The following is a 144,179-nucleotide window of genomic DNA, read 5'->3' as shown; positions in this document are numbered from 1 at the left end:
ACAGCTCCTAAATGTGTGTGTGTGTGTTCTGTGCTTATCCCCTATGTACCAGCAGGGCTGGAGGGCCTTTTCTTACTGTGCTGTGGGGAGCAGGTCCTGGGTACTAAGGATCTGAAGAAGCTCTCAAGGACTAATTTTTTAAAATAATTTGTGTCAATGAACTGGGAGAAAACATACAATCACTGCTGATAAGATTGGTGGGTGACAAACTACTGGCAGACTGGTAATTACTGATAAGAGAGAGCAGTGATACAGAGCGATCTGGCTCATTCAGCAAGCTGGGCCCATCCAAAGAAAACAAGTTTGACCAGAGCCAAATGCAAGGTCCTATACCTAGCAACAAGGCTTGCTGGCCATACCTACAGAATGAGGAAGTGTATCCAGGAAAGCAGTGACTCTGAAAAGGATTTAGGGGCCATAGTGGAGAAGCCACTCAACATGAGCTCCTAGTGTGATGCTGTGGTGAACAGGGATAAAGCCATCATTGGAGGAGACATCAATGAGACTGATATTGGAATACTGCACTCAGTTTTGGTATCTTCATTTGAAAAAGATATGAGAAATTGGAGCTGGGGCAGCAATGAGCCACCAAATGTTCTGAGGGCTGGAGAAAAATGCCTTCTAGTGAGCTATTGAAAGAGCTCAACCTGTTTAGCTTATCAAAAGAAGATTGAAAGGTGACTTCACTGAAACGTTGAAGTGCCTTAATGGAGAGAAAATTTGGGGTATTAAAGGGCTCTTTAATCTAGCAGAGAAAAGCATAACAAGACCCAGTGGCTAGAAGGTGAAGAGACAAATTCATATTTCAGATAAGGCACAAATATCCAACAGCGAGGATGATTCACCACAGGAACAAGCTACCAAAGGAAGTAGATGGAGAATCCACCTCTTGATGTCATTTAATGAAGACTAGATGCCTTTCTGGAATGTTTGCCCAAAAAGTAGCTATTGTGGCATACAGAAGGCCTGTGATATGCAGGGGGTCAGATTAGATGCTCTAATGGTCTCTTCTGGCCATAAAGTCTACTAATTTCTGAAAAACTGTGTGTGGCATTGGGAGCAGCCTCTGATGTTTTACTGTCTAGCCGACTTGCTTCCTAGAATGAACACTCATTGAGTAGGGTGATCCACAGGGAGTAGCTCAAACCTCCAAAGTGTCTGGTCAGCGGCAGGACATTAGCATTGCAGGGGAGGGGTGGGTATGGCAGTAACATCACAAAGGCCTTTTGCAGGACCTCAGCCGATTGGTCAGCGGTGGTGGGGAGATGGTGACCTCACAGAGAGATGCTGACATCAGCCAAGCAGGACAGGGGTGCAGGGCCAGGGAAACCTCAGAGACCCCTCTGGCTTTGCTTCAGCAGGTCTCCTTCTAAAGGTCTCTCTTTGAGGACTGAGAGTATATGTGAGTGCGAGGAGGAACCTCTTTCAAGTTTTCTCCTTTCCCTTTACTGTTTTATTAGAAAACAGACATCTCTGTTTAGAAGGTAAGAGACTCCGAGAGGTTTGGAACGTGTTCAGTCTGATCCATCTGGTGCCAGCTGAATTCTAGGCATGGAAAACAGTAGCTTAAGGTGGCAGAATTTTATTCCCCACCTAGGATTTTGTCCCTTAGACTCATTGGGGACATTAGAGTTTGTCCTTTTTGTTTTACCTTTTCCTTCATCCCTCCCTCCTTTCTCTTCATCTCTTACTACTTTTGTCCTTTCTCCTGTTCCTCTCCCACCACCAGAAGGTGTGTGTGTCATGGGTGTGTGTGTGCTCTGCAGCTCCCGTTGTGAGACATCTACCCAAAAATGTGGGGCTGAAATAGTGCTCGGACAGTGATCCCCACCGGTGACCTGGGCCATCCTTTGGGCTCTCTGGTGAGAACCCTGAGCCTCCCGCCCCTCAGTCTCTACTCTGATTGGCTGAGCAGGGGGCTATTGACAGGGAGGAGACTCAGTTCCTTGTTCTCTTTTAAGACCAAGTCAATAAGTCATAACCAGTCATATGTTTGACGAATTTTGCTGCTTCTCTGCATTAATTGTCTCTGGGCAGTTCATGATTCTCTCTAACATTCCAGTTCTCCTAAAATACTTGCTGAATAATTACTATGAACTATTGTTGGCCTAGAGCTCATTTGAGAGCACTTTATTCATGTCATTCAATGTATGAAATTCAAGATCCGATGATTAGTTTGAAAGTCAGGGCTCTTGGGTCCTATTCCCAACTCTGCCACTGACTATGTGACCTAAGACAAGTCAATTCTCCTTTCTCAGCCTTAGCTTCTCCCTCTTTCAAGTAGGGATAACAATCCATTCCTATCTAGCTCACGGGTGGAGGATGGGGATCCATTGGAGAGTGTCACTAGGAGCAGTGCATAATATGAGGTGTCCTATCACAGTTACTCAGATCAGATTATGACATAATAGAATAGCTGAAATATTCTATTTTATTTTTTGAAATTGTTAGGAGCAGCATCTACTTAGCTCAGACTGAAGCATCTTATCTAATTTTTGAGATCTAAGTGTCTCCTCTTTGTGTGCGATGAGACAATTGAACACGCTGTGACAAACAGGAGATGCTTTTGTTCTGCAACAAAATATTTTTCCAAAGAATTTTCATCCCACTTGTTACGATTTCAAGAAACCAACTGGTTTAGTCTGAATGGGATTTTCTGACAGAACCAGTTTCAATGAAATTTCCCCACCATCCACTTCCTGGGCTCTATCCCTGCCTCTGGGGGGTTTGTTGTCTGTTAGAATAGGAGTCAGGACTGGTGGCTTCTCTCTCTGGCTCTGCCCCTGCCTTGCTGTGTAGGCCTGTGGGTAGGTCATTTCCCTTCTCTGTACCTCAAGCTCCCCATCTGTCCAATGGGAACAGGGACAATTCTCAAACTCTGGGCAGTTATGAGCCTGGGTGAGATAAGGGGAGTTAAAGCCCTTTGTGAATGAAAAGGGGCAGTTTCACGGTGTTGAGCATCAAGGAATTCTAAACTTTGCTAAAATGTCTAGTCTGTGAAAACAAGAAATGGTCGGGGCCAAATTTTAACTATTGTCTTTTTTAAAGCCCATTCAGAGATGTGAGTCTCACTCTTTTAGGTATCTGGGGTTCTTTGCAGGAGGAGAGAAGAGGTTCCTGCCTCCATTTTTGTGACCTTAAGAAACCAGGTGCTGTGCCCCAGTTCTCATCTGAGATCCCCGAAAAAGAACATCTTCCCATCCATTAACAAGACAGTACCTTGTAAAAGGGGAACAAAGAGAACCCTGGGACTTAACAGACTAGCTAGCCTCACTTCCATACCTAGAAAGATACTGGAACACATTATTAAACAATCAGTTTTTCAGCACCTACAGGATAATTTGGTTCTTAGGACTAATGAGCGTGGATTTGTCAAGAACAAATCATTCCAAACCAATCGTATTTCCTTCTTTGACAGGGTTATGGGCCTAGTGGAGGTGAGTAAACAGTAGATGTGATCTATCTTGGCATTAATAAGGCTTTTGACCCAGTCCCATAGGACATTCTCACAAGCAAACTAAGGAAACGTGGTCTAGATGCAATTAGTATAATGTAGGTACACAGCTGGTTGAAAGCCCATACTCCAAGAGTCCTTCTCCATGTTTGGCTGTCCAGCTGAGAGGGTGTACCTAGTGGATCCATCCTGGGTCCGGTACTATTCAGTATTTTTGTTAATGATTTGGAAGATGGAGTGGAGTGTATGCTTCTAAAATTTGCAGATGACACCAAGCACTTTGGAGCACAGGATTGGAATTCAAAACACCCTTAACAAATTGGAGAATTTGTCTTCTTGAGCCAAACTCAATGGCTGAGCTCCTCTCTGTAGACTGGACTGAAGTGAAACCCCACCGCCAAACACTTCTCCTCCTGGGCAGTGCACTCCGACCTTTAGCAGCTCTGCTTAACACTGTCAAAGCAGCTTTTGCTGGGGGATTCTCCCAGCACGTTCCAATAGTGGGAAAGTATTAAATCTCCATTTGACTGCTGGGGACAGAGCAATAGAGGGGGGAGCAATTTGCCCAAAGTCCCAGAGGTTAATAAGAAAACCAGAATGGAACCCAGGAGTCCTGAATCCCAATCCCCTGGTCCAGTCACTACAGCAGGGCACACTCCCTCTCAAAGGCAGGGGGACCGGACATGCCAACTGTGGGAGGGAGTGTGCAGCAGTGGTTAGTGAAGGGGCCTGGAAATAAGGACTGCTGGGTCCCATCCATGGCTCTGAAACTTGATGTGACCCTGAGCCAATAGCTTCCCCTCCCCAGGCCTGTTTCTCATTGATAGGGTTGGGGTCGCAGTCCCTACAGCCCAGGGGGGTTGGGAGGCTCCAGAAAGGCGTGTAAAGTGCTGGGATGTCAGGAGCTGGGAGGCACTGCCACCCCCACACTAGGGCAGTGTTCTGCACCCCCTGCTGCTGGCTGAATTTCTCTATCCCTTGGCAATAAGACAGACTCTTGTTTTCACAGCCAGTTGATCGCACAGTGTCATCACCCTGCCTGCTGGCTGGGCAGGGTAACTCCTCAGGTCACCACCTCTCAAGCCTGCCTTAGGCTTGGAGAGTGAAGAGGAGGGCTAGAGACAGATGGCTACCCTGAACATCCACCATCCATCACTCCATCACCAAGAGGAAGTGAGTGGCATTAGGGTTCCTCTGTGGCATCCCCTCTCTGTCTGGGGAGAGGCAGAAAGAGAGGGAGAGAATCTCTCCCAAAGGAAATTGGATTTGCAAACCACCCCCAGGAGCTCTTCGCTCTCAGACCGGGGAGGGGCTTCTCCAGAATCATCTCCAGTGTGTTTGGAAAAGTCGCCGCAATGGGGCTCCCAACCCTTCTCTTGTGGGAAACTGTTCCCCAGGGTGAGAGTCTCTGAGCTGAGCCAGACCCTGTGTGCTGCTGAGCATGGCAATCAATGGGAAACAAGGGGGCCCTAGGCTTGCTATGCCTAGGGACTTTGACATGGGGAATGGTTTCCCAGGAGAATTCCAGACTCCTGGGTTCTGTTCTTTCTCTAGCTTGGGGAGAAGTGTGGTCTAGGATGGCAGACGGAAGCTGCTTGTCTTTGTGACTGACCCCAGTGCTCGAAAAGGAAGAGACTCCCCAGGTATTCCACCACCAGGGATGACAAGGGGGAACACTGGGAGCAGATCATACGACGAACTCCTGCCAGTGTGTGGAGATTGCACTCCTTGCACCCCTGTGTGGGGAGGATGAGCTGCTCTGGCTGGGACAGGGATGGGGAGGGACCAAAAAGGCTGGCTAGTGAAAGGCTGCCTTGACCCCAGACTCACACCTGCTCCCCGCTCGGTTCCAGGATGGCCAGGCTCCTGAGGATGTTCAGGAAGAAGGTTCTGCAGGTGGCCCCAGAGTCTGAGGGAAGCAGCTGCCATCTTCCCCAGGAGCAGAGCGGCCCCTCTGTCCCCACTGGTGGGGAAGGAGCTCCGGGCCGGGCCAGGTGATGGAAGTGCCCAGCCTTCTGGCAGAGGAACCCACTCCCGGCTCGGGCGCCGAGGTGGGAGAGGCACTGGCCAGGCTGAAATGGAGCTGGCCCAGGATGTGGTTGGGCAGGCAGGACCCAGCCCAGGAGGGGAGCTGGGCAGGGTAGCTCTGGGGCTTATTGTATGGGAAGCACTGGCCCCAGGAGCCCAGCCCTGATTCCCAGCAGGAGCAGGGCTGGTTCTGCCATTAAGGCAAACTAGGTGGTTGCCTAGGGTGCCAAGATTTGGGGGTGCCAAAAAGCAGTGCCCCCAATTTTTTTTACAGCATTCCTGGGCTGGGCTGCTGGCGGCTCGCTGACACATGTGGCTCAGACTCCCTCTCCCAGTGCAGCGTCCACTCCATGCAATTATTGTCATTGCCGGCCGGGGCAGCGAGCTCAGGGAGGGGGCGTAGCAGAGGTGAGCTGGGGTGGGGAGCCAGCACACCCCCCCCACGGCAGCTCCCCACACCCCGGCCCAGGAGCCATGCGGCAGCTCCCCACCTCAGCTCATCTTTGCTACACCCCCTCCCTGAGCGCAGTCGCTGCTCCACTTCTCCCACCTCCCAGGCTTGTAGTGCTAATCAGCTGTTTGGCACCGCATGCCTGGGCAGGGAGGAGAATTAGAGCGGGGGCAGCGTGGTGGGGAGGAGGCAGAACAGAGGTGAGCTGGGGTGGGGAGCTGCCGCACGGCTCTCCCGTGGGGGAGTGAGCTGCCACGAGGGTGCTCCTCAGGGTGGGGGGAAGGAGCTGCCGTGGGGGGGGCACCTCAGGGCAGGCGGGCCCAAGGTGGAAGCTTTGCCTAGGGTGCGAAATTTCCTTGCACTGGCCCTGAGCAGGAGGCATCACCTGCCCGGTCACTGAGGACCTTCCAGCCTCCCCAGGGCAGGCAGGAGGTGGAGGATCCCTGTCCGAGCACCAGCAGCTTGGCCCGCTCCCCATGGGACAGCAGCAGTCCTCAGACTTGGGCAGCAGCAAGGCCAATGGTCGTCGCTGCTTTGTTCCAGGTGAGGAGCCAGGCTGGGCTCAGGGAGGGGTGAGAAGAGGGCTGTGAACACCCTGGGCCCAGGCACTCAACCAGTGCTATGGGGTAGATCCCCAGCCAAGGTGTCTGGCCTGAGCCATGTGAACCCCACTGGCACTAGATGCTGCCACTTTGGTCCGTAATGCTCCAGTTGGGGGGTGGTGGCAGGCACCTCCCAGGAAGTCCAGGACAGTGTGGGTGAAGGGGGTCTCTTTGCTATGGGCTCCTGAAGGAGTTAGGGGCTGAAGGCATCACTGAGAAGGGGGAGTGTGGGGCCTGATGTGCCCTGGGTCTTGGAGGTAGGAAGGGGGCATGTTGCCCCTGTCCTTTCCCTGAGTGGCAGCAGGTGTCACCCTATCCCCTTCTCTCCCTGGTGCAGGGCCCAGAGACGAGGAGGAGGAATGGGTGGACATGGCCACAGAGGAGGCTGCTCTCAGGAACATCCGAGACCAACTCCAGGGCCTAGAAAAGGTGTAAACATTCCCCAGCTGTGCTGGAACTGAGATTGTTCTGCCCCTTCCCAGCACCCTGACCAGTGGCGTAGCCAGGTTGAGGGAACAGGGGGAGCACTCAAAAGAAAAAAAGGTGCCACCCGCTGCAGTGCTTTTACTCACTCATCAGCGCTCCGGATCTTCGGCGGCAGGCCCTTCACTCACTCTGAGTGTCTTCGGCGGCACTGAAGGACCCGCCGCTGAAATGCCACTGAAGACCTGCAGAGCGAGTGAAGGTCCCGCCGCCGAAGACCCGGCGCGCCTCCAGCTGAGTGAAATAAAAGCACCGCAGCGGGTGGCGCCTTTTTTTTTTTTTTTGATCGCTCTCCCTGGTGAGTAAAAAGATGCCAAGAAATTGACCAAGCACCACTTGTGCTCAGTGGGGGAGCAGCCACTGCCCCACTCCCCCCCAGCTACGCTACTGACCCTGACCCCCTGCAGAGAGTCTTGTCTCTGATGATCCACCAGCCCTAATGGGAACCTTTCTCCTCCATGATTTGGGACCCCCCCTCCCCAAGATGTGAGTGTTTGTCACACACCAGCTGGGGTCTCCTCCCCACACAGGCACTGTCCCAGTTCCTGACCCTGCTTGTGTAGGAGTCATGGGTGTGTCACGGAGTGTGGGGGAGTCCAGCCCTGCACGCCTCTTCCTGGGACCCCCAGTGACTCTCAGCCAGCCAGTAAAACAGAAGGTTTATTGGATAACAGGAACACAGGTTACAGCAGAGCTTGCAGGCACAGTCAGGACCCCTCCATCGAGTCCTTCTGGGCTTTCAGGGTGCTTGGATCCTAGCTAGGATACCCTGAATTCCGCCCATCCAGCCCCAAGCCCAAACTCAAACTGCTTCCCTCCTGCCGCTCCCTTCCTTAGTCCCCTTCCCGGGCAAAAGTGTTGACCTTTCCCCTCCCTTACCTAGCTCAGGTTACAGGCTCTGGCATCGTCCATCCCCTAAAGTCCTCCCCTGCTCTCCCACTCCCCACACAGACAGTCCCTACTGCATCACAGGGTGATTTGGACAATGGGCAGGTCCCCACTATCCCCCATTCAGGGCTGAATCCTGCAGCTGGTGTGGGTGGGGCTGGGAGGTCCCTGGCTAACTGGCTCTCTCTCCCCTTGCATTTGGCTGTATTAAAGCACCTTTTGTTGGAGTGGCTGCAGCTCCCCAAGTGATCCAGAATACTGTGTGGAACTGCCCTGTCCTCACATGGCTCGCTACAAGCTCTCACACAGCCCTGTCACCAGAGGTAAGGAATAAGGTCCTGCCTCCCACAGCTGCTTGGGGGATCCTCCCAGAGCAATCAGTGTAGGACTTTATGCATCTCTACAAACTGATCACTTTCCATGGTCTGTCAAGAATCTGCACACCCCTTGGCAGCTTTTTTAGAGCACTATTAACTCCCACAGGGATTTCTCTTCTAATGCTCCAGTCCTGAGGAAGGATTCTGTGGAAAACAGGCCTTTCCCTTGCTCCAATCTAGGCTCTGCTGTTCTGATGCTGCAGAGCTGTTAGGGAAGGCTTGAGGGTTCCTGGAGAGCATGCTGCAGCAGTCCTATGCCAGCAGTCCTATGCTGCTGCGGCCATGGGCACACATTGGCTTTCTCCCATGGCACCTTCCAATGGAGGGAAGAACAGGACACGAGGTGGTGTCTCTCCCTGGCTTACAGATAATCCATCCTGCAGTAACCCAAGTGTGGACTCAGAGGAATGCTGTGCTGCGGTGTATGTGCCCTGCAAGATATCACTCGTGAAGGGAAGCATCACTGGGCAATAAGGAAGAGCACAACTTCCTTATTGAGTTGGAAATTCTCATTGAGGAGGGGAAATCTGATGGGACGATGTGTATGACTGGAATATTAGTGTCGCTGGTTACAATCCATTGAGGTAGGGGCGAGAGGGTAAAAGTGGTGGGCAGGGTGGCACTTTATATTCCATCAGTTCTCAAACTGTGGGTCACCAGGGCTGACTTAGACTTGCTGGGTCCTGGGATCAAAGCTGAAACCCGAGCTCCTGCCCCAAGCCCATGCCCAAGCTCCACCGCCCCAAGCCAAAGCCTGAAGGCTCAGGTTGCAGGTTCCCCTGGCTGCAGCTGAAGCCATTGGGGTTAGATTTTTAGCCTCTCCACCCAGGGCAGTGGGGCTTGGGCTTTGGCCCACCCCCACCATGGGCAGTGGGGCTCGGGCAGGCTCAGGCTTCAGTCCCCCCTCCTGGGTTCTGTAGTCAGTTTTGTTGTCAGAAGGGGATCGGAGTGCAATGAAGTTTGAGAACCTGTGGTCTAGGTTTTCTTGTTCCTACCTCAGCATAGGGGGCTTGACTTGACTTCCCAAGGTCTCTTCCAGCCTGACATTTCTAGGATTTTTTGGTCCCAGTTATTCTACACACAGTTTCATTCAGCTGAGTGTCCACTAGTCCTATGGGAGGGGAACTTAACCCCACTCGGGGAGAAACGAGTCCAACTAAGCGTGTCGATTTAAGAGAACTTAGCAAGGCCAACCTTTAAACAGAAATTGTGATGGAAACTCAACTCTTAGGGTGCTGCTGTGACACTATAATTGCAACAGCCCTGGTGAGCTCAGTTACTGCAGTACAGCTCTGCCACCCCCACCCATTGACTCCAGGGAAGGAGCATGCAGGCTACCTTGCCTCTGACCCACAGTGTGTGTGTCCTGGGGATCTTTCTCCTCTTAATGCCACACAAGGCATGTTGGTAAACTGGGCACAAGCAAACAGTCTGTGTTTTTATATGGTTCAATGTATACTTCTAGGCACAAAAAATGTAAGCTGGACTTACAGTATGGGGGACTCTGTCCTCAGAAGCAGTGACTCTGAAAAAGATTTGGAATTGTGGTGGATAATCAGCTGAACATGAGCTCTCAGTGTGACACTGTGGCCAAAACAGCTAATGGGATCCTTGGACGCACAACCAGGGGAACCGCGAGTAAGAGCTGAGAGGTGATTTTTACCTCTGTATTTGGCACTCGGGTCACCGCTGCTGGTGTCGAGTTCTCATGCCCACAATTCAAGAAGGAGGGTGATAAACTTGAGAGGGTTCAGAGAAGAGCTATGAGAAGGATTTCTTTGTGGCTATCACTATAAGGCATGTTTCCTAATCCTTCAATCAGTGTATCTAGCTTAACAAAGAGAATGTTCAGGGGTGACTTGATCGCAGTCCATAAGTACCTACGTGAGGAACAGATACTTAATAATGGGCTCTTCAGTCTAGCAGAGAAAGGTCTGACATAGTCCAGTGTCTAGAAGCTGAAGCTAAACAAATTCAGACAGGAAATAAGGAGTGTTACGTCTTGTGAATTGAGCAGCGAGTCCAGATATGGGGCCCTGGGAGTGCTTCACCCAGCTCATAACAGGCATACATTTAACAGCAAGGGGAATTAACCATTGGAACAACTTACCAAGGATTCTCTGTCAAGATTGGATGTTTTTCTAAAAGGTCTGCTCTAGTTCCAACAGACATTAACTGTGGGCAGTTCTCTGGCCTGTGTTACGGAGGAGATCAGACTAGGTCATCACAATGCTTCCTTCTGGCCGTGGGAAACTCCACTCATGAGCACCATGCTCTTGGAGATGGAGGGTCCTGCAGGTTTGGGACCTCACTGAGGACAGGGTTCATCTCTTTTGACCCACAGCAGGAGGGACACAAACTAAAAGCAATATGTAGCGAGGCATAGAGAGGTGTGCCAAACCAGCCCCCGGCTTAGGCAGGATCTCCTGCTCACGAGGATGCATTGCCATGTGCCTGCTTATAACACATGATGGTCCTATGCTCTCCCCATGCAACTATGAGAAAGATCTAGTCCTGCATCCAGCCATCCTTCAGCCAGGCAGTAACAATGAGGGTGGGACAGACATCCACGAAGGCCCACTGGCAGAGGAGGAAGTTCCTACAGAGCCCCACTCCAACAGGAGTGAGGAGAGCATGCATGGAAAAGGCTGTAACGAGAAGCAATAATGGCAGCAATCAGGAAGATGTGGGTCCCTGTTTGTTTCAGAAGCCCCGGCAGAACAACTTCTATCAGTGATGATTCATTCTCCCTGCCCATTCCTGCCTGTCACTTGGTTTGAGCTGAAGACATGAGAAGAGGGATCTAAAAAAAACTTGCATCCTATGGAGATGTAGCGTTGTGTTTTCTGTAGTCGGTCCATACACAGAGTAGGTTTTAACTGTATGCATATTTTAGGCCATTCGATGACGTTGTCAAAAGGGATCCCCAACAGCCAGATTCCAGGTACGCTTCCTCAGACTGAATTGTAAATATCCCCTTGAGCTGTTCCATTAATTTCCATCCAATTACTTTTGGCTATTCAACATGAGTAAGGGCACCAGAATCTTTCTAATAATTGCTTTGTGCAGCAGTTCTACTGGTAATTTGCTTTTATTGAAAGATGCACTGTTCAAAGAGACAATGGCGTTATCTGTATATTTTTGACGTAGATTAATAAATACTAATAACAATAACATGTAACGCTGGTAACAATCTTAACAGTAACCAATTAAATAAATCAAAAGGCAAGAAAATCACAGAGAAACACATATGTTTTCTCTTTAAAACATATTTTAATTATTTGATTTGTATTGCACTACTCCTTAATGGCTTCAGTTACAGATCAGGGCTGCTTTGTGCTCGGCATGGCACATAATGAAACGATGGCCCTTGCCCCCCTTTCAAAGCAGACTATAAACGAAGTGTAGCAAGGAGCATAGCAGGTATTTTCAGGAATCTGCAGAAGGCAGCTTGACAGCCTGTAGGACTGGGGAGGATTCAGGGAGGCTACAGCACACTGCCTCTGCCTATGCAGCAGCTCTAACATAGAATCATAGACTTTAACATCACCTGTCCCTGTACCCACTCAAGCTCCTCAAAGAACAGCAGTCCAGCAGTGCATGCCCAGATCACTGGCTGCAGCATATCACCCCAGCTTCAGTCACTTTTAGAGCTAACTTTAATTCCAAGTAGCTTGTAAAATATTGTGATGTGTTAGTGGGTGCTGGACACTAGTGGAGCTCAAATGCAATCAGGTGATTTCAGTTTGGGCTTGACCAGTACAATGGTTTGAGCCTCAGGCGTGTGCCAAACAATGTCATAAGAACAGGAAACTTTACCCAGGTCCTCTTCTTGGGAATCCCTTGACCAAATTAATCCATGTTATGTTGCTCCATTAACTCTGCCTTGGACCTAGATGAGGCACAGCAATTTTCTAGATAATCTGTGTCAGCATGTGGATTCTAGAGCACTAAGAAAACTTAGCTGTTAAACAATAAGCTCATCTCAGCCTTAGCCACTGTGCTTTTGCTGTCCATTTGTAATGGCACTGAACTGGGCCTTGGGTGACGGATCCCTTGGCCACCTCAGCTGGGCTGTACGACCAATTCAGTGCTGCCCAAGGCAGGCTGCTGCCTTGTCAACCTGTGACATTTCCCATTGGAGGAATGCACCAGCCAGAGGAGTGAAGAGCATAGCAGGGATGTGTTTACAGTGACCAGTCCCTCCGAGGGCCCAACAGATATTTGCCCATGACAGCATGGTTGAGAGAAGGTATCTTTCCTCATAACCCTATGGATGGGCCAGGTGGAGAGCAGAGACAAGCCATGTGTGCTCGGGAGGCCACCGTGCTGCAAAGGGAGGACAAGTGTAGGGGCAGGAGTGGGAATGGCTGAGCAATTGATCTCTGCAGCTGGGGTCCCTCTCAGGCCAGTGGCATTTGCAAAGCACCAGCTGCATCCATGTGTTCCTGATGTGCTGGGCAGCCCTGCCAGCCCACTATGGCTTTCAGAGATCATGTCGGGGTGAGGGGGAGGCCAGTCAATGGCAACACAACTGTCTTGGTAGCCATGCTCCCGTTGCTATGGGAATCAGCAGAGGTGGCAGCAATCCAGGACAGTCTGATGTGGAGGTGGAATGCACTGCTAGGGGGGAAGGTGTGAACTCATCCTGCTCTGGCTAGGCTGGTGTGACCTCGGGCAACACTTTCAGTCTGGGATAAGAGAGCCCTTGTGCAGTTTAGCTTGTGTCACTTGGGAAGCAGTTTAAGCTAAGCTGGAAAAAGCCTCTCATTTCACATGGAGGGAGTGTGTCCACACAGGGAGTTCTAGGGTACAGTACAAATGAAGCAGTGGAGCAAAGCTTATGCTCAAATAAACGTGTTAGTCTCTAAGGTGCACAAGTACTCCTGTCTTTCAGTGATGGTACAGATATCCCAGTACGCAGCCTAGTTGCATGCAGGTCTTGGGCCCAATCTGCTGCTCCTATGGAAATTGGTGCCAACCCCCCGATGTGCTGTAGAATCAGGTTGTTTGACTCCAATGTTGTCCTCTTAGGGTACGTCTACACTACGGGATAATTCTGATTTTACATAAACTGGTTTTATAAAATAGATTGTATAAAGTCAAGCGCACGCAGCCACACTAAGCACATTAATTCGGCGGTGTGCGTCCATGGTCCGAGGCTAGCGTCGATTTCTGGAGCGTTGCACTGTGGGTAGCTATTCCTTAGCTATCCCATAGTTCCTGTAGTCTCCCCCGCCCCTTAGAATTCTGGGTTGAGAGCCCAGTGGCTGATGGGGCAAAAATCATTGTCGCGGGTGGTTCTGGGTAAATGTTGTCAGTCATTCCTTCCTCCGGGAAAGCAATGGCAGACAATCATTTTGCACCCTTTTTCCCTGGATTGTCCTGGCAGACGCCATAGCACAGCAACCATGGAGCCCGTTCAGCTTTTTTTTTTTACAGTCACCGTATGTGTACTGGATGCCGCGGACAGAGGCGATACTCCAGTGCTACACAGTAGCATTCATTTGCTTTTGCATGATAGCAGAGATGGTTGCCAGTTGTTCTGTACTGTCTGCTGCCAGGGTAATTTGGCAATGAGATGATGGTTATCTGTCCTTCTGTGCTGTCTGCTGCTATCATGGATGCCCCTGGCTGAGGTCAGCTGGGGCTGCAAAAGCAAAACTGGGAATGACTCCCTGAGTCAATGCCTCCTTTATGGTTTCTAAAAATAGAGTCAGTCCTGCCTAGTATATGGGGCAAGTGCACTAGAGAACCAGTGTATCAGAGAGCACAGCTGCTCTGTGTCGGATCCCGCAGAAATGATGAGCTGCATGCCATTCATGGGGGGGGTGCCCCTGCAACAACCCCACCCATTGCTTCCCTCCTCCCCCAACCTTCCTGGGCTACCATGGCAGTGTCCCCCCCATTTGTGTCATGAAGTTAGAAAGAATGCAGGAATAAGAAACAGTGACTTAGTGAGATAAAATGAGGGGGAGGCAGCCTCCCGGTGCTACGACAGTCCAGGCAGGACATTAAGCAGTGCGGAGGAAAGGAGCCCAGCATCCCGCTGCTATGATAGTCCAGGCAGTACAGAATCTTTTCTTCACACAGGAAAGGGAGGGGGCTGATGAAGCCAGCCCCCAGTTGCTATGATGAGGATGGTTACCAGCTATTACTGTCCCATCTACTGGGAATGACCAGGAATCATTCCTATTTTTACCCAGGCACCCCCAGCCGACCTCACCTGAGGTAAGCCAGAAGCACTCACGGGCTGATGGTGACAACAGATATCAGTCATATTGTATCATCTGCCACCAGGAAGGGGAGAGGAGCAGATACTGCTCTTCACTGCTGCAGCATCGCATCTACCAGCAGCATTTAGTAGACATAGGGTGACACTGAAAAAAGTCAAGAAATGATTTCTTTCCCTTTTCTTTCACGTGGGGTGGGGGGAGGGAGTAAATTGACGAGCTATTCCCTGAACCACGGTGGACAATGTGTTTGACCCTATAGGCATTGGGAGCTCAGCCAAGAATGCAAATACTTTTCGGAGACTGCTGGGGATGTGGGATAGCTGAGTCCTCAGTACCCCCTCCCTCCCTCCATGAGTGTCTGTTTGAGTCTCTGGCTTCCCATTACACTTGTCACGCAGCACTGTGTAGCCTGTAGATTTTTTTTTCAAACACTTTGGCATTTCATCTTCTGTAATGGAGCTCTGATAGAACAGATTTGTTTCCCCATACAGCGATTAGATTCAGTATCTCCCGTACGGTCCATGCTGGAGCTCTTTTTGGATTTGGGACTGCATTGCCACCCGTGCTGATCAGAGCTCCACGCTGGGCAAACAGGAAATGAAAATCAAAATTTCACGGGGCTTTTCCTGTTTACCTGGCCACTGCATCCAAGCTGAGATTGCTGTCCAGAGTGGTCACAGTGGTGCACTGTGGGATACCACCCGGAGGCCAATACCGTCGATTTGCGGCCACAGTAACCCTAATATATATAGTAATATCGATTTTAGCACTACTCCTCTCATTGGGGAGGAGTACAGAAACCGATATAAAGAGCCCTTTATATCGATATAAAGGGCCTCGTAGTGTGGACGGGTATAGCGTTAAATCGGTTTAACCCTGCTAAAATCGGTTTAAACATATAGTGTAGACCAGGCCTTAGTTTGGTGCATCCCAAGGAGCTGACAAATGGGCTTGGGGACAGATTGCTCCTAGGGATGCCAGGTAATCAAATGACAAGCAGCGGCTCGTCCTAGACTGTCAGCTCCAGGCGTCAAATGTCTGTGATTTGCATTCGCAGGAGATAAAGCAGCAGCCTGCTTAGTTGCCTAGCTGTGGAATCTTCCCCTCCAGAGACAGCGAGGGCGGCAGGACCAGCCGATAACGTCTCATGTTCAGTCCTGCTCAGCTCTTTCAAAACACAATAAACAAACTCGGAATCCACTATCCTGAGTTCATAAAGCAGCGCTTCACGTTGGGCAGAGCTCTGGGAGCGCTGTTCAAAGTGCGTGGCGGATTAAAAACCCCTCAGTGCTCGGACCAGAGCCTTTACTTCGAAACGTAAGATAAGGAGGAAACGCAAAACATGCCTGTGGTCTGGTAGCCATATTTGATCCATGTTAAAATTATTTTGCTCATTTTGATCAGCCTTAAGCTGTGGGAAAAGTGGTGAAGGGCATCGGATGCCTGTGGTGAGAGTTATCTTGATGAATCCTGCACTTTGCAAGATTACATGTAATGAAACCAAAATGAAATTCCTTCTTTTATCTGAAGGTTGCAGAGAAGCATGTCTGGGCATGTGATACCTGGGCACCTGTTCCTCATTAAAGAAGGCCGGACGTCTGCAGCCTGCAAAGAGCAGAAAGCATATCCCAGACCTGCAGGCAGGGCAAGCAGGGTCTGACCCCAGCCTCTGTTCTCATCTAACATGCACGCTGATACCTGGGCTCAGTAGGCTTCCTTGAGCCTGGCGCCAGAGCTGGGAAAATGCCTTTTATACCGTGCCAAGACATGGCCAGCCAAAGCTTGCTTTTTTTAAAGAGACAGGCTTCTTTTTGCTGGGTGTTTGAAAGCTGGTGTTTAAAGCACTAGGAAAAAGGTGGGAGGAGTTAGTTAGATATTATTTGAACATGTCCTCCTTTTATTTGAGTCTGTGAATCGATAAGTTGATGTTATCATGGTTGCCCTACATTATGTGGTTCACACAGTTCAGGGAGAAGATGGCAGAGTCACACTGCAACTGTTACTTGAATGCAAAATGAGATCTTTGCAGGAACAGCCCACGCCAGTTTTTGGAGCAGACATTATACATCTCAAGTGCTGCCAGGTGAAAGGGCATTGATTAAGACCTCTTCTTGCTAGGCCGAGTGCTCTGGTAATGGGCATGGGCTTGCTCTGAGGACTCTGCAGTAACCACCACAGTGATGATCATTAATGCAACACCATTAACTTGGGCCGTGGAACTGCAAAGAACTTCTGAGAATCACTGCCTTCATTTGGAATATTTTGCATCCGAAGTTCTGGCTGGTGAGTGATGCCTCACAGCCCCACATGCTTTTCAAACACTACTGAGAAGCAAATTTCAAAGGCTGTCCTGAAGGCATTGACTTCAACTGGCACTGGCCCTCTGTGGTTGCCATGAGAGTCACAATTCTTCTCAATGGTGCTGAAAAGCCTCAGGAATTAGGAATTTCAAAATAAGATTGAAACTGCAAGCAAGGACCTTATGGTTCAGGCCCCAGCCTGACACTTACAAGATCTGGGTTTAGTTCCATACTCAGCCAGACTCCCAGAGTGACCTGGAACAAGGCTTTTAATCTTCCTGTGCCAATGCTGCCTGAGATGATGTGGCATCCGGGAGTTCCAGGTTTATGGATCTTACGTAGCAGATAGAATACCTCTGGTCAGGATTCTAGGGGTGTGTCTGTGCAGATTTGTTCTTGTGCTTTTTCAGGGAGTTTCTTGAGCAGATGGTGCAGTTTCTTTGGTAACCCTCAGTGGGATCAGAGGGCAAAGGCCTGTAGAATGTGGTGTTAGAAAGCTGCCTAGCAGCATCTCGTTCATATTCCCCAACCTATTCGTGATGACGATAGCACCTCCTTTGTCAGCCTTTTTGATTATGATGTCAGAGTTGTTCCTCAGGCTGTAGATGTTGTTGTATTCTGCACGGCTGAGGTTATGGGGCAAGTGATGCTGCAATTTAAATCACTCTGAATCAGCAACTAGTCCTCTTCATTATTTTGCACTCCCCAATTTTTGTGCTATCTGCAAACTTCATCAATGATGATTTTATGTTTTCTTCCAGGTTATTTATACAAATGTTAAATAGCATAGGGTCAAGAACAGATCCCTGAAGGACCCGTCTGGAAACACACCCATTTGATGGCAATCACCCACTTACAATTACATTTTGAGACCTATCAGTTAGCCAGTTTTTAATCCATGTAATGTGTGCCATGTTAATTTTATATCATTCTAGTTTTTTAATCAAAATGTCCTGTGTGTCCAGAGATGGCTAGATAGATGGATAGATATGTGTGTATAGGGATTGAAAGAGAGTGCCTAAAGTGTGCTAGACAAAATACAGATAACCTTAATGACAAGGCCCTGCCCCATTCAGTTTACAGAAGGCAACAGAAAGGCAGAGTTGCGGGCAATGGTGCTTAGTGCATATCTTGTTATTTCAATGGCTGAAATTTTAAAGCTACCTCTTGAGGAGGAGGGGGTAAGGCTTTGGGGAAGCAGGAAGGTTCAGGAGGGACTTGAAGAACACAGAACCCAGGGCTAGATCTTGTGGTGTGAGGAGGGGAGGGAATAGTTGATGTGAAGCTGGTATAGCAGGTGCTTTAGTGTCCATGTTCCCCCTTGCCCTATAGTTCAATCTAATCCAAGAGCTGACTGCAGAAATGTGTGCTCCAGAGCATGTCACTGCTGGGCAGGATCCATTTTGGAGCTGTCAGACAGGGACCATGGTGAAGGCTTGAGGCCATTGGGCTGAGGCAGAGGGCTTCAGTCTGTGGCAGCTGGCAGTGGCTACAGCACATTTGACACTCAATCACTTGCAATCTGTAGCAGCCTAGTCACTATGGAGAGCTCTAGAGAGCTGCTGGGAGAGTCCAGGTGCTTCTCATTGGTAGCATATGAGCTGAGCTGGCTGTTCACTTGCCCTGTATGTCGAGCCACCACAAGGCCTTTCGCCTACAGCGAGCCAGAAAGCTGGGATGCTTTTTCATGAACTGCCAGTATGATTTCCCTTCCCACTCCTGTGCTGTGACTCTGGCATATGCATTCTCGCTCATCTGAAAAGTGACATATCAAACTTCCCCCATGCATGTTTTAATTCCCAGATGCTATGGGCCAAATCCCCAGCTGATCTAAGTAGATGTAGCTACAAATTTTCTAAAAAAATTCAGTCCAAGGCAGATATCTGGCATGGAAAATTTCAGTCCAACAGCTAAAGTTTGTCAAAGATATACAACAGGTGCTGATATTGGGACATGTTGGGCAACCTCAATAATAGGCAGCACCACCAGCCTCGCCTATAATTATATCAGAATAAAAACTATGTTAAAGAACATTGACTTTGCAAAGTCAACCACTCCAGAAATTAGTAAATGCCACAATTAAAGTTACTTGTGCCACCTTAATTCCACTCCCAGTGCATTGTGATACAGTGTTTAATGACATGACCATATATGGTTTTTTTTTACAACCCCCCTGCCTCATTCAATGCACAGGATGGAAGTTGCATGGAAGCTGGGGTGAAACATTTTTAAATCATCAGGCCCAGGTAATTGGCACCCAAGAGTCCTAAAAGAATTGGCCGAGGAGAGCTCTTGTCCGCTGATGTTCATTTTCAATAAATCTTGGGATATTGGGGAAATTCCAGAGGACTGGAGGAGTGCTAATGTTGTGCCAATACTCCAAAAGGGCAAGTGGGATGGCCCAGGTAACAGCCTGGAATGTGATGACACCCAGAAATGAGTTTTGCCCTCTGAGGTCGGTGACACCTTGTTCTGTGTTGAGTTAAAACCTTGATCAAGCTGATGTGTGATGTGCCCTTCACTTAAGATAGTGGTATGAAACACTTAAGGGGCCACACCTAAAACCGGATCGCATAGAACAAAGGCTCTCAAACTTTTTCATTGACCTCTTTTCAAATGCAATGTTAATTGTGGACTCTCCAACTGAGAAACTGATTGACAAAGGTGTTTACTTCATATAAACATGTATTGTTAGTAAAATGCTTTAAGAAAAAGTGTAGAAGGGTACTTACAAATGTCACTGTGATGGGTGGGCCTGCTTCTTACTGCAGAGTCTATCTGTCCTTGGTGTGATGGTTCACCAGCAAACTCGCAAATCATTTTCCACTTCCAGTTGGGACCTGAACTTTGTCTTCATAGCTGCCATGCCAGAGAATGATGCTTGGCATATATATGTTTTTGGGAAAGATCACCACACTTTCGTTGCTTGTGTAACTAAGACTGGGTACTCTGCAGCACTGGTTGGCCAAAACTGGCAAGATGTCTGTTCCTGAAACTTAATTTTCAGTGTGTGGGCACAGGTAGTTTGAGCAGCTCCTGTGCTGCTTTTTCCACTCAAATACCAAGATTCTGGACACAATCATATTCCTCCATGTTGATATTTGTAAAGTAAACAGTGAAGTGCTCTGCCAAAGGTGAGCAACAATCCTGTCTCTCCCACAGTCAGTTTTCATGCTGTTCGTATCCAGAAATTCTGTCGGTAACAGAAACAGATCTGAGTTTCCACTGCTCAGCCTAGTTTTCCAAATCTCTACTTTCTTCTGAAATGCTACACTCCTGTCACTCCTCTACAGTATGGTTGTACTGCCCCCTTGTATGGACAGCTTCAGAGCATTCAACAAGTTAAAAATGTCTGCAAGATATGCAAGCTTCGTGATCTATATCCAGTCAGAAAAGTTTGTGATGATCTTGGGATTGTGCACAGAAAGAAAACCCAGCAGCTCTTTGCAAAGCCCAAACTCTTTCCAACGCTCTGTCGCGAGATAGCCAACACACTTTCATAAGAAACAATAATTTGTCATGTCTAGCACCCATTTTCTAAACACAGCTTTGCAAAAAGATGGGAATTCAAAGGACAGGACTTTACAAAATTCACGTTTAGCACATCATGTAATTCGTGTTCCATTCTCTTTGATGCAAGGGCCTGGTGATGCAGCGTACAGTGTGTTACCATGTTCGTTTATGGTTCGTATTCTTGCTCCACCACCACTCCTATTGCCTGTCATAGTGACACCACCATCTGTGCAAACAACAACACACTTCTCCCAATTCAGAGATTCAGCTTTCAAGAAATCATCCAATAATCTGAATATTTCCTGATCTATTGTCTGTTCTGGTAACTCCTGCCAAAGAAAATCTTCCAAAATTCCCCCCAGCCAAACATAATGAACAAAAAACAATAATTGTGCTGCATTATCAACATCACTTGTCTCATCAAGCTGAATTGCAAAATGTTAACGTGTATGTTAGTAGGAGAATTGAAGAGCTTTCAAATGATGTAAAATGCCAACAAACTGTGTCTTTAGAAAGTGATATGGCCTTAAGTTTCTTCACTGCCATCTTTGCTTACCATCACTTCACACATTTCTACAGCAGCTGGAAGAATCAGTTCTTCTCCGGTGGTACTGGATATTTTATTCTTTGCAATCCAAAGATGTTATGTTTGTCATATGAGTTTTCTGTTGATTGTATTCTTTCTTTTGCTGAAAAAAGTCTCTAGATTTATCTTTATACTCCAGCTGGCTGTGTTGTGAGGTGTCGTTTCAACTTTGCAGGTTTCGTTGCTTCGTTTGATAGGATTTGTAAGCATACAAAGCATTGTGGTCGTCCATTACTAAATTCCATAAAACTAAAATCAATATAACTTTCATCAAACTTTCTGATCTTCATTTGTTTCTTACAGTTTGACTCTGCATCGTCCATAGCTTCAGCACAACTAGCAGTACTAGTATGAGGACATTGTAAACACATATCCATTTTCAATGTAATTTGCTCACACTGTAAAAATATATTCCACTTCCATCTGCCAAAGACAGGCATCAAAAAAGGGTAAGTCACATCTGATTTGTCACAAAGCAGTGAGATTTTTTTGTATTTATGCTTATGCAACGTGAGTATTATGGCATCGTTCATGCATCATGGAATATGTTGTGTAAACAGAAATAGGAAATTTCTCAGCTTTAATCATTGGGCAATGAAATATGGGGTGAGATTTTATTTTAAATTTCTTTCGAAATATTTTGCAGACTCCTTGCGCGGTCTCGAAAGACCCACTGTGTCTGCAGACCCCAGTTTGAGAACCGCTGTCATAGAATCTGTCCACCATGTGGGTGAGCAGGTTCCACTAAGTATTGTGACCAGGTGGGTATGTGCGAGAACGCACAGAAACTGGGAACAGACAAGAACAGAGAGTGAGACAGAGGCAAAAAAAAAAGCAAGAAGATGCCTGTAACCAGAGTGTGATGCTGGAAAAGGCTAAAGAGAGAGGCTTTTGGGGTTGCTGGACTATAAGCTAAGACAGGGGTCGGCAACCTTTCAGAAGTGCTGTGCCAAGTCTTCATTCATTCACTCTAGTTTAAGGTTTTGCATGCCAGTAATACATTTGAATGTTTTTAGAAGGTCTGTTTTTAGAAGCGTATAATATATAACTAAACTATTGTTATAGGTAAAGTTAATAAGGTTTCAAAATGTTTAAGAAGCTTCATTGAAAATTAAATTAAAATGCAGAGCCCCCCCCCACCCCCCCAGACTGGTAGCCAGTGCCCAGGCAGCGTAAGTGCCATTGAAAATCAGTTCGCGTGCCGCCTTCGGCACCTGTGCCATAGGTTGCCTACCCCTGAGCTAAGACATGGTTTCCTTTGTTCTGGGTTCTGTCTGCATTCAGAGAAGCAGGACTTTGTGCATTCCTCATAAATCAACAAGAATGCATCAAAGAAAACAACACAGTCCATCAATTTCTATTTCCAAGTGGAACATCCCCAGGGCTCAGAAATTTGACTAGTCATTTGGATTGACAAAAGGCAACACAGTTCCAAACCATTTCCTCCCTCCCAGGGCTGCTGTGCGGTTAAGGAGCAAACATTTCTAAAGCACCGACGAACAAAAGGCACCAATGTTGCATTCCTTTATGTAGCTAGCATGTAATAAAACCAAGGCACAGACATGGGAAAGTGAGTGCAGTGAGGGTCTGGGCTTGCTCCAGCTGACATCAATGGCAAAGTTCCTTTAAATACCAGTGGTGCTGGATCTGTCCCCATGGGGTGACCAGGCTGTGAAAGATGAGCAGCTTGGCTTTTTAGAGGGTGAATGGTCCTAATCCTAGAGAGTCTTGGGTTTGCCAGCCAACACGCCGTTCTCTCACTTGTTACTGGTACTTAAAGTCCAGGCTAATAAAGGCCTTTGATGTACCCAGTGCTGGCTGCAGTTGCAATTACTGCATTTACTGTGTGAGTGGCAACCCCTGTTGGATTTTCCATCCCACTAACCTTCCAGTTTTGATGATTCACTAGGGACTCCAGCCAAGACCTTTGTGTGGAGCCCCAATGAATGAGCACCAGGGATCTTGCTGGTGGCTCAGGGGGACACAATTCTCTTCTCAACCCAGAAACAGAGCCTGGGACCCCCATGTTGCTGCTCCATGGGCTGTCATGGCAGCTGCTGCCACATGCTTTCACTGCTCAGAGGTACTGGCTATGGGATTACCACCAGTGTAATCTGCTGGACATGGCTCTGCCTTCTCTGTGCACTGTCAGAGGCAGACCCTCTATGGGTTACACGACTCATGGGTCCCCTGGTTTTTGACAGCCAAGAGGAAGATCAATCTAGAGCTGAGCAAAAACTGGAGTTTCTGTCCTGCAAGAAATGCTGGTATTTCCACATTTGGTCGGTTGGGTAAAGAGCAAAAGACACAACACATTCCCATCTGAGTCACTGGCTGCTATTCAGCTCAGGTCAGTAAAGAGTGCAAGCCACTGTAGGATGACTGTATAAGTTGGGGAGGGGTGGGGCTCTATCAGAAAGCCATCTCCAGCACCAACAAACTAGCCTTTACAAAGTCCTCATTCATTTCTCTTCATTTAGTTGACTCTATTCCAAGCTGTGAGTGAACCAGAGGAACAGATAAAACCGCTGTGATCAAAAATGGTTTATTTCTCATATTAGCACGCATGGTTTCATGTGGTTTTTCAGTGACATGGTGCTGCTAATACACCACATACAGACACTTGATGAAAACAGCCTCTTTAAATACGATTAACTTCAAAATACATCCTTATCTATGACTCCTTGTATAATTTATCTGAACCATCACAAAGGCTATTAACTTCCCTCCCCTTCATTAGTATTTACTGGGTTTTTAACTCAAAACATGCAAAGCTCAAAGTCCGATAGGACTGTTGTAATCTACATGACTTAGAGCATATACATGTTGAGTGAGTTTTGTACTGTCCAAAAATGCCATAAAACTTTTATAGTAGGAAGGGTCAAGCTAGATACACATATTTTTATTTCATGCCGTAATTTCTTGTTCAAGAAAGACTTGAAACCACAAGACGTTTGACCCTTCTGAATTAGGCTTATCCAGATCCGATCGGGGAAACTAGATGTGCTAAGACTTGCTACTCCATGAGGAGGATTCAGGGACCTGAGCATGGTCTTAAAGACACTTGCTTTTGTAAGTAGCAAGAGAAGGTGACTACAGACAAAAGGCTTAGGCTAAAAAGCACTTTTAGCAATACGCTTTTAACTGGCAGAAAGAAAAGCATCTGCAGCAGTGAAGATTAAAGCAGGCAAACCTGCAAACCCACAAAAAAGATTCGACAGACTGACTTAAAAGCAATCTGATCTTACAACAGTATGGGCTCGGTCTGTCTTTATTTAGTTTTAAAGACATTCTTGTTTTGAACTAGAGAAAAGAAGAGAAGATGTCTGATAGGAGCCTGAATTGCTATTGTCCTGAACCTTGCATACCAAAATATCAGAAATTTCCCATCTTGAATCAAGATGAAAAGTTGAACTTTGAAAATTTTCATGAGCCAGAAAGCCAAACACATTTTCAGTTGGGGGGGGGTCAATCAAAAGGTTTCGTGTGGATAATTTTGAAAGGTTCCATTCAGTTTTCAACTTTTATTTATTTATTTTTTTTAGTCAAAATGTACTAAAATGTCATTTTTTACTCAAAACACTGAAACCTTCCAGTTCAAAAATGTTGTACCAGGATGGCTTGACAATTTCAACATTTGTTTCCCCAAAAAAAACTTTTTCAAGTCAGGAGGCTCATCAGAAGTGACCCTCTTTTTGGAACAGTTTCATTTTTGATGAATCAGCATGTTTCTAGGTGAAAAAACAGTTTGTTACAAAATTCCTCACCAGCTCAACAATACACTCATGACAGTGAGCTCACTTTGTTTATCTCTGTGTCCCGCACTATTGGTCTTTGTGGCACTTTGCAGGGCACTTTATAGGTACAATCCTGCACCGGGCAGATGCTGGTGTAAGAACTTGATCCTGCAAACGCAGACATTGGTGTGTCATGTTGGGTGCAGTGGGATTATCCCCGTGGGTGACACGAAGCATGTAAGCAAGTGCTGGCAGGATTGGAGCCTCAGTGAGACAAATGGAGGCACTCCATGACATTAGGTGATAAGGGGAGGGAGAGGTAAGTCTTGCAAGGCGCGAGGCTATTATAGGTTGCCACGTACCTCAGGACAACTCCCTTCTCCCACTGTTTGTCTGCTGAAAGAAATGTATCAGTGGCTGGCTAGGGTCAGGCTGGTCATAGCCGCAGGACATCTTCCCCTCTCCCCACAGGATATCTGTGACCAAAGACAGGGCCCAGTTCTGCCCTCAGTGGAGCAGGAGCAGGCCCACTGAGTGCCACATGGCAGAGATCAGCAAGGTGGGGGAGGAGAATTCTGCTTTATAATTTCTCTCTGTGCGCAGATCAGCCCTGACCCTGCCTACACCTGGTTGATTGAGTGGGGACAGTTTTGGGCGTGTTGGTGCCAGTTCAGGGCAGCATTTCTGCACTCATTGGGGGGTGCAGGAGGGAGCTGCTAAACTGTCACAAAGTGATTTCTATGGAATGACTAAGACCTTTTCCATTGCTTTATTAAGCCCAGGGTAACGGGCCTGGGCTGCCAGAGCTTTCCCCTGCCTTTAACTCCAGTAATTAGGAACAAGGTGTTGCGAATATTTCAGTTCTAGCTAGTGGCTTCTCTCTGGGTCTCTGAGATCAGTGCATTGGCCATGTGTATAACTGCACAGAGGCAGTTTATCATCCTAAGAGCACATCACTAAAACACCAGCCAGAGTATGAAAAACAGGATGCTAAGTGCAGTCAAAGGGGCGCAATGCCTAGTCTGCCCCTGTAGATCCAGCCCAAGAGGCCACCCTCTTCTCTCACTGTGTGGTCAGCAGGCAGCTGCTCTCCCTGGAGATTCCCTGAGGGCACAGTTATGCTGACGGGGACCTGTCAGATGGGCAAGAGGACTTGGGGTGGAGGCACTCTGCACAGCACTACTCCTCCACAGTGGCTGACCTTCGCAGCCAGATACCACTGGGGGGCGCGGGGCAGCCAAGGATGAAGAAGGAGCTAGGGCAGATGAGCAGAGGACACTGCACCATGGCACATGGCCTGCACTTCAACTCAGGAGGTCTGGTGCTAATCCCAGCTCTGTCATTGACCGGCTGGGTGAACTTGGGAAACCAATTCCTCTCACCTTAGTCAGAATGTGAGCTCTTTGGGGCAGGGCACATCTCAGGACATGTTGGGTCGGTGCAGTGTCTGGCCCAACAGGGCCCTCAGCTCACCCAACGCTTTTAAGTTCTCATGAAAATGAAGATAGTAAAGAACCATAGAGCAGCTCCCTAGGAGTACAGGAGATGGGTGGGATGCTGGGATGGGTAGATGGACTCTGTGGGTCTGTGATGGCTGGTGTCCCTTTGCACGCCCACACCTGTATGTGGGCTGAACAAGGAGGATCTGGGTTGAGTTAGCACCAGATGAATCATGTCATTACACCAGAGTTTCACACTTTCTAGCTGAGCTGGTCAAAAATGGAAATTATTGTCCAGCAAAAATGCCAATGCCACTTTCATTGTATTTGACATTTTTCAGGGATTTTTCATTTCAATAATGTAGTTTCTTTGGATTAGTTACTAAATGAGAAATGGCATTAGACCTGGATTTGAATCATATTCAAATATTTTCAGTTTGGAGGTTTACCTGGGGAGGTCTTCTCCACTTTCTCTCTCCTTTATCACTACCAAAAAAAATATTTTTTTTCTTTTTTAATCAAATTAAATTGCATAGAGAGTATTTTAAAAAATGGAATGCAATTAAAATGAAAATTTTCATTTTGACAAAAAAAAACCTGAAAGTTTCAAATGCTCCTGATGTTTTTTTGCCAAATGTTGATATTGGTCGACAAGCTGTTTTCTGTCAAAAAGCCATTTCAACCAAAACAATCTGACCAGCTCATGTAGGCTACACTTGAAGGCATTCAGTTGTGATTAAATGCAGTGATTAACACTGTGATTGTTATGACTATAAACACTAGACGGGCTAGGTCAATGTGTCATGTTATTCTTATGTGGTGCTATTATGACATCAAAGGTAACTCAACCAAACATAACCCTTCCTCTCTGGCTAATTTGCGAGCTGCAATTCTATTGGTTGAAATGAGTCAGTCTTGTGCAGGGGACTCTGTGTGTGTGATAATTCTCTGTTCCTTTTGGTGTATGACATGGCCCCAGCTGTCACTGCTCTCCGGGGTCTGTGGCCGCATGCTGCTCCTGCAAACAGGGGCTGCCCCATTGCTTTCTGTGCTGTAATTCATACAGGAGCTGCTGCTAGCCAGAGCACTCCCTGCAAACCCACTGTGTGCAGTAGGCATTAATACACTTGAGAGCTTGTTTCACATCTGAGCACCTATTTTCAGTGTCTTAAATTACAGTGTCAGTGTCATTTCTTTGTTGCCCGAAGGAACAAGTCACCATATGGCATTCCAGCCAGCTGACTTTCCAGGGACCTCACCACACCCTGTGAGCTAATGCTTGGTGTTTACTTTGTCTCTCTGTGTTGCTAAACAGAAGTGTAGGAATGCTGCTCTCCCAGTGAATGCCTGAGCTGTTCCTCAGCAAAGACGCTAGGCTAGCCTCACTTGTAAAACTCTCCTTCTGACAAATCGTTTTGGAGCTGGGCCTGACAAGCTGCCTGGGCTGTAAGTGCTGCTGGATTGGTTCCCAAAGCCTTCTGGTGTAAATGGGAAACAGTGGCAGACATGCACACCAATCACTGCCTTTTACTTTATAAAGGATGGCTCCAGATCGTCTGCAGCTATCAGGGCTGACTTCCCAATATCAAAGCCATATGGGAATAGGAACCGTTGGCAGCTGCTGTTTGATCTCTGGCCTGCCACCTAGGGGACACAGGCTAACCTGCAGCAACAGCTCCTACCTGCAGTGTCTCTGGTTACTCTGCTCTGACTCCCCTTGGCCTAGGAATGTTTTCTACCAACAGAAAATGGGAATGAATAATTCAAAGACAGAAATGCAGCCAGCATGATACAAACAGCCGTGTAGGTTTGCTCTGCATTTGGAGAGCAGTGAACTCCAACCTCCAAGGGAATGATTCCCAACAGCTGCCCCCTTCCTTGGTTCCCAGGGTCTTGCATTTTACCAGGGTGGGGAGTATGTAGTGGCTAGTCTCTCTAACATGTCTTGCTGCTGGGGATCACTTCTCCCATCCTCAGAGGAACCAGGCAGTCAGGATGAGTTTGGCAACTGTGTACACCCCTCATTTCAGATGTCACACTATGGCTGGCTGGGAATTTTTTGACAAAACTTCTATCACTTGGAAATCACTGAGTCATTGACACCAAAACTCTTTGCAGGAAAAGGTCACTATTGATACATTTCCCTGTCAAAAACAATTCGATAAAAACAAGCTTTGAAATTGCTGACATGTCCCAAATGGGTTGTTTTTTGTTTTGAAACAAATTTTTCCTTTGGAAAGGAATGTTCTTAGTAAAAAAAAAAAAAGTAAAAAATGAAGGTCAAAACGTTTTAAATGATCAGAATGAAACATTTTAATTGACCTAATCTGATTGGGGGGGGTCAGTTCATATTTTCTCCCCACTTTGGACAATTTGGGAACCACTTTCAAAATCTTAACAGTCCTCACTGCCTGTGAAAAGAATTTCCTGCCCAACTCCACAACACATGCAGGCTGAGGGTAGAGTGCGTCTGTGGTTTAATTCAAATGTTTTGCACGGATCAGCTCTGATGGCAGCTGGGGAGCGAGCAACAGAGTGCGTGAGACGCTGAGCAGCACAGACCCTACAGGAAGCAAGCAGCCTGATGATGGTTAGTGACCAGTGCTGGCATTCAAGCAAGCTGGCATTCTCAGCCCAGCCCCCCCACTGATTCATGGTGTGATTGTCCCCTCTGTCTGCCTCGCTTTCCTTTGTAAAATGGGTATAAAATACTCATCTCCCTCACAGGCTTGCTACGAAGCCATGGTCATTACTGCTGAAAAAGCATATTGGATGAAATAGTCTACGGAAGGGGGGAATATTCTTGTTGTTGGACTGTCCTCAGCAATACTGAGGAAGACAAAAATAATTTCTCGTTCAAAAAGGATTTATTTGGGGGCAGTTCTATGGCCTACATTATACTGGAGGTCAGACTAGATGATCACAGAGGGTCCTTTCTGGCCTTAACGTCTGTGAATCTACAAAAAATTGAACCTTTGGATCTGATTCAGAGACTCTTGACTCACGTGAGTCATCCATGGATCTTCAAGGTATTTATTTGGGCTCCTAATTTTCTCTGAAATCAGATCCTTGAGGATCTGGCCTGGACTACTCCCATATGTGGGCTCAGCCTGCGAACAGAGTGTGTGTTGGGTTTTCCAGTGACAGGATTTTAAACTTCAGACCTGAAAAAGACAAAGAGGCAGCAGGAATGTTAAATGTGTCTGTTTTCTAGTGCGCGGAGTAAACAACCTTTTATGTCCAGCTCAGCCCTGTGGCAAAGGGACCCACTTGTATACACCTTTGACCTCGGAGCTCAACAAGCGTGCAGCAATCCATGGACATACGGAATCTCCCCCCGAGCCCATGTTCCTGCCACTCTGCCAGACACTCACTGCAACGTGCGCAACATGCTGCAGCTTGGCCCATCACCCTAGGTTGTATTGGGCATATGTGCACATTCCACTAGGGGACCCCAAAGCAGCAGGACTTCCCTGGACAGCTTGGAGTTCCTCACCATGCATGGAAATGACCACACAGGTGTGCAGGGAATGTGTGTTCCAGGATGCCCCAAAGGCAAGCATTGATGGAAGGGGCAGGGAAGGCCTGTCCCTCAACAGGCTGTCGCCAGTATGCCCCAGCAGCTGAGTGATGGGTAGAACTTTGTGAAAAGAAATTGTACTGATGGGAAAACATCCAGCATTCGCAGGTTGGCGGGGAGGGGGAAATGGACAGATGGCTGGTTTTGAGCAAAGAGGAGCAGACACCGAGGGAGGGGTCTGACACCCTGGTCATGGAAAGTTGTGTTTGCAGCAACAAGGGAGCTTTTCCCACCCAGAAAAACATCCAGCAAACTCCTTCCCAGATTCAGCGCCAGGGCGGCATCTGCCAAAGGGAGCTGTAGTGCCTTGGCATGGCTAAAACAGATGAGGATTTGTCAAGTGAAAGGGATCCGTTTGCCTGGCTCTGGTTTGGGATTGCTACAGGGTCTCCAGCCCCAAATTTTCACAAACTGTAAGTTGGGCCCCAGAAAAATCATGAGATGTTCTAAAAATAATAATGTTTGAAAGAGATTTGTCTTCTGGTTTTTGTACCTTCAGGCTGCACTCAGGTTGTGATTTCAAGCCTTTCTATGCAACCAGGATTCTTTCTTTCTTTCTTTCTTTCTAAAAAAAGAAAGCCACAACCCTCACATAACAACATGATTCCAGGAGCTGGCTTTAAAACACCAAATAGTGCAAGACCCACAATAAAATTACAAGGATTGGCAGCATGAGTACCAGCTTGGAGAGGGATGCGCTGGCCTCAGCATCCCAGGGTTGGTGCTAAGTGGTGTTCCCTCGGCCGGCACTGCACCTCCTCATAGCTGCCTTGGACTGGCAGGGTAGGACACATCACCTCAGGCCAGCAGGAGAGAGGAAAGCTCTCTCCTTAGAGAGCGCTGCATGGCAGGCGCTGGCCTAGGGCTGAGCACTGGACAAAGGGCAAATCAAGAATTGCATTTATGGTAGCTAATGATTCAAGGCTGGAGGACAGGCTTAGCCCCCCCAGCAAAGTCTCAGCTGTGTCAGCCATGCCCTAGGTACTGTATCAGCGCCTGGTTGTCAATGGTGCTGTCCCAGTTCATTCCACCAGGGGACCTGGCCCCACATGTAGTGTGTGCAGCAGGAGGTACTTCCATCTGCTGCTACCCAGGGACCCTGGTGACATTGATGTACCAGTGCTTGGAGGTTCCAGTGGCTGCCACAGGGGGGTGCCCGGTGGCACCTAGGGCTGTTTGGAAACAATTGTTTTGTTCGTTTGTTCAAACTTTGGGGCTGGAAAATAATGTTTTTTGTAGGAAATTTTCCCAAAGAAATGGGGCAAAGTTTGTTTCCTTTCAGTTCAAATAGAATTTTTTGTTTCAGTTTTTGGAAATAAAAATACATAAACATACATTCAAATTTCAAAACTTGCTCCCTCCCTTCCTCCCTTTCTTGCCCCTTCAGTCCATTTTTTGCCACGGGATGGACTAGAATGAATGGCATGTAGGAGGGATTTCTTTCCTTTCTCTTGTTTCTCCTTTTGTTGCTCTGTGACTTTTCCAATGAGTGAGAAGTTACAGAACAGCAAAAGGAAAATGGAAACAAAGAAAAAGCAAAAAGTGGAAAATAAAAAACTTTCCCTGTCCAATCTGTCACGATCAGGGAATAAACGGAGACGGAGAGAAGGTGCATGCGGGGGGACCCAATCAGCCATGCCTACTTCAGCCTTCCCACAGGCAGGGCCCTGTTTATTCTCCAATCTGCACAAAATGGAACATGGAATCATAACATAAAGCAACAGTTCAGTTCCCAGCCTAGATCGTGAGAACCTATGGCTCCTGTCAGGTTAATGATTAGGACCTTCCCAAGCCCAGAGGGATCTGTGGAGTGGGTGGCTGCTGGGTAGGTAGGTGTAGCCACAGGAGAGTGCACTCCCAGTCCTCTTCCGGTCCCAGGTCCCCTCAGAGCTGGGACCCTCCTTTATAACCCCCAGCTAGGACCCATCCAACCCAATCAGTAACTGCTGTCCCTCTGGGTCAGACGATTCCCAGCTCCTGCCTGCCAGGCTCCTCCTCAGAAGGCCCATTCTCAGCCTATACAGGGCCCAGTGACAAATGGAAAAACTGCTGAAATTCTGACATTTTAAGCTTGGTTTTGTTTTTTGAAAACTAAAACTAAATTGTATTTTGTGCTCTTTTTCCTTTGGTTTTGTTTCACTTCAACATTCCCCGAATCACTTGGTGAAAGCGACATGTTTTCGAGGGAATTGTTTGAACATTTTTGACCAGCTGTTGTGGGGCTGTCCACAGCTGGCTCAAATGCCTTGGCAGGAGTCATGTGGTAGGTGATCTCAGCTGCTCTGGGTGACCCGGGAGGTGGAAGGGAGGGGAGGAGCTAAGGGTGGTGGTGGGGTAAATAGCATATTAAAGACCGTGGCTAAATGCAAGGGGTTGTGACTTCCACTGAGACCCGAAAAAAGCAGTGATGAACTCAGAGTGGCTAGAAACACGGATGGAATGGTACAAACAGAGGTTCCTAGGAAACGCTGCTCTTGCCTTTGGGGGAAGTAACCTCATACACACATGCTCTGGAGAGTGGAGAAGCCTGAGTAGTGGGCAAGGCGAGAGACGAGGCGAGATGTGGGGCAGCAAGGGGGACGCAAGTTTGACGTGAAATCCAGCTGCACAAATAACCAGTGCGATTCCGGGCTGTGTGCTGTGATGGGCTCCCACACAGCCTGCTGGGCATGCATGTTCAGTGGAGGAGGAGCTGTGTTGCCAGATACAGGTAAGTGAGGTTCCAGGCAGAAAGCCATGTTCTGAGGATGCAGCGTGTTGGTTCTATCTCTGCTGGCGGCAGTGTGGTCTGGTGTTTGTTGCACCCTGATTTGTCATGCTCTGGGGCAGGGGAGTGGTGGAGCCCCCTCTAGACTATGGCACGGCATCCTGTGCACCTCCATGTCCTGGAGAAAGGTTAGAGCAGAGCAACAGGAACTGGGGGCATCTGATTATAGGCAAGAGCAAGGGTTGGATTTCTGAAAACACCTAGATGATTTAGGCACACAAGTGCCACTGGAGGTCAGTGGGAGCTGCGGGAAGCAGCAGACAGCATGTCCCTGTGGCGTGCACCACTTCCCGCAGCTCCCATTGGCTGGGAATGGCAAACTGCGGCCACTGGGAGCTGCAGGCGGCCATGCCTGTGGACGGTCAATGTAAAGAAACTGTCGCACAGGCTGCCAGCGGATTACCCTGATGGGCCACATGTGGCCTGCAGGCCACAGGTTGTTCATCACTGCTCTAGATAATGGAGGACAGGCATGAATCCCATGCATGGTGAGGAAGTGTTCAGGGTAGTGCCCAGGTTTAAACCTTGGAGCCGTGGTATCAAACTAAGCTGGAGCATTTGGGCCCAGTGTTGGGAAGCAGCTCCTGAGGGCTCAGGGTGTGAAGCTGTGGGAGGCCTCTGCCCCCAGGTGTGGGGCCATCCCCCCCAGCCTGTGGCATGTTCAGCCAGACAGGACACTAGCCTTGTGAGAGTGGATGGTGGAGCAATGCCCCCTGGCACCAGGGGTTACCCAGCCCAGCCACTCTCCCACCTCAGGCACATGCTTTCTCCAAATTCTGGGGCACATGACATCACCTCCTCCCTGGCTGACTTGTATCATGCGATGTCGTGGTGCAGTTGGTTGACTGGTGTCATGTGACATCACACTCTGGCAAGCCAAACACAGCCACGAAAGAAGCATCTGATTCACCTAAACACCTAGCCTTTGACATCTGACTCCATGCCTGCATCTCTCATCGCCCATATGCACTTCCATGGCTTTTACTGAGATGACATACTCAACCCAGCCATGCAGGGGGACAGCATCCTACCCAGCACTCCCTCCAGCACTGGCCTGGGTTTGCTTTTAGTCGAAAGCTGAGACGGTCTCTCCATCGAGCTGGGAACAGTCCCAGGCGGGTCTGAGGCAGAAATTGCTCTAACTACAGATCCAAACATTGCAACCACAACAGCCAGAAAAATAATGACATGTGGACTCAGTGTTTATAAAACAAGAAAATTACAAAGTGATGATCAGCGAGTGTCTTGAACTGTGCTCAGATCTTCAAATTGCATATTACAGCTGTTGTGCCAGTAACAGGGACGAGCATTCAGGCTGCTAAAACTTTCCATCATAACTACCGGTCAGCACACACTCATCTCTTCTCAAACATTCCCAGCCAGGGTGAAATTCCCAAGTGTGATCACTTCCCCTAAATAGCTTTTTTCTCCCTTAACTTTCAGCAAACTCCCACCAGGGACTTTTGAGCCACTAGAGGGAAAATACACATTTCCTAGTGGAAACAGCACCTAGGCCCAGTGATGAGCTGCCAGAATCTTAACAACTGGTTCTGTACCGGGTCTTTGGCGGCACTTCAGTGGCGGGTCCTTCAGTGCCTCCGAAGACCCGGAGCGAGTGAAGGAGCTGCCACTGAAGTGCCGCCGAAGACTCAGAGTGCCGCCCAGTGAGTAGAAGCCTCACAAGTCTTTTACGTGTTTTTTTTTAGTCATCCCTGCCGGGGCCCCATTGAAACTGTTTGAATCAGGCCCCGCACTTCCTAAAGCTGGCCCTGCACATCAGAGTTGCAAAATTATATCAGGGGCCGGGTAGGGAAGGCTGTGCCTCCCAAAACAGCCTGCCCCACCCATCTGACCCCCAGCCATGTCCTGCCCCCGACTGTCCCCCTCAGAACCTGCAAGGACCACAAGCAACCCATCAAACCCTCCCCGCTCCTTGTCCCCTGACCACCCCCTCCCGAGACTCCCCACCCTAACTGCCCCCCAGGACTCCTCCCCACCCCCTAAGCAACTTGTCCCGCTCCCTGTCCCCTGACTCCCCTGACCCCATCCACCACCACCCTGACAGACCCCCAGAACTCATGCCTACCCAAACCCCCCGATTCCCGTCCCCTGACCGCCCCCCCCCAAACCTCTGTCCTCTCTGCCCTCTCCAATCGGTCCCTGCCTGGCCCCTGCCTTATCCAACCCCTCGTCCCAGCCCAGCCTCCTTACCATGCTGCTCAGGGCAGCATGAATGGATGCTGCGTGGCCCACTGGAGCTCGCAGCCCCCCGCCCCCCCTTACCTTGCCGCTCAAAGCGGCAGGAGCTGCAGACCTGCCCAGAGCGCTGGCACTGGCGGCTCAGCAGGCTGCAGCTCTGCTGGGGGTGGGGGGGGCAGAGGATGGGCCCTGGAGAGCCTCTCCAGCTGGGAGCTCAGGCAGGCCGGAGACAGGATGGTCCCACGGGCCGGCTGTGGCCCGCGGACTGGAGTTGTTTGTCCACCCACCTGTCCCTTTAACAGCCGGCTCTACACTGGCTTCTAAATTTAACAACCGGTTCTTGTGAACTGGTGGGAACCAGCTCCAGCTCACCACTGCCTAGGCCCAGTTTTTAAAATCAAGGCTACAGCAAAAATGTTCACAGTGGAATAGCTAAATCTTGACAGGACACAGGCCGCCCAGAGTAGCTGGGCCACTGCTACACTGAGGGAAAACAATATATTTTAGCTATGAGGATTTGAAATAGCATCCTGTAAACACACGTACAGACTGGAGAAGAGCTGGACTGTGCACAGGAGCCCCACTGAGCAGTGCCAAAGGGAGCATCGTCACCCCCTGTTCTGGCGCTGGCTCCAAGCACTGTCAGGAGGTACCGTCCTCCTGCCCAGATCTCTGAGTGCTCACTGCTCTTGTAATTACCTTGCTCACAGTATTTCTGCACAGCCTTAAATTAAACAGGGTCTATGTGTGTGCAAGGGGCACTTTGTTAGATTCCTGCTCAGCTACACAGTTCCTCTCCTTGCTGAATATAAACCAGCTAATTCCCCCAAGTGCCAGTCTCACAACCCCCAATCAGATTATACGTGTACTATGCACACCGCGCACTCAGTCACAACCCTTGCCTGCCACAAGAGCACGTCACCTGCCAGCCCGTGCCCATGCAGAACTTGTAACCTACACAACCACCCTCCTTCCTTGGGTACACCGAGTGTTTCAAAAGGCCTCTCTTCATTTTGTGGGCCATGAACATGGCAAGGATATAAACAAAGGGGACAGAGTGAGCCAGGCCACAGCACTGGGCTCTCTCACCTCCTCTGATGGCTTTTATTTGGGGCTAGGAAAATCTTGTTTCCCTCTTCCTTTCCCCACTGAGCTACAATTCTTTGTAAGCTGCTCAGAAGTTTTCTTGACTCACTTCCCAGTCTAAACAAGCCAGGTAAAGGCAGCCAAGTAACCCCATGGCTTGGGAACAGTGCTGGAGGCCAGCAGCTGCAGGAAGCCCGGCTGGCCGAGAGAAGTCAGGCTGGGCCTGCAGCAGGAGTTCAGGCCTCAGAGGAGCCTAGGGAGGGGGCTCTGAGAGACCCCACCGACCCCTCAGCTTTTCAGAAGAGAGTTGGACGGAAAACAAATTTTTCCAGCTCACAAAACATTGCGAGATTTGTAATGTCTATTAATCCCAAATCAGGAGGAAAAGCCAAAATTTGGAAATTTGTCAGGAAACAAAATTTCATTTTTCCCCATGTGGGGTCAATGGAAGTGTTTCATTTCCATTTTGACCATTTACATTGTTAAAATAGAAAATAAAGTAAATTTCAAAGTGAAAAATTGAATCTTTCTATTCTGAAAATGCCAAACTGGGTCATGCAGACATTTCTGAAATGCTGCATGTGGAAGTCATGTCCCCTGGCCTCTCTCCCTGCCTCCTGCCTCTTGCTGGTCACGTTCTTTTCTTAAACTACACTGCCGGCTTGCAGGGGCAAGGGTGTTTAAGCAGTGCCCAGCTCAATGGGGCACACTCCTGATTGGGCAATCTAGGCACTGCCACAATAACAGTAAAGAATCATCAGCTCTGTCTTTCCATGGTGCTTCCAGGGCAAATACATTAAAACCAAACCATCCACCCACAAGCCTGAGCCCTCACCTTGCCATCACCAGAATGCATCTCCTGCCCAGCAGGAGAGAGCCTGAGCCTTTCTTAGCACGTTCTGGAGGGGTTGGAGCCAGCTTCAGAGTCCAGACTGACCCAGATTTATTTGGGCCTCCACCCCACCCTCTGCCATTATCACTTTCAAGAAGGCGCTGTAGTTTTCAATAGCTCTGGGATTGATGTCACTGGGAATGAATTTCCCCTGAAGGGTTCAGAGTTGCAGGGATAGCAGCAAGACTGCAGCTGTAATGCTGACTTTTGGAAATTCCTACATCTGTATTTGAATGTGCTGGGCCAGATCCCAGCCCCTGCCCCAGCGCTGACCCTTTAGTAGCATTCTGCACAGGGCATGTGGAGTGACCTATGGCAGCCCAGGATTCCCCCTGATGCTCAGAACTGAAAAAAATGTAATTTTTTCCAAAATTCGGAAATTTCAAAGTGAAAAATTGAATCTTTCTATTCTGAAAATGCCAAACTGGGTCATGCAGACATTTCTGAAATGCTGCATGTGGAAGTCATGTCCCCTGGCCTCTCTCCCTGCCTCCCTGGACCATCAACTCCAGAATTCTGCTGTCACAAATGGCAGCAGTGCATCCCAAGGCACTTCCACAGGGCGTTTCAGATTTCTTCATCAAGCTGGTGTTTTTGCAGCAGCGCTCCACATATAAATAGATTACTTCTGAGCGAAAATGGCCCATTTTTGGAGTTCAGGCCTTACAAAGAGCACAGAGCCTGCACTTCTGAAAACCATTTAACAATTCCACTGCCCATTCCTGGTCATCCTGGAACAATGGAGACCAATAGCTCCTCCTGCAAAACACGGCAAAGTCAATGTCAGCTTCAGAACAGACTATTCCTCTGTGACAATTCAATTTTTCCCCCATTTTTTTTGTCCATTTATTGCCTTTTCTAAGACAATTTTACATAAGATTTTGTTGACAACATATAGGAAAATGTTATCCTGATCTTTATCCTCCTCCCATTCTGATAATCTCTGTGTTGATAACGACTGCAATAAGGCTTTTGATAAAAACGTTGATTAACAAAAGTCTTGATAACTTTTGGAAAAAAATGAGCAATGATTCTATTCTGACCTTGTTACCTGGGGTACTTTCATCCTAAAGCTCTTGGTAACTTTACTCAGTCCAAGGAGGTGTCAGGAAATAAATCAGGGGAGAAAGCTTGAGACAGCGGGGAATTGTTTCAGGACTGGCCTCTCCCTCTGGATGCATCTTGTGTTCCCCAGCGGCAGACGGGCTGCTGCTGTATCACTCGAAAGCCACACTCAGCTTTGGTAAATATCAATATCAAGGTTTGGGGGTGTTTTACTAACTTGTTGCAAACGTGTGTAAGTGCTTGAGACTAAGTAAAGTTTAGCTTTAAGTGAAAGCACTCTTGTGTTGTCCTGTTTGTGCCAGTCATCTATCCATCGGACGGCCATGTCTCCCCTGATTTATTTCCTGACACCTCCTCACACAGAGTAACATTACCAAGAGCTTTGGGTTGAAAGAACCCCAGGTAACAACCTCTGTGTGATGGAAACTTCTTGGAAACTTTCCACACATCTCACCACTTTTTTGAATCGTTATTTCAATAATTGCAGGAAGAGCTGGTTCATCCACTGAACCTTCAGACAGATATAGACCCCTACTGGGAGAATAGACAGACTCATGTCTGTGAATGAAATCTCCTTGCTCTTGGGGTAACGAGTCTGTTCACACCCCTGCCATACTCCTCCCCGCACAGAACCACGTACTCACTAGCATAGCGATTCCCGCTCCAATTCTCTGAGATCTCCCAGGCACCTCAGAGATGTGACACATACACATTTCAATCCAGGTGTGCCCCATCATCTCACATGGGTCTGGATTTGGGAAAGTGCTGGACCTCAGGGAGGCCAACGGGGCCAGGATCAGACACTGCATCTGATAACGTTGTACCAGGCAGATTCCATGGCACAGTTCCACTAACACAATGTGGATTTGTCCCAGTCTTGATTGTCACAGCCACCTCTTCCCATGAGCTTCAGGCCAGCTTCATGTAGGCTGAGACCTGTGAGTGGAGCTGCCCTGGGGCAGGTCCGCAAGCGCAGCAGAGCCCTGGGGCACCCTGCTGCAAAGGAGCATCTGCTGCAAACGCTCTTGCGTGCAACTGTCTCATTTGTTCATTTGACCATCCAGGCCAGTCAGCTTTTAGCAGAAGTGCATACAAGACAGGCGTGAGCATAGCCTGTGCCTCAGTCAGACTCTGCTTCCAGCATCCTGACATGGTCTGTAAATCTCCAGGAACATGAAGATGCCGAATGCCTCTTACCTATGATCACAATGGCAACAGCCACCCTTCCAAAGTAGTTCTGTTCTGAGAGGCTCCCATGCCCAGCAGAATTCCCCACGCTAGAGTTGAGGAATATCACAGGAAACAGGAGCACCCACAGTCCAATAACTTGGTTTTTCTGCTCCCCTACTCTCTGGACTGGCCAAGCCCTGATCTGAAAGCAGCATTTTGCCCTCTGTTCTTCTCATGAACACACTTCTCCCGCATGCAGATCAATAGCCAGGAATAGTTCACATTCAAACTTCCATGGACGAACCCCCTACCCTCCACCCCCGCCTATCCTTCCAAGGGCTGGTATGGTTCCTTCTCTCTTTACAGCCTGCATTGAGGAGATTCCTGAAACGCTTTTGATTACCACAGCACAGACATAAGTAATGAGATGAAAGAGCTCCCCCTACAAAAGTCATCTGCTTGGTTCACTTTGATTTCTATTGACCAGACTGCCTGTCTCCTGCCACAAACGGACTCACATTCCCCATCAGCTGGGGACCTTCTTTAATATCAATGAAAACAGACGCTTTCCTGAGACCTGACAGCACTGACACCCACCCAGAACTTTACTGCCCTTTGTTCCCCCAGCCTGCACTCGCTGTGGTTTCTGCAGCTCAGCAAATTCTTTCACATGAAACTGATCCCATTAAATACTTGGAGAAGCATCCTCCTTGTCCCTTGGTCTGCTTTCTCTACTATGACTCCTTCGCTGGGCCTGGTCTGCGCTCCAGCCTCAGGCAGGACTCCCAGTCTGGATGTGTTACACAAACTGCTTCCTTGGTTTCAATTCCCCTCTGTTAGAACACAGGGACATAAGAGCAGCCATACTGGGACAGCCCAACAGTCCATCTAGCCCAGCATCCTGTCTTCCAGCAGTGGCCAGTGCCAGGTTCTTCCAAGGGAATGAATAGAACAGGGCAAATATCAAATGATGTATTCCGTTGTTCACTCCCAGCATCTGCTAGTCAGAGGCCTAGGGATGTCAGCTGCCCTAATGCTGGCTGGTGCAGAGCATGGGACTGCGTCCCTGACCATGTTGGCTAATAGCTATTGATGCACCTAACCTCCATGAACTTATCAAATTCTTTTTTGAACCCATAGTTTTGGCCTTCACAACATCCCCTGGCAACGAGTTCAACAGGTTGATTGTGCGTTGTGTGAAGAACTACTTCCTTGTGTTTCTTTTAAACCTGCTCCCTATTAATTTCATCGGGTGACCCCCCTGGTTCCTATGTTATGTGAAGGGGTAAATAACACTTCCCTGTTCTCTTTCTCCATACATGATTTCATATCCCCCCACAGTTGTCTCTTTTCCAAGCCGAACAATCCCAGTTTTTTTAATGTCGCCTCATATGGAACCTGTTCTATACCCATAATCGTTTTTGTTGCTCTTCCCTGCACCTTTTCCATTTCTAATGTATCGTGGGGTGACCAGAACTGCACACAATATTCCAGGGCTCTTCAATCTATGACAGAAAGGCAGATCAAGAACCAACGGCTGGAAGCTGAAGCCAGACACATGCAAATTAGAAATAAGCTCAAGTGTTTATCAGTGAGGGTGATTAGTCATTGGAATGAACACCTTCAGGAACTGGTGGATTCTCCATCTCTTGATGGCTTCAGATCCAGACTAGAGTCTTTCTGGAAGATGCTTTAGCCAAACACAAGTTATTGGTCTCAATACAGGGGAACTGGGTGAAATCCTTTGACCTGTATTATACCAGTGATCTAATGATACCCTCTGGCCTTATAGATTCAAAGAGTTAACTCCCTAGCCATCTGGGTATAGACAGGTACCCTTGAGTCTGCCCCTCAATGAACTCCTGTTGGGCCTAAAGTTCTGGAATGACCAGGAAAATGGGGCACCACTCCAGTGTCTCTTTCTTGAACCCGCATTCTGCCCTCACACCCTGATGTAAATCGGTCTAGTTAAAGTGGTGGGACCCCCCTCCCCACCCAGAATAAACATAGTTATAAGGGTGCTCTACACCAGGATAGCTATTGCCATATGGGAAGAGGGAAAGCTAAGCAATTTAAGGCACTTTTATTCCAGTATAATTGCATCCACACTAGGGGGTGTACTGCGTGTAACTACATCAGCACAATATCCCCCCTATGCCTTTATTAAATTAACCCTGTTGACAGACATTAAACGTCCAATGCTCTTGGCTCAGCAAGACACGTGTAACCAGTGAGGTCACCACTGTGCTTCCCAGAATGCTCTGCAAAGCTAAAGGTAGACATTGTTCAGAAAACTTGGCAACAGTGTCCAAGTTTCTACTTCCTTCCCTGGGTAAAAAATAAAAGTGCAGATAAAAATCCCCTAAATCATATATTTGGGGGGGAATTGTGTTATTTCTGAGGAGTGGGGTTTGCTTGTTTGGTTTTCAAAGGAGCAGTTCATTCACACAGAGCTATTCCTTAGTGATTGGACCAACTGACATGGCCTGCAGCAAACAGGTCAGAAACAGAACTTCAAGGACAATTTGAGATAGGCCCAACTGCTGTGTTTGGCTCTGGAGCCAAGCTCCCTGGAGGTGCTAGACCTGGTGATTCACTTTGACCTAGTGCACAGATGGGAGCATCTTCCCATTTTGAATCTGAATACAACCCAAATGTAACCAGATTGTGAGGTGTTCTGGGCCTGGGGTTAGGCCCATCTCCGACGATCACAGATACTGTCAGAATCTTAGAATCACAGCATGTAGGGCCGGAAAAGACCTTGAAAGGTCATCAAGTCCAGCCCCTTGCTCTGAAGCAGGACCAAGTAAACCTAGACAATCCCCACCAGGTGTTTGTGCAACCTGTTCTTAAAAACCTCTAGTGGTGGCAATTCCACAACTTCCTATGGAAGCCTGTTCCAGAGTTTAACTGAAAGAAAATTTTTCCTGATATCTAACCTAAATCTCCCTTGCTCCAGATTAAGCTAATTACTTCTTGTCCTACCTTCAGTGGACATGGAGAACAACTGATCGCTGTCCTTTATAGCAGCTCTTAACTTATTTGCAGTGTTCTCAGATCCTTCCCTGTCTTCTCTCAAGACTAAAGATGCCCAGTTTTTTTAACCTTTCCTCATAGGTCAGGTTTTCTAAACCTTTCATCATTTTTGTTGTGCTCCTCTGGGCTCTCCCCAATTTGTCCCATCTTTCTTAAAGTATGGCACCCAGAACTAGACACAGTAGAGTCCTCACCAGTTCCAAATACAACTGGACAATCACATCTCATGTCTTACATATCACATTCTGCTCATACACCCCAGAATGATATTAGCCTTTTCTGCAACTGAATCACTGTTCTGACTGATATTTAGTCCAGATCCTTTTCAGCAGTGCTACCACCTAGCCAATTATTCCCCATTTTGTAGCTGTGCATTTGATTTTTCTTTCCTGCTTGAAATGCTTTGCACTTGTCTTTACTGAATTTCATCTTGTTGAATTCAGACCAATTGTCCAATTTGTCAAGGTCGTTTTGAATGCAAATCCTGTCCTCCAAAGCGCTTGCAACCCCTCCCATCTTAGTGTCATCTGCAAATTTTATACAGATACTCTCCACTCCATTATCCTAATTATTAGTGAAAATATTGAATAGTAGAGGACCCAGGACTGACCTCTGTGGGACCTCACTTGATACACCCTCCTAGGTTGACAACAAACCACTGCTAACTACTCTGTAAGTACAGTCTTTCAGCCTGTTGCACCCCCACCTTATAGTAATTCCATTTAGACCATATTTACGTAATTTGCTTCCTCCTCCCAAGTAAGAAACTGACTGTCAACCTGGAAACAAGCAGTAGCTGCAATGGCATCTTTCACAACCTGCATCCTTCATCGTTTTTCATTTTTTGGTTTCCTGGCCAAGCACCCTACTCCAGGAGCTGCTGTATATTCTTACCACAACAGGCCCAAAATTATTTGCAGTTGAATATGAATGATCCCCCAGGAAAAGACTGGCCTCAACACTCAAATCCTCCTTTGTCAGAGACAAGACGCCTTTCTCAGAATAAGACAATAATTATTCTCCAGGAGCCATGCTGTTGGGCCCAGAGCCTGTAGGATAAGTCATTCACTGTAACTGTCTCCTATTTAAACTCTGTAATTCGTAGCCATTGTGTTCCACAGAATTGCTGTGGCCCATCTGTCATTTTGAATTGCTGACATGGCAGAATCTGTCTGGGTCACAGAGTCACCAGGCACCAGAGGTAATAACTGGTTTTGTATGAAGCTGCGGCTGCGTATTCTTGAAAGTAATGGAGCTGAAATACATACGGAATGATGACAGCTCAATCGCCCGGTGACAATTGAGCATGATTTGTACAGACCTCAGTGTGAGAGCAGAAGTGGGTAATTAAGATGCTGGCAAAGACACGGGAGACGCTTGATGACAGGCATCAGGTGAGCCGAGCCCAGGCTGGGCAGCACTTCCAATTCTCTCCTGGGGAGCGGGGAGCTGGCCAGAGAGGAGAAGGGGGTTTCCAGGAGATTTCAGCCTCCTGCTGTTGGAAACCAAGGGAGATGAAATCAGGGCAGATGAGAAAGGTGCTTGCAGATTCTCTGTCCAGTTCCCAGGCAATGGGATATCGCCAGGTTTGTTCCAGTCATTCCTGATGACTTTTGGGCCGGTGCTAGGCTCCTGTCTCAGACTGAAGGGTTATTTTCAGAACAGCAGCAATTTCCCTGTTTCTCATGATCAGATGACGTCAGGCTGTTCTAATGCTGGCTGGTGAAGTACAGCCCTTTCTTTCCGTTGGAATGATGCTTTCAGTTAGTTATCATCCTTCTTCAGAAGCAAAGTCAAGAAACATTCTGATCTGCTTATCCCCCTCTCGGTCCTCCGCTTGTGCTAATGGGTGCAGCACTCATGGGTAGCAAGGTGGGCACCAGGACGCCTGTTGGGAAAGCTGGCATCAAAGGCATGCAGCGACACAGGGAATGTTGTGTGTGCGTCCTGTGGTCACTGCAGCCAGGAGTCAGTGTCCTCCACTAGATCTTGGGTAGGCTGAAACCGAGTATGTTATGTATGGCCAAGTTCATGTCACACTAGGAGATTGAGTGCTCTTGGAGTGATCAGAATGGTGCAAAGAGGAGACAGCCCCTGCCTTCAGTAACTTTCAGTCTGAATTACAGACAAAGGGTCCCTAACTCTGCTCTCTGTCACACTGGTGTAAGTCCAGAGCAACCCCACTGATTTCAATAGAGCTCCTGTGGCTTTACACCAGGAAAACAGAAAGCAGAATTTGGCCCATAATGTCTATAGAGCGACACTGGCTGCCTGAATGCACTGGATGGCTAAATGGAGGTTCTTTTAAAATGCATTTTGTTTGAATGGGTCCAGCTTACCAAGAGATCCAGATCACCCTGTATGGCTTTCCTGTCTTCACCATTATTTACCACAATGCCTGTCTTGGTGTGATCTGCAAACTTTATCAGCAGGGATTTTGTATTTACTGCCAGATCATTGACCAAAATGTTGAATAGCATCAGACCTACCACCGATCCCCACAGGACCCTGCTAAAAACACCCCAATTCCTTCAGGATTTTCCACAGACTGCTTTCTGAGATCTGTCACTTAGGCAGTTCTTAATTTATTTAACATGTGCTCTATGGATATTGTATCATGCTCATTTTTAAATCAGAATTTCATGTGGTACTAAGCCAAACACTTACAAAAGTCTAAGTATAGTAAATCTATGCAGTTAACCTTATCAACCAACCTTGTAACCTCATCAAAAACTGAAATTAGATTTGTGTAAAAAACCAACAAAGTGGAAAAAAAAGAAAACTGAAAAAGTATGTCCAAAAACTGCCAAAACCTGAATATTTCTTGCCCCCAGATGAAACATTTTCAGCCAAAAACTCCCATTAAACCCCCAGAACATTAGTTTTGCCTTCTCTGATGAAAACGCAAAAGGAGAGACTTTAAACAATAAGTCTGGGGAATCAAAAAACCAGTTTTACATTTTTAAGAAAAGATTTTCAAGCATCCTAGGTGCCCTCCATTCTGTCCCTTCAGTCTTTACCCTTCAGTCTGCCCCTGGCTGCCCATCAGCTAGTGAGTGGCTCATGTCCTGAAGCATGGAAGTTAAGGGCAGCATTAAGGAAAGCAGCATGGGCAGTCTGCAAGCAGCAGGACAGAATAAGAGGAAATAAGGGAGGGAATTATGGCAGGGCTTAAGCTGAGCAGAGGTGTCTGGAACTGACGCAGATGAGTCCCTGGGGCATTCAAAGCATGATGTGTTCCCTGAAGGGGCCCAGGTGACGAGCCCCAGGTCAATGGCATGATGGTACGAGCAGCATCATCAGTGCCTTGTATTCAGCACCAAATCCCAGGTGACTTTTCCAAGGGTAGACCTGCTTTACAGGAGATTGTTACTGTGCCAAGATCAGTTTTGTTGTCACCGGGCATTTGGGCTTCAATCCTGAAACTACTTGTCTTCATGTTGAGTTTTGCCCACTACATAGTCCCTTTGGCTCCCTGTGTGTAGTGCAGCATGCGGGGAAGTATTTTCAGTGTCAGTGCCCAGGTCCATAACACCATTAACTTCACTGGTAGTTTGTAAAGAACAGATTCCTAGATCCCATAGCCAGACGAGACCACTGTGATCATCTAGTCTGACCTCGTATGTGACACAGGCCAGAGACTTGCCCCACAAGAATTCCTAGAGCAGCTCTTTTAGGGAAAACATACACTTTTGATTTAAAAATTGCCAGTGATGGAGACTCCACCACGAACTTTGGTCAACTGTTCCAATGGTTAATGACCCTCACTGTTAAAAATGAGGTTCTTCATTTTGAAGGTGGTGCCAGCCCATGTGTTGTGACTGGCCTCCACCAAACAAGAATAATCTTGACATTGCTGAGCCCCTAGATCCCTGCTGACAGAGGTGAGAAAGGGACAGAGAGAGCATTGCGAGAATCTATAGCAGAATCATGGCAGACTCTGGCACCAGCCAGGGGACCAAATCCACTATCAGTCTGGAGTGTGTTGTGCCTTAGAAAACTAGCCAAATACACACAGGACTGAATAAGCCAGGCCTGGCTGACTGAGTGACTGTGGAAAGTGTTCGCCACTCACATGTTATGCTATTGCCAAGTTAAAACTGTCTCCTTACAAAAATTAAAGTAGCTTAAAAGGTGGGGATGCAAAGACAGCAATCAAGTGACTGCAAATGATATCCACTATCTGAATCCAATGAAGTGAGCTGTAGCCTACATAAGCTTATGCTACAATAAATTTGTTAGTCTCTAAGGTGCCACAAGTACTCCTGTTCTTTTTGCAAATGAGATGGTGTCATGCCTCTATGGAGATGATGTAATGTCACGCTGACTTCAATGGACTTAACCTGTGTTTAAAGTTAGGAATGTGGTTAGGTGCTTTGCTGAATTGAGGGCTAAGTTGTCAAGTAACAAAACCAAAACAAGAAACAGGCGCAGTGGGATTTTTATTTCTGATTTCTTGGTTTTCTCTCAGTGGGACCTGTGATTCATCAGGAGGATACTGGATCAAAGCAATGTCAAACAAGATGTCAGCTGCATCATTTCCACCCGCACCACAAAAACCGTTAAGTCATTGACACCGGGACACTGGGATGGAATTCTAAAACTGTATTATAATGTTCAGCCAGTAGGTGGTGCCATGAATCACACACCTTGCCTGAGAGGGTAACAGCCATCCCTGGCAGTGCATTGAAGTATCTTATAGAGCAGAGGTTCTCAAACTGTGGTCCGTGGACAGCAGTGGTCCACAAGCTCCATTCAGGTGGTCCGCAGTTAGTTTCCTCTAAGGTGTGAGCCTGAGCGGCTGCACACAAGAAAATGAAGGGTCACCCACCTAATTACTGTACTAGCGCAGGCGTGGCTCCACTAATTAGGAGCCTTGACCCTTGAGAAGATGCATATGTAAGGTGAGGTTGTAGGCTCAGGGGAAATAGGAGGTAGGTGGGTGGGGGAAATGGGGTGAGAAGAGGGAGTGGAGGGAATTTGAGACGTGCAGGGCTACGGTGGCCAGAGGGAGGTGACTTTACCCAGCTCCAGGGCTACAGCTGTCGGGGAGAGCTGGCCCAGCTTCCCAGCATCAGCTCTGGCTGCTGTGGCAGGGGAGAGATCCCCCTCCTTCCCAGCCCCAGCTCGGGGGCTGCTGCAGCTGGGGAGACAGGGCACATCCATCAAATTAGAAAGGTAAGATTAATGATAGTAAAATATGAGCTGTGTGCTTTTATTTGTAGAACAAAAAAGTGTATTATTATTGTTTTTTTTAATATAGCGCTTTTATCCAAAGTGCTTGACAATAGTCAGCTAATGGTACAAACAACATTTGGAAAGATTAAGTGGTCCACCAAGACCGTCAGCAATTTTCAGGTGGTCCACGAAAAAAAAGTTTGAGATCCGCTGTATATAGAGAACACATCTCTTGTGTCTCTCTCTCTCTGTAGTGGAAACTCTATAGCCCGTGCAAAGCTGGTACAAAAGCCTGACCTGCTAGTAGCTGCCCTGCAACGTACCATGTACAAGGAGTATGTGACATGGTGTCAGATGCAAAGGCAGCCTAACTGGTGCCAGAGGAGAACAGAAACAGAAGGAAAACAGCAACACAAGTTGCAGGAGCGATCTCATCAACACCCCACTCTTCAATGCCCCAGGGAACTTCAGCTTTGACAGACCCTCAGAATGGACAGACTGGAAGCAGCACTTTGCAAGATTCTGCATTGCTACCAAATTCCACCAGGAAAAGGAAGACATCCACCGTGATTTATGCTGTGGGGAAGCAGGCAGAATGTATCTTTAAATCTTTTGCCTTTACCAATGACCAGTCACAATGCTGACTATGAAAGGCAATGCTGGCAATGTTTGATTTGTACTTTATATCTCAGAGAAATGTGGTTGGTGAAAACATGGCCTTTCATAAAAGAATTCAAGAACTAAGGGAATCTATTGGATCTTTTATAAGAGCTTTTAATGCCTCAGCTGAAAATTGTGATTTTTGGGGTCTCCATACAAGAAAATATGCGAGACAAACTGGTTATTGGGTTAACTGACAAATGCCTCTTATGGCAACTACAGTTAATGAGAGAGTTAAGACTATAATACAGCGATCCAGAAAGCAAAGCAAACTGAACTAATGAAGTAGCAAAACAAAAGGTAGGCTTAATCTAGCCTATCAGAAACTAGCTTAGAAACTGTAAAGAAATACACATGACAGCTAAAAGTAGTTATCAGGCAAAGAGGCACAAATCCTGGGCTAACTACAAAACCTTTCACATCAAATGCACGAAATGTGGAAAATTTCATAGCCCAAAAGATGTGTGTCCAGCCAAAGGTGCAAGATATAATAAGTGCACAAAATATGGACATTTTGCAGCTGTTTGCCTCACAAAGAGGGTCAGGGAACTGATTACTACAGGCAGTCAAGAGCCATTGTTTCTGGAATCTATCATGAGTGATGACTCAGAGCCTTTCTGGAGAGTGAAACTGAACATTCATGACAAGACTATAACTTTAACATTGACTCAGGAGCAGATTGATTGTCATATCAGAAGGGACATATAATCACCTTCCACCCCTCCCAGAGCTGATGTACCTGACATAGCCCTAAAGGTACTCTGAACTGCAGGGGCCAGTTCACTACAGACACAATTTACAAAGACACAAGCTATGCATTCAGAGTATATGTAATCAAACAACCTTCTCAGCTGCAGTGAAGAAGCTGTGATGGGCCTAGTGAGAAAGCTGGAAGAACTTGATAGAGCATTTGGTGATACTGGAACTTTGATCTAGTACAAATAACTTTAAGAGATGATGCTGAACCATATAGTGTACAGACACCTCACAGGATTCCCATCCTGCTGCTTCATAAAATGGAAACTGAGTTAAAGGGAATGGAATAGATTGGCATGCTATAGAAAATCTCTGAGCCAACAGCTGGGTGTACCCCAGTGGTACTGGTTATAAAGAAAAATGGAAATATACAAGTGTCTGGCTCTTAACAGACTTAATGAAGCAGATGTGAGAAAAATATATACTCCCAACACTGGATGACCTCCTCCCAAAGTGAAAGGAGCTACTGTATTCTTCAAGATGGATGTCTTGAATAGATTCTAGCAAATTCCTTTAGTCAAAGAGCGTGCTAAACTGACTACATTTATCACATCATTTGAGAGATTTTGCATTTGATGATTACCTTTTGGGATTATGAGTGCACTTGAAATTTTCCAACGAAAGATGGCAGAACTGTTAACTAACACAAATGGAGGTGTAATTTTCATGGACAATATTTTGATACATGAGTCATCAATGGAAGAACAAGAAACTCCTCAATGAGGTTGTAAGCTTAATCAGTTAGTGTGGACTGAAGCTAAACAAGGAAAAATGAGGTTTTTTGCCTACAAAAAATTGAGGTTTTGGGACAGACAATAAACAAAGATGGAATCAGTCCTAGCCTTGAAAAAAGTAAAAGCAATTTGATAACTGAATGCATATATATAGAAATAATGCCCTTGAAAGACATAACATGTCAGAGTGTTATTGAGAAACACAAAGTGTATTTTTGCTACTTTCAATATTCCAGAACAACTAGTGACAGACAACGGACCACAATTCTCTGCAGTGGAAGTTAAATTATTCCAAGCGAAATATGATTTAGATCACATAACTAGCAGCCCACATTACCCGCAAGTGAATGGAGAGGCTGACAAAGGTGTGCAGACAGCCAAGAAAATCCAGCAGCAGGAAGATCCATTCCTTGCTCTTCTGAGCTACAGATCAACAGTGATAGCAGCTACTGGATATAGTCAAGCACAACTCCTGATGGAAAGACAACTCAGAACTAATCTCCAAAGTGGCCAGACATGACGAAAGTAGCCAAATCAGATAAAAAGACAAAAAGAAATTATGAACACTTTTACAATAGATGTCACTCAGTTAGATAAATGCTGGATCTGGAACCTGGTGACTATGTTTGTGTCAAAGTAGACAAAGAAAAGAAGATGGACAATTCCAGCTGTCATAAAGGGAAAGAATTCAGCACCCAGATCATATGTGAACAAGACCGACAGTGGAGCGTTCAACAGAAACGATCAACAACTTCTGTTTGTTCCTCAGATGGACCACTCAGACCAAAATCGACCAATGGTGGACAAAGAACAGAAAGAAGACTCAAAGATCTCAAACGGACCACAGCTAGTTGTTGCAACCAATGGGCAGCCAGATGACCAAGTTTTTACATGTTTGGGTTGTGTTATTAGAAAAGCACTACAATTCAGAGACACTTAACAGACTGATCCTTACTGAACTTCTAAGACAGTGTGATAGTGTAAATGTTGTTAATGGTAGGAATGTAAATCTCAAAGGAGGAGAATTGATGGAATTCTAAAACTGTATTCTAATATTCAACCATCTGGGGGCTTTTGAAGTTATGTATGTGTGTAACACACAGGGCCGGCTTTAGGAAGTGCGGGGCCCAATTCGAACATTTTCAGCGGGGCCCTGGCAGGGATGACTTAAAAAAAAAGTGGGAAAAAAAAGCCTATCATTTCTTTCATGTATTATTTACTTTCCATAACTATATGAATAAAAAATTATATATTATGTACATTGCATCATATATGCTGTTGATTGGCTATTAATGCCTGCCATTTCACATGTGTGGGTCCCTGGGGGTGTGCACATGTATTGGTCCCAGCTGCTCCTTGCCCCCCTCATTGAAGCAGGTGTGCAGGGTTACTGCCCTGGAAACTGCAGGGCAGCAGTGGACATGGGGCTGGCTGGAGGCAGGGCAGGGGCTGACTGGAGGTAGGGTCTGGCTGCAGGCAGGGCAAGGGGTGTGGGGCTGGTTGGAGACAGGAGGTGTGGGGCGGGCTGGCTTCAGGCAGGGCCGCAGGGGGGTGCAGCAGGGGTTTGCAGGTCTGGAGACAGCGGAGTGTGGAACTGGCTGGCTTCAGGCAGTGGGGTGCAGCAGGGGTTGACTGGAGACAGGGCAGAGTGTGCGGGCTTGGCAGGGTGTACAGGGCTGGTGCGGGCAGCAGTGTGTGGGGGGCTGGCTGGCTTTGGGCAGGGCTGCAGGGGTGTGTGGCAGGGGTTGGCTGGAGACAGGACAGGGGGTTTGGCAGGGGTTGGCTGTGGGCAAGGGGTGCAGAGCTGGCTGCAGGCAGGGGGGGCCGGACTGGTGTGGGCAGGTCAGGGGGTGCAGCAGAGGCAGCTGGAACCCCAGCCCTTTAAGTAGCCCCCAAACTCCCTTCTACCCACCCTGGACCTTTTAAATAACCGCGGGAGCGCTGGGGAATGCATGGGGGAGGCGGGGCTCTAGCAGCTATTTAAAGGACCGGGGTGGCAAAGGCAGCTGGAGCCCCGGTCCCTTTAAATAGCCCCTGGAGCCCCTCACTGCCCCAGGGCTCTGGGGGCTATTTAAAGGCCCAGAGCTCCAGCCAGGATCACAGGGCTTGCCACGCTCTGGCCGGAGCTCCAGCCGGGGTGGCGGGGCTTGCCGCGCTCCAACCGGATCCGCCAGGCTTGCCGCACTCTGGCTGGAGCGTGGCAAGCCCCACAGCCTCGCTCTCCCGGCCGGAGAGTGGCAAAGCCCCGCCGCCCCGCTCTCCTGGCTGGAGCCCCGGCCGGAGCGCGGCAAGCCCCACCACCCCGGCTGGAGCTCTAGCTGGGAGAGTGGGGCCGTGCCGTGCTCCCGCCGGCGCTTCGCTCAAAGGAGCGGGACCATGGAAGACCCCGGAGCAGACCGCAGCCGGGGACCGGGGTAAGTTAAAAAAAAAATTAAAAAGGTGCCTAAGGCGTGGGGCCCTCTTAGGCGCGGGGCCCAATTCCCCGGAATCAGTCGAATTGGCCTAAAGCCGGCCCTGGTAACACACCTTGTCTGAGCTGGCAACACCCATACCTGACAGTGCGTTAAAATATCTTGAAAAGAACACATCTTGTCCCACCAGAAAAATCTACCTGCAGCCACCTCAGCCCTGTGACAATGGCCCTGTGACAATGGCCACATGTTGGAAGCACTGTAGCCAGTCCAAATCTGCAATCTGTTGTGTGCAAGGAGTACATGACAGTCACCACCAGGAAAAACAGAGGTAGGAATGGAAACCCTGGAGTCAAATGACTGAGCCCTGTTGATAGGTCACATTTTCCTGAGCCTGGAGAATGGGGAAGCACATCCTGGCAGGAATGGTAACAAACTCAGAGCCTTGCTGGGGAGAGGGAAGGTGGTTTGAATCTCTTTTCTGGAAACTCTTCTCCTGTCGGTGCTGAAGCTAAATGGAGCTGAGAGGTCAATACATTGTGCATTGAAAACTCCTGCCCCATTCCCTGAGGAATTCCAGTCTGAGAGCACCATGCTGCCTGCCCAGGAGAGGGCTGGGGAGCAGAACCTCCAGGCTGTGTACATTGTAAAGAGCATGTAGCTAATGTCCTGCATGCATCCTTTCACACAGCTGTGCATGTGACACTGACAACCAGAGCCAGGCTCTTTAATGTTTGGTTGGCCCTCAGCGGTGGGCTGGCTGGAGGGATGGTGCAGCACCTTTCACTTACCGCAAAAGCACCAGGCTTATTCTCACTGGTTTATTGGCAGCATCTAGTTCACACTGAGCATGCTCAGATGCTTAGCACAGTCACTCCAATACTAGCATGATATTGTTTCTTGGTATAACAATAGGTGTTGCCCTTCCAGGCATGCTGCAAAGCCCGCCTGTCTGGGTGGCCATTGTCACAGGGCTGAGGTGGCTGCAGGTGGATTTTTCTGGTGGGACAGTGTGCTAGGTTGGAAGCTGTGCTGGCCCATGACTGGTGATTGGAAGGTAGGCAGTAGTGGGGAGGGAGGAACTGCCACTGCTGTTTGGCTGAAGTTTTACTTTCTAACTCCAATGCTCTCATGTTTTTAAATTTCTGCCCACGATGCACTTAGGGGGAATTTGTACAAGACCAAAATTTAAATAAATAAATAAAATATCCATGCCCATGTACTAGCATCCCACCAACTCACTAGCCTAGTCACACCCACAAAATAGCCATTCACCTTTTCATGAGAATAGTCACACACCCATAAAAGCAGGGGCAGTTCCAGGCCACAGCACGCCAAGCACATGCTTGGGGTGGCAAGCTGCAGGGGGCACTCTGCCGCTGTCACAAGGGCAGCAGGCAGGCTGCCTCCGGCGGCTTGCCTGTGAAGGGTCTGCTGGTCCCGCCACTTTGGTGGACCTCCCACAGGCATGTCTGCAGTAGGTCCACCGAAGCCGTGGGACCAGCAAACCTTCCGCTGGCAAACCACCGGAGGCAGCCTGCCTGCCGTGCTTGGGGTGGCAAAATCCCTAGAGCCGCCCCTGCATAAAAGCATCACAACTTCATGTTAGCATAGTCATACCCATGCTAGTAAAAGATACCCTTTTGTCCTTGGCAAGGGGTTTGGGCCAGGACTCACCCCTCATCTCAGCCTGGTGACTTCAGGTATTGAGGTACTGAGTCCACAGGACCATGTTAAGAGTCTGATCTCGCATTTCTGTCTCAGCAAGTCCAGCATTTTGTTCCATTGGATGAAGAAGTCACTCAACGTGTCATGAGAGCAGAATGGGCCATACCCTGACTGCAGGATCATCGGCAAATCATCCAGCAGGAGAAAAAGGGGAATGTGCTCCGACAGACAGAGGAGGAAGAATGCGCTAGCCTGCCAGAATCCACAGCATCAGGAAGCTGCATGGCCCTGGGGCCCGCATGTCATGCTCCCAGGTGAGCCCACAGCAGCCGCCTGCACACATGGGAATATCTGTCCTAAATAGTTCTGTGATTAGGGGTGTACGAATTCCAGCACAGAACAATTGGATGCTTGTGCAGTCCCAGAGAGAGTCACAAAGAGTTGAGACTTCCTGTGAACATTTGTTTTGCAAATAGTTGGTGTAACCTTGCAGCGCAGCTCCAGAGAAATAAGCCCTTTCCATAGAATATGAGGGTTGGTTTGTGTGCAGTCATTTCACAGAAGCCTTTGACCGGCCAGTAAGTGGTAGTAATATCAGCTGCATGGATTGGCTCAATGGTCTTGGTGCAGGCCCATCACCAGTAATGACTTTTCATCACATCTAACCTGGGCTGTGATTGAACCAGTGATCTAATGGGAACCTGCTTGGCCTGGAGTGGTTTAGGATCCAGCCCAGCTCAAAGAATAAGTGTCTCGCTAAGCAAAGCATTCAATTCCAGAGCTTTAAAATGGAGGCTATAAGAGGTCTGACCCCAGCTTATCTATACAAGTTTGCATCAACTCTATCTGCACTAACCTGCCACGCACTAACTGTCCATATGGACCCTTCTGCTACATGTTCCCTGTTGCACTTTGAAAAGGGAGTACCTTAAAACACGCTGGGGAACTTTTACTGTGCAGCAACAGAGTCCACATGGACACAAAGGATGTGTCTACAGTTCAAGCTGAGGATATGATCTCCAGCTTGAGGAGACATATTCACACTAGCTCTGATGGAGCAAGCACACCAAACAGAGAGTGTGGATGGTGTGGTATGAGCGGCGGGAAGAGCTAGGCACCTTGAATGCACGCTCATCCGAGACACTAAGCAGGTATTTGGGCAACTGCTTTCCCGCAACTGCTCACACCCCAGGCTAGTGCAGGGTCGATTTACACCACAGCTTGCTGCAAACTAAGTGTTCACATAGACAAGCCCTCACAGACACAGAGAGGTGCTTTTGAAAAGCGATTGCACATAAACAGCATTGGCAAAGGGGTTTGCATAGCCATCTCCCCAAGAGCCATTTGGAACACTTGGTCCTGTGGGGACCTGCATAAAATCATAGGGTTGGAAGGGACAGCAAGGGTCATCTAGTGTAAACCCCTGCCAAGATGCAGGATTTCTTGTGTCTAAACCATCCAAGACAGATGGCTCTCATGTAGCATATAGTGCTACAAATCTCAGATATTAGTTAACAATCCTACTGTACCTCCCCAAATCAAAACAACAGCTCAAGTGTAAGTGGATAGCTGAGTGGTTTTCCTGGGCAAATTGTGTTAGAGAGTTAGAGAATTACATTTTGAATTCACGGCACTTTCCCAGGGCATATAATGCGCAATGCAATCTAGCAGCACGTTTCTCATCTCTAAGTGGACAAGCACAAAGCTGACAACCATGAAGGAAAAATAAAGATGTTTATGGGCAGAACAAATCACATAAAAAGAATCATCAAAGAAAAGGAAATGGGAAACTTAGACAGCTGTGCAAACGCGTTGGAGTTCATCCTTTGGGGGGCCAAGGGAGGGTCTTACCTGTTCAGTTCATGTCCACCTGCTCCATGTACTTCCCTATGAAAGAAACACGCACCCACCCATCCACTCCCTTAAAACAAAATGTGTGCAAGTAACAAAAATGACACTTAAGTGTCACAAACAAAAAGTATCAGTGAAACATTTATAGGAACTGCCACCGTTAAGCGTGAAAATGCTTGAGGCTATTGTAGCTGGAGATAAATGGCAACGTGGGCACACAAGCATGCCTGAACACACACTCACACACATGGAGATGCACAGACATCCTTTCACACATTAATAGGTTCGCAGAGTTTAAGGCTGGAAGGGATACCTAGACCATCTAGTCTGACTTCCTGCATAAAACAGGCCAGATAATTTTACACAGTTATCCTTTTATGGAACCCAATAACTTGTGTTTGACTAAAGCATCCTCCAGAAGGGCATCCAGCCTGGATTTGACGCCATCCAGAGATGAAGAATCCACCACACCCACTGAGAATTTGTTCCAGTGGTTAATCACCCTCACTGTTAAAAAAAAAATGTGCCTTGTTTCTAATTTGAATGCATCTAGCTTTGGCTTCAGCCATTGGCTCTAGTTCCGCCTTTCTCTGCTAGATTAAAGAGTTCTTTAGTACCCCATATCTTTGTTCTCCCTCTAATGGTAGTTACACCTAGATCCACAAAGGTATTTAGGCTCCTAATGTCCACTGAAATCAATCCACCTTTGTGGATCTGTGCCTCAAACGCCATAATCACCAGAACCAGGGGTCACACAAAGAAATTAATAGGAAGCAGGTTTAAAACAAACAAAAGGTAGTACTTCAGGCAGCACACAGTCAGCCTGGGGATGTTGTAAAGGCCAAAAGTATAACTGGGTTCAAAAAAGAATTAGATAAGTTTATGGAGGATAGGTCCATCAATGGCTATTAGCCAAGATGGTCAGGGGTGTAATCCCATGCTCTTGATGTCCCTAAACCTCCAACTGCCAGAAACTGAGAACAGGTCACTTGAAATTGTCCTGTTCTGTTCACTCTGTCTGAAGCATCTAGCACTGACCACTGTCAGAGACAGGATACTGAGCTAGATAGACCAGTCCTCTGATCCATTTTTATGTTCTTAATCAAGTCACTTCTCAGTTTGCTTTTTGATACGCTAACCAGGTTGAGCTCTTTCAGTTTCTTGCTGTAAGGTATTTCCTCCAGCTGTCAAATTAGTTTTGTGGCTGTTCTGTGCTCCCTCTTCAATTATTCAACATCCTATTTCCAGTATTGGTCTCACCAGTGCCATGTGCAGAGGGGACATCACCTCCTTACTGTTTCAGAGTCACTGCTTTCCAGGAGACAATAAACATTCTGTGGTTATTGCGTTAACATTTATCATTCCTGTGGTGGGAAGACACCTCAACAGCCCAACAGCGTGGCATTTAATTTCAGAAAGGGGAACTATGCAAAAATGAGGAAGTTAGTTAAACTGAAATTAAAAGGTACAGTGACTAGAGTGAAATCCCTGCAAGTTGCATGGACACTTTTCAAAGACACCATAATAGAGGCCCAATTTAAATGTATACCCCAAATTAAAAAACACAGTAAAAGAACTAAAAAAGAGCCACCGTGGCTTAACAAGCATGTAATAGAAATAGTGAGAGATAAAAAGGCATCTTTTAAAAAGTGGAAGTCAAATCCTAGTGAGGTAAATAGAAAGGAACATAAACACTACTGAATTAAGTGTAAAAATGTAATAAGAAATGCCAAAAGGGAGTTTGAAGAACAGCTAGCCAAAAACTCAAAAGGTAACAACAAAATGTTTTTTAAGTACATCAGAAGCAGGAAGCCTGCTAAACAACCAGTGGGGTCCCTGGACGATCGAGATATAAAAGGAGCGCTTTAAGACGATAAAATCATTGCGGAGAAACTAAATTAATTATTTGCTTCAGTCTTCGCAACTGAGGATGTTAGGGAGATTCCCAAACCTGAGCCGTCCTTTGTAGGTGACAAATCTGAGGAATTGTCACAGATTGAAGTGTCACTAGAGGAGGTTTTGGAATTAATTGATAAACTTAACATTAACAAGTCACTGGTACCAGATGACATTCACCCAAGAGCTCTGAAAGAACTCAAATGTGAAATTGCAGAACTACTAACTATGGTTTGTAACCTTCTCTTTAAATCAGCTTCTGTACCCAATGACTGGAAGATAGCTAATGTAACACCAATATTTAAAAAGGGCTCTAGAGGTGATCCCGGCAATTACAGACCAGTAAATTTAACGTCAGTACCGAGCAAATTAGTCGAAACAATAGTAAAGACTAAAATTGTCAGACACATACAAGAACATAACTTGTTGGGCAAAAATCAACATGGTTTCTGTAAAGGGAAATCGTGTCTTACTAATCTATTAGAGTTCTTTGAAGGGGTCAACAAACATGTGGACGAGGGGGAGGGTGGACATAGTGCACTTAGATTTCCAGAAAGCCTTTGACAAGATCCCTCATCAAAGGCTCTTACATAAATTAAGTTGTTATGGGATAAGAGGGAAGATCCTTTCATGGACTGAGAACTGGTTAAAAGACAGGGAACAAAGGGTAGGAATAAATGGTAAATTTTCAGAATGGAGAGGGGTGACTAGTGGTGTTCCCCAAGGGCCAGTCCTAGGACCAATCCTATTCAACTTATTCCTAAATGATCTGGAGAAAGGGGTAAACAATGAGGTGGCAAAGTTTGCAGATGATACTAAACTGCTATAGATAGTTAAGACCAAAGCAGACTGTGAAGAACTTAAAAAAGATCTCACAAAACTAAGTGATTGGGCAACAAACTGGCAAATGAAATTTAATGTGGATAAATGTAAAGTAACGCACATTGCAAAAAATAACCCCAACTATACATACAATATGATGGGGGCTAATTTAGCTACAGCTAATCAGGAAAGACATCTTGGAGTCATCGTGGATAGTTCTCTGAAGATATCCACGCAGTGTGCAATGGCAGTCAAAAAAGCAAACAGGATGTTAGGAATCATTAAAAAAGGGTTAGAGAATAAGATGAAGAATATGTTATTTCCTTATATAAATCCATGGAACACCCACATCTTGAATACTGCATACAGATGTGGTCTCCTCATCTCAAAAAAGATATACTGGCACTAGAAAAGGTTCAGAGAAGGACAACTAAAATGATTAGGGGTTTGGAATGGGTCCCATATGAAGAGAGATTAAAGGAACTAGGACTTTTCATCTTGGAAAAGAAGAGACTAAGGGGGGATATGCTAGAGGTGTATAAAATCATGAGTGATGTGAAGAAAGTGAATAAGCAAAAGTTATTTACTTATTCCCATAATATAAGAACTAGGGGCCACCAAATGAAATTAATAGGCAGCAGGTTTAAAACAAATAATAGGAAGTTCTTCTTCACACAATGCACAGTCAACCTGTGGAACTCCTTGACAGAGGAGGTTGTGGAGGCTAGGACTATACCAGGGTCTAAAAGAGAACTAGATAAATTCATGGAGGTTAAGTCCATTAATGGCTATTAGCCAGGATGGTTAAGGAATGGTGTCCCTAGCCTCTGTATGTCAGAGGGTGGAGGTGGATGGCAGGAGAGAGATCACATGATCATTATCTGTTAGGTTTATTCCCTCTGGGGCACCAGCAGTATCCTGCCACTGTCGGTAGACAGGATACTGGCCTGGATGGACCTTTGGTCTGACCCAGTATGGCTGTTCTTATGTTCTTATGTTCCTTGCCCCAGGATGGGTGACCTTGCATTTGGCGGTATGAAAACACCTTTTGTTGGAGTATCCCCAGCTCCCCAAGTGATCCATATCGCTGTGTGGGACTGCCCTGTCCTCATGTGTATTTTCCACACTATTTTCAGCCAATCTTTATGTCATCTACAAATGTTTTCTGAAATGATTTTATATTTACTTCCAGATCCTCAATGAAAATGTTGGATCCCTATGGAACCCCTCTAGAAACACTCCCATTCAGTAATGAGTCCCCATTGATGAGCACTTTTTGAGATCTGTCATTCAGCCAATTCTCAATCCATTTAACATGTGCTCTACTGATGTTAGTATCACGTAACATTCTGATTACAAAATTAGTGCTATATAAATCAAACACCTTATAGAAGTCTAAGTACATTACATCTGTGCAGTTACCTTAATCAATCAAACCTGTAATCTCATCAAAGAATGAATCAAATGACTGTGACAAGACCTATTTTCCATCAAGCCATGCTGACTGGCATTAATTACATTCCTGTCTTTTAATTCTTTGTCAATTAAATCCCATATCAGGTTTTCGTTCACTTGTTTTGCCCTGGATTGATGTCAGGCTAACTGGCCTGTATCTAGCTAGCGCACCCAGCTTGCCCTTTTTAAATACTGGCACATTAGCACTCTCTCAGCCTTTTTGAATTTCCAAGATGTATTAGCAGTCAACAGCAGCAGGCCGGAGATCTCCTCCACCAGTTCATTTAGCTCTCTTGGGTGCCAGTTATCTGAGCCTGCTGATTTAAAAATGTTTAGCCCCTGTAGATGTTGTCTAACATCCTCCTCAGTTAATAATGGATTGGAAAGTACTTCCTCATGCTCATGTGGTATGAATATATCATTCTGCTTCTTTCCAAATTCAGACCATATTTAACTGAACATTTCTGCCTTTTTTACATCGTTGTTAACAGTTTTACCATCTCCATCTAGAAAGTACCCTATACATTGCAAGGATTTCTTTTGCTGCTCCCAGCCATGGCTTTTCCCCTGATATCTCTATCTTATCCATTTTCCACACTTCATCACTTTTCATTTACATTGGTTGCTATCTACTTCCCCTTTTTGCCATTGTTCTATATTGCTTTTTTTTTTGGTCTAATTGCGGCCTTAATGTTCCCACTGAACCAGGATGGGCTTTTCCCCAAAGTTGTCCTCTTTTTTTGATTGAGGAACTGTGGCTTTTTGGCCTTCTAATAAACTAGTCTTAAACAACTCCCAATTTTCACTAAAATTTTTCTGCCAAAATTTCCTCCCCATCAATTTCACTCATAATTTTTTCCAGCCTTGGGAAATTAGCCCTTTTGAAGAGCCAAATTTATGTCATTACAGGCTAGGACAGTTGCCCAGAAAGATTGTAATCATGCCATAATCACCGTTACCACCACTGTCCAGCCTAATGATTAGTTCGTCTTTATCTGACACAATGAGGTCCAATATAGGTTACCTCTGGGTGGGCGTAATACCGACTGTGTCAGAAAATTACCTGTAATATTTAGAAACTCTAATGATGTTTTACTGCTCTCTGCAGCAGACCTCTGGCACACCTGCCAGAGCAACACAAATATTCTTCCCACCAATCACCGACGTTAATGTCCACCCCATACATAGACTCACGCATAAACATATATGAATGTATACATGCTTGCTTGCACATTGACACACACACTCACTTATTTAACCTTTGCAATACTATTCCTAATCCAAAAATTAAAGGTATTTTTCAGGATGCACATCCACATTGCCATTTCCTGGAGAGGTTTACCACGGAATGGCCCTTTGATAACACAAACTCTTAGCTGTCGGTCATTTTTGCAGCCTGGGTTATATTTCTGGTATTACTGTTAAAAAAAATCCCCCTGCAAAGTTCTGATGACAGCTGTGCAGAGCTGGTTCACCCTATACCACAAACCAGCCCGCAGCTGTGCAGAGAATACCCAGACACCGAACTTGAGGGGGAAGGTATGTGATGGGGTTGTATAAACCCCACACTAGTACTGGTGAAGGAGTTAAAGACCTCCTCTTTCAGCCCCCCTCTGCAGTAAGAAGGAAGGACCCCCCCTCACAACCACCAGTCCACACTTCCATCACATACCAACCTTCATAGGCAGGTTTCCCTCTCTCACCGCCCACTGGGAGTGGAGAGCTGCCTGGCTACATGCTGCCCCTTTGCCCAGAGGGATTGTTCTGGGGAGCACTGTGATTGGCCTCTTTCCAGGCAGGCAGTGGCTGTCACATGCAGCCAGCCCTGTCCAGCAAGTCCATGGCCGATCTGAGCTCCAGGGGCTGCAGGAGGTTTGGGAATTCCTAGGCACACAACTGGCTGTGCCCAGGGCTGGTGCAAGGATATTTTGCACCCTAGGCGAAACTTCCACCTTGCGCCCCTCCCCCCCCAAGCATTGCTTATTAAGAACTTTTAAAATGAATACTTCATAATGTGGCATTGTTCATTAGAATTAATACACGTTCAGCTTGAAAATATATTAATTTAATTATTTAGTCTACATATTTAATGAAAATAAATGGATAACCTGACAGTGTTGACATTGCTATTGTTTTCACTTTGCACAACGTAGCATGGATCTTAAAATAAAGCACATACCTCACACACAATACCTGTCACAAAGTAACACATTATAATTTATTTTTCCACGCTTTCAGTTTAGCAAATTTAGAAACAAGTTCCTCCAAGTCAATGCTGCGAGCAATGTCATCTTCTATTGACAAGGTAGATAGCCCAACAAGCCTTTGTTGCAACATTGATGTTCACATGTATATTTTTATCAATTTGAGCTTTGAGAAGCTTCACTCACCACTGGCCACAGAAACTGGGAGAGTCAAGAGGCTGCAAAGAGCAATAACTGTGTTGGGGACACTATCTGTCTGTTTATTTGTGCATATGAAGTTCAATACATCTTACGGTGATGCACTCTTTTGGACTCGTCATGCAATAGCTTGCAATTCATTGCACAAGTCAAAGGGATCGATATCTTTGGATTCACCATATTGCAATGCTTGCTCCAGATTCAAGCAATGTTCCATAATTTGCTTTGGTGTTGTATTTTGCAAACTGTAAACATCATATAGGAAGCCAAATACTGAACTAATTTGCTACATCAATGTGAATCTTTCTTCAGCTGAAGGTATTGCTGTGTTGATGACTGCAAAGTAAAAGTTCACTTTGAATTTTTCTTTCAAATTATAAATAGGTTTGTCATCTGCTTCATATGTGAACTGCTTCCTCTTTTTTCTAATACGGATTGGATCTGGTTCAAAAAGTGCCGGTACATCCAACTCCTCCACAAGTTCACCTGTATCTACCAATGTTTTCTCAAAGTCTGCATCACTTCTGCAGCCTACAAGAAATTTCTTCGTTTCTCCAAGCACCAAGTCACAGTGCAATTGCAACAGGGCAATGGGAGCGTGTTGCCAGTCCGTCCTGTGCCCAGGCTGGGGAGTTGAATGCTGGGCTCTCGCTCTGGCAGGGGGGCGAGAGGCAGGCAGGACTGAGAGGCAGAGTGTGCGTGGCTCTCACACAAAAGCAGGGTCAGGAGGGTAGAAAGCTGGGGCACAGGAAGGTGAGTTAAAGCAGCCTAGCTGCCCCTCCATGCAAGAGAGCCCACAGAGCTACCAGCCGTGGCCTCCCCCTCTTCTCTCCCCAGGGAGCAGAGCCTCTGCCCTGGAAAACCTGCAGCCTGCTTTCTGAGGAGCGTGCCATGCAAGCGGGCCCCAGCTGCATTGCACTGACAGCGCAGCTCAGCCCCAGCTAGTGTGACCAGACAGCAAATGTGAAAAATCGGGACGGGGATTGGGAGTAATAGGAGCCTATATAAGAAAAAGACCCAAAAATCAGGACTGTCCCTATAAAATTGGGACATCTGGTCACCTTAGCCCCAGCAGGGGGTCTTACACCCCTTCCCCCCACCAAGCTGCTCTACTCTCCTGGCTCTTGATGTAGAATCTACTACAAGACAAAGGAGCTAGTACTGTAACAATGTACCTACCAACATACCAATCTGTACAATGAGTGAGTCACAGTCAAAGGACTTCGCATGGCAGAAGTCAGAGAGCAATTGGGACTTCCCTGGTTTTCTAAATGGCAGGAGACAGGAGTCAGAGAGCAACTCGCTGGGAGCTGGTTCTTATCACCTCCTCCTCCCTATGGGCTGCGATCTAATCAAAGAACTTCGCTGGCTTCCTAAATGGCAGCAGTTGGAGAGCAATTCATTGGGAGCTTGATTCTTATCACCTCCCTATAGTCTGCGATCTATTCAAAGGACTTCCCTAATCACTGCTTTGGAAATGGCAGGAGAGCAATTCATTGGGAGCCTAGTTCTTACCTACCTCCTCCCTACAGTCTGCGATCTGCAGCCTGAGCCTGTGTCTATTTTTAGGCACAGGCTTTTTAGCGCCCCCCAGGTCTCGGCGCCCTAGGCAGCTGCCTAACTTGCCTAGTGCTTCCACCGGCCCTGGCCATGCCCATTGGCTGTGCTCATGTTGCTCAGCGCTGAACGAGGCTGCTCCCGGAAGGAGGCTGTGTTCAGGGAGTCCAGTAAATCTGCAAGCCAGCTCCAGCTCCCACAGGGGCTCACCCACACATGGGCACCACCTACTGGGAGGCGGGAGAGGACGCAGAGGCTGTGGTCATGTCAGAGTTTTAGGCTTTTCCATACCAATGAAACAGCCACCAAACAGCTTCTGCTCTCTTGAACAGGAGACTAAGCTGCTAGCTCAGCAACTGTGAAGTGACTTGATGTAAACTCTGCCTGAGCTATGGGGCTGAGATGGCCAGGCCTGTCCGTGGCTTCATGTCTGGCTGCGCCACCACGCAGCTGAGAAAACACCAGAGGATGTTGTGCCTGGACCCCTCTCTCCCGGAGGCTTGCTAGGCTCCACACTCCCAGGTTTGGATTCGGGCTGTGGATTGGTGGGTAAGGAAATGGGGTCTGACAGAGGAGAGATCCCTCGCGCAGGCCTCAGCCTGTCACTGGGCTCTCAGAGAAGTGCTGATGTGTCCAGGGCCAGAGGCTGAATGTACCAGGCCCACACTATGGGACCAAGGTCTCTTGGAGAGAACAACCCTGCAGAATGGTAACACGATGCCCAGTGTGGCCTGAGACACGGCGACCATTGCTTTAAGGACTGAAGTGATGCCGTTTTAGCCCTCCCTGAATTCTCCGTGAGCAGCCAAAGAAATCCCTTGATAGGTAACATTGAGCAGAGAGCAGTCAGTGCTGTGTTTGCATCTTGGGGCTGGGCTAGGAAGCTGGATTTCTTCCCTTGATGGGAAGCTACCTTGTTCTTTGGCAGAACCAGACACCAGCTGTGAACTAGCTGCAGCCTTATGAGTTGAATTTGATCTGACATTTTGAGGTTGAGCCTTGGGTTTATTGCTGATTTTAATACCATTGGGTGGCCAGAGCAAATGAGCCTGGCCAACACATATGGCTGGGCTGCACCTATCCAAGCCCTGGAGTCAAAGCATGCGAGCATTTGCTGAAGGTTTTCGTGGGAGACTCCAGAGCCGTAACCCCAGCCGTGTTTACTCACTTAGCAATCGACTGCCTTTGGAACTGCTCCATGGACTTGATTAAATGTGACTGATGCTATTGTCCAGGTTTCCATTTGTGCAGTTTTCTGCACTGATTTATCTCTGATAACATTGTGTTCTCATTGTGGGAAGCTGTTTCTAAGCAGCCATAACATACCTAGCTGAGAATAGTAATCATACAGGAGACCACTCCTCAGCCATGGAGAGCCAGGCGGCTCGCAAGGCTCAGTCTTCAGCCTCTGGGCACAGCAGGGTGCCACTCTGGGAGCCAAAGTCTGGTAGTCAGTGTGTGTCACTGCACCAGCAATGGGCTCTTGTGTGCAAACTGGAGAGGAGAGCTCTCCATTCAGGTTGGTGTCCTAAGGCTGTTAGCCCTGAATGGCTCTGTCTGAAGAATGTTGAATACAGTTTGGAGGAGAAGAACTTCTAACTGGTGGATCCTTTGCAGCCTGAAACTGAGATTTATTTATGATTAGGTGCTGAAAGTGCCTGTCTTACGGACTCTAGGTGCTTACACAGAATATATTAAAACTTACGACCTCAGGGTAACTCTCAAGTGCTTTTATAGATCAGTAAATCTCTTACCCCGGAACAGACAGCTCCAGTGTATTGTCATTTGCAAAATAAACTATCAGCCCAAAGACAAAGGGCTAAATCCACCCTCTGCAGCAGCTCCAGGCAGAGCGTTCCTGGCAGCGGACGTTTGCCAGGGAGGAAGCTATAGCAGCAGGAAATAGCCAACAGCTCTGAATCTGTGTCTGGATAAGAAGGATCACCCCAGACATGTCCCCTGCATTGTGCTCCACTCCAGTCTTATGCCCCACAGTGTGCACTGCCCCAGCCGCACGCCTCGTGTTGTGCACTCTGCCAGCCCCATGTAGTGCACTGCCTCAGCCATGTGCCCTGTATTGTGCACCATCCCAGCCACTTCCCTTACATTTTGCACTGCCTCTGCCATGTGGTTCTTCCAAGGTGAAGAGAAATGGAAAGCATTCTTGCAGTGGCCCATTCAGCCAGTATCATGCTGTACTTGATCTTCTTGGAGCATGGTAGGTGCAGTGAAATTTCACTGGCACCAGATGCAGCACGAGGGGTGAAGCAGTGGAATTCCTGGAACATTCCCACAGGGCAACTCTGCGAGCAGCACGAGTCCATCCAGAATTTATGCCTGCAGGACTCCATGCCACCCCAGAGAGACAGCAGCCTGTGCTGTGCACCACCGACTGGCCCTGGAGACCGTGGAGATCTCTGCTGCCCCTGCTAATATAGAACCTTCCTGGCGTGGCAGCTCAGGATTGTGTTTGTGTCTGCCTGGCACAGGCTACCCCCCTGCAGTGTTTATGCGCTGTGACCCAAGCAAGTGCCTTTCCACCAACCTGGCTTGTCTATGCCAGGGGTGAGGTTAGCATAGCTCCATCTCTCTGTGGTATGGATTTTTCACCCCCGTGAGAGACGTAGCTGTGCAAATGTAAGTTCCCAGTGTAGACCAGCCTCACTCTGATTCAAGGCCCTGATTCAAATAGCAAACCTCGACTGCCATAAAAATGAGCCATTGATGACGCTTTGGTGCTTTAAGGACAGCTTTGTTCATATAATCCCCCCATGAATGCCCAGTAGCACTGTCTGGCTTTTTATAGTCAGCCCAAAACAGGAGTTAAAAGGTTAGCTCATAAAAGGAAGCAGACATAAAGGATGGTTTATATCAATTTGTAAACTTGCCTAAGGCCATGTCTACATCTAAAATTTTGCAGCGCTGGTTGTTACAGCTGTATTAGTACAGCTGTATAGGGCCAGCGCTGCAGAGTGGCCACACTTACAGCAACCAGCGCTGCAAGTGGTGTTAGATGTGGCCACACTGCAGCGCTGTTGGGCGGCTTCAAGGGGGGTTCGGGGAACGCGAGAGCAAACCGGGAAAGGAGACCAGCTTCGCTGCGGTTTGCTCTCGCGTTCCCCGAACCACCCTGCAAACCGCAGGGAAGGAGACCTGCTTGCTCGGGGGCTCGGGGAACGCGAGAGCAAGCCGGGGAAGGAGACCAGCTTCGCTGCGGTTTGCTCTCGCGTTCCCCGAACCACCCTGCAAACCGCAGGGAAGGAGACCTGCTTGTTCGGGGAACACGAGAGCAAACCGGGGAAGGAGACCAGCTTCGCCGCGGTTTGCTCTCGCGTTCCCCGAACCACCCTGCAAACCGCAGGGAAGGAGACCTGCTTGCTCGGGGGTTCGGGGAACGAGAGAGCAAACCGGGAAAGGAGACCAGCTTCGCCGCGGTTTGCTCTCGCGTTCCCCGAACCACCCTGCAAACCGCAGGGAAGGAGACCTGCTTGCTCGGGGGTTCGGGGAACGCGAGAGCAAGCCGGGGAAGGAGACCAGCTTGATTACCAGAGGCTTCCTCAGGTATGCTGGGATACCTGCTTATTCCACGGAGGTCAAGAAAAGCGCTGGTAAGTGTCTATACTTGATTACCAGCGCTGGATCACCAGCGCTGGATCCTCTACACCCGAGACAAAACGGGAGTACGGCCAGCACTGCAAACAGGGAGTTGCAGCGCTGGTGGTGCCCTGCAGATGTGTACACCTCCTAAGTTGCAGCGCTGTAACTCCCTCACCAGCGCTGCAACTTTCTGATGTAGACAAGCCCTAAGTGTTATTCTAGTTAATAAAGTGCTGGATACTGCCAGAATATTTGCAAGGGCCCAGAAATTCCAGGGAACAGTGCTGCATTATGAACTTCAGTGCTCAGCAATAGCTTCTTAGAAGCTGCTTAGGAAAGATGATTTGACTCTGTGATTTAAAACATTCCAACTGCTTTTGCATTCTCAAGCCACTGCACATCCCCAAGCCACCACTGACAGCAGAAGTGTACTCAGTTGAGCACCAAAGATCAATGGAAAGATCAAGGTTCCCTGCATGATACTAGTGTTATCAGATTCATATTGCATGATTTTTATTTTCTAAATTAATGTTGTCCTGGAATTTATGGGAGATAACGTGAGAATGAGGCATACTTTCTCAAGCTCTTATCTCCCCTAAATAATGGCTATAAGTGCTCTAGCTGTTTTAAGCACACAAACGTTTTATTCTCGTGCCCGCATATGGCTTTTATAACTCACAGCAACATACCACCACTTGTGGTTAGCACTTGTGGTTATACTATGGGATAGTCGCAACCCATCCATCTCCTTTTTTAAGGAGCCATCATCATTTATTCTTTTTCTCTGCTTGTTTTCAAAACAGAGTTCAGATTAATAATTGGATGTACCTGGACTCATCTCAGCCTGGGCTGGGGAAGCTGCATTTCTTCACCAGTTTCTGATACTGATTCATTTATGAATCGTACTAGACGAATCAGAATCACAATGGATGTGATACCCTAGAACAGGTTAATTTGGAGCTTGTAGGGGCTGCCAAAAAGCGTCCTCTGGCAGTACAATCCACCAACAGGAGTGTGTCCTGAGAATGTAACAGGCCCCAGCTTGAGTGTCATCTCCAACTGGGCAGAGTATGGGATCTCCGAGAATATTTTTCCTAATGGGCCATTCATCTTTGTTTAAATTCAGTAGTTATTTGTATGACTCACTTCTAGACTCTTAGAGTGACATCTTCCTACTGAACAGGTTTCTTCTCTGAGGCATCTGCTTTCTTATCTGAGGGCTGGTCTACACTTAAAAAGGTACAATGGCACAGCTGTAGCACTTCAGTGTAGACACTACCCATGCCAGTGGGAGGGGTCCTTCTGTCGGCTTAGGTAACCCACCTCCCCATGAGGCGGTAGCTAGGTTACCAGAAGAATTCTTCCATCAACCTAGCACTGCCTACAAGGGGACTTAGATTGGCTTAACTACACCGCTTAGAGGTGTGATGCATGTAGTTAAACTGATCTAAATTTCTAGTATAGACCAGGCCTGAGAAAAATCTGTTTGCAGACTGCCAAGGCAACGCAGTTGTCAGAGAGGGAAAGGAGTTCTACTGTGGTGGATGCTCCAGCAGTGGAATCGTGACCTAAGGGCCAGTTGCAAAACCTTTTATGATAGGTGAAAATACCCAAGCCAGAAAGGGCCCAGCTTGATTCTCAGAGCCCAGGGGCAGTTTGTGGAATAGGAGGTAGAACAAACATCTTGTCTTGTAACATGACCACCTTTGCTCTTCTCTCAGAGACATACTAACCACACACCTCACTGGACCATTTCCACAGTCCCTATTCAGAGCAGAGTGGCTCATGGACTGAACCTCTGCAAGTCCTGAGGGCCCCTTTACTGTGTCCTGTCAGATTCATTTCCTCTCAACCTGAGTTTAGACCCTTCTCTTTCAGCGATAGCCATTTAATGAGCGGAGTGATCTGCAATAGGAGATCTGCCCATCAAACTGAAAAGTAAGCTCCAGAAGACAGTAATTAGCCCAGCCCTTTTGCATAGCTTCAAATGCCAGACACTGAGGAAGAGACAGGAGCAAAACTTGAATACAGTGCAAAAGAAAATGTTAAGATGGGTACTTGGAATTACTTAAAGGGCCCATGTTCGGAATGAATGAAATAAGGGAATTGTCAAGGTGGCATCAAAAAAAGCAAAGGGAATCTAAGATTAGATGGTCTGGGCACATAAAAAGAAGATGGGAAGAATATACAGGAAACAGGATGTTAAACTTAGAAGTGGAGGGTAAGAGAAGGGTTGCAGGACCCAAAACTAGATGGATGTATGTCATACAAAACTGTTTAATTAGCTATGGAATTTCTGTGACTGGCTGTGTGGATTGGGCGAGAGACGACCTGGGAGAGTCCCAGGGAGACAAGCAAGGAGATACATCTAGGGCTCTTGTTTGTCAACATGAATGCTGAAGAGAGGATGACAGTCCGGGGCGTTTCACCACCACAGCTGACGAGGAATCAGTGAGCTCCTTTATGAATCTGTCTTCCCTTCATAGTAAAATCATTTATTCATCTGTTCTTGAGGAAAATATTTTAAATTCATCTTCAAATAATTGACATTCCCTAGGCTCTAGAAGGGTAAATATTTCCAGGAAAGGCTTCTAGGATCATGTCAGAACGACCTGTTTTATTAGTCTTGTCTTCTTCACAATAATGTGTGATTAAATATGACTCAAACCTTCTGCCAACTATGCAAAAGTGCCAGAATAATAACTTCAGATCTAAATCTAGGACTAAGATGAGTATGCATTAATAATTCTGAAGCTGGTATTTCTACGACATTGCCCAGAAGACAAGGAATAAATTACTGTAGTTGATAATGTGGTTATTTAGGAACACACAGAGCAGTAGCATGAAAAGGAGCGTTGCTTGAATGGATCACTGCTCTTGGAGAAGCTCCACTGCCAAGAACATTTCTGAGGGAAGAATCCGCTGCCTGTCCATTGCATTTGTCAGGAGCCTATTACTGCGCTCTATAGACACTGCAAACCACGGCTAGCACCTGAATTCCTCTTCCATTTATGTATCGCTACACAGAGAATGGCCATTATCTGCTTAGCCACTATTTAGCAGTGGCCTAAGGCCAAGGCTTGTCGGTCACTTTGGCAGAACCCATAGGAACAAACGTGCAGGCATCTCCACTTCACTCTCAGACAGGTCTGTTGAGGAGGTTCTGGATGTGCTTGAGGAATTTTGGGGCATGACTTGTGAGTTGGACCCATGTTCATCTTGGCCAGTAGAGTCCAGTGCCATGCTGTGGGTTCCACTATTCTGGGGGTGATCCCCCCTCCCTTCAGGAGTGCTGGGTTCCAGCATCATCTGGAGATGGATCCAAAACTGCTCAAAGATGGCCGTTGGCTTTGGTGACCTTTGGAGCAGGCTCCTAAAGAAGTGACTGCTAGTTCCCTGCTCCAGAGAATCTCCCCATTCTGACTCTCTCTGCTGTGAGAAGGTCATGGGAAGCAGCCCCTCTGGCAGTAGCAGGAGTCCTGGGAAGCTCCCTGGGTTGGGTTGGGGGAGGGGAGATGAGGTTGTACAGGTTCTGTTGGAGTTGTTTGGGGAGGGATTTCATGATATATTTAAATTCCTGGGTGAATTGTGGTGTGTGGTCATATTTTCTGAGGTGGTGTTAGAGAGTTGTCGGTTGACCTTGTTGATGTAGTTCTTGTGGTTGAGAACTATGATGACACCTCCTTTGTCTGCTGGTGTGGTCATTATCTGGTGGTTGGATTTCAGGGAATATAGCTGTACTATAGGCAGTGGAGAGGTTGAGGTGGATGTGATGTTTGTTAAGGATTTCACAGTCCATTTTTTCACCTGAAGCAATCAATGTAACGATCAAGTCTGTGGTTTCATCCACTGTGAAGTGTCCAGTGAGATGAGTCTTTTCTCTTATGACTGTTGAGGTGGGGAGGGAGAGCATGGTAGTTATGGGGGCTGTCGTCATTGTTCTGAAAGAATTCTTTGAGGTAGAGTCAGTGAAAGAATTCTTCTAGCTCACCACGTTAGTATGGTGTTAGTTTCTGTGGTGAGGCAGAAGTTTAGTCCCTTGGCGAGTACAGATAATTCAGCTCTAGTTAGGGGTAGTCTTGATAAGTTGATGATTCTGTAGCATCCATGTGATGGGTCTTGGTGCCATAGTTTCTCTCAGAGGTGATGTTCTGTGAGTTTGGAGTTGTTGGAGTTGGTTCCACTTTAGGGGTTTTTTTTATTATATATGTGTCATTTCTTGCAAGAAAGCGAGCATACATTCTGTCCCTCAATAGCCCCAAAACCTTTTTGTGTTCACGGTGTGAAATACAAGGTTCCCAGTCCAAACAGACCGGGAAAGGGCATTCGGCCTTGTACAAAGCATAAATCAATTCTTCAAGCTGGGCAGTAATTCTGTGGTACATTGGAGTGTTTGTGTGATTGCTGGGAATATTTTATCTGTGGCAAACCTCTGTCTGCCCACATGATTAACAACAGCCCTTTTCCAGCCACATTTTCCAAGGGAGAGCTGCATGCAAACCTCAAGCAGCCCTTGTTTGGACAGCATGCTGTCCCAGTTAGCATGATGGAAATCAGGTTCTGACATCTTCAGTGATGCTAGTCAGTGCCCACAGCTCTGATCAAAGGTGCAGTAGTGCTGAATTCTACCAAACTGCCCGCAGTCCCTGCTCACCAGGGATTTCTCTGTGAAGGCTGGGTGAAAGCCCTCCAGATGGGCTGTTTTCCTCACTGTACAACTTGTCCCTCAGCTTTGTGTTAAAAAAGGAAGGTTGTTTTGTACGAACACCCTGTAGAATTCCCAAAGTAATGGGAGCTTTAAACCTGCCCCGCAAGTGTGTCCAGTAAGAGGTTTCCATAGATCTAGTAGCGCAGATTGCTGTCTTGAGGACTGACTCGGGCAGCTCCACCACTGACAGCATACATCACTGCTTGAGCTGAAGATCCAGGTTTGGTAGTGGACACTCATCCTCTGTGGGTCAGGCAGAGAAGTAGCCACACAGCACGCACTGTCCATTAGGCATGTGTGTGCAGTTAGGTCAGGCTAGAGGCCTGGACTATAAAGGGATTCAGGTGTTGTGATGTCAAGTGTCACACTGCTTAACTTTTAGGTTCCTAGAAAAATCACAGGAACAACAACGTGATCCACGTAGCCTGAGTTTTATGGGGAGAGATCGGTGCCTTAGAATCAGATCCATAATAGCCAGCAGGCTAGGCAGGGCACCACCTAAGCTAGCCAATGAGAGATGACGATGAAAGGAGTGCATGCTGTCTGGTAGGCAGCCTCTGAGCATGATTCCTGGATTGCTCTGGGGCTTAGGTGGGAGATTTGATGTCTGGACACTCTGTGTAAGCTCAAAAGCTTGTCTCTCTCACCAACAACAGTTGATCCAATAAAAGATATTACCCTACCCACCTAGTCTTTCTGGACACCTAGAGGGAGGCAGCAGGGTGCATGCCCAGGGACAGAAACATAGGCACCAACAGAACTTCTACCCTGAAAATGTAGGTGCTGAGCAAGTTTAGGCACCTACAGAGTTCAGGAAGAGTTTTGTGGGTGCAGCGGAGCCTAAAACTGGGACGTAGGTGCCTAAACCCCAGATTTAGGCACCTAAGTTTGGGGTTTAGGCACCCAAGTATCTTTGTAAATCCACCCATAGTTTCTCTGCACAAGCTTCTGAGAACTCACAGATTTTGGCATGTTAAAAGGGGTTGATTTTTGGCTCATCTGGACCCACAAGGCATGGAGCTGTGGTGGCATGATTCTGGGCACATTGACTGATAAAACAGATAGCAGTGTGGGGTTCATTGGCAGGGAGGTACATAATTAGAGGCTGGGGAAGACTATGACCAAGAGGCATTGACAAGATTGAGACAGTTTACCTTGGCAAAGGAGCAAATAATAGGGGATGTAATTATAAGTCTACAAGATAACAAGTAGTCTAGAGAAGGGAGATCAGAAGTTTCTGTTCCCCTGTCTCATAAAGCAAGGACAAGGGGGCAATTAACAACATTAAAAGATGAGAAATTCAAAACCAAGTACAGGAAATATTTTTTCACACAATTCACAAGAGACATGTGGGACTCTCTGCCACAAGAGACCATTAAAGCCCAAAGCTACCACAGTATGACATTTATGTGGGTTTTTGCACCTTTCCATGAAGCAGCCAGCACTGGTTAGCATCAGAACCTAAACTAGATGGACCCTGGACTGATGAGATATAGCAGTGCCTCAGTTAGAATTAGCTCCTGAGCCTGAAGCAACTGGGATTTAGTGAAACATTCCCCATGGTCGGTCTGTACCAGTTGGGCTTGCAATGGGTGTGACAGAGCTCTGGGAATGCCATGATGCCCTGACCCTTGGGAATATGCATGCACTCTCTCCTTGCTTCTGACTAGGTGACACATCAGGGTCCTTCTGAGGTATGTGGCCTGGTGAGCCTGTTCGGTCTCCTGCATTTCCTGAGCTTCAGCTGGACAAGATGACTTTTGGTTTTAACTGATGCTCTGTGGAAGGAAAAAAGCAAATGTAAATCGATGGCTCATTAGTAGCTGAGCAGCTGCTCCCATTCTGTCCTGTACTCGCTCACAATAAAGTGTGATTCACCTTCATTCTGTTGGCATTCACCATGTCATTGCCAATACTGTCCATTGCCCTGGAGGATGAAGATTGTAGCTCTTTGCAAACTGTCAGATTTATTGTGGATTGTGCTTGTTGCATTGAAGGTGTGTGTTGGGATGAGAGATGCTAAGATTTTACTAGCATCCTTGCATCACTAAATAGTCCATTGTGAGTCAGGATTATATGCTCACTGACCTCGACTGCTTTGCTCTAGAAACCACAGCATAAAGATCCATTCAAACAGAAAAGCAGGAGCCCAAAGCAAAGCCACGTGGACACCGGAAAATGAAAATAAACGTGGCTTTCAGGATGCCCAGGACTGGGAGTCAGCTTGTCACCTCCAGCGAGAGGAAGAATTGATTGTGCTTAACTGGGTGTCAGCTCCCCGACATCAGCAGCCTGGTGCCCACCCAAACAATTTCCTCTGCATTGTGCCAGCCCTCAGGTTAATGCTTCACAGGTTAACAATAGGTGAACCTCAGTCCCCAAGCCTCCTTGAATCCTTTCCCTGCGATATCCGGCCCATCACACACACATGGGGACAATGTACACACCAACTTCTTTGATTCAACTGAGGATCAGCTCGTATATAACATCACAGCACATCATAGGATTGGAAGGAGCCTCGAGAAGTCTTCTAGTCCAGTCCCCTGCACTCATGGCAGGGCTAAGTATTATCTAGACCATCTAGGGTGACCAGATGTCCCGATTTTCTAGGGACAGTCCTGATTTTGGAGTCTTTGTCTTATATAGGCTTCTATTACCTCCCACCTCCATCCCGATTTTTCACATTTGCTGTCTGGTCACCCTAAGACCATCCCTGACAGGTATTTGTCTAACCCGCTCTTAAAAACCTCCAGTGATGGAGATTACATAACCTCCCTCAGCAATTTATTGCAATGCTTAACCACCCTGACAGTTACAAAGTTTTTCTTAATGTCCGACCTTAACTTCCCTCGCTGCAATTTAAGCCCATTGCTTCTTGTCGTATCCTCAAGGTTAATGAGAACAATTTCTCTCCCTCCTCCTTGTAGCAGCCTTTTATGTACTGTTATCATGTCCCTCCTCAGTCTTCTCTTCTCTAGACTAAACAAAGCCATTTTTTTCAGTCTTTCCTCATAGCTCATGTTTTCTAGACCTTTAATCCGTTTTGTTGCTCTCCTCTGGACTTTCTCCAGTTTGTCCACATCTTTCCTGAAATGTAGCACCCCGAACTTGTGATGCAGTAGGGACTGTCTATGTGGGGAGTGGGAGAGCAGGGGAGGACTTTAGGGGATGGATGGTGCCAGGGCCTGTAACCTGAGCTAGGGTAAGGGAGGGGAAAGGTCAACACCTTTGCCTGGGAAGGGGAACAAAGGAAGGGAGTGGCAGGAGGGAAGCAGTTTGAGTTTGGGCTTGGGGCTGTGTGGGCAGAATTCAGGGTATCCTAGCTAGGATCCAAGCACCCTGAAAGCCCAGAAGGACTCGGTGGAGGGGTCCTGACTGTGCCTGCAAGCTCTGCTGTAACCGGTGTTCCTGTTGTCCAATAAAACTTCTGTTTTACTGGCTGGCTAAGAGTCACTGTGGGTCCCAGGAAGAGAGGTGCAGGGCCGGACCCCCCCACACTCCGTGACAACTGGTGGCAGCGGCGGGATATACTGCACCCTGTGGACGGCGCTTCCTGCAGTAAGTGACTGGGGAGCAGTAAAACGAAGGGGTGACTAACCCCTGGGAGTGTGTGCCCAGTGAGAAGGACTTTGCAGTAACAGGGTCCCCCGGGGGATTGCAGCGAGTGGTCCCAGGGGCGAAGGAGTCGGCAGCTCGACCCTGGCAGAGAGGTGGTGACCTCACGAAGGGCTGGTGCACTAGGGGTCCCCCTGGAAACCGTGGGGAGCGGCGAGCACCCCGGCCTGTGAGTGGGCAGCAGGAAGATGTATGCCAAGCGGCGCAAGTGCGACCTGCTGGAGCTGTGCAAGCAGAGGGGGTTGTGCCCGGGGAGATGCACCAAGGACCAGCTGATTGCCCAGCTGGAGCAGGGAGACCGCATGAATGAACGGAGCCCTGTCTCTGAGGGAAGCAGCCGAGCAGATGCAGCGCAGGCACCAGTGTCTGTCCCCGCTGGGAGTGGTCAGCCGGCGGATGAGGGCTTCCCGAGACCCCCCCTTCCTAGGCGTAGGGGAAGGGCGGGGAGGAGCCCAGTGTATACCGAGGGCACCGTGACACCCCCGGCCAGCAGGGGAGCCTCACGGCGAAGCTCACCCCCCAGCAGGGGATCCTCCCGGCAACGCTCGGCATCCGTGGAGCGGAGGCGGCTGGAATATGAAAGGGAGCTGAGACGGGAAGAGCTCGAGTTAAAGAGGCGAGAGCTGGAGGAGAAGGCAAAACAGTGTGAACATGAGGAGAACCAGCGTAAACATGAGGAGAACCAACGTAAACATGAGGAGAACCAGCACCAGCGTGAGTGGGAGGAGAAGGAGAAACAGCGTAAACATGAGCTGGACCTGGCCCGGCTGAGGAGAAGTGAGGCCCTGGCTGCGGTGAGTGAGGGGGGACCCAAGCCTACAAAGAGCTTTGATAAGCACTTGCTGCCCCAGCGTAAGGAGGGAGAGGACATAGATACCTTCCTGACGGCCTTTGAGAATGCCTGCGAGCTGCACAGGGTTGACCCTGCAGACAGGATCGCAGTTCTCACCACCTTACTGGACTCCACAGCCGTGGAGGTGTACAGCCGACTGAAAGGGGCGGAGGCAGGGGACTACGAACTGTTCAAACAGGCCCTGCTCCGCGAGTTTGGGCTGACTCCTGAGATGTACCGGAAAAAGTTCCGGAGCCAGCGTAAAACCCGTGAGGTCACATACCTACAACTGGTCAACCGGGCGCAGGGGTATGCCCGCAAGTGGACAGCTGGGGCCCAAACTAAAGAGGACCTGCTTGACCTATTCATACTGGAGCACCTGTACGAGCAGTGCCCGTCCGACCTGAGGCTGTGGTTGATGGACCAGAAGCCGGAGAACCCGCAGCATGCAGGCCAGCTGGCCGACCAATTTGTGGACAGTCGGACAGGGGATGGCAGGGAGGAGTCTCGAAGGAGCAGGCCTGCCTCAACGCAGAGAGAGAGTCATCATGGGACCTCCCAGCGGGGTCCTATGGAGAACCCCCCCAAAAGGGGAACATCCAGCGGCAGGTCCCTCCGACCCACTCAAGGGGACCCACGAGATATGGGCTGCTATCGCTGTGGCCAACAAGGTCACATACGGGCCCAGTGCCCCAAGCTCAGGGACAGACCAAGCAGACCCAACCCGCAGAGGGTGGACTGGGTAAAAACCCAATCGGAGGAGGGGCTACATTCCCAGGAAAGGGGGGTTGGCAACATACCACCTGTGGATGCTCCAGGTTCCGGGTTTTTGGTTTACCGGGTGGGCGCGGGACTGCCCCTCCGGAAAGAGTGCATTGTTTCCCTGGAAGTGGATGGGAGGAAGGTCACTGGGTACTGGGACATGGGCGCAGAGGTGACGCTGGCCCGGCCCGAGGTGGTGGCCTCAGATCAGATGGTGCCCGACACCTACCTGACCCTGATGGGCATGGGCGGGACCCCATTCAAGGTACCCGTGGCAAGGGTACACCTGAAATGGGGGGCCAAGGAGGGCCCCAAGGATGTGGGGGTACACCAATATTTGCCCACTGACGTGTTAATGGGAGGAAACCTTGAGGACTGGCCTAGTAACACCCAGAGTGCCCTGGTCATGACTCGTAGTCAGAGTCGGCAAATGGCACTGCTCCCCGACAACGGGGAAGGTACTCGACCTGAGGTGCAGGACCCTAACTCAGGGAGCGGGAAACGCCCAGGGGCACGGTGCAGAGAGGCTGCGGCCTCAGACCCAGCCAGCAAGAGAGAGCCGGTCCCCAGTCCTGTCCCAGCTGCTGAGTTCCAGGCCGAGTTGCAGAAAGATCCCTCCTTGCGGAAGTACAGGGACCGGGCTGACCTTAGTGCGGTACAAACCATGAGGAGAGGTTGCAAGGAGAGGTTCCTGTGGGAGAAGGGGTTCCTGTACTGAGAATGGGCTCCCCCAGGGGAAATAGAGTCATGGTGGATCAGGAGGCAGCTGGTGGTTCCCCAGAAGTTCCGTCACAAGCTGTTGTACCTGGCCCATGACATCCCTCTCGCAGGGCACCAGGGAATCCGGCACACCAGGCAGAGGCTGCTACAGAACTTTTACTGGCCTGGGGTCTTTACCCATGTCCGACAGTACTGCCAATCCTGTGACCCCTGCCAGAGGGTGGGGAAGGCCCGGGACAAGGGGAAAGCGGCTTTGAGGCCTTTACCCATCATAGAAGAACCTTTCCAGAAGGTGACCATGGACATAGTGGGACCCCTCAGCAAGATGACACGGTCAGGGAAGAAATACATCCTGGTGGTGGTGGATTTTGCCACTCGCTACCCCGAGGCGGTGGCCTTGTCCTCTATTGAAGCAGACACAGTGGCAGATGCGCTGCTGACAATTTTCAGCCGGGTGGGGTTCCCCAAGGAGGTCTTAACGGACCAGGGGTCCAACTTCATGTCGGCCCTGCTCTGGTCCTTATGGCAGAAATGTGGGGTCCAGCACAACTGGGCCTCAGCGTATCACCCCCAGTCCAACGGGCTGGTAGAAAGGTTCAACGGGACGCTGAAGATGATGCTAAAAACATTTATGAACCAGCATCCGCAAGATTGGGACAAGTACTTACCTCACCTGCTGTTTGCGTACAGGGAGGTACCCCAGGAATCTACCGGGTTTTCACCTTTCGAACTGTTGTATGGAAGGCGGGTGAGGGGGCCCCTAGACCTGATGAGGGACGAATGGGAGGGGAAGGCCGCTCCCGAGGGAGAGTCAGTGGTGGAGTATGTCCTGACCTTCCGGGAAAGACTGGCCGAGCTCATGGGCCTGGCCAGGGAGAATCTGGCCCAAGCCCAGAGGAGGCAGAAGGTCTGGTATGACCGCACAACACGAGCCCGTGCCTTCGCCACCGGGGATCAGGTGATGGTTCTTATCCCCGTGAGGAGAAACAAACTCTAGGCCGCCTGGGAAGGGCCCTTCAAGGTTATCAAGCAACTGAATGAGGTAAACTATGTGGTGGAACTGTCAAACCGGGCACATCACCGTCGGGTGTACCATGTGAACATGATGAAACCATACTATGACAGGGGGAATGTGGTGTTGGCCGTGTGTGGACATTGGGAGGGGCAGGGAGATGACCCCTTAGTAGATCTATTCCCTGGGACAAAAGCTGGTTCCCCCCTGGAGGCGATTCCCCTCTCTGAGCAACTGACCCCGGGCCAGCACGCTGAGATCAGGGGGGTGCTGCATCTGTACCGACAGCTGTTTTCCAACCAGCCTGGACGCACTAATTTGACTGTCCACCGGGTGGAGACCGGGTCACATGCCCCTATAAGATGCTCCCCTTTTCGGGTCACTGGTAAAACTGCCCAGGATCTTGAAAGAGAAGTCAGGGACATGCTGGCTTTGGGGGTGATCCAGCCGTCTTCCAGCCCTTGGGCCTCGCCATTGGTGCTAGTCCCCAAGAAGGATGGGTCAATCCGGTTCTGTGTGGACTATCGAAGGCTCAATGCCATCACCGTATCTGATGCCTACCCTATGCCCAGGCCTGACGAGCTCCTAGACAAGCTGGGAGGTGCTCGGTACCTCACCACTATGGATCTTACCAAAGGCTACTGGCAAGTGCCGCTGGACGCAGATGCCAGGCTGAAATCGGCCTTTATCACCCCTCTGGGGCTCTATGAGTTTCTGACCCTGCCCTTCGGCCTCAAGGGAGCGCCGGCCACCTTCCAGCGCCTGGTGGATCAGCTACTGAGGGGGATGGAGAGTTTTGCTGTGGCGTATATTGACGACATCTGCGTCTTCAGCCAGACCTGGGAGGACCACATGTCCCAGGTTAAACAAGTCCTAGACCGACTCCGAAAGGCTGGGTTAACAGTAAAGGCTGAGAAGTGCAAGGTGGGGATGGCTGAAGTATCTTACCTGGGCCATCGGGTGGGGAGCGGCTGCCTGAAGCCGGAACCAGCCAAGGTGGAGGTGATCAGAGACTGGCCTGCTCCCCAAACCAAAAAGCAGGTCCAGGCCTTTATTGGGATGGCGGGGTACTATCGAAGGTTCGTGCCCCACTTTAGTGCCATAGCCGGCCCCATCACTGAACTGTGCAAAAAGGGGAAGCCAGACAAGGTGATCTGGACTGAGCAGTGCCAGGAGGCTTTCCGGGCGCTGAAGGAGGCTCTGGTTAGTGGCCCAGTTCTGGCAAACCCAGATTTTGACAAACCCTTTATGGTGTTCACTGATGCCTCAGACACGGGACTGGGGGCAGTGTTAATGCAGGAGGATGAAAAGGGGGAGAGACACCCCATCATGTACCTGAGTAAGAAGCTGCTACCCCGGGAACAAAGCTACGCGGCCATCGAGAAGGAATGCCTGGCCATGGTGTGGGCCCTTAAGACACTAGAGCCATATCTCTTTGGGTGACACTTAACCGTGTACACCGACCACTCTCCCCTGACCTGGCTGCACCAGATGAAAGGAGCCAACGCCAAGCTCCTGAGGTGGAGTCTGCTCCTGCAGGACTATGACATGGACGTGGTCCATGTGAAGGGAAGTGCCAACCTGACAGCGGATGCGTTGTCCCGGAGAGGGGGCCCTGAACTTCCCCAGGTACCTGGGCAGAGTGACCCCGCTCAGTTCAGTCTCGAAGGGGGGAGAGATGTGATGCAGTAAGGACTGTCTGTGTGGTGAGTGGGAGAGCAGGGGAGGACTTTAGGGGATGGACGATGCCAGGGCCTGTAACCTGAGCTAGGTAAGGGAGGGGAAAGGTCAACACCTTTGCCCGGGAAGGGGAACAAAGGAAGGGAGTGGCAGGAGGGAAGCAGTTTGAGTTTGGGCTTGGGGCTGTGTGGGCGGAATTCAGGGTATCCTAGCTAGGATCCAAGCACCCTGAAAGCCCAGAAGGACTCGGTGGAGGGGTCCTGACTGTGCCTGCAAGCTCTGCTGTAACCGGTGTTCCTGTTGTCCAATAAACCTTCTGTTTTACTGGCTGGCTAAGAGTCACTGTGGGTCCCAGGAAGAGGGGTGCAGGGCCGGACTCCGTGACAGAACTGTACACAATACTCCAGTTGAGGCCATATCAGCTCAGAAGAATTACTTCTTGTCTCTTACTTACAACACTCCTGCTAATATATCCCAGAATGATGTTTGCCTTTTTTGCAACAGCGTTACACTGTTGACTCGTATTTAGCTTGTTATCCACTCTGACCCCCAGATCCCCTTCCGCAGTACTCCTTTTTAGGCAGTCATTTCCCATTTTGTATGTGTGCAACCGATGGTTGCTTCCTAAGTGGAGTACTTTGCATTTGTCCTTATTGAATTTCATCCTATTTATTTCACATCATTTCTCCAGTTTGTCCAGATCATTTGGAATTTTAATCCTATCCTCAAAACACTTGCAACCCCTCCCAGCTTGATATCATCCACAAACTTTAAAAGTGTACTCTTTGTGCCATTATCTAAATCATTGATGAAGATACTGAACAGAACCAGACCCAGAACTGATATCTGTGGGACCCCACTTGATATGACCTTCCAGCTTGATTGTGTACCACTGACAACTACTCTCTGGGAATGGTTTTCCAACCAGTGGATAAGGGAGAAGCGGTGGATGTGGTATACCTAGACTTTAGTAAGGCATTTGATATGGTCTTGCATGATATCCTTATCGATAAACTAGGCAAATACAATTTAGATGGGGCTACTATAAGGTGGGTGCATAACTGGCTGGATAACCATACTCAGAGAGTAGTTATTAATGGCTCCCAATCCTGCTGGAAAGGTATAACAAGTGGGGTTCCACAGGGGTCTGTTTTGGGACTGGCTCTGTTCAATATCTTCATCAACAACTTAGATGTTGGCATAGAAAGTATGCTTATTAAGTTTGCAGACAATACCAAACTGGGAGGGATTGCAACTGCTTTGGAGGACAGGGTCAAAATTCAAAATGATCTGGACAAATTGGAGAAATGGTCTGAGGTAAACCGGATGAAGTTCAATAAAGACAAATGCAAAGTGCTCCACTAAGGAAGGAACAATCAGTTTCACACATAAGGAATGGGAAGAGACTGTCTAGGAAGCAGTATGGCAGAAAGAGATCTAGGGGTCATAGCGGACCACAAGCTAAATATGAGTCAACAGTGTGATACTGTTACAAAAAAAGCAAACGTGATTCTGGGATGCATTAACAGGTGTGTTGTAAGCAAGACACGAGACGTCATTCTTCCGCTCTACTCTGTGCTGGTTAGGCCTCAACTGGAGTATTGTGTCCAGTTCTGGGCACCGTATTTCAAGAAAGATGTGGAGAAATTGGAGAGGGTCCAGAGAAGAGCAACAAGAATGATTAAAGGTCTTGAGAACATGACCTATGAAGGAAGGCTGAAAGAATTGGGTTTATTTAGTTTGGAAAAGAGAAGACTGAGAGGGGACATGATAGCAGTTTTCAGGTATGTAAAAGGGTGTCATCAGGAGGAGGGAGAAAACTTGTTCACCTTAGCCTCTAATGATAGAACAAGAAGCAATGGGCTTAAACTGCAGCAAGGGAGATTTAGGTTGGACATTAGGAAAAAGTTCCTAACTGTCAGGGTAGTTAAACACTGGAATAAATTGCCTAGGGAAGTTGTGGAATCTCCATCTCTGGAGATATTTAAGAGTAGGTTAGATAAATGTCTATCAGGGATGGTCTAGACAGTATTTGGTCCTGCCATGAGGGCAGGGGACTGGACTTGATGACCTCTCGAGGTCCCTTCCAGTCCTAGAGTCTATGAATCTATGAATCTATGAGTTATGCATCCATTTTATCATGGCTCCATTTAGGTTGTATTTCCCTAGTTTGTTTACAAGAAGATCATGTGGGACAGTATCAGAAGCCTTACTGAAGTCCAGATATACCACATCTAGTGCTTCAGCCATCCACAAGGCTTATTACTCTGTCAAAGAAAGCTTATTATGTTGATCTGACACAATATGTTCTTGACAAATCTATGCTGACTGTTACTTATCATCTTATTATCTTCTAGGTGTCTGCAAATTTTTTGCTTAATTATTTGCTCCATTATCTTTCCAAGTACTGAAGTTAAGTTGACTAATCTGTAATTCCCTGGTTGTCCTTATTCCCCTTTTAATGGATTGGCTCTGTATTTGCCCTTTTCCAGTCCTCTACAATCTCTCCCGTCATCCATGACTTTTTCAAAGATAATTGCTAATGGCTCAGATGTCTCACATTCTTGCTTCTGCAGTGATGTCATGGACACACAGGAGGATGGGAAAGCGGGGAGGACAGGCAGCTCTGTCCCTGTGCCCTGGTGACTGCCTCCCAACTGCTGCACAGAGGGTACAGGTAGTTCTGTGATGGGCAAATGCACTTTGATTTCTGGTCTCCATCTTACTTCCCCTGCCATGGGTCAGCACCTGGACAACATTTCTGCCTCCTGTTACCAGTCCTTCGCCCTGCTTAGGCAGGGCTGCTTGCTCTGCTTACGCCCAATGTCCCAAAGATACACCCACCTGGAAAACAGCACCTCTAAATACATCCCAGAGGGGTGTAGCCAGCCATCCCTGTCCTCACACTTGGCCAATCAAGTACGAGTCCCATATCCCAGACACAGACTTTTATTTTCATGTTTCCAAGAGCTGTCAGCTGTTTGTCAGTTGCTAAAAGCCATTGGGTGTCACCTCACCAGTTCTCTTGGCTCAGATAAATTTGGGCTTATTTTACAAACATTATTCCTTGACCGTGACTTTGGGTGACAGTGACTTTTTGCCACCTTTTACCTGCTTAATTTTAGCAAAGTCCTGGGTCAGACTGTCAGGCTGAATCAAATAGGATCCATGTCAGATCCTAGCTCTTTGGGGTTTGTTCATGTCATGAGAGATCTGGGCTCCATGGAATTTGAAGCACTTTGAACATTTGGAACCTCTGATTTGTGCGTTCCCCCAGCAGCTCTGGCCCTGTACCTGCGACTCCCTAGGGCCATGTATTGCAAATGAACGGACTTTGTCATTGCTGATCTGGTGAGCATGGAAGGACACATCTTTCACCTTTACAGATCAGATCATCCACAGCTATGTGCACTTGACTGGGTAACCAGACCACTGTCCTTGTGGTGGATGAAGGACTCATGGCAGCAAGCATGATTGTCTTAGCTGTGCAGACAGCAGACTTGCCTGCAACACTGAGTTCTGTCTGCTTCTTGTCTGACAGGTGGCAGCACATGACTCAATGAAAATGTATCTTGCGACTCCCACATGCCATCCTGCCTTGCCACAGACAATCTCCATGAAGTATCAGCAACTGGCATGTCCTTTCCTTGTGTGTGTCTGAGCACCTCACCATATTTTTGTAGGCTTTACAGCATTCTTAAGAGCCCTGGGAGCTGATGATGCCCTGGGAGTTTTGTGACCCTCTCCAGAGGATGACTGTCCCTGCCCACCAGATACACACCAGTGGAAGCATTCGTGACCCAACCAGTTGCTTTTGGGGTCGGTGCCTAGTTTATTTCTGTATATGTGATAGACTTGGATGCATGAATCACTGGCTTTCCTTGCTGCGGTGAACCAGCTCCAAGCCCTTGTTTGGATACGTCCATCTGAACTGCTCCATCTGTTTTTATATCACAGGATACAAGTGTGCCAGCACTGGCAATGAAGAGCTTCATCAAGGGGCAGTGAGAGCTTTGCTGGGCAGTCCAGTGACTCTCTTTGAGTTTTTCCTTATAAGATCTTGACGAGGAGCCCAAACTGCTGCATGGTGTGGCACAAACTCACCAATGAGTTATCTTCCCTAGCAGCTTTGCTACCTCAGCACACTGGCTGGTGGCTTCACCTCAGCTCCTGCTGCTACTTTTTCAGGGTTGGTCTGGACACTCCCAGCTAAGAGGATGTGATTCAGATACTTCACACCAGTTGTTCTTATGTCGCTTTAGCCTGGATTTATGTTGACCCCTCTTCCCTATATCACTGGAGCATGGTACACAACTTGGCATCATGTTCTTCATCAGCAGCTGCAGAACCCACTCTATCATCACTATAGCTCTCAGCATAGCCTTGGTACATTTCCTTTTGAAAGACTCTTTGGGTAGAATGAATACCAAGGAGTAACCAGTGGAGGTACTAAATGTGGCCACCATTGACCTTCCATGTCCGGTATCCAGGTCTGGCATTTCGGACACTGAAACTAGACTCTAGCCAATTGTTATAGCCCAGATGTAGGCATCTGATGATGCTTTCATGTGACTGCCTTGTTCATGTCTCACAGACTGAGACGCAGATGCAGCTCTTCTGTGCATGGCCTCTTCTCTAACATCACGGAGTTCACACACTCCACAGGATCACCTTCTTCCTTTGTTAGCTACTTGGTAACCTCAAAATACCTTTCTCCATTTGGCCTTGGAGTGTAATGAGTGTAATTACATACACATACCCACTCTCAAAGAGCCCCTTTCCCCCAGGAGGCTGCAGGTCATAGGCTAGCATGGCAGAGGCAGCATGTGCCCACCAGGTCTATGCTGGCACAAGGTGTGCCATGTTCTCTGTGCTTCCCCATAGGCTCATCTAGTCTCCTCCTGCATAGCCCATGCAGAGAAGTGCAGTCAGTAACTTGTGCTCCAGAGGGGTCCCAGTGTCCTCAGGAACAGTACACCTGCCCTCAGGAAACGGGGCCTTCCCAAGCCAGGCCCAGTCATGCTCAGGCTCTGCAAGGCTCACAAGGTAGTTACAGTAGGTGTATATTGCACAAACTCCAGGCATGTGCTTTGACAAAGACGCAGTCCTAGGCAAAAATCAGATCTCGGCCAGGTTCCAATCTAAAACACACCCACAACTTGGATTAAGGGTCTTGGTCCTTTGGACACTGGGGCTGGGACAGTCACTGTTTATAGTATGTCTGTACAGTGTCCAGCACAGTGGGGCTCACCCTGGCTCTTAGGCACCCCACAAAAAATGGTAAATGACAATAATAATAATAATAATAACTTGTCCAGGCCCATCTTTTCCAGACCCTACCATTCATGGGCTCTGTCCTGAGAGATGGCTGGGATGGTTCTGTCCCTCCACACCACCATTCTGCCTTGCTGTAAATCTCTCCTTCTGTGACAGATGCTCACAGCTGCCCAGTGGCCTGGCTTCCCAGTCAGAGTAGGGAGAGGGAATATTGTGTAGTTTAGTATCTTCAGTTCCTCTTGGTGCTCCCCATGGTTGCTCTGGGTTAGGGAACTCTGTGACGTCTCTCCGACACCAGGCAGCTTTCTCCAAATCCTCATGGGGCCAGCAACATAGAGATTTAATTTCCCCAGGGTTCTCCTTGTTTTGGGCTGGATATTTGCACTTTCGAGCATAATGGGGAATGAGGATGGTTTTTTTGAAAGAGAGCAGCATCAGTCTGTAAATGTTTTCACCACTGCACTTTGACATTTGTCAGTGAGTCAGGCTCGGCCCATGTTACTGACCACAGTGACATTTCAAAGAGGTATTTTTTAATGATTTAATTGAATTATAGTATTAGCACAATAAGGCTTGGAGTAATTCCCTAATACAGCTGTTCCTGGACTGTAATATGCTCATGTAATGGGAAATTGTAAAAAACCTATGATTCCCCGCCTCTCTCCCCTCCGCCCCACTCCTCCTTTTCAGAGTAAATTGATGTCAGGCTGTTAGTATGCAGATACAAAGAGAAAGCTTTTTTCCTTTACTGAAAAACTGACAGCATTAGAAAATAGGTCATTTCAAGCAGACAATAAAATAGATCGTAAAAGTTAGGTAATTATAGCACTGTAATGGCATGGTCCCGACCAATCAGAGTGCGGTTACTGACCAATGACTATGCCAGGATTTCAGCAATATGCAATTGCCTGTCCTGATTGGCTGAGGCTAGGCAGAGTTGCATACTTCCCTCAATAAAACTGTCCCTATACAATGGCTGAGAAATAAAGGTTCTCACCTTTGCCCAGCGATCTAATGTGGCCTCTGCACTTCCATGCTCTTAAGAGGCACCAAAAGGGCAGCTTGGGCTGGTGGGCCCGTCTAGCTGCAGTGCCTGGTGGAGTGCTCATGCGCCCATACCCCTGTCCTCATGGCTACATAAGTCCTGAAGATCAGGCTATAATAAGGGGCATGGTGCTGTGGCCGCCTCAAGTCTTTCCACCTCCTGCTCAGGACCAAAGGTGAAATTAGGACTCCGAGGGAGAGGGGAAGGTGGGCAGGCAGTGGGAATGTGCAGCATCCATGTGAAGAGCTCTCCTTACAGGTGAGTAACGTTAATTTCTTCTTTGAGATGCCTCTGCACATTCCACTCTAGGGAGCTTGGCAAGCAGTTCTCCTCGCTCTGCAGGCTGGGACATGAAGACCTAGTTAGACAAGGGGTTCACTCACCACAGGTGGTGCCTCCTTGTGGCTGCTCTGAGGGTCGACTCTGTTCTCTCCCTCTCTGGGACTCAGCATGCTCCCTCTTTGTGAACTGGCCTTCCAGCCAGGTCAAGATGCAAATTTCCCCTTTCTGGGGTATCAAAATCCTGCAGGACGAGCCATCTAAGGCCATCTTACTTCCACTGCCCTGAGTGTGTCACTTCCCCAGTGGCTGGTCTGGAAATCTGGGCCTGCCCACTCCTTCAGGTTCCAACCCAGGGACCAGGGCCGGCCCACAACATTTTGGCACCTGAGGCAGGGAGCTCAAATGACGCCCCCACGCTCCCTCACTTGGGCCAAAACTTTGAAAGGTCTCAATATTGCCTTCTTCCTATTCTACTCCTCTCACGGTACTGCTCTGCTACCTACCCCAATAAAGGAAAATTAATAACTTAAATGCCCTGTTCAAAAATTTTAAGCAACACTTAACTTTCAAACACCTGAAGAAGCAAATGTAATTTTTCTTGTCTGCATAGTAAACACTGGCATTTTTATCTGTTTGAATAATCAAAGAGGTGTTTTCTGTGCCTTCTTGGTTGCAAAGATTTGAACTGCTTCCTGCTGAAGGTTCACAGTCTAGGCCAGCTCAATCTCTATTGAGATGGTTGCAAGGCCGACCAGCCTCTCCTGTGTCGTTGTGGAGCGTAGATGTGTTTCTATTAACTTCAGCTTGGAGAAGCTGCGTTCTCCACTGGCAACAGTTACAGGAAATGTTAGAAGTATGCGCAGAGCAACAAAAGCATTTGGAAAGAGGGTGGTCATCTTATTTGTGCACATATATTGCAGAACAGCCTTTGCTGTTGATCCTTCTGAACTGTATCTTGAAAGGCCTTTCAGTTCATCGCCTAAATCACTCGCATCAATATCGCACATCATCATGTGTCAACACTGTCTCTAGTGCCCTGCATTGCTGGTATAGGCCTTCTTCAGGTATAGTGAGGAGTTTTGGAATACCATACAACATCTCAAATATACTGATGTGTTCCTTGAGCTGCACAAAACTTTCCTCAACTGACTGTATTGCATAATCTAGCACCTGGTTAAAGAATTCAAATTTGACTTGTTGTTTGGGGTCTCTTATGGGATTATCCTGTGCCTCATAATCAAAATGTCTTCTTCTTCAGTGACTCTTGTATTCTTGAGTGGATGAGAAAATAGCTTCAGTGTGAAGTTCCTCTGCCAACTTCTGTGCACTCTTCAGAACGTTTTGAAATCCTTCATCTGATCGGTAAGGCTGTAGGTATGACTGCTTTGTCCAGTTGTTCCATTGCTCCAGATATATAAAGGTCAACACCTTGGAGTCTCTTGCTTACAATATTTATTTCAAACAGTATGTCATGCCACAACAGTAAGCCACACAGAAATGTGAAGTTATGTATGTTTCTGGTGATTCCATTTCCCTCTGCCACTGTTCTCCCATGAAGAGTTCCTGTCATAGCATTGTCCTCCATAATGGCAACTATGTCATCATCCATCTTCCCAATTTGGTGTTCGATAGGCTTTATCGCCTCCACTCAACTTTCCCATTGTGTGGCACTCAGTGATTTCAGTGTCAGAGAAGATGTTCCCAGATGTTGCTGCAAAATTTGCCATCGATGAGTTGATGCAGAGAAAAATACATAGATGCTTTGAATTACATTAAAAAATTCAGCAGTCTCACTAGAAGCTAATGCTGCAACACTGACCACCAAGTTAAATGAATGAGAACGTCATGAGACAAAAAAAGCTTGAGGGTTTAACTCTCAGATCCGTGTCTGCACTCCTCTGTTCTTTCCTCTCATGTTAGCACCATTATCATAGCCCTGACCTCTCATGTCAGCTATCACAATTCCTATATCTTCCAGCTTTTTAAGAAGCACATTTGTCATACCAGCTCCTGTAGTATAACCAGTGTCAATACATTCTAGAAAATGCTCTCTGACAGTCACCATTGCAGGGACATTTTCACTAGGTTCTGTTGTTACAAAAAGCACCATTAAAGTCATTTGTTCTGTATGGCTGATGTCAGGTGTGCAGTCCAGAATAAGAGAGTTATACCTTGCTGACTTCAGATCTGCCACAGTCTTCTGTTTGACTTTTGTTGCCAGTAACTGTATGATCTCATTTTGAATTGTTTTTCCAGGGTAGTGGTGTGTGTACATTTCTTTGGTGGTGACTCTTCTTAAATGCTCCTGGAGTACAGCATCAAATTCAGCCATCAGCGCCACAATTTTAAGGAAGGCTCCATTGTTTGGCACATACAGCTGATCTGAAGTGCCACGCAGTGCTAGGTTTTGGGTAGCAAGCATTCTCACAATGGCAATGAGCCTTTTCAGAACATTTTGCCAGTAAAGAGACTCTGATGCAATCTTCTTTTGATGCTGATCATCTATGGTGGCCTTTAACTTTAGTCTCATCTCAAGCTCTTTCCACCTATGGAATGCTTTCTGGTGATTTGCTGCTTTCTCGTGGCATGCCAGAGTTCTAGCCAGATTTTTCCAGTCCTTTGTTCCTGTAGAACCCAATGTGGCTGGAACATTAGACTGGAAGAGTTAGCAACAAAAACAGTATGCAGCATTCTGGGGTTTTGAGTACATAAGCCAGGGCCTCTCCACCTTGTCACCATTGGGGATTTCACACCAGTAATATGTTGGATGGAAAGTTCTATTTTCATTGTCTTTGGGGAACATGAAGTTTTTCACTTGCTGTGGCCCATGCAGTACAAGGAAGTCCCTCAGGCTACTGCTCAAGTGGGTCCACAGTCTCTGGATCATCTAGACTTAAGGAACTAAACTCAGCATCCGCTGTTTCTTGTGCCTCCACCACACTGTTCTCTGATCTACACTTTTCTTCAGGAATGTGCATAGTTTCATCCACTGGAGATGGAGATATGGATGCTGCAGTAGCTGCCAGGTCGCCTGCACTCTGACTAACTGGAAGATCAGGCATCTCCTCACCACTCACATCCTCACTGGGACTGGAAGGCTCACCATGAACATTTTTGTTTATGTATCTCAAGAGAGCTCCTTCCTGCTTAGATAGAAAAACTTCCTTTGCTTTCTTTCTTTTTCTGAATGCTGCCTCAGAGGGGCGTTTTCTTCTTTCACTCTTGACTGCTGCTCTGTGCCAGTTATAGTGGCTCTCAACACTCAATTGAAGGGGACTGTGACAGGGTCAGGCCAGATGACTACAGGAGAGTGTTAGAAGACAGATATATTAATCCCAGATTAAATAGATCCCTTTTCCCTGGGTAAGGTAACAAGGGCAGTTCTAGAACAAGCAGGAACTTGCTGGAATCAATTAGGACAAGCTGGCTAATCAGGGCACCTGAGTTTAAAAAGGACCTCACTTCAGTTTGTAGTGTGCATGCTGGGAGCAAGAGGCAGTAGGAGTTGAGAGTGGGAAGATGTATTGCTGGAGGATTGAAGAGTACAAGCATTATCAAACACCAGGAGGAAGGTCCTGTGGTGAGGATAAAGAAGCTGTTGGGAGGAGGCCATGGGGAAGTAGCCCAGGGAGTTGTAGCTGTCGTGCAGCTGTACCAGGAGGCACTCTAGACAACAGCAGTTCACAGGGCCGTGGGCTGGGACCTGGAGTAGAGGGCGGGCCTGGGTTCCCCCCAGACCTCCCAATTCCTGATCAGACACAGGAGGAATTGACCTAGACTGTGGGTTCTACCAGAGGGGAAGGTCTTTGGGCTGTTCCCTGACCCACATGGTGAATCTCTGAGGAGAACAAATCCACCAATAAGCGCAGGACCCACCAAGATAGAGGAGGAACTTTGTCACAGGGACAAATAAGCAGACTGGTAGCAGGGCCTGAGTGAAGGAAGATATCAGTGTCTTAAGGGCTAACTGGCTCCTACTACTTCAGTTGACTGCCTATTCTCCTCAAGTGGGTTCAGGGAAGCAGCAGGAAGCTCCCTAAGAAGCTGGTGTTAATCAGTCCAGGCTCCTGGGGGTGCTAGAGAGGTACATAAGAGGGTCCTCCTCCTCTCTCTCCCTGCAGCTCCTGCTGCTTTCTGTTATTCCCACTCACCTTTTCTCCTGCCTGCCTGCCTATGTCTCTTGTGCCCTCCTTCCTCCAGCACAGCACTCCACCATCTGGGTGCACCTAGAGCAGAGAGAACACATATGCACCAGCAGCAGACTCAATTTTTTATACTATGGCCTGGTCTACATTATGATTTTAGGTCAAATTTAGCAACGTTACCTCGATTTAAGCCTGGACCTGTCCATACGATGAAGCCCTTTTTTTCAACTTAAAGAGCTCTTTAAATTGATTTCTTTACTCCACCTCCGATGAGGGGATTAGCGCTGAAATCGACCTTGCTGGGTTGAATTTGGGGTAGTGTGGACGCAATATGACAGTATTGACCTCTGGGAGCTATCCCAGAGTGCTCCATTGTGACCGCTTTAGACAGCACTCTCAACTCAGATGCACTGGCCAGGTAGACAGGAAAAGGCCCATGAACTTTTGAATCTAATTTCCTGTTCGGCCAGCGTGGTAAGGTGCAGGAGAGTGCAGATCTCAACAGTAGAGGTGACCATGATGGAGTCCCAGGATCGCAAAAGAACTCCAGCATGGACCGAACGGGAGGTACGGGATCTGATCGTCGTATAGGGAGATGAATCTGTGCTAGCTGAACTCCGTTCCAATAAACAAAATGCCAAAACATTAGAAAAAGTCTCAAAGGGCATGAAGGACAGAGGCCATAAGAGGGACGCAAAGCAGTGCTGCACGAAAATTAAGGAGCTCAGGCAAGCCTACCAAAAAAACAAAGAGGCAAACGGCTGCTCCAGATCAGAGCCCCGAACATGCCATTTCTATGATGAGCTGCATGCCGTTCTAAGTGGTGCAGCCACCAGTACCCTAACCTGTGCTTTGACTCCGTCAATGGAGAATCATGCAACACAGAAGTGGGTTTTGGGGACGAGGAAGATGATGATGAAGAGACTGAAGATAGCTCACAGCAAGGAAGCGGAGAAACTGGTTTCTCCAACAGCCATGATATGTTTCTCACCCTGGACCTGGAACCAGTAATCCCCAAACCCACCCAAGGTGTGCTCCCGGACCCTGAAGGTGGAGGAGGGACCTCTGGTGAGTGTCCTTTGTGAATATTACACACAGTTTAAAAGCAAGCATGTTTAATGATTAATTTGCCCTGGCATTCGTGGCCAGTACAGCTACTGGAAAGTCTGTTAACGTGTATGGGATGGAGCGGAAATCCCCCAGGGACATCTCTATAAAGCTCTCCTGGATATACTCCCAAAGCATTTGCAAAAGGTTTCTGGGGAGGGTAGTCTTATTCCGTCCGCCATGGTATGACACTTTACCATGCCAGGCCAGTAGCATGTAGTCGGGAATCATTGCATAACAAAGCATGGCAGCGTATGGTCCCAGTGTTTGCTGGTATTCAAACAACATCCATTCTTTATCTTGTTGTGTTATCCTCAGGAGAGTGATATCATTCCTGGACACCTGGTTGAAATAGGGTGCTTTTATTAAGCGGACATTCAGAGGTGCCCGTTCCTGCTCAGCTGTTTGGCTGTAACTGAACAGAAATGTTCCCCGCTGTTAGCCACGCGATGGGGGGAGGAGTGACGCGTGAGTAATCTTTCACACCAAACCGTCAGGCCCTCAATACAAGAGGCAAAATGCGACCTTGTAATGAAAGCACATGTGCTGTGTATTGTGAACAGCATGGTTTAATGTGAAAGAGTGTGCCCATTGTTCTCTAAAATGTGTCTTTTTAACTACCACTCTCCCTTTTCTTCCACTAGCTGCAAATGTTTCTCCTTCTCAGAGGCTAGCGAAGATTAGACGGCAAAAAAAACGCACTCGGGATGAAATGTTCTCTGAGCTCCTGCTGTCCTCCCACACTGACAGAGCACAGCAGAATGTGTGGAGGCAGACAATGTCAGAGTGCAGGAAAGCGCAATATGAACACGAGGAGAGGTGGTGGGCTGCAGAGAGTAAGTGGTGGGCTGCAGAGAGTAAGTGGCGGGGTGAAGATGATAGGTGGTGTCAGCTTGCTGACAGAAGGCAAGAGTTAATGTTCAGGCTGCTGGAAGATCAAACTCATATGCTCCAGCATATGGTTGAGCTGCAGGAAAGGCAGCAGGAGCACAGACAGCCGCTACAGCCTCTGTGTAACCAACGGCCCGCAGCCCCAAGTTCCATAGCCTCCTCACCCAGAAGCCCAAGAACGCGGTGGGGGGGCCTCCGGCCACCCAGCTACTCCACTCCAGAGGATTGTCCAAGCCACAGAAGGCTGGCCTTCAATAAGTTTTTAAGTTTTTAAGTTTTAAAGTGCAGTGTGGCATTGTCCTTCCCTCCTCCCTCACCCCTCCCGGGCTACCTTGGCAGTTATCCCCCTGTTTGTGTGATGAATTAATAAAGAATGCATGAATGTGAAGCAACAATGACTTTATTACCTCTGCAAGCGGTGATCGAAGGAGGGAAGGGAGGGTGGCTAGCTTACAGGGAAGTAGAGTGAGCCAAGGAGGGGGTGTTTCTCAAGGAGAAACAAACAGAACTTTAACACCTTAGCCTGGCCAGTCATGAAACTGGTTTTCAAAGCTTCTCTGATGTGCACTGTGCCCTCCTGTACTCTTCTAACTGCCCTGGTGTTAGCTGCACATAATCAGCAGCCAGGCGATTTGCTTCAACCTCCCACCCCGCCATAAACGTCTCCCCCTTACTCTCACAGATATTGTGGAGTGCACAGCAAGCAGTAATAACAATGGGAATATTGGTTTCGCTGAGGTCTATCCAAGTAAGTAAACTACGCCAGTGTGCTTTTAAACATCCAAATGCACATTCTACCACCATTCTGCATTTGTTCAGCCTATAGTTGAAGAGCTCCTTACTACTGTCCAGGGTGCCTGTGTATGGCTTCATCAGCCAGGGCATTAAGGGGTAGGCTGAGTCCCCAAGGATAACTATAGGCATTTCAACATCCCCAATGGTTATTTTCTGGTCTGGGAAGAAAGTTCCTCCCTGCAGCTTTTGAAACAGACCAGAGTTCCTGAAGACCCAAGTGTCATGTACCTTTCCCAGCCATCCCAGGTTGATGTTGGTGAAACATCCCTTGTGATCCACCAGTGCTTGCAGCATCATTGAAAAGTACCCCTTTCAGTTTATGTACTCGCTGGCTTGGTGTTCCAGTGCCAAGATACAGATATGAGTTCCGTCTATCGCCCCACAACAGCTAGGGAATCCCATTTTAGCAAAGCCATCCACTATGATCTGCACATTTCCCAGACTCACTACCCTTGATATCAGCACCTCTTTGATTGCGTTGGCTAATTGGATCACAGCAGCCCCCACAGCAGATTTGCCCACTCCAAATTGATGCCCAACTGACCAGTAGCTGTCTGGCATGGCAAGCTTCCAGAGGGCTATTGCCACTCACTTCTCAACTGTGAGGGCTGCTCTCATCTTGGTATTCTGGCACTTCAGAACAGGGGAAAGCAAATCACAAAGTTTCATGAAAGTGCCCTTATGCATGCAAAAGTTTCGCAGCCACTGGGAATCATCCCAGACCTGCAACACTATGTGGTCCCACCAGTCTGTGCTTGTTTCCCGGTCCCAGAATCAGCGTTCCACAGCATGAACCTGCCCCATTAACACCATGGTGTGCACACTGCCGGGGCCCATACTTTCTGAGAAGTCTGTGTCCATGTCTATGTCCTCATCATTCTCGTCACCGCACTGCTGTCACCTCCTCGCCTGGTTTTGCTTTGGCAGGTTCTGGTTCTGCATATACTCCAGGATAATGTGCATAGTGTTTATAGAGCTCATAATTGCTGTGGTGATATGAGCGGGCTCCATGATTCCAGTGCTTTGGCGTCTGGGCTGAAAAAAGGCATGAAACAATTGTCTGCTCTGACAGGGGTGTGTGTGTGACTGACGACATGGCTTACAGAGAATTAAAATCCACAAAGGGGGTGGCTTTGCATCGAGGAGAAACTTAAACATCTGTCACACAGAATGGCCCCCTAAAGGATTGAACTCAAAACCCTAGGTTTAGCAGGCTGTTGATTTCACGGAGGGAGGGAGGAAGCAAATGAATACAAAACAAATCTGGTCTATTTCTTGTTTTGATCCACTCCATCTATCTTTTACATCTTTAGGCTAGCAGCAGACGGTGCAGTTCAACTGCTAGCCATCATCATCTCCTGGGTGCTCGGCAGAAGATGCTGCATTATAACTGCTAACCGTCGTCATCTCCTGGCTACTCACCAGAAGATAGTGCAGTAGGACTGCTAGCCATCATCATCTTCTGGGTGCTTGGCAGAAGATGGGACCTGGCTGAGTCACTCTCATGTCTGCCCTGGCACCCCTGACTGACCTCACCGAGGTCGGTTAAAAGAGCACCCATCATATGACAATGATGGCTACCAGTCATAACGCACCATCTGCTGCCAAAAGGTAATGAGCTGCTGCTGTGTAGCAATGTAGTCCCACATCTGCCAGCACCCAGGAGACTTACAGTGACAGTCAGCTGTGCAGGCTCCATGCTTGCCATGGTATGGCATCTGCACAGGTAACCCAGGAAAAAAAGGCACGAAACGATTGTCTGCTGTTGCTTTCACAGAGGTGGGGAGGGGGGCTGACGACATGTACCGAGAATCACCCACGACAGTTTTTGCCCCATCAGGCATTGGGACCTCAACCCAGAATTTCAATGAGTGGCAGAGACTGCAGGAACTGTGGGATAGCCACCCACAGCTACCCACAGTGCAATGCTCTGGAAGTCTATGCTATTCTCAATATTGTGGATGCAGTCCATTGACTTAATGCACTTAGAGCATTTTTTGTGGGGACACACACAATCGACTGTATAAAAACTATTTCTGAAAAAAAGACTTCTATAAATTCAGCCTAATTTCGTAGTGTAGACATACCCTCTGAGTCCTAGTGGCCCCTCCCCTGCACAGTCTGGCACCTGAGGCAGCCGTCTCAGTTCACCTCATGGTAAGGTCAGCCCTGGCAGGGACCCTCAGTCCAGCAATCATGGTCTGCTTACATCCAGACCTGGCCAGGACCCTAAGGCTGCTCCTCTCCCCCCCGGTTTCCTCCTCTCCCTCTTTAAGGCCAGAGAGTGACTGATGGCCCTCACACTGCAGCCCCTTCTGCTGCCAACTTCCTGGCTTTATCATAGCCCGATCTGTTCCTCCTTGGTTGGGTTCTGTCCCCAACCAGGGGTTGCTCAGCCAGCCTAAGTCCCGTCAGGTGTGGTCTATCCAGTTAACTGGCCCCCTTCTCAGCCTCATAAACCTTTTCAAGGCTGGAGTGGGGAGAACACTCCATCACATAAGGATTGCAGTATTCCTTGCCAAACTGGACATCTGCTCTAGATACCAGAGTGAAGGAATAATGTTTTGTGAAGGTAGGAATCCAGCTCCAAATAGCAGCTCTACAGGGCTCTAATATGGGGTACTAGCAGCTGAAAGCCCAGCTGTTTCATAGGTGTAATTCATAAAGATGTGTATAAAAACACCCGGGATGGATGCTGTTGTTTCCACGTGTAGTGTTGCAGTGAGCAGTGTTGCTGTTTGTATGTGCACCCCAGTTTGTGCACAGTGCTGCCTGCTGGCTGGTGGCACAGATCCCTCTTTGTTACCCTATGGAGCTGCTACTCCATCATTCTCTGAGCAGGCTTCACATTCCAACCACCCATGAACCTTGGGCTCCAGCATCCCACCTGGATCTGGTAGGGGCCAGTGATGACTGAACCTGGGGATGTTTTGAACAAAAAGGAAATGTCTGTGGTGGATTTGAAAACCCATGGCAGAGAGTCTCAGAGCCTGGGTTGACAGTCTCGGGCTCGCCCTATGGTGCTAAAAACAACTGTACAGATGTTTTGACTTGGGCTTTGAAGCCCAGGGAGAGTGGTGGGCTTCTGAGTGACATGCAGACAGAGTCCATGGGCAATCAGAAGCGGGTGTGAGTGTGGCCAAGGGGCCTCAGCACTTCCCAGGTTCATTGGAGGGTAGTGGGGATGAGGTTTTCTGTGGAGTTGGCACTTAGTGCCCCCTTGGTTCTGCTCAGGCTAGAGCCCAGGCTCTGAAACCTGGTGAGGGGGGTGGGCCTCAGAGCCTTGGCTCCAGCCTAAGCAGAATGTCTACACAGCTATCTTTAGCCTCATAGCACAACCCCAAAAAGCCCACGTCAGTTCACCCAAGCTCTGAGACTCACTGTCATAGGTTTGTTTTTTTTCCCTGCAGTGTAGGCATACCCTATAGGACTAGAATGACACCTCTGCCTAGACTGTCCCAACTCCTGCCCCACTGTTCTCATGCAGTGGCACCATCAGGGGCATGGAGAGGCCTGTAGTTTTAATTTCTCTATGCCTGAGTTCCTCATGGAGGTAATAACCCTTCCACGGCACTTGGAAATTGCATCCACACAATAAAAAGAGTGTTGAAAAACCAGAGAGGGCTCAGAGAAGACCCACAAGAACAATTTGAGATCTGGAAACCAGCCGCAGAGTGAGGAGCTTCTGAAGCTCAATTTATGCAGCTTATCAAAGAGTTAAGAACTGACTTCCATGCTGTATGAATCTTCTCCTTCCCCAGGACAAGATTTTTGATAGTAGAGGCTTTGTTAACCTAGCAAAGGCAGAACAAGATTCAGCGGCTAGATGCTGAAATTAGAGACAAACTCAAACTAGAAATAAGACACACATTTTTAACAGCAAGGGGAATTAACCACTGGAACAGCTGACCCAGGGACCTGGTGGATTCTCCATTACTTGAAGCCTTCAAATCGAGATTGGACGTCTCTTTGCAAAATATATGCTCTAGCTCAGCCATAGATTATGTGCTCATTGCAGGACCCGATGGATGAGGCTCTCTGGACTATGACATGCGGGTTCAGACTAGATTGTCACAAGGGTCTTTTCTGACCTCAACATCTGTGAATCTGTAATGTCACTGAGAGCCATATGGGTAAATTCTGATATCAGCTACATTAGTGTAAATCTGGATTCACTTCACTGAGTTCAGGGGAGTTTCTCCAAATTTGCACCTCAGTAATGGAGTTAAATTCTGTTGCTCTTAGCTGACACTTTGTGCATTTTTATTCGTTACAAAAAAACCTTTCTGCCTTTTCAGATCATGCCCTTTGATGATTTAAGTTACAATTTGTGGTTTTATACCCAGCCATTAACATGTCACCAGGACTCATAAAACATGCTGTTTTTCCATGAGCAGCAATGGAATGTGCTCACCTTCCTCCTGATTTACAGGAAGCCCTGATCATGATGGATTCTGTAAAAGCCTCAAGCCAAGCCAGTGGCTCTGCATTTGCAGTGAGCCAGGATTCTGCCAAACTGTATAAAGTCATATTCTAATCTTCTTCCAGCTGGTCCCTCCCCCCTAACTGAGGCTGCCAGCAGATGCGGTTTCAGAGAGGCTTTGTGAATGCAAAGCAAAAGGTGCTGTCGCCTGGTGCTAGACTGGAGGCGATAGGTGCTATGGCATGGGGGTGCTGGCCACATTGGGTTTTTAAAAGCACGTAGCCTGATGGTCTTCATTCAGCCACCACTGATGCTACAATGTTATCAGTTATGAGTATGACAGTGGCACTCAGAGCTAGGATTAGGACTCATTGTGCTAGGTACTGCACAACTGAGCGAACTCAGCACTACCAAGTGTTTGTCCCAGCAGGCCTATGGATTCCTGGGTTACATTGTGCCATGTTCCTGGGTGTCTGCTCTGTACAGCAAGAGGAAATTATACTCTATTTTTCCATCAATGGCTTGATGAAGAGAGAGAAACTGTCACTCTGAGCAATGAATGTGGGTTAGTCCCCCTGCTCTGTCAGGGCTCTGGGTACGCAAGGAATTTCAGACCAATGAACCACATACTTTTGGGTTTTGCACATGCATGTTTGCTTTGGATTTTCTCAACACAGTTTGGCTCAGATATGCAAAATGGCTTGCTCCCCAGGTTTTACTTGGTTTTACAGTTTTTGGAGCTTCAGATTGCTCTGACTGGACAAACATTTGTATTGTCCAATTGGCGTGAGAAGACTGGTGTATATCCTGCTCCTGGCCCATGCTCATTTGTGGGGCCTGTTAGGAATTTTAATGCAGTCATGCATCTTGGAGCTTGGAGCTGTAGTACTCTTAGGCAGACCACCGTGCATAGCTAAGAAACCTCTGTTACTTCTCCTGGACAGCATCTGCTCAGCACATTGTCTTCCTTTGTAAAGCACATGCCCCTGTGCCAGGGGAGCCAGGCTCAGGCAGTTAGCACAAAAGGAACCAGTGGGTTTCTGTTCACCTGTTGGACATGCTAGGGCTAGGGTGTAAGTGCTTCCTGCAGGCCAAGTTCTTAATGGACATGAGAGGGAATCCTGCTGCTTGAGACACAGATGAGCCAGGGAACAGCCCGTCTGGTCTCCTCCTGCATCAAGACTCCCCTGCACTCCTCTAGGTAAGTGTGGGGGGGAGCAAACCCAGGAGTCAGTGAGAGTGACCAGGAGGGGGCTGAGATAGGAGGGAGAGAGACAGTATGTTGGGATGAGCCACAGACAGAAGGATCCAACATGAGTTTGAAGGAGAGTGAGACTGGGATGGATGCCCAGCTGCAAGAGAGGGAGTAAACTCGATAGCAGTCAGGGTGTAAGGACTGGGAGATGGGAATCAGGGCCGGCTCCAGGCCCCAGCACGCCAAGCGCATGGTTGGGGCGGCATGCAGCAGGGGGCACTCTGCCGGTTGCCGGGAGGGCGGCAGGTGGCTCCGGTGGATCTCCCGCAGGGGTGCCTGCGGAGGGTCCGCTGGTCCCGCAGCTCCGGTGGAGCATCTGCAGGCACGTCTGTGGGAGGTCCACTGGAGCCGCAGGACCAGCGAGCGGCAGAGCACCCCCCGCAGCGTGCCGCCGTGCTTGGGGCGGCGCAATGGCTAGAGCCGGCCCTGATGGGAATGGGGCCCAGCAATCGGGGCCATGATCGGCTCCTCTGGTCAATTCTAGCACAAGCGGCTAGAGCTAGTCAAACAGCAGACACGACAACATTATTCAACAGACAGTGTTATGGTGCAGCTGAATAGCAGCCCAGGACCTGCAGTGCTGTTCACATAGTGGAGAAAGCATTTCTCAAATAATAGTTCAGCATAGAATTCCCTTTGGAATATGTTAATTGACTAGTGTCCATTCAGCCCCGCTGTTGTTCTGTTCTGCAGTGCACCTCCTGCGGGTGTAGGTCTGGTGTAACACTGCTAACTAGCTGAGGAGTTGGGGGCCCTGTGATTTCACAGTACACTCATTGTGGGCATGTCATAGAGTATCTAGGGCCGGCACTTCCATTTAGGCGACCTAGGCGGTCGCCTAGGGCACCAGGATTTGGGAGGGCAGCATTTTGCGACCCTCGGTGGCAATTTGGCGACGTGGGGTCCTTCCGCGCTCCATATCTTTGGCGGCAATTCGGCAGTGGGGGGGTCTTTTTGTGCTCCGGGTCTTCTACGGCAATTCTGCAGCGGGTCCTTCACTTGCTCCAGGACCTGCAGCTGAAGTGCCCCGAAGACCGGGAGCGTGGAAGGACCCTCCCCGCCCCGCCAACGAATTGCTGCTGACCAGGAGCGCGGAAGGACTCCCGCCTAGGACGCCAAAAACCCTGGCGCCGCTCCTGAGAGTATCCCTTGCCAGCAGTATGTCCTTCTAAGCTCCACACTTCTAGACTCACACCAGGAAGCCCCATGTTTTATTTGTTCTCCATAGAATCTTTGGGTCTGGTGGTTACTTCATTCACACCAGTGTAGAACCTGGCTCAGTCCATTGGGGTTGAATGTATTCATCCAGTATGGAGCAGGGCACAAAGGCTGGTCTAGCACAGGGGTGGCCAACCTATGGCTCTGTAGCTGCATGCGGATCTTCAGAGGTTAATATGTGACTCCATGCATAGGTGCTGACTCCGGGGCTGGAGTTACAGATCCTAACTTTCCAATGTGCTGGGGGGTGCTCACTGCTCAACCTCCTGCTCTGCCCCAGGCCCTGCCCCCACTCCACCCCTTTCCCCAAGGCCCCTGCCCCCGAGCCTGCCTTGCCCTCTCTCCTCTCCCCTCCCCACAGAGCCTCCTGTGCATGCAAAACAGCTGATTGCAGCAGGCAGGAAGCTCTGGAGGGCTGCTGACGTATTACTGTGGCTCTTTGGCAATGTACACTGGTAAATTCTGGCTCCTTCTCTAGCTCAGGTTGACCACCCCGGTCTAGCAGCTAGCACTAGACATAAAGACCTGGATTCAGTTCACAGTTCAGGCACTAGCTTCTTGTGTGACCTTGAACAAGTCACTTTATCTCCCTTGTTCCCATCTGTAAAATAGAGATAAATACTTCCTGGCCCGCCAGGGCCTTGAGGGCACTAAGTCTGTAAGAGCCATTGCTGGAGGGAATCATCTTCACTTGGTTGCATGGGATCATTGCAGGTATTAGCTGTGTGACAAGACTAGCTGAAGCTTGGTTGGCAGTTCAGGTACACAGTTTAAAGCAGCCACTGCAGAAGCTGCTTAGCAATTTTCCACTAAAGTTAATAAGAAATCCCAGAAATAATATAAGGTAACAACTGCTCTATCTGTGTGGGCATTTCTACAACACTCCTCACTAATGCGACTGAATCTAATGTACATTCCCTCACCGAATCCTTTCCCCAGACCTCAGGGAAACCCAAAGCAGAACACTTGTGGGCTCCTTTCCTCTATATCGTAATGAATCAGTAGCTATGAATGCTGAAGCAACAGGTCTCCATATGCTAACTGCTCAGTCAGTACAGAACAGGGCGTGGCCCGGGGCCAGAGAACCCTGATAGGAGCCACCAGAGCAGAGAGGATCAAAAAATGCAATTTTCATCTATCCATCAATATTTTAGGGCTTGGTGGGGGAAGGCACACGTAGGGTGAGTCACGGTTTCCACCCATGCAGAGTGCTAGCACTGGGGTTGGTGCCAGCGCAGCTACACCGATAGCTAAAATCCCCAGAGGAGAGAGGACCTCATGTCTGGCCAGGACCAGAGTATGGGGGCACTTCTAGAGCCAGGCCTTGGAAAAGGGAGGGATTACGCTGTCAGGACAATGTTAACTTAAAATTCCCCTGGGATAGTTCACAAGCAACCTGAATTCTGACCCATCAGCCATTGTTATGAATGAACTCCAGCATGAGATCAGCTTCCCCCATAAGACTTATGCCACCTGGAATAGTGGCAGTGTTGCAAGATTAGCACTAGATCTAAACTAGAAATCAGGTCACTTGTGGTTTAAACCCACTCCAGACCTCAAAACCCAGGCTGATCTAGAGATTCAAAGCCAAAGAACTACCTGCCCAGACCCAGAAGGAGCCCAGTTACTGCCCGTGCCCTGTTCTGTGTGCAGGATCACCACTGGGCGGGTTCCTTCTTTTTTTCCTAACCACTGACAGACTCTGAGCCCCCTCAGTCCTGAAGTGAAGAGATTGGGCTGTTGTCTGTGAGGCAAAATGGAACATGAACCCCTCACTGATTCCTTGGGACAAACAGGGACCAAGCTGTGGAAGTGGCTACAGTGACACTTTCCCAGTTACTCTGCCGAGTTCTCTGTTGAAGTTGGTTTTGTGTTTTAAATAGGTCATATGGCTATAATCAGAATTATGCAAATTGCATTGTTCACGGCCTACCCAGGGGGTTAAATGCTGCAATTAATAAATGTATTTTAATGCTTTCAGCAACAACATGCCTTTCATCAACAATACTCCAAACTATTCCTCCATAAAGCACAGGAACTAACTTTCCTTTCACTCAGCTGAGCTATTTGCGCAAGAACTCGAGGTCCAGCATCGCATGGATTTATTATCTGCCAGATAACTCCAGGCATTCCGGTAAACAAAGTAACCTTGTAGTGAGAATCAGGGCATGTTCCCCTTAGGGGGTTAGAGCATCATTTCAGCTAATTTCTTCCTCATGCACTTCCCTGATTCTTAGAGGACTGAAGTTTTTCTTCTCATTAAAATAAACAGACAGAAAAGAAAACACTAAGGGCCCAGCCCTAGTTCCATGGAACTCGCTGGAAGTCGCTGATTTCAGCAAGCCTGGGATCTGGCCTGTGGGGAGGAGGGGGCTCTCGTCTGCTGCTCTCCTTCCAGAGCAGCATGTGGAGAGCCCATCAGGGCAGCAGGATATTGGGGTCGAGATGCATTGGGCAGATCCAAGAGGAGACAGGGGCCCTCAGGGCTAGAAACTGGGCCATTCAAAGGGGGAGGGTCCATTTCTTTTAAGGGGTCACATTTCATTTTCCCATTTTGTTACCAAGTTTCCTGTCTGCACTGGGAACCAAAAACACCTGATACTTTCTTCTTGGTTCATTCTCTGCACACACACACGAATGCCCTCCAACACAATCACATACATCCCAACAACCCACGCCCTCCCATCCCCAGCACACACTCTGTTCCCAATCTCCTCCCTGTTATCTGAAGGAGCTGCCCATGATGTGTTTCACTCAGGGACAGCACCCTCAGCCATACAGCACGGGCTAACTGAGGACCTGGTGGGTTTGTGCCCTGCTGGGAGAGGCACCATCTCAGGGCAGGGGATGGAAACTGGCAGAACTGTGGTGGGGGCGTGAGAGTCTGGTAGGCATGAGGAAGCTGGGCACAGGAGGGTTGAAGCAGCTGGGGTGGAGGGAGTGAGAAAAAAAATGTGCCAACTCCTTCCTGTCACCCACCTGGCAAAGCCAAGCCCTTCCTCCTACAGTCCCCCTATGTGGACAGGGTTGGGGGGGGGGGCAGGGAGCACTGGCTTCAGGATTCCAGCAGGGTGGGGAGGCTGCCCGAGAAGCTCCATGGGGGAGTGGGGAGCCAGAGTACACACACAAGAGAGACAGAAACATTCTGGCTTCCAGAGATTCAGGGTCCCTATTTCACAGCCACGACCTCCATACCCATCATGCCACCCAAAGTGCTTCTTCTATTGTGCAGGTTGGCCTGTGCTCAGTGCTCAGCCGTTTTGCTATTCACTTCAGCTAGCAAGGCAGATACCCTGGTCAGTTTCCAAGAAGATTTAGATGCCTGCAAAGGAGAATAGCATGTACACAGCCAACACCTTTGCTTCAAGAGTTTCTATCACTGTGCTAAATGCTGTATTTTTCCCACCTCCTTCAATGGTCCCCTGTTAGGCCAACCAGCTCTTCTTTATAAATTTCCCCTTAAAAAAATACAGAGCAGAACTCTGAGCAATAATAATGAAAGTGGAGCCTTATTTTTACAATAACTCCTGAGGAAGAGCAGGGGAGAGAGCTGAATGATTCAGACATATACAGATCAGCTGGTCTGAGCCACATGCATCCTTGGGCATTAATGGGATTTGCTAATGAATATACTGTACTACGGAGAACTATCCTGATAATTAAATACTGGACAAGTGCTGAAAGGCTGGAAGGAAGAAAGTGCTAGTCTTCAAAAAAGGGAAGAATGGAAATACCTGTTCCTAATTCTGTCCCAAGGAAAATAAATGTTCAGACTTTAAGGTCAGAAGGGACCATTGTGATCATCTAGTCTGACCTCCTGCACGTTGCAGGCCACAGAACCAGAAAAGTACCTTATAAAGAGGTTAAATACTCTCCTTGAGTAGTCTTTCCCTGCTCAGTTCATACCTTTCCAGGCATTTTTTAACTTCTTACTGTAGACAGTAAGCATGCTAATTATATAATGAAACAATGGCATAAAAATCATTAACACACAAAAAATGGAAGTGCCTCCAGCTCTAAATATTTTAACTCTCTTGTTATTTAAAAATGACCATAAAATCCTCATGGATCAAGTTAAGGAGATTTTCACAATTCTTTCCTCAAATTAAATAATTCAATTTTATTTCATGGTTAAATGATGACAGACAAATAGGCTCCCGGGTTGAAGTATGGTTTTAGAATGATTTGTTTCTTAAAGCTGTTGCCATTAGTCCTTTAAATATTTCCATAACAATCAAACATCATGTCCATTACTTTGTCTTTTAAGTCATTTACAATGCATACGTCAGGGACTTACATTGCAAAACACCGACAGTAGTAAAAACGAAAACTAAATTAACTCTGACTTTTGCCGTTTTTCCAGTTTGACCTAAATAATGTGGTAACACAAAGTTAGGAAAGCCAAAGGGAAGGATGCATGTTATGGGTTCCTACCAACATCTTGACTTTGCTGTTTGATCTTGAATTTAATGAGACAACCACTTTTGGGGCAACATTTTTTCTCATGTCCTAGAAAACCTAATTCTGTACCAAACCAGCATAACAACCGAGTTTTATAGTGCTTCTCTTCTGTTTTACCTCATGACACACTCATATGGAGAGAACTTACTTCAGCCACAATTTGTGGAAACAAGTGCTGAGATCCCCTCTTACACCTCCCCTCATCGAAACCAGATTGTTCCGCCTCAGTACCAGCCAGCACTTAAAACAAGAGCCACGTTCACACATACAGAGATGATCAGAAGTGGGGTTTATGGCCCAAAACCTCACAAGGATACAGGTACCTATTGATATCTATGGGAGTCGGGCACCCTAACACCTTTAAGGATCAGGACCTAAAGCCCAAATTCAGCAAAGCATTTATGCCCAGATCCACAAAAGCCCTTAAGTGCTAACTGCCACAGTAGGGGTGCCTAAGTCAAACACGGGCCACCACTGATATCCACAAAACCCTGCTCAGATGCTACCTACCTCTGTAGGTGCCTAAAATCCCTCTGTGTTTAAATTTCTGCCATTTGAGTCCTCCAGATGCCTACATTGCTACCAATGGGCATGCAGCTGCCTCAGTCCTCATGGCCAGAGCTCATCTAAGCCCTGGTGGGATCCTCAGACTAGGAATTTCCCCATCTATCTTGCCTGTAGGGCCTGGTAGAACTCTCAGAGTACACCTACCTCCACACGAAAGGGCTGGGAGGTAAGGCTAATCCAGGCAGAGCATTCAGCTCAAAGGTGGGATGATCCCAGTTCAATTCCTGCCTCTGCCTGCTATGGAGAAGGAATTTGAGTTTGGGTTCCTCACATCTCAGAAGAGTGCCCCTCCCCCTTGACTATGAGATATTCTGGTGAGGGTCTGTCTCCTGTTGAAGCTGTTCCACTGTGTATTACTAGTTAACCATGCATTGGGCCAAACAAAAAGTAGAAATGACCCTGGAGTGTCATGTGGGTTTAGGTGTATGCTCCAGGGTTGCTCAAAGTTTGCATAAGGCACCTTCCAGGCCATGCCCAATAAAGGAGTAGTTTGCTTGGTTTTTTTCATTTTTAAAACTGTGCCCATGCCCTTCAAGCCATTCTCTCTAGTGGGCCAGCAGCAGTACAGGCAGGGCCAGGAATTTGCTACAGGAAGAGGGAAAAAGGAGGAGTGAGGTGCAGAGAGAGAATCCCCCCCTTTTGGCTAACTGTTGGATAGTCAGAGAAGCCTAATCGTGAAGGTCTTGGAGAAACTCCTTGTTGGGATTAGTATGATGGCTGCCCGAGGCATGAACATGGGCCCTCCAAAGCAAAGAGCACACGCTGCTACACTGGGAGCTAAAAAGAGTCCAGCTCAGCAGGTGGGACTGTAACAGACTCATCTCTTCTGGGGACTGGTACAAATGCATGGGAGTGGGGGAACCTGCAACACACAGTCACCAGTGGGACACAGTAGCTCCGGGCAGCTGGAGCTGCTCCAAACGTGAGAAATGATTTGTAATGGGAAATTAAAAGAAGAAAATTATTTTAACCAAGATTTTCCACTCCATCCCCCCACTCCCAGTTTTTAATGAGGAAAACAGAGCCTCCTCAAACTGAAAAGTTGTTTTAAAAAAAAAATCTCGGAAAAATAAATTTGTTTTTGAAAACAAGAACAGAAAATCTTCACCAAAACCTAAAAAGTGTCACCAAAAAAATTCAGGTTTTGTTTCCCCTGCTTTTGCTGAAAATCTGGAAAACTTTGAAGAAAGTTCCACAGAGACATTTGTTCTCACTGAAATAACATTGTGTTGAAAAAAATTTAAGCAGCGCCAAGCACCTCCTGGGAAGAGGGGAGCAGGGTTCTTTACTGGCAATGATTGTTGCTGTGAAATTGCAATTAGATTGTAAGAAGCTTCCTGAATTTGTGTTTCCATGTGCCTCCATTCCCCTGCCTGCCCTCCCATCCAGCGTGCCATGACTCAAACAGTGGTCTGACCGCCTGCCTTACGAACTTCAGCAACAAAATTCCAGTGGCCCTTCAAAGCAAAGCAGAAATACTCGTGTGGAAAGGTCAGGGGCAGCTCCAGGCATTTTGCCACCCCAAGCAGGGCAGGCAGGCTGCCTTCGGCATGCTGGGGCCTGAAGCCGCCCCTGGGAAAGGTACAGCATAAGGGAAACAAAACAAATGCTGATAAGAGAGTCCTGATTACACCCTGTGCTATGGATAGGGCTGCACTTTGAGGTGGGGGTGTAATCCCCAGCTCAAGGAGACATACTCGCACTAGCACGCTAAGCGCTGAGTGCAGCTGTAACTGTGTGAGTGGATGGCTTCCCTGAGTATATAGAGTCTCTGACAGGGACATACTCAGGACCCTCCCGCTGCCACGTGTACATGTTTAGTTTTAGCTACTAGCTCAATCAGTTAGCAAGGGTGTGCCTCCTCAAACTGGAAATTGCATCCCCAGCTCACAGTGTGGGCATAGCCTACAGAGTTACTGCAGCATCTGCAGGAGCGGAGCCAGGGTTTTTGGTGCCCTAGGCGGGGGTCCTTCCATGCTCCCAGTCATTGGCGGCAATTCTGCGGCGGGGGGGTCCTTCCGCGCTCCCAGTTTTCGGGGCACTTTGGCGGCGGGTCCCGGAGCGAGTGAAGGACCTGCCGCAGAATTGCCGCCGAAGACCCGGAGAGCTGAAGGACCTGCTGCGGCCGAATTGCTGCCAAGGGTGGCAAAATGCCACCCCACCAAATCCTGGTGCCCTAGGCGAGAGCCTAGGTCGCCTAAATGGAAGCACTGGCCCTGAGCATCTGTGACTGAGAAACAACGCGAGCACCTGGCCTCGCACTTTGCCCCAAACCCCTCCTGCATGCCCATCTGCTCCAAAGCCTTTGCTTTAAGCAAGCACCACCACCACTGGATAACCCTGCATGCCTGCAATGCTCCTGCTACAGCTCCAAAAGCATAGACCAAAAGCAAATCTCTGAGTGTCATTGATCTTCGTCATTTCCCTCAGCTGCTGCCACCCAGCAGAGGGCATGCAGCTCCTAGCTATACCTGACCAGGCCCCTGCAGGGAACGTTGTTACACGGCCACGTCAACTGCTGCAAAATTACATTTGAAAAAAAAAAAAACCTTGGTGGGGAAAAAATGAATTCTCTGGCCCCTCGGGTGCTACTGAAACCTGGCCTCTGAAGGGAGGGAAAGATGATGTCACCCCTCTCCTGTCCTAAAATACCAGTGGCCTCAAACTCTCCTGTGTACCAAGAGTCCTAATTGCCCCCTCCCCTGCTGCCTTTCACATAACAGCTTTGAGGGCACAGCTACGCAATGCCATGCTGTCAGTAACACAAGTCTTAGGGTCGGTCGTGCAGTGAAGGGAAAAAGCCGTAGGAGGCAGTGCTGCATAATCTGCCAGCCTTGCCACACGGTTTACGTCTAGTGTGCTGCACAGGCCACAGGGCCTTGATTAGAACCCTTACAGTCAGAGGCAGCAATCATTAATAACTTCGCTTCATTATGGCCTACTTTCCTCAGAGTGTTCCCAGAGAGTTTGGCATGTGGAAGGGTTAATAAGGCAGTAAATAAGCTGGTTTGGAGTTGGAAGGATTCAAAGAAACCAAGATGTCAAACCAGGCTCATTTAACATAACTCAAAAACCAGTTGAACAATTTCCTTTAAGATTTGCAGAAAAATTCTTTTTTCCTTCAGAGCAAATGGGTCAATTTTCAGGTCAAGCCAATTTGGTTAATTATAGCATGGGGAGGGAGAGGGCCTAAAAATTGGGCTTATTAGAACCTGGTTTATTTTAACTGTGAAAAGACTGTCATGGCTCCCTATTAATTACCGGGCCAGGTCTCCAGCTAGTGTAATGGGCCTTGCCCCCTTGGAGGCAATAGGACCAGAACCCCAGATAGTGTAAATCAGCCAGAGCTCCATCAGAGTCAACGGGCCAAGATCCCCAACTGCCATAAATCAGCACATGCCATTGGAGTCAATGGGCCGGATCCCCAGCTGGTGTCAATCAGTGTTGTTTCATTGCAAGATCTGGCCCACTGCCATTTCATTGTCACTAGGAAAGTGCACAATAGAAGCAAGTGCTTTGCATGCTACTCCCTGAGGAATGGCCAGGCAGCTCTCTGGAATGACAGCAATTTCCAGGAAAATTAAACACTACATTTTCCTAGACAAAACAAGGGCTGGACCCCTGTGGTGACCTGTACATTTCTCAGCCACTTGTAGAAAGTTTAGAAGTAGGAACCACTCAGTCCCTACCAAACCCAGATCATACTTGGTTGCTACATAACTAGAGTTGTTCATATTACACGTTATAAAGCAGTGCCAACATAATGGGAGATAGTACACAAGGCATCCTTATTCCTGGACTCCATGCTGTGTAATTGACTGGCTTACCAGTGAAATATTGCAGTTGGAATATGATTTTCACACACAGGGAAGAGCTTTTCTTTGATGGACAAGGGGATGTCTAACACAGCAGAAAGCATTTCCTGAGCTGCAAATGCTTTGTGCTGCGTTAGACACTGATTTCAAGAGGTATTGGAGAGAAATTGTGGTCTAGTGGTTAGAACACAAGCCTGTGTGAGCCAGAAGATCTTGAGAACCACAGATTCTGCTGCATGACTTGGACAAGTCATTTCCTTTTCTGGCGTGATAAAGTCAGACCGGATGGCTGCAAGAGGGTAGTCCTATTGAAAATTCCAGGGGAAGTGGGTAGAGGTAAGCCCACCCACAGCTATGGGACTCTCCCCCAGCCTTTGGGGAGGATCCATTTTGCCCAGAAACTCAACTGATTGAAAACAAGGGCAGGTGTGAAGGTCAAAGGGTCAAAACAAGAGAACCTAAAGGGGACACTGAGCAGAAAATCTTCAAAAGCACCCACTGCTCCTCAAAGATGTCAAGGGAGCAAGCAGACGCCACCCAGAGGAACTCCACCAAGATGCATGAATAGAGGGAGGACCAGAAATAGGCCCCACAGTCACAAAGAACCCCCTCAGCCAACCTTCTCTCTTTGGTCTTGTAGATTCTGACCATCGCTAGGAGAAGGTTTACAAGGAGGTCCAGCTATGTGGAGCCAAAGATAGAGATTGCGTAGATAAGGAGGCAAGAGGAAAAGTGCAGCCAGAAAAACACTACAGGATATCTAAGAGGAACCGGAACAGGAATTGCAACCTAGCGCACTCCAGATACATGTGCGCCAGGGTCTCCCTCATGCTGCAAAAGGGGCAGGAGTCCAGGATGGGGAAAACCGCACCAAGAACACACCTGTGCTCATGGCTCCATGAAGGAGCTGCCAACCGATATCCCCAGTGGGTCATGGATGCAAAAGGTTAGTCATTTTGAGTATTGGGATGTGGGCAGGCACTACCCCGCCCACTACTAAAAGCCCCTGCCCCAGCCTAGGGAGGAGCTATGGAACCCAGAACCCAACCAAATTCGGGGGACAACAAAGGCAATAACAGGAACAGGAGTGGGGGTCAACGGGCTAAAACTAGGGAACCAGAAGGGGACACCGTGCAGAGAACCCTGGACAGCGTCCATTGCTCCTTGAAGGCACCGAGAGACTGCTGCCCAGAGGAACTCTGCCCGATACAGGTGTGGATAAAAGAACAAAAGACAGCCCCACAGTCACAGCCGTCCCTCCCTGCCAATCCCCTCTCTCTGGTGTTACAAATGGCCACCGTGGCCATGGCCAGGAGGAGGTTGACAAGGTGGTCCCACGACTTCACAGGTCCTTGGATTGGGTGTGTGTAAATAAACAAGTGCAGGGAAAAGTGAAGCCAGAACCTCAATAGGAGGTTCTGGAGGAGCCAGAAGAGGGGCTTCAGCCTAGTGCACTGAAGGTATGCGTTCTCCAGGGTCTCCCTCAAACCAAAGAAGGGACAGACTTCAAGGACAGAGGTGAACCGCGCCAAGAACTCCCGTGCTCACGGCTCCGTGAATGAGCTGCCAACCAATATCCCTGGTGGGTTGTGGGTACAAAAGCATAGTCCTGTTGGGATCTAGGAAGTGGGGGGGGGGGAAGCCTAAGGAGAGGATCCACAGGTCTGGGATTCCAAGTGATTGCGGGGGACAACAAAAGATATAACAGGAACGGAAGTGCGGTCACAGGACTAAACAAAGGGAACTGATGGGGACACTGAGCAGAGAACCCCGGCCAGTGCCCACTGCTCCTCGAAGGTGTCAAGGGAGCCAGCAGACGCCACCCAGAGGAACTCTGCCTGGATGCATGAATGGACTGAAGAGCAGAAATAGGCCCCACAGTCACAGGAAACCCCATCAGCCAACCTCCTCTCCCTGGTTTTGTAGATGGCCATTTTGGCCAGGGTTAGGAGGATATTGACAAGGAGGTCCTGCGACTTTGTGGGGCCATAGATAGGCAGTACGTAGATGAGAAGGTGAGAGGAAAAGTGCAGACAAAATGTAATAATATATCTAGGAGGAGTCGGAATAGGAGCTACAATCTGGTGCACTCCAGATATACATGCACCAGGGTCTCCCTCACACCACAAAAGGGGCAGATGTCTGGGATGGGAGTGAACCATTCCAAGTACATGCCCCTGCTCACGATTCTGTCAAGGAGCCGCCAGCTGATATCCCCGGCAGGCTGAGGGTGCAAGAGGGCAGTTGTAGTGGGTAGTGGGAAGTGGGTGGGCAGAAGCCCGCCCACAGCTAAAGGCCCCTCCCCCAACCTGAGGAGGAGCTACTGAGCCCAGACCTCAACTAAAGTTGTGGGACAACAAAGGAAAAAACAGGATGGTGTGGGGGTCAAGGGGCCAAAACTAGGGAACCAAAAGGGGACACTGAGCAGAGAATCCCAGACAGCACCCAGTGCTCCTCAAAAGCATCCAAGGAGCCAGTGGACGCCACCCAGAGGAACTCTGCCTGGATATGTGAGCGGATGAAAAATGAAAACAGGCCCCACAGAAGCAGCAACCCCAGCCAACCTCCTCTCCTTGGTGTTATAAATGGTCACTTTGGCCATGGCTGGGAGGAGGTTGATGAGGAGGTCCCGCAACTTCATGGGGCCATGGATGGGGTGAGCATATAGAAAAAGGTGCAGGGAAAAGTGCAGCCAGAACCTCAACAAGAGGTTCTGGAAGAGCCGGAAGAGGGGCTGCAACCTGGTGCACTCCAGATATTTGTGCACCAGGGTCTCCCTCATGCCGCAAAAGGGGCAGGTGTCTGGGATGGGAGTGAACTGCACCAAGTACACGCCCACTGTCACGGCTCTGTGAAGGGGCCGCCAGTCGATATCCCCGGCAGGTCGTGGGTACAGAAAGGTAGTCCTATTGAGCACCAGGACGTGGGTGGGCACTAACTCGCCCTCTGCCAAAAGCCCCTCCCCCAACCTAGGGAGAGGCTACTAAACCCAGAACCCAACTGAGTTCGGGGGACAACTAAGGCAATAACAGGAACAGGCATGGGGGTCAAAGGGCCAAAACTAGGGAACACCAAGCAGAGAACCCCGGACAGCGCCCACTGCTCCTCGAAGGCATTGAGAAAGCCAGCGGACACTGCCCAGAGGAACTCTGCCCAGATATGTGAATGGAGAAAAGAATGAAAAACAGACCCACAGTCGCAGCCCCTTCATCTCTTCCCCCCACCCCTGCCCCACCAACCTCCTCTCCCTGGTGTTACAAATGGCCACCTTGACCATAACTAGGAGGAGGTTGATGAGGTGGTCCCGCGACTTTGTGGGGCCTCAAATTGGGTGCACATAAATAAACAAGTGTGGGAAAAAGTGCAGCCAGAATCTCAATCAGAGGTTCTGGAGGAGGGGCTGCAGCCTAGTCACAAGGACCTGTGAAGTCGTGGGACCACCTTGTCAACCTGACAAAGGCTGCAGCCCCCCCACAAAAGGGACAGGCTTCAGGGACGAAAGTGAACTGCGCCAAGCACATGCCCATGCTCACAGCTCCACGCAGGAGCCACCAGCTGATATCCCCGGAGGGTCGTGGGTGCAAAAGGGTAGTGGAAGGCAGATATGTTAGCCCTAGAATGTTACAGGCCCTTTTTCCTACAAACTGAGAAGGGGTTACCCAGGTTAATTGGAGACAGCTGAAACCAATTAAGGGCTGCCTGACACCTTTTAAAACCCGCTTCTCCAGTGAGAGAAAGGGAGGAGAGAGAGAAACAGCAACTGTTACAAGGCTAGTAGCAGCAGGGAAGTAGCTTCTCCAGCAGGAGAGGCTTTGTTCCTTCCCATAGGGGAAGCAGACAAGTCCGAGTGCTGGCTAGGGGAAGGACTGACACCCCAGAACAAAGAACAGGATGACACCCCTTCCAGCGAGGAGACAGGGAAAGGTATAGACCCTTTGTTTGGGTCTATGGGATTATTTCCCCTTTTTGAGTGGGGAAGGCGCACCCCTTAGGCTTATCCTCAGGCCTATCCTGAAGACACAACCAAGGGAGCACCAAAGGGTGAAGGCAAACCCTGCCTGAGTGCAGGAGCGGTGTCAGGGTTTCTGGCGCCCTAGGCAGAATGCGGGGGGGTGGCATTTTGTGAGCTCCCCACAGGGCACGCAGGAGCTTCTGGTTCCTCTCCTCTCGTGCCGCCGAGGAAGGACCCTCTGCCAAAATGCCGCAGGCAACAGCGGCAGTCATTGAACTGCTCAGTTGCCTGCCGCTGTTTTCCGCAGCACGTCGGCAGAAGGTCCTTCTTCGGTGGTGCGACGGAAGCAGAACCAGAAGCTCCCACGCACCCCGTGGGGAGTGCACAAAATGCCGTCCCTCGAATCCTGGGGCCCTAGGCAACCTCTCAGGGTCGCCTAATGGAAGCACCAGCCCTGTCTGAGTGGGACTGATTACTCCAGGACCACCATTGCCAGAGGGGAAAAACGCTAAGGCTGCTGAGAGAAAAGAGGTGTCTTGCCACACGAGGACTGTTTCACCCTGTACAATATGGAGCTAACAACATCTGCCCGCCTTGCCGTGGGGCCAGGTGGCTCGCTGACATGAAGCTCTTTGGAATGTGAAATATTACCAGAGAGGGGCCTATGTGGCAGAGCTGGATCTAAACCTCTGTCACTATTGTGGTTGCCGATCTGGTGTTCAGGTCTAGGCCCACCTCCCTTATTGTCTAAGCACCCCCATAGGCTCCAGAATGCCCAGCTAGCACGGCTTCAGGCATATTGCTCTCCATCACAATGAGGCTTGTCAGCCATGTTATGCTCCCTGGACTGAGCTAACGTGGTGAAGAAACACATCACAGTAGTTATGGAAAGGAGGATAGCTGCCCATTTACTTGAGATCAGGTGGGGTCTGGGCCTAAGACTCTGGGTAGAAAAGGAGAAACAATGTGTGTCTGACTGTAGGAAAGGGCTGGACGCGAGCTCCAGCGAGACCATGATGGGATGGAGGTCTCAGAACACATAAACCTGTAAAAGTCCTTTTCCCTAGGGATAATATGTCCATCTGGAGAGAGCAGATGGCTGAAGAAGGGATGCAGAGTCACTCAAATGTTGTTTGTTTACGAGGATATAAATTTCTGATTGCCATGGGGAACCAGGAGCGGTTCTAAAAGGGATTCACCCTATCCTAGGGATAGAACTTCTTCACCTCTAAAGTTTCTCTGATTGGTTGCAGAGCAGAAGGTAGCATCCGAGTCAAGTAAATCTGAAAGGATTTTTCTATGGGACTGGGGGAGAAGTGGTATAAAGCACTTCACCAATATGCAGATATCCTGCAGCTACTGGGCTCACCACCCCTGCTCATCTGGAATTCTAGAAAATGTAAGAACACAGGCAAGTCTGTCTGACTGGCTTTCCCCCAGTCTAGTTACTGCTCATGGCTTCATTACCTCTGGGGCCCTAATCCTGCCATTGACCTCATTACAGAGTTGGACCTAGATCTGTTTCTCTTACTCTGTAGCATGGGGCATGGGTCACTTACTGGTCTGAACTAGAGTGAATGATGGTAAGGAGATCGAAGTCCAGTGCCTCCATGGTAGCATTGGCTGAAAAGCTTCCAGTTCCATGCATAGGGGCAGTTAGACAGGCAGAACTGCAGGGTCTCCATGTGTGGATGAGATCATGGAGTAGGGAGGAGAGATTTAGGTTTATTAGGAACTAGGGAACCTTTTGAGAAAGGAGGAGACTATACAGGAAGGATGGATTCACCTAAACCAAAATGGAACCAGACCGCTAGCAAGTAAAATTAAAAAGATCGTAGAGAAGTTTTTAAACTAAGGCCTGGCAGAAAGCTGACAGATGCGTAGAAGTGCACAGTTTAGACAGATATGTCCCTTAAGGGAGGATTTACTAAAGAGGATCCTCTATATCCTAGATGAGAGGAGAGGATAGAAGTTGATATGATATAATATAATAGGAACTGAAGAGAAACAATCAAACAAAAAAGTGTCCCATTCAGTTTCATCACATGAAGGCAGACAACTAAATATTGACTATTTTTAAGTGCTTGTATACAAATGCAAAAAGGCTAAATACTAAGATGGGTAAACCTGAGTGTCTGGTATTAAAGAGGATATTGATATAACAGGCGTTACAGAAACTTGATGGAATGATGACAAGCAATGAGACAGAGTAATACCAAGATATACACAATATACAGCAATGACAGAGTAGGTCACACTGATAGGGGAGTGGCACTATACGGGAAAGAAAGCATAGAATCAAATATAGTAAAAATCCTAACAGAATTCAACTGTATCATAGAATCTGTATGGATATAAATTCCATGCTTGAATAAAAAGAATATAACAATAGGAATCCACTACCAACCACCTGACCAGGATGGTAATAGTGATTGTGAAATACTCAGGGAGAATAGAGAGGCTGCCAAAACAGAAAACCCAATAATAATGGGGGATTTCAACTATGCCCATACTGATTGGGAACATGTCACCTCAGGATGGGACGAAGAGAAAATTTCTAGACACCATTAATGACTGTTAGTTGGAATCCTGGAACCCAAGAGGGGAGAGCCAATTCCGTTTCAGTCCCAAGTGGAGCACAGGCCCTGGTCCAAGAGGTGACTATAGTTGAACTGCTTGGAAATAGCGACCATAATGTAATCAAATGTATCATTTTAGGGGGAAAGTTCCAAAGATACCCACCACAGTAGCATTTTACTTCAAAATGGGGAACTAAACAAAAATGAGAAGGCTAGTTAAATGGAACAGTCACAAGAGTGAAATGCCGGCAACCTGCATGGAAACTTTTAAAAAATACCATAATAGAGGCTCAACTATATGTATATCCCAAATAATAAATAATAATAATAATAATTATAATTATAAAATAAATAAGTGGACCTAAAAAACCCCATCATAGCTAAACAGAGTAAAAGAGGCAAAAAGACATCATTTAAAAATTGGAAGTCGAATCCTACTGAGGAAAATAGAAAAGAACAAACTCTGGCAAGTGAAGTATAATTAGACAGGTCAAAAAGAATTTGAAGATCCTCTAGTAAAAGACACCAAAACTTAAAGCAAAAAGAATAAATATTTAAATACACCAGAAGGAAGAAGCCTGCCAAACAATCAGTGGGGCCACTGGATGATCAGTGTGCTAAAAGAATACTCAAGGAAGACAAGGCCATAGGGGAGAAGCTAAATGAACTATTCTCGTGCATCAGTCTTCAATGCATAGGATATGAGAGAGATTCCCAAACCTGACCCATTCTTTTTCGGGGACAAACCTAAGGAACTGTCCCAGGCTGAGGTGTCAGACGATTTTTGGAACAAATTGATAAATTAAACAGTAATAAGTCACCAGGACCAGATTGTATTCACCCAATAGTTCTCAAATGTGAAATTTCAGAACTATTTACTGTGGTATGTAACCTATTACTTAAATCAGCCTGTACCAGAAAACAGGAGCACCTAAGAAATTACTGCACAGAAAAGCAAATGCTTTCACTTAAAAATGGCTTTTAAAGGCACTAATTGAATGGTCATCAGTCGCTAATAGTCTGTTTAAAAGTTTATTTGCTAGACTATGGGCAATTTTTAAATCTCAGTTCATAAAGCTTGAATCTCTGTGGATCAACTATGTCTTCTGTGGTTCATATTTAATCTATGGCTGGGATTTAGCTTCAATTTCTACTTGTACACTCAATCTGAAACTGAAACAAAATGCACTTAAAATGGAGAGGTCTTGAAGCTCTTTCTCAACGTGCATTATTCTTTGGCACATTATCCTGTCAAATGAAATCAATGCCATGTAGTAAATCCACTGTTGAAACTGCTTTTGACTGAGTTTCAACTGAAAATATTTATGACATTTGGGCTTTTCCCCTTTTTATTTCTAGTTCTAATTTATTAACTGCTCTTTCCACCTAATTTCAAGTGAACACCCCTAAAAAAAAAAAAGAATCACAGCGCTAACATAGCAAGGGCAAAAGTTTCATGTTAGGCTCCAGACAGTCCCAATAAATTTTTGTAGGATCACTTCCAAAAGCTAGTTAGGAACAAACTATGGTCAGAAATCCAAGCCAGCCAGATCTCATGTGGGGAAAAGGCTCTTAATTTAAAGAGTTTTAATGTTTTCAACTACATTTCTAATGTGCAATATGTAAACATCCCAGATCCAGCTGCAAAGTCCATTGCACAGGAAAGCTGTGCTCCAAAGGATGTGCCCATCAGGCACCTGGAAGGAAATTATTCTCTACAGAGTAATATCTGGAATTCCCCAGGGCTCAGGATCTGTGACCAATGTTAAATGACATGGGGATGAGGTAGATTGTGACAGGGTTCCAATCACACTCCGCCCAATCTGGTGTCACACCAATCTCTTCCTTTGCTTGACTCTGTCGTAAGGAATGAGAATCCCTCCCACTTCCCTACCACTGCCACTGCCAGGCCAGCCCAGAGGAGGCAGCAATACTGGGTGCCAGGAATGTCTAACACACAATTCACCTAAACAGAAGAAGAACTGAACATCTGTCGGCAGGGAACAAGATCAGCTACAGCGAGTGGAAAGCTAATGAAATGAGTGGCTCCAGCACAAGGGCTCAGAGAGCCCCAAAGCCCTTGTCCTTCTTCTGCCATTTGACTAACGATAGAGTGTGGCTTTCATGGGATGACAGTGTTGCATTCATTTTAAATCCTTTTGTTTGTTTTAAGGTTTCCCTGGGAGCTAGGGAGCTAGCTCCTCTGAGTGAGCACTGAGCCTGCTAGTCCCCTTTCAGGCCTCCTGGACCCAGGGCCAAATACCAGCTATTAGAGCTAAGGGCACATGCACCTCTCCCCTCTCTTGCTCTCCACAGACCTGCTAAGTGCCTTTGGCACAAGGGAAGAGGCACTTTGTTAGGAAACAGGCAGCCTTGAAGTCAAATCTCCTCTCCTCTACTGCACAATCTGAGTATTTCGCTGGAGCAGACAATCCTTATTACTGACAAAGGCTCAGCGTCCTATCCCAGGAGGAAGCGAGCAGCACTCCTTCCCCATCTACAAACCAGGTTCTCGGTCACTTCAGGTGAAGCTGGAACCCAAGTTTCCCACATGACAGAGCCAAGTCTCAGCCACAAGGTCTCTCAGGATGAGTGTGCCAGAACCGTGAGCTTGGCAATGGTGCCTGTAATTACTGTGCTAATCACCAGTCCGCTCTGCTTCCAGAGCTAGGCATAGAACTCAGGAATCTTGACACCCTACATCTCAGTGCTGTCACACATACTTTGTCACTCACTGGCAAAGCATGAGCTGGGTTCCCTTCTAGGGGCTGATAATCATAGAGCCATAGGGTTAGAAGGCACCACAAGGGTCATCTCATCTAACCCCTGCCAAGATGTAGGATTTGTTGTGTCTAAGCCATCAAAGACCAATGGCTGTCCAGCCTCCTTTTGAAAACCTCCAGTGAAAGAGCTTCCACAACCTCCATAGGCAGTCTGTTCCACTGGCCTTCTGTACCTTACTTCAAACTCTGCTGAACACCCATGTAGGATAAAACAGTATATGATCTGATAATTAAAGACTGCATCAATCCCAGACAACAAGTGCATTAAACTAGAGTTAAGGTGGAGGGCATAGCTGTCATTTTGAGTGAAATACATGGTAGAGATGGTGTATTATCCCCCAAACATTATAAACCCAGGGTATCCAGATTTAAGGTTGAATTTACAAGAAATCCAATCTTGGGACTTCTGAACAACCTTAATTCTGCCAGTCATGACACTATGCGATAGCTATACAGTTACTACTAAGGTATTTTACTGTTTGTAGTTCCAGATCAGGTTAAACTGCTTATGAGTGCTCATTGAAAATTTGCACAAATTTGCAGGCCCTTTTGTGCTTTGTTTGGCCTCATTTCACGAAACGACAACCTACCACACATCTTGGGGAAAAACACAAAACTAGCAACAGCAATGACATACATTTGCCTTTTGCAGCATTTGCTTTTTGTGGTTTAACCTCAGTTAATGTACATCCTGGAATTCCCCACAGGACCAAAACTTCTGAAAAAGCGTCAGCAAAACCAGTCCTGTACGTCACTGCAGAGCAAACTTCAGCAAGCTTCTGCAGGTCAGTATAAAGTACCGATGGCCTGAGGAAGCATTCACATTTACCTTGGATTTGCAACCAGAAATCCCAAATTTCACAAAATCTGAACTTCATCAGGGTCAAAGTACATTTTTAACCATTTTAAGATGAGTATTTTTTTATAGACGTCTTCAGATATCACATAAATAAGTGACGGTAAAGTGATGTAATGAGCTGTTAATCTATTCCATGGTCAATGTTTCCAGACTTTTGAGTGGAAACTTGGCAAATGCTGCCAGTCAGAGTTGGTTGTAAATGGATTAGTTAAAAGTTTCCCTCATGTTCAACTACACTTTTCAATGGGCAACTGGCTTTGTTTCCTTTCATGCTCTATCACAATGTGCCCCTCCACACCAACAGCCACTGGGACCTGCCAGCCACATTCAACTCACTTTGCTATAAAAACAAGCGTGGGCTGTCTAGCATTTAACCAGTCAGGCATTTAACTTAGAAAGTGGGCAATGTACATATCCCCATAACCCATCTCCCTATCCGAGATGCTCAGACATTCAGTATCTGGTAATTCAGAAGTAACATTGCCAGCCAGTAATAAGAAGCATGGAAGTAATTTCAGAAAAGATCCTGCTTCCAATAACAGTGGGGAATGAAGAGAAGAGCCAGCACCAGCCAGCTTCCACCTCTGCTTCCACCTGGGCAGGAATGCTATTGCTCCTGAAGGAAAGCCAGCTGGAGCCGGTCCCCGTAAATGAACAGCCACAGCATGCAGACCTCTTTGCATGGGGCACAGCAGCACAGAGCAGCTGGGCAGAGATTGGGCAAAGAGAGCGGGGCTGCCTCAGGGCAAAGGGAAGCAGAGGAGGTGGGCAGAGCTGCCGGACAGGGGCTGAGTCCAGCTGGCATTAGCCAGGCAAGAAATGCCAACAGAAAGGGGGTGGTGCCGACAAGGAGTCCCCTGTGAGCATGCTAGAGGCACAGACTCTTTCTGAATGGCGTGTAACAGGGAATGCTCTGTCCCTATTCTCTGCTGCTCAGAAACATCTCTGGTTCTCCCATGAATGGCATTTCCATATTACTTATTTATATTCCTGCCACCAGCCCCAGCACAGTCGTGTGCAGCCAAGTACTTACAATGGTTTCTTGCCTTTCCCCAAGGGCACAGAGAGGAACAGAGATCTCCTTCCCTTGGGAATCTCAGCACATACTGGGTTCAGCAAACCCAGTCCTCTCCCCTCACTTCTTTCCTGTGCCTTCTTTTGCAGCCCTCAGCTGATGGCAAACTGGTTCAGCAGCCTCCAGACTGATCAGCTAATTAGCCACATATTCCCCAGTCAGCCTTCTTCAGGGGAGCTAATTGGTGCCTAAGTGACCAGAGGGCTGGCTCACTTGGTAGCCTCCAGCACTCTGTCACACACCTCCTGCCCTTTTCTACCGCTGAGGTTCCATTTCCCGTGTGCTCTCCCTTCTTTAGATGAGGCATCAGGGACCTTTTTCTGCTGCTTGCCCCCGGGATGTTTGTCTCCCCTCCACCCACAGAAATCACATTTCATGGGTGGGGGATATCGCTATAGTTCTGTTTCAGCCCACTGGTCCTCATACCTGGGACAACTCAAGGGGTTAGTCTCCTCCCTCTTTATTTTGAGCCAGGGCCTATCCCTTCCCTGTGTTTTCGTTCCATGGCCTCTCATTCTCCTGCCCCCTCCCACTGATCTCGAGGACCTCCTCTTGAGGCCCTGTTAGCAAACAATCTGTGGACAGCCTATCCCCCTCCAATACTTTCCAGCTTCTGTTTCCCCCTAATACCTGTTTGTCCAGTTATTCCTCCTCCCCACCCAAAACTCCCCAACCACCACCATTTTCTCCTTGGGAACATTCATTTCTCTTCTCCTCTCCCTGGTGGGTATCATGTTGCCTAGGATTCTCCTGTTCCTCTACTTAGAGCCCTTTCTTTATCTTTGGTGGCAGCTTCTGCCATGAATCCTAGACACCTACTTTCCTCCTACAGGGGAAGGGGCTCCAGTCCCTCCCTAACACCACTGGAAGTGGTAACCTATCCACAACCTCAACGCATTTCCATCTGAACTTTCCCTGGAACTCCAGGGGTATCTTGGCCATTGGGCAGAGTTCTCTCTCCCCAAGGATGTGCTCTAAACTCACCCTTTCCCCGGGCAGGATCCAGTGTGGTTTTACCATGTCTTTCCTACTCAGAAAACACCCTGACACAGTGTCCACTAGACTGCTCTCCTATCTCCTCCCCACCTTCACCAAGATGGTTGGCATTTTTCTCCGTCACTCCCTCAAGATCCTGGTCCACTCACAAAATTCTGGCAGTCCACTGTTTGTATATGGCACTGTCTTTTCATATGTCCATTTCCCACATCAATAGCTGGTAATTTCCCACCTCCCCTAAGGAATTCCTCTGCTCTCCTTCCTTTTCTTCTCTGCAGGCTTCACTCCTGCCAATTATCCAACCTTCTTTCCTGGCTCAGACCTGTTGGATGGACACCCCCCCCTTTTGGGGGAAATCTGCTTCCTCAAACTCTTCTGTGAGTTTGACCACTCCCTCCAGAGTTGTGGATTGCTGCTTCCTAACCCAACACACGTATTCGCTCAGAAGCCTTGTAGGAATTGCTCCATGATTATGGAGTCCATCATTTTGCCAACACTCTGCATATCCAGCTTTAACCAACCAATGGGTAGCCCAATCCATTTACATTTGGGCATATGCACTGGGCAGTACATCTCCAGTCCATATACCAGCCCAAACATTTCTATCAACATTTCTCTGTAAACAAGCCCATTCAGTCTAATATGGCTGCATCGACATCATTGTACTTCCAGGCCTGTTCATTACTCAAAGCCACATAGGCCACTTAAGTCTCCCGCACCAAGTAGGGTACTAACAGGAGGGCCCACATTCCTGTGTCCCAGCCAGCTCCCGTTGCTACCTTCTCAAGCATCACTAGACATGCACTGGGGTCACCTGTAGGCCCCATTTAACACAGACCAACATGGCGATTACCGTTCCCTGCACTGGGACTGGCATGTCTGTGAAGCAACTGCTGCCACTCTTGTGCTTGCTCCCTGATAAATTCTTGCAGGCTCTTCTGCTGCTCTGCTTGCCAGGCCAGCAGGGATTGTCTCTCCCATTAGTATAGCTGTTGCAGCTCCTTATGCTGCTTCACCAACCACTGCAGAGTCTGCTCCATCACCTAGATGCTGAATCGTTGCAGTGGCTTCCTCCATGGATCTCTCAATCACCACGACTGGGGGAGTCAAGCTCCCAGACTTGCTCCCACAATTGTAATGGGGAGCACTCAGTCCCCATCCTCTGACAACCAGAAATGTCTCAGAAGCTCCTGACATGGCACAAACAGTGGGAGTGTGTTAATAAAATTTGTGGATGACACAAAGTTGAGAGGTATTGCCAATATGGAGGTGGACCAGAATATCATACAAGAAGTTCTGGATGTCCTTGAAAGCCAAAGTAATAAAAATCCAATGAAACGTAATAGTGCAAAGTGCAAGGTCATGCACTTAGAGACTAACAACAAGCATTTTTGCTATAAGCTGGGGACATACCAACTGGAAGCGACAGAGGAGGAGAAAGACCTGGGTGCATTGGTTGATCACAGGATGACTATGAGCCACCAATGTGATGTGGCTGTGAAAAAGGCTAATTCAGCCTTAGGATTTCCTAGGTGAGGTATTTCCAGTAGAGACAGGGAAGTGTTAATACCATTATACAAGACATCAGTGAGACCTCATCTGGAATACTGGAATATAGAGGGATGAGGAGCTGTGACATACCTGGCTGAGATAAATGGAGAAATATTGAGACATATTGAGGAGTGCGACTGGAAAAGCAGAAGGAAGTTATACTACTAGAAATTAAGAGCTACAAGGACAGAGTGTCAGAGTAGCAGTTGTGTTAGTCTGTATCCGCAAAAAGAACAGGAGTACTTGTGACACCTTAGAGGCTAACAAATTTATTTGAGCTTAAGCTTTCGTGGGCTACAGCCCACTTCATGCGTCTGATGAAGTGGGCTGTAGCCCACGAAAGCTTATGCTCAAATAAATTTGTTAGTTTCTAAGGTGCCACAAGTACTCCTGTTCTTTTTAAGGACAGAGTGGTGGCCCTTGTAGTCATCTTGGCTAGGAGGAAGCCTGCCCCGAAGGATGTCCCACAGAGTGGGGAGGTGAAAGAGGAGCCAATAGGATCCAGAGTCTCTGTTTTCTAGGGTTTAGTTAAGGCGGAAAGGGGAGAAATTATCTCCAGAGAGTTAGTGATATTTTAGTGATTGCGGTAATGCCTAGGAGCCCCAGGCATGGACCACTGGGCCAGGTGCTGTCTACATAGAGAGAGATGGTGAATTGCTTCCCAACAGGTTGCTTAGCAGAGTTACTGTGATGTATATTCACAGACTTCCTGTTACTTTTTGGTTATTAGATACTGAACAATTTCTGAGCAGAGAACTGTTGTTACTCTCTCTTTCTGAAATGGACAAGTTTTGGAGCCTGACTGGGTTTCCAAAGCTGAACTGATTGGTTTCTAAATCTCATTTGAAATGATGGCTGTCAAATGTGATCCTGCCTTTGAATGGAACCAGTGTCAGGAAAGAAGGCGGGTGTACTGCAAATGGAAAAGTTATTTGTGATCCTCTGTGTTCAAGTTAATCAAGACAGCCACGGTGGTATCGGTAACACAATTTCCAGTCTCATCACATTAGCCAGAGGGAGAAGGGAAGGTATGTATGTTAGAGTCACTGAAATGGAGATGCTGGCACATGCTACAGCCAGCACTCTGCAGAATTGGCCCTGACTGATTGTCACTTGGGAATTAAAGCTGGTCTGGTGCTAGACAGGGAAGGAAGGTAGCGTGCAGCAAGAGAAGAGAATCTGGAGAAGCAGCATCCTGTTCATTCTACTCAGGAAAGTGGAGCCATGCAACAATGTTTGGTTTTCTGTTTGTTTCAAAAAGTGACTGAAATTTTCTGTCTGGTGGGAAGTGTCTGAAAGAAACAGGTAAGCCCGTGTTGGTATGAATGCAGATTTATGCAGAGATGTTTTCAATAACCAAAAGTAAAATGTGGGCTCTTTGAGTAAACTGGTTTGAAATGGGACATTTCCAGGGAAAGACCAGGTGCGAAGGCAAGTCCTAATCCATGTTGTTTGTCTCCAGATGCGCTGCTCACTGAACACCTGGGCCATAGTGAAACAACCACAGAAACAAGGCAACATAGGGCTTGGGATTGAGAAACAAGCAAACAACCCCAAGCCTACAAGTCTGGGCACCACTAATGGATCTTTCAAATCATTCCGAAGTCTGGCCATATAAACTAACTGGTTGGTCCATAGACAACCACTGCAGATAGAACATTGGAACAGTCCTCTCTTGCCTTTATACTTAGAGCATTAACTCACAGACTACATCCCACGGCCTTTAGCTGGGATCTTCTTTCAAGCTAAGCAAGGTAGAGCCAAGTCAGCAAGGGGATGGGAGACCCCCATGGAAAGCCCAGGCTCTCTCAGGAAGTGGAAGTTGTCAAGTAGTGCATACCTCAGTGAGGCACTAGGGGCTATGGCTGGGTTGCCATTTTCTGCATAAGAGAGAAACCTGAGAATCCTATCAGGGCCAGTGGGGGGTAGACACCCCATCACACTCATTCACCTCCAACATTCTTTCAAGTGTCTGCATTTGATGTCAGGCCATAAGTAGCTGATCTAGTGCATTTCAGATAATTTCTCGTAAGATATGAAATTCCCCAGAAACAAACTGGACACCATTATCCAAATAATCCCTTCAGGCAAACTATTCAATGCTGTGTCTTGGCGGACATTGTTTGCTCCACTTCTGGCCACCTGGAAAAAGCATTAACTACAACTATATGCATTTGCTTATTCTTCTCTGCAAAATCTGTGTATAGGCATGACCAAGTTGAGGGAGCCCATATCCTTGTCTGGCCTGGTGCCATTTATTGCAAGTTTCAGTGATTTGTATGTGTCATGTTGATCAGTTTCTCTTTCTCTGTCTTCATCTAAGTCTAGCCACCATTAGGTTTGTCAGACTCTTCATTTTCATTGTACTTTGGTGATGCCCAGGTAATTCAACCAGTATCTCTGCATGGCAGTTTTGCTATCAGTACTCTGTGAAAATTAAATATGATCTTGTGAGACAGTTCAGGCTCTAACCTATACGTAATATCTCAATTACAAACCTTAGGGACCGGCTCAGCCCAGATATCATTCCTTCCAACCAGAAGTCTCAAACAGAATGCGTAACTCAAAAGAACACATTCCCAAAACCACAAACATAATACTGCTGTCCAGCTGCAGGCAGAATTTTCAACCCCAGCTCAGACCATCATTCGTGAGTATTCCTTTTATGCTAACTTCCATGTCAGATGAGCTACACAGCACCATCACGAATACGAATCCATTAATGGTAGGTCTTAATATTCTCTCCACAGTGGTAAAAAAAACACATCAACCGCCACCACACCAGTCGAGACAAGTGAACTGAAGGAAAATACCAGCCCATGTACAGGAAGAAAACAAAGGAGAGGAAAACCCCCTCCCCACCATAGGAAAGGAGAGGGCACACCGCAACACAGACCCATATCACATCACATCACACGGATGCCCCAACATGCATGTACATACATTGACATCCACAGCACGTCACAAAAACACACCCACGTGTGTGTACAGACATTAATACTTACAGCATAGCACATATGTACAACACATACATCATCTAGTTCTTAAAAAAAACAATATATTTCAGATAACAGCTGAGTGTTGTAAAGCCCATCTCTAATTAGAGGTAAGGTTGGAATTTCTGACTGTGTCTTTATACATAAGTAGATATTATTTGAGAGACAAGATGGGTGAGGTAATATATTTTATTGGACAGAAGTTGATCCAATAACAGATACTAGCTCACCCACCTTGTTGCTTTCATATCCTGAGACCAACATGGCTACAATAACACTGCACAGATATTCTTTGACGATTTTTCTTTTTTGTTCCTTTTCATGGCTCTGCTGGTGCCTAGAGACAAGGATCAGTGCTTTGAAAGAAAGAAATAAGGGCTAGAAACCCATTCTTTAAAAATGAAAGTTTAAATTCTGCAGAACTGGCAGGGGCCACCATACAAGCTCCTTTCTGGCCCATAATGACCAAGTTCATTCAGTGCCTGGCCCCTTTTTCACAAAACATGACTTTGGACCTCAGATGTCTCCCTGGCCCTACGTTTTCTTTATTCCCACCTCACTGTGAGCTCAATAGCTCCCCCTTGAAGGTACGTGTGTTGGGTAAAATTTTCAAAAGCACTTTAGTGACTTAGGAGCCTGACTCAATGAAAGTCATTGGGATTTGGAGTCCTAAGTGTCTGTTACTTTTGAAAATGGGATGTTGGCTCCTGTGTCAATTAGGTGCTTTCAAAAATGTCCCCTTTCTCTCCTTGACAGCAATGGATTCATTCGCCGGCCTTCACTAGTAGAGCAGCACTCGTGCATTCTGTTCCCCATTTATATGCAAGCACTGGCACAAGCTGAAATTGGGCAGCTGCTGTCACTCCTTTGAGATTGTTCTATCTCCTGACTTTGTTCCTACAAGTTCAAACAATTAACAAAATGAAGAGGTCTCCCTGTGTTGTACGTCCCAAAGCAAAGCCAGCATCTGCTCTGAGGAAACATGGCCAATATTAAGGGACGAATGGCTTTTTTACTCAAAGGAACATCTGTTTATTATGACTCACTGAAAATCTCTGTCACATTGGGAAAGCATTTTAAGTAGACATTTGAAAGGAAAATATATCTATTAGTCTGTCTGCAGGTTTGTCAAAGGCCTAGGAGACTCTCTGTCTTTATTAAGTGACTGAATAAGCACTGCTGAAATTTCCTCCAAGAAGAATGGCTGCCGTCAGGGTGAGTGCTCGTTAGTGGGCTTACAGCCAGCTGCTTGCTGTGGATGGAGTTATGCAGAGTAATAACTACTTCCTGCTAGTATTAGCTCTGTGCCCAGTGTCCGCAACCTGCCTTGGGGAACAGTCCAAGAAATACTCTGGCTTAAGCAAAGAGTGTTTAGGCCTTCTTTATCTGTCAGAAGGAGGCAGACAAGGGACCAACCCCATTTCCCTTCTTTTACATGCATGCAGTGCTGGGTGGAGGTGCAGGATCACCTGAGCTGGAGCGAGAGGCCCTGAGGTCCAGCGTGGTAGCAGTTCAGAGCTATGACTTGGTTTGGAGCCACGCCTGACAGGCTGGAGGCTGATATGAAGTTTATCCTCCCCCTCTGGGGCCACTCAACTGGGTTGGAAAAAAATCACAGGTTGTCTTCCAAGATTTCTGGTGCTCCCTGTCTCAGGCCAAGCCAGAAACATCATGGATCATTTGCACTGTATTTCCGGCTTCCTGCTGCTGGACCCAGCTAGACGCTGGGCATCGTGTACTTGCCAGTGAGGAGCACAAACAGAGACCGTATGGGAGACCGCAACCAGGCTGGCACAAACCCCAGAACGGCTTTGTTTGAATTTGGGGTGATGCCCCTGGTCCTCCAAACTGCTTCCCCTCTTTGCAGCACTGCCAGTCATGATGCAAACTCCAGACCCAGGCCCTGTCAGTACCCCTCTATTGGCATGACATGACCTGGGCTTCATTCCTGGCAAAGCCTATTTAGAGTGCTGCCTGTACTGGAACAGAGGCCCCTAACTCCTGCTGAAATCAGGCAGACTGAGGCACCCAACTCACCTAGGCACTTTTGAAAATCCCACTAAGCATCTATCTCCAGCTTTAGGAGCCTGAATATGCAGCTTTACCACTAGAGATGTAAATCCTTCTAAAGCACCTCTCCTTGTTTGCTTGTGTATTCCCTGAGCTTTGTTCTGTGCTGCATTGTGGATGGAAGACTGATGGGTCAGAAACTTTGTTAAAACACCACTGAGCTAATTTTTCACTGTAGTTACAAAGAGGGAGGAGAAATTAGGTTACCATTTCATTTCAAGACAATCTCACTTCAATTTGTTCTAGCATTTATATTATATATTTCCCCAGCATCTACAATTTACATAATCACACATTTATTTGGAGTTTCCATCTTTGTTGGAGCTGCACATTATGTTGAGTTAAACATGTGGAAGCAATAAAGGAAATACAAGGCTATAAATAAGACAAGTAATAAGGATACATAATGAAAGCCCATTCATCAAAAAGCTCTAAATGCATTTAAATTTGAAAAGTCTGGAAGAGATAAATACATATATAAAAAGACATTTTAAAATTCTGAAAGAGTGATGCAGTGGTGACACATGTTATTTTCCTCACTACAGCATTGTAACATGTGGATTCCTGGCTGCAAGCACAGTAACTCTTGGCACATGTGGAGCAAAGTTCAGAGGCAGAGTCAATGCTGGCATTGTATTTGCTTGTATGTAGCAATGCTCAGAAACTTTCCCTGCAAGTCCGGCAGTTGTCACTGCAAGGAGAAATTTGTGACTCTTTAGATAAAGGAAGTTTATGCAAGTTTGTGAATCTTTGTACACGTTACTTCTATGATTAGGTCACACTGAATTTTAACCCTAAACTACCTATTTAGAATCCTATATCACCTATATCCTGTATCCAAGTCACTTCAATTTTGGGTAAAAGGGTACCACTCATGCAAAATTTGAGGTGGAAATGATGTTATTTGAAGGTTTGGGGTTGGGCAAAATCAAACTTTTAATGGAAAGCAGGTTGCCTCATTGACTCACCCCTCCATAGTACAAGGCCATTAAGGGCTGGTAATGTGTGGTCCTCATCCTTATAGCCCAGAAAATAAGGGGAGGGGAGGATCCTTCTCTTGGGGTAAAGATATTGCTGACATTCCTGAGCTGACTACCTCAGTGGCTGCCATAACAACTAGAGGGCTAGGAGAGGTGAGAGGACTGTCGCACTGGGTTGTGCTGGCCTCTTCTGCCACCAATGACAGAGGCAGGTGGAAGGTCCTGGGAAGCCCTGCTGATAAAGTAAGTGAGTGGGTAAAATCAGAAGGCCACAATGAAAACGGTGTCACATTTAACTACCACTAATTGCAACTTTTTACAGGTACTGGGCAATGTCTGCCACTCCTTTGAAGGCAATGCTGAAATGCAGCGGAATACACAAAATCAGCATTCTGGTCCTTTTGAGAGAGAATGTGATTTTGTTTAAGACACTCACTAATCCAAATTCATCTATTATCAAAGAGCCTCTGCTAAATGATTCCATTTCTTAACAAGGCAATAAAGTTCCATTGCCAACAGTGACAGCCCTAATTGTTATTGATCTTGCCCGAGAGGAAGGCGCTGGTTTTACAGGGACATCCTTGTTGTCACCAATTGAAACAATCTGACTTTGTTGTATCTAATAGACCAGACCAGACTAATTATAGAGCTAAGATCTGAAAGAATCATCCCTGAGCACTACCCAAACCCCTTTGTACAGTAGAGTGGAAATCTTTCAGTGCAGTAATGTTTGCACAAGAGACTAAGGGGAAAATGAGCTCCCCTCCAGGAGTCCAGAGGAGCATTTAAGTGCATACAATAGAGCTAAGTATATGGCAGAGGAAATGGGAACTCTAGACTGGGAAGAGCAAAAGTGTCAGGTTTATTTTAATTGGTCTCTCTGTGAAACAGACAGGAAAGTATTCATCGAGTGTCCCTTTTCTCTCTCTGCATTTTGAGTTATTCGGTTGGAGAGGCCCTAAAATTGCCCAGGCAAATGTGCTATTGTGAATGTCTCGGGCAGAAGTGATTGGAGACAATCAGGCCATGCAGTAGATATTTGAGGCTCTCAGATGACAGTTTATACATTTTCAATGAATGATATTTAATTAGAGCTGTAAGAGTTTGGGAAGCCAGATCCCTTTAAAAGTCTCTCCAAAATTCCCTGAAATCAGCTGAATTATACTTACTCGTTGCTGTATTACTTTACAGCATGCCTTCCTTTTGGCTTCAAGAGACTCTCGTCTCTTGCAGTGTGGCCTTGAGGCTAGAGCTGGCATATGTTACAGTGCCAGCTCTCAGGAAAGGTCTTTGTATTTTTTACCATCCCTCAGACAGCTGCAGAATTCCAGCTGGATCAACAAACCCAAGGGGTGGCTCTTTTGCATTTCGCTTCTGAGCAGCCCCTGTGGCTCTGCTGACCCAATGCTCATCCACGACAGCTCAAAGAAATGTCTCATTAGACACTAGAGATTAATTAAAACAGTGCTGAGTCTCCCAAAGCCTGTTGGGAGGGGAAAGGGACCTAGTAGGGATGGAACCATAGCGGAACTCCAGAGCTCATGGCTAAGTGGGGCTACCAAGACCCCCTGGCCAGCATCACCTCTGTAGTTTTGGTCCGTGTTCAGGAAATCCAAAAGGAATCCAGCATTTTCCAATTCTAGTTTATATGGGGCCAAAAGCTTGTGAAAAACAAGCTCACATAATTGTCCTCAATGTGGGAAATCCCACGAGGACAGCTGATTCGGATGCCTTTCCAGAATGTCAGGAACTTGATGAATTCTGCCATTTGGGGCTGAAGTCTCACAAAATGTTGTAAAGTTTTCACACTACCCTATCCAAATCCAAACCTTTGTCCAATTTTTTCCTTGGATGTAAACCCATCCTGGGTCTGATCTCACCTGTCTCACCTCTAGATTCTCACAGATGAGTCATGGCAGCATTCTGTCGGGAGCCTGCTCTGAGAGCATAGACAGTGCTGCAGGAAAGCCATGGAGCTGGTGGTCTTGGGGAACAAGTCACGGGGCATTATTCTAGGTGCTTTCTGATACCCAGACAGGAGGCCTCTGTCCTTCCTGAATGAATGTGTGGTCTGGCCAGCCTTAGCTCATGCTGCAAGACACAGTAGACGGGAATGCCAGTTCTTGTCTCTCAGAGCCCAGGGCGAGTGTGCAGCACTCAAAGTTAGGACAATATCCTTGACTTGTAAATGGAGCCCATCTGAGTTGGCTCATAGTATCCATAGGACCCCACAATGCCATTTTTCCAGAGTCACTTTTCAGAGCAGAGCTGTGCTTTAATGAGAATGCTTTGTACAAGATGTGGGGCAGACAGACACAGCTCAGAATCAATTAATTAACCTGCAACTGAAGTGGGTCTCATTCAAGTGGAAGCCAGACTTCCACTCTAAAACCTGGTGCCTAGTCTCTCTCAGTGACTGCTGGCCAAGACTGCCATAAGTCTTTGTGGAGGAAGGAAACCAAAGAGCCCCAGCCCACAGCCACAAATCCATGCTGAAAGTTACTCGCCTTCACACTAAGCTGCTAAGGGATAAGTAAACATAATTCAGCTGATTTCAGGGAATTTAGAGAGACTCGCAAAGGGATCTGGCTTCTCAAACCCTTATGGCTCTAATTAAACATCATTCACGGAAAACGTATTAACAGTCTGACTCACCTGTGTGTTAGTATTGCTAAAATAGGAATTAGACTTGTAACGATGTGTTTACAGTTTATGAAATGCTTGTAAATTGCTGCATGCACTAATCTCACTTAGAATATCTGTAACCCATGCTATAAGGTAATACTTAAGTGTTTGTTCTGTAAGTGAAAAACTGTTGGCTCTGAAACTATAAATCCACTCAGGAAAGAAATATCACCAGGTTTGAAACACTGATTTTGTCCCACAAGAAGAGGTTATCTCTGGCCCAGCAGGAAGGCCTATTGGATCCAGACAAAGATCAAAGAACAAGGATTGTATTGATTGTTCCCGGCATATACATGAAAGGGGGATATGCAGAAGCGCTCAGCCCATCAGTTTGGACTTGAGGGAGATGGGAATAAAAATCCCTGACTAGAAGGAATTAGGGTCTTTTTATGCTGTTTGGACTCTAAGGGTATGTCTATATTGCAATTAAAAATCCACAGCTGGCCCATGCCACCTGACTTAGGCTAGTGGGGCTCAGGCTAAGGAGATGTTTAATTGCAGTGAAGATGTTTGTGCTCTGGCTGCAGGGACTCTGTGAGTTGGAAGGGTCCCAAACTCAGGCTCCAGCCTGAGCCCTAAGGTCTACCTCACTATTAAATGGCCCCTGAGCCTGAGCCCCGTGAGCCCAACTCAGCTGGCATGAGCCAACTGCAGGTGTCTAACTGCAGTGTAGCTATACCCTAAGGGATAAAGATTCCTAAACATAAGCAAGAGATCCCCAGCTACACTGATTTTCATGAGCTGAGGATCTAGCTTGTTTTATCTAATTGTTATGACTATACTTCAGGGAAAGGTCCCAAGGTCAGGTCCTTCTCAGACAGTGTCATTGTGACATCAGAGATAGCTCAACCAATCACCATTTCTCGCCAGTTAATTTGCATGCCACAATTCTATTAGGTAAAGGAAACTGCACATGCATCCTGTGAAGGAGTGGGCTGTCCCTGGTGGCGAGGTTTCACATGTCAAGTGATCCCCTTCTTATTTTACCCCCAACTAGAGCATCATAGATGCATAGATTCCAAGACCAGAAGAGACCATTGTGATGAGCTAGTTTGACTTCCTGCATAACAAAGGCTAAAGAATTTCTCCACAATAATTCCTAGAGAAGCTCTTGCAGAAAAACATCCAATCTTGACTTTAAAATTGTCAGTGACGGGAAATCCACCATGGCCCTTAGTCAATTGTTCCAATGGTTAATTACTCTGACTGTTAAAAATATACACCTTCTTTCCCGTCTGAGTTTGTCTACAACTTCCAGCCATTGGATCATGTTATACGTTTCTTTGCTAGATTGAAGAGCCTTTTACTAAATGTTTGTTCACCATGTAGGTACTTACGGACTATAGTCAAGTCACCCTTTGACCTATCTAAACATACTGAGCTTCTTGAGTCTATCACTATAAGGCAGGTTTTCTAATCCTTTAATCATTTAATCAGTGCAGGCATCAGTCCCCTGCTGGCAAAAGTTCTCCCCCTTCTCCTCACATCTGTTGTGCTGTGCACAGGACACCCCAATGACCTGGATGGCATTAGACTCACTGGTGTCCAAATGGTTTGCAGGAGGCACCATCTTGCCTTCAATGGGCCAAAGGCACATTCCCTCACCATCCTGCTCATCATATGAACCTTCCCCTGCCAGGTGCTCTCTCAGCAGGGTAGGGCTTCATGAGCCAGGGCAGCAGATTGGCTCTCCCAAAATAATGGTGGGCACACACAACATGTTGATATCCATATTATTGAGTGGGAAATAAAGTTCCAAATTGTCCTCATTGGAAAACACCACATCTCTGTAATACCCTGGCATCCCCTGTGCTTGCCAGTACCTCCCACGTTGGTGTCCCTGAACCTATCTCTACGATTGACCAAGGCCTGCATAATGAGTGAGTACTATCCTTTCCTGTTGACATATTCATGTGCACCTTGGAGGGGCAGACAGTGGGCACATGTGCACCCTCAGTGGCCCCAGCACAGTTCAGGATCCCCATTTACTTTTATTTTGGGGACATTAGCAATCTCCACCATCAGTGGGTGAAGCATAACAGTACCTGCCTCGCAAACCACCATCCCCACAACCCCAACAGCTGACTTTCCAACACCAAACTTGTAGTCACAGACCTGTAGCACTCAGGGTAGCCAGCTTCTAGATGGCAACAGCAACTCACTTCTGGACTGGAAATGACCTTCCTCCTGTGTGTCCTGGTGCTGACGCTCCTCTCACAGCTCCATGAAGGTCTGCTTCCTCATGCGGAAGTTCTGTAGCCACTGCTAGTTATCCCATGTCTGCATGACAATGTGATCCCATCACTCTATGCTTGTGGCCCTGCTCCACAGTTGCTGGTCAGCATAGGTGGACTCCACACTTATTACCCTGCATCAGCTGTCTGCACTGCTCCATGGCTGCATGCAACCTGCCTATCCGGGGGGACAAACTGTTGCTGAAATGCCCTTTGCCATGTCTCATGCCCTATATCTGCCTCCTGTTGCTGAAATGAGAGTTGTGTTAATGCCAGGTGCTGGGATAGGTCACTGTCCTGAGCTGGATCAACTGTGGCACTGGTTGGAATGGAGGCTATAGACAGAAGGCTAAAGCATGCTAAGCAGGAAGTGGTTTATTTTACTTATTGTTGGGCTGAAAGCACTTTTTCACAGGGGCCCAGGAAGGACAGACAAGCTCTCCCACAATACATTGTGAAAGAATTAATAAAGCAGTGTAGCTTACTGTGGCACTAAGACCCAGGCGATGTGCCCCTAGAAGTTCTAGCACCTTACATGGGTGAATGCAGCACCAGTGTGGACACAGCAGGTTCAGGGATAGCTGTGCAGTGGGGGTGGTCACGGCCAGACTAGGCCAACCTGGGGGCTCAGCCCCAGGTGCCAGTTACACAGGTTAATGGGGCAGGGGAGGTGCAGTGGGGGCAGGTTTGTGTGTGTGTGCTGGAGAGGAGCACTGAGTGTCCTTTTGGATGTCCCCGTTCTGGGCTCTCTGGAAGGATGGAGATGGGGCCAGGCCAAGGGGGCTTCTCCCAAGGAGAAACATGTGAAATCCCATCACTGGAGGTTGTTAAGAACAGGCTGGATAAACACCTGCCAGGGATGGTCTAGCTTTACTTGGCCCTGTCTCAGCGCAGGGCCTGGACTAGATCACTTCTCAAGGCCACTTCCAGTCCTACATTGTTATGATTCTGTGTTTTCTGTGGGGGGGGGGTCTGTGAGACAGAGACAGAGACAGAGAAAGAGAGAGAGTATCTGGCTAGGTGGCCAAGTGCAGATATGTGCAGATCTGTTTGTGTGGCGATACATCTTTCTTGCTCTATCTCAGCTGGGGCAGACAGTATCCGACTTGTCTGTGTTGGGCAGATGAAGCCACGGGACAGAGGTCACATTGTTTTATGCTTTTGATGCTGCTGTTTCAAAAAAAATCATTGTTGTTCTCACTCCCGCTTTGTCCGGCCTGGCTCCTTTAGGTAGGGGGAAGGGTGAATCGATACTGCTGCACTGCGTGTTCTTGGGCCTGGCTGTGGAGTGGGAGGTTCTCAGCTTGCACCTTCAACATCAAATATAACCTTTCAGGGGCACTTTGCTGCATTTTCAGGGACACTGGGAACTTCGGCAAAGGACATACAGCTCCTAGTCCTACCCCAGTCCTGCCCCTAGGGGTGCAAAGGGGACTGAGTGCTGCACTAAAAATACCTGATTGCCCCACCCTGCTTTGCACTCCAGACAGGCACCAGTGCTTTAGTACAGTGGTTCTTAATTTTTCCGGACTACTGTACCCCTTGCTGGAATCTGATTTGTCTTGCATACCATTAGGAATCCCAGCCCAGGCTCCTGCATCTTAGGCATGGCCTTTCCTCACATGGTCACCCTGCCTGGCAGCTAACTCCATCACAGATTATGGCCTGGGAGGTGTTCAGCTCCCGGGCAGAGCCTTAGCTAGTTCTTCACACTGTGTTCTGCATTCCTGGGTGATTCCCTTATTCAGCTACTACCCAGAGATGTGTAAGTAACTGATAACAATCCCCAGCATTCCCAGTTAGCAGGATCAAAGGGAGGACAGGTTAAAAAGACCATGCTCTGGTGTGTGGGGGGGTGTGCACTGGAGTGGGGGAGACTCTGGAGGAGGGGCTTTGATCTCTCTACTTATCTTTTCCCTTTTCCTTTGGGGTTTTCTGGTTTGTTTCATGAGACATGGTCATTCTGGCGGGACAGGCAAGAACAATTAGATCCCAGTTCTATTGGACCAGCCTAAATGTTTTCAGCTGCCTAGGGCCAATCAGGCCCCGCAACGAGGTGATGTTTTTATGAATCTGTCAGATCATTCTTGGGAATATTACAGTAGTCTTCCACTCTTCCTGCATTAGTGTCAGATGCTGGAGCCCTTTCTGGCCCCAGTCTCTGATCTTGTAGGGATCTTACACTTCTGAAAGCTTTTCACACTTCCATTTCTTTCTGCCAAGACCTCATTTCAATGCCCCAACCTAGTTTCAGGCTGTGAACCTTCTACCTTGGAACACATTCATGTGATATAACCTTACACACATGCTCACACACATACAAGCCGTCACTGGGACCACTTGTAGTAAGGAGAGAATGACCTGCTGAGGTGATCTGCGAGCTGGTTCTGCACCCCTGGCAGGTTAGATGCTTCAAGCCCAATCGAATATATGATGCAAAATTCCCACAGATGAACTGCATCATTTAGCACATGGCTGATGTATTGTCTGTGAGAACCGAGACTGTCTTGTTTGTGATATGGGGCAAGAATGTCTGACAAGATAGGCGGACTTCCCTGAGTTCCCTGAGATTGATATGGAGCAAAAGCTCCTCTTGGGAGTCCTAAGATACCCCAGGTGGGCTCCCCAGCCCAGTGCCAAAGCATCAGAGACCAGATATGTGGCCAGACAAGGCCTTGTGAAGGATACCCCCGCACAGACTGTGCATCAGTCTAATCACCCTGTCAACAAGTCGAGGGTTTGAGATGGCACCGTGAGAACCCTGTCTAGGTGACGTCTGGAGGGATAGTATACCATAGCAAGCCTTGGCCACTGTCTTGCCCTCCTCCACAAGGGCAGAGAACTCCTGCTGGTTGTCCTGGGGAAGTTTGTCCTTCATTACTTGGAACATATTAAATCATAGCAACCCAGCAAGGCCTGCTGACTTGCTATGCAGAGCTGTAACACCCCCCACGACCCTTCTGTGGAATAGGCTTTCCTCCCGAGCAAGTCTAGCTTCTCGGGATTCTTCACCTTTGGGATGGGCCCCACCTGGCCTTAACGGTCCCTTTTGTTGGCAGCCACCAACACAAGTGAACCAGGGGGAGGGTGCGAAAATAAAGATTCAAAACCTCTATAAAATACTGCCGCTCCATCCGTTTAGCTGTAGGAAAGAGGGAGGCTGGGTTCTGCCACAGAGTCTTGATGGGCTCCACAATCGCCTCATGAAGGGGAAGAGCGACTCCTGCGGAGCCTGCAGCCGCCAAGATGTCCAAGAAGCCATGAGCTGGCTCCTTCATGACCTCCACCTGTATGTCCAAGTTTGATACCATCCACTTTATTAAGTCCTGGTGGGCCTAATAATCGACCTGGCATGCAGATGCCCCCTTAGATACCAGTGTGTTGTCTGTCTCAAAGGAGGAAGAGGCTTGTGATGTTGCCCTAGCCTCTACTCTGTCCTCTGAATGGGGTACCTGTTCCGGTTGTTCAGTACCAGTCTTAGCACTGGGTTTGAAACCAGTCTCTCCAAGACAACTGAGTAGGAATGCCTTGAACTGGTGTTCTGACCTGGGTGAAACCCCCATGGGTTCCAGAAAGGCCACTTCATAGGTGCTGGTCCCCATGGGCCAAGTGTTCTGGGGAATCATCACGCTAGAAACCCCTGTAGCTAGAGATGGTCGCAGGGAATGGCATGGACAGTCCCGGTGGTGCTCCTGAGCAGCAGGACCCAGCACAGGGGACAGTCTGGGGTGGAATGGAAGTGTGTCTGGGGTGGACCAGAGGAGGGAGGATATGGATTGGGGTCTGTAGCCTGGGATAGAAGGGTGGATCTGTGCCCCTGCCATGGACCAAAGGGGTCACTGCAGCAGAGAAGCAAGATAGGGCATCCCTGAGTAGCCCATGCCTGTGCCAGAACAACATTAGCCCTTGCAGCCCCTGATGAGAAGAGGTACAAGCTCCCCTCCACACATCCCTGGAGCAGAAGATGGGGTGCTCTGGCCTATGGTTTCCTTTTAGTGAGCATGCCCAGCCTTCACTGTGCTGTTCACGAGAGCCAGCCAGGGCAGGGCAGGGCAGGGCAGGGCAGGTGGGAGAGGATGCCTCTTTTCTCATGCCAAATGACTGAGCAAGGAGAATGCCTCCTGGTTCCAGGGCTGTCAGGGCCTTCCATGCTCACCGTAACGGGCCTGGCCCTCAAGCAGCAGAGGGCAGCAGTTCAGATGCACATGAGGGAGAGGTAGAGCCGGAGCTCTTCATGATAGCAAGAAGGGCTACAGGACAACATGGAGAGCTGGGGCTTCAGATGAGGGGACAAACTGTCTCTCCTCTGCATCGATTCCTCGTGTTGCAACAAACCATGAGAGGGAAGGATTAGGAACCAACAGCAGGAAGGAAGTCAGAGAAATGGTTTCTAGTCTGTAACAAATTGGCCGATTTTCACTTTCCAGCCTTAAGGTGATAACCTTGGTCTTTGTTTCAGCAGCTAAAACCTGCATGATGATGACCAGCCAGATCTGTGTCTCAGGAAGAAATCAAACAAAACTCCCTGAGATGCCACTGTATAGGGCACTAGATAATTCCTCAGAGCCCAGTGTTACTCCTGTCTTTCTATAGCAACCTTGGGATAAACAGCTGCAGAAGACGAGCTGAATAAAGCTGACCTTTGCGATGTACTAGTGCAGTCACTGCCCTGTGGAGGAAGGCTGGCTGCAATGGGTGTGCTGCATCTTGGTGAGCAAATGTTACCTTTCAAAGTTGGTTAATAAAACACAGAAACACATGTGCTTCAAATTACTCATTAGCCATAGAGACGCTTAGGAAAAAGAGGTGGGTGTGGATCAAGGGATAGCTTGCGCTGAAGCTGGAGAAATACATGGGTCAATGGCTGTGAGATGGGCAATTCCTGCAGTTTTGATATTTTGGCTTTTAGCCGGCAGCCTCCTCTTGAGTGTTAAGCTGGGTGGGAACATCAAAAATCAGCTCCTTCTGCTTTTGGTTTTTCCAGCATCAAAAGCCCTTCGCTGCCTGCCAAGCTACTCCAATCTCTGTTACCCGAACACATCAGCTCCAGCAGAAAGGGACCGAGATGCAGAAATGTATCATCCTAGAGATCTCAAATGCTCTACAGTTGCAGGTTCTGCTTTGATTAAAGAACACATTGCTAGGAGGTGGGCTTTGAAGTTGAGAAAGAGTTTAAATTGAGCACTTCAGTTTATGGTGACAACAAGGGGCTATTTGACATACACAACGTATGGACTGTCACCTACGGTGCTGGACCGTGGGATGTGCAGGAGCCAAGGAAGTGTTTCAGAAGCCAACTCTCGTGTGTATCCTTAACACGCCAAGCTCAATAGGTGACTGGAGCTGTGTGTGGGCAGGGCTGAGAGCCAGCGCCAGGCATCCTGCGCCCACTGCAAAATCAGAGAGCATGTATGACCTACATGGTCGCACCAGCCCATTGGGAGGCTCTTATGCACAATGCTGCTAAAATCAGCACAGGCAAATCACACTAAGGACATGTGCAAAACTTGTTTTAACAACCATGACTCTACCTGCTGAACCTGATTGATGGGATTTGCCCAGCTTCACTATTCACAAACACAGCCATGGCTACCATAGCCCCTCACCAAGTAGACCCCAGAGTTTCACAGCATGCGGCTCAGGCCCTAGCACTGCACTAGAGTCAGTACCATGCCTTGGGCCATGACTATGCAACAATAGCATCATGTGCTGTCCACTTCCTCTCACTGCAAGGCCAGGAAGGAAATAAACTAGCACAGGTTTGTGGTTTCTGTGATACAGTCTCTAGCACCCGCTCTCAGTGTGACTTGGGCAAGGTACTCAGTCTCTCAGTGCCTCAATTCCCCATGTAAACGCTAGAGAGAATAATACCCATTACCTCGTGGGGGTAGAGAGGCTACGGTAGTTTCTGTCTAGGAGCTGCTCAGAGACTGTGGTGATGCTGTGCCTACAGTATGTAAGAAACCCCCCCTGTGCCAACACAGACACAGGGGAGCCCTCCTGCCCTATCTCAGCCAAGGGCATGGACAGAGGTGCCTGCTCCCGTTGCCATCAGCCTGTGGCAGGGAATCTGAAGCCCCAAGCAGGAGAGGAGAGGTGACATGGGAGTTGGTCACAGGCCCACTTGGGAGTAACACCCCACCTATTATATGGAACCATCCCTGCACACACACTCACCTCTGCAGGACCACCAGTGCAGGGGGTGTAGTGGAGCATTTGGGGAGCTCCTGAGGTAGGCCAGGCAGTGGCTCGAGGCCACAGCTGCTCTGAAAAGGCAGGTAGTTTCCTCTCCTTTGCACTGCCTGAATAATGCAAGCAGAGCAGGGCAGTGAGTTTTCCCCACCGCGAAACTGCAGGACAATGGTAGAGAATGCAATGGTCCTGGCTGCTACAGAAAGGCCATGGGTTCTCTAGCGACCAACGCAAGTGATCAGGGACGGATATGCCCGACGACAGCATCTCCTGCAGCACAGATACCGTGTGCAGCATGCATCAGCAGAAGCTCATAGCAAGGCGCACTCCCTGCAAATAGCAACCTTGGGTTCTGTATGGGGATCTCATGGCTGCCACCTCCTGAGGCCTGTCCCTGCTGCCAATTCAGAGTCTGCAGTGAGTGGTTTTACGTTCAATACCAGTGCACTGCTACTACTCCCTCGCTAGCTCCATGAGACATTGCACCTGGCCCTCTCCAAACAAAACTAGTTTGGCCAGAGCCTAGCAGAGAAAAAGCAGAAAGCTGGGTATGTCTAGTTCCAAGAGCTGGGTCAGGGCTGCTGCATGGCCACGGTGATGCCAGGGGCAGAGCAAGCTCTGCAGTCCAGCCTGGAAAGAGGTCCTTTGTCTGTTTGGTGCTCTCCCTGGCTTTCCTGCCAACTGAGGAAGGTCTCTGTGCAAAGGGGGTTGCATGGCTGTGTTATTTTTGTAGGACCATGAGTACTTTGCCAGCTGTGTGTTTGGATAATGCATTCCTCACCAGGTAGCCAGGCCACCAGAGCTGGCTAAGCTCTCTGCTGGCCCCTAGTTCACAAGGCTTGCATTCTTTACCCTACTCCTGCTGCATCAACAGCTGCGTGAAGAGGAGGGATCAAGAGGAGGGATGGTCTTTGGTGCCTTTTGCAGGTGGCAGGAGGACTTGCGGGTCGAGTGGGGGACTCTGAGTTTTGTTCCTGCTTCTCCCAATAACTCCCTTTGACCTGATCCAAAACCCATTCAAATCAATGCGAGTCTTCCCACTGAACTCCATGCATGTTGGCTCAGGCCTCTGTGACCTTGGACACAATTCCCTGGCCCTCAAAGGGACGGTGGGAGAAGGCAGCAGAAACTGAGCAGGAAACTTTGCTCCTTTTTACCACTGCCTGTGTACTGGGAGAGAAGGTACAATGTGTGAGCTCTGGTGCAACTGTAAGGGCCACGTAGCACTGATGTGGCACAGCTGCCCAGGGGAGGACTCACTGACTCATGGCAACCTCAGCAGCAAGGAAGTGAGGTGTCTGCTCCACAGAGGTCCTACCCTGGGCTAGGTGAGAGGTCATTCCCAGGTTTCCTCTTCTCTTCTCTGTAGGTTCTTGTACCACACTCATCACTGCAGTACTCCAAGGCCAAGTGTGCCAATCTGGGCACTGCAGGGACAAATATCTGCTATCCCCCGACTTTCACCCCCCGACAGCTCTAGGATTTAGATGCTCCTCCTAGAGATCCTGCTCTTAGACAGTGACATGTGTGGGGGGACCCAAGGACCCCTTGGGGATAACTGGAAGAGGGTGCAGGGGTGCATATAGATTTGCAGGGATACTTTGGGTTAGATATATGCATAATAGTTCACTGAAGGACAGCATGAGGTCTCTAGCAAGAGCCAGGAGCCCACTGGTTGATAAAATCATTGCATGTACAGATAATAGCTAAGGAGTTACGTATCTATACTAAGATTATGTTCTCAAGGTCTTGGCGTTAAGGCAGGTCACCAGAATTTACATTCCTTATATATGTTCCTTTCAGGCAGCAGGTAACAGACCCCTAACTCCCAGTCTGGTTAAGGGGTTACTGTGTATTCTATGCCTCGCAGTGTCAGCCTATCTGCATACTAAGCCACAGGCAAAACAAGAGACTGTGAAATCTACGAAAGGAGATCTGCAAGCAAGATTTAAAAAACAGCAGGGGTGGGGTCCTGTTTATGAATAAATACAAAAGATGGGACTGGTGTATCTTGAGGGGGGAAGAAACACATTGAATCCTTCACCTAGGAGGCAAGATGACAGCAGGCTTCTGTCATGCCAGGAGGGTTCACAGCCCACCTAGCCGTAAATCACTGCAAGGATTTGGGGTGAGCCACACTCTACAGAGGCAGAAGTATTTTGTTAATTAAGTCTAGGCTCTAGATCATGTATTATGATTTTTCAGACCACCATTCGTTTCCAGACAGCTACACCTATGTTGCATGTGTGTTGCTTATTGTATCCTTGTGATAGAAAGAGCTCTTTGAAAGCGCTTTCTGGGCCCTTGTTCCCCTAGAAGCAAGGTCTGATAGTCCCCAAGTCCCTTCCGCTATATGTGCATTTTAAAATGACATTTCATGACATTATCTATTCTCAGTCACTGTGAAATACTAAACCTTGTTCTGGCTAATAACTCAGCTCTCTCCTGGAAAGGCATAAATTGGCGACCCCGAGCACTTCCTTAGTTAAACATTAGGAGAAACAAAACACTCAGGCTTCAAAAATGCTTCCCTTCAAAGCAGAGATGACCATTTTATTCACCTGTTGTTAAAATGCCATTCAGAGCAGAGTTCCGGTCAATAGAAGGGGCAGGCAGGTATCTGCTCTAGAAATGCCTCCATCCCAAGATGGAGTGATGATCTGATTTCATTCTCATCTGCTCTCCTCTCTGGGCTGGGTGTTAGGAGGAAATACTTCACATATGCTTGTTGCTCTTCAAAACATTTCTTTTGAATCACATCCAAACCATGAACAATAGTTCACATAGAAAACAACAATTCTGTAATGTTAAGCTTGTTTTGCACATTCTTGTGGTTTGAGTTGATCAAGCATTATAAGAAATTTTGCGTCAACTTTAATCTGTATCAAATGTGAAATTGCACAGTAGAGCTTGTAAAAGGCAACATTTGTTAATTTGATCTGTTTTATAATTTGCTAATTCACTGCAGATGTTTGATGTTAATTTATTCCCCTTTCTCGTTTAGTCTGTAAAATGTGTTTTGAAATGGGCTTGGCTATAAAGACTGCTTTCCAGAGAGAAGGCAATAGGAGATTTGCTTTGGCAGAGTACAGAGCAGTTTGGAAGATGGGGCAAAGGACAAGGCTGTTTATGTCTTAGGAGTACTAACAATCGTACCTCACGAGTCCCAGTGGAAGGAAAGGACTCTTTAGCCACTCTTCTCTAGACCTAAATGTATGCTACTTTCCCAGCAATAGAAAGTCTGCCCCCAGAGTTGTCCTTCCAGTGAAGAGTTAAAGGGAAAAGGAAATGAAGAATGGGTCAGTGTCTAGATGCACTAAAGCAAACAAATTGTGGTTTGGTTTGGGGGTTTTGGAGGGTGGGGATTTATTTTAATATAGCATTTGCTAAATGTGTTGCCCACTACAAAATATATCACAACCCGCAATATATCATGTACTCCCAATATGTCAAACATGCCCCATGTAGCTGATCAAATGTCTCAAAGTTGGAATATATTTACATCTGGATACACATGTAGTATGTGTATATATAGGGTAAAAGGTGGGTTAACACAACATATTTTAAAGCTATTGAAAAAGTGTCAGACCATATTTTCAATGTAATAAAACCAGCCAATTTTATAACTGCTAATATGTTATATCAGCAAATATATTTTAAAGGATTATGCAATACAATGCAATCAATACATATAACACACACAGAAAGTCCTATATTATATATGTGTATGTTTTACATGGG

This window comes from Gopherus evgoodei, chromosome 7 (genome assembly GCF_007399415.2).
Source record: "Gopherus evgoodei ecotype Sinaloan lineage chromosome 7, rGopEvg1_v1.p, whole genome shotgun sequence".
Lineage (NCBI taxonomy): Eukaryota > Metazoa > Chordata > Testudines > Testudinidae > Gopherus > Gopherus evgoodei.
Note: the sequence above shows the minus strand (reverse complement) of the source record.